Source organism: Balaenoptera acutorostrata, chromosome 19, assembly GCF_949987535.1.
Source record: "Balaenoptera acutorostrata chromosome 19, mBalAcu1.1, whole genome shotgun sequence".
Taxonomy (NCBI): Eukaryota; Metazoa; Chordata; class Mammalia; order Artiodactyla; family Balaenopteridae; genus Balaenoptera; species Balaenoptera acutorostrata.
The window spans coordinates 28,794,929-28,939,107 of NC_080082.1; the positions used below are offsets into that span (position 1 = coordinate 28,794,929).

The 144,179-nt window shown below is 41.8% G+C and overlaps 1 protein-coding gene and 1 long non-coding RNA gene across 3 annotated transcripts in view; both read right to left on the reverse strand.

The window, feature by feature from the left end:
* Window positions 1-4,915: 4,915 nt before the first annotated feature.
* On the reverse strand, window positions 4,916-110,006 carry NUP93 (nucleoporin 93). 2 transcript variants are annotated; one of them, XM_057534761.1, is made up of 22 exons: window positions 109,882-110,006; window positions 93,780-93,972; window positions 81,876-81,993; window positions 44,187-44,249; window positions 37,873-38,001; window positions 27,149-27,223; window positions 24,400-24,489; window positions 22,759-22,898; window positions 18,850-18,982; window positions 17,265-17,422; window positions 16,021-16,186; window positions 15,664-15,757; window positions 14,650-14,841; window positions 13,800-13,926; window positions 13,610-13,682; window positions 13,272-13,316; window positions 11,583-11,699; window positions 10,708-10,826; window positions 9,834-9,951; window positions 9,303-9,386; window positions 7,719-7,847; window positions 4,916-5,192 (listed from the first exon to the last, which is right to left on the reverse strand). In XM_057534761.1, exons 2-22 carry the CDS (start codon window positions 93,956-93,958, stop codon window positions 5,082-5,084), a joined length of 2,460 nt encoding a protein of 819 aa, XP_057390744.1. In that variant the 5' UTR covers window positions 93,959-93,972; window positions 109,882-110,006; the 3' UTR covers window positions 4,916-5,081. The 2 variants fall into 2 exon arrangements, with proteins under 2 accessions (XP_057390744.1, XP_057390743.1); XM_057534760.1 differs by lacking the exon at window positions 109,882-110,006 and adding an exon at window positions 103,796-103,886.
* Window positions 110,007-143,043: 33,037 nt separating this feature from the next.
* The window catches only part of LOC103011184 (uncharacterized), a 1,580-nt gene continuing 444 nt past the window's right edge, over window positions 143,044-144,179 (reverse strand). Inside the window, exons 2-3 of the long non-coding RNA XR_449783.1 lie at window positions 143,493-143,587; window positions 143,044-143,166 (exon numbers count right to left, since the gene is read on the reverse strand). This is a non-coding gene — a long non-coding RNA (uncharacterized LOC103011184). The remainder of the gene's footprint in view (window positions 143,167-143,492; window positions 143,588-144,179) is intronic.

A 144,179-nucleotide genomic window follows, 5' to 3' on the forward strand; every position in this document is an offset into this window, starting at 1 on the left:
CCACCCTCTCCCTTCTCCCCACAAATAGCACACAGAGCGACAACGTCAGCAAAGCAAAGATGAAAGGAAAATAATCAGTCAACCAAACAAAGCAAAGAATTCTCCCCTGCTACATCTCTAATCAAAGTTACTGATCAAGTGAGAAAAGCCTGCACTTTGCTTCGTTGCTCTCTTTATAAAATACACATTTGAAATTCCTGACGGAAAAATACCCAGTAGAAGCTAGCAGCTGAGGACAACGGGGGCCCACACTCATCCAACTCAGTCAGCCTGCCTGGCTCTTCAGAACTGAATTCCCCTTACTGCCCTCTCTCCAGTGACTTCATATCTCACTGTCATTTCCGCTGCCCACAGAGGCACAAACAGTGCAACAAATCAGGGTAATCCAATGTAGCTGGAGAGCTCCTGGCAGCCTGTGTCAAGCCTGGAACCCTCTACGCAGCAGATGCCAGCAGAGGCCAGCCTGAATAAGGCAGCCAGAAAAAACTGGGACAAACTTATACTAAGAACTTATTCACTGTTTATCTGAAATTCAAATTTAACCAGGTGTCCTGTATTTTTATTTGCTAAATCTGGGGCAGATGAAGGGGCCTTAGCTGCAGGCCGTGCAGCCCTGGATGCCACCTGAGAGCCTGCCTAGGCCCGCTCTGCTGCGGCCAGCCAAGAGGCTACAGTATGTCTGCTTCTCTGTTAGAAGTCCCCTCTGGGATCACGGGCTCCCCTCTTTCCTGTTCAAACAGAAGCCACTGTCTGAGGCAAACTCTTTTGCCCTCCCCATCCTAAGAAATAGATTCTCAAGGACCCCAAGGGCAAAGGCAACAGGGCATATAGAGTATGCCAATATGCAATGCTGGGTTTCTGCCAGCCCCTCAACCTTTTATTTTTTTTTAAAGATCTGGCCTTTATCATTGTTAACAGTAAATCAAATGTCCACCCCCTTCTTCTCAATGTTTCCCTGCAGACCGTGCAGCTCTGCAAGTTTCCTTCTTTGAAGGATCAGTCCTGTTTTATCTAACCCCAGGAGACACTCCCCTCTACCTTCTTTCAGACTGAATGCCTGTTAAAGGCCCCTAAGTCTGAATCCAGGCATGTGGAGCTGGTACAGAGGATGTGGGGAGGGGCCTGGCACAGGAGGCCGAAGCAAAGAATCTGCTCATTCAAACCTTTGCTGAGCAAGCCATCGTGGGCTAGATACCTAGGAGAGGGCACACTGAAGCTATTTCAAAAATCAAGATTAGGACAAAAAATTTTCCTCCCTTCCTGGGTTAGCCACTTAAAACCAACAGTATTTCCACTTAGATGATCCTGGCAAAAAAAGGAAAGAAAGAGCCCACTTAGACTTCTGAACAACTCTGGGATGGGGACTTGGTGACCCTGGCTATCTCCAGCTACCTAGCACAGCCCAGCACATGCAGGACTGTAGCTGCTGAACTGAACTTAGGCTGACACATCAACACACCAGGCCTGTTTAGGCAGGCCCTCCCTGAGCTACAGCCAGTCACAACAGTTACACGTATAACAAGGCAAGGAGAAGCACAGATCATTTGAAAATAATTTTGGAAACATTTTAGTTAGTGGTTCTAAGCTTTTTTCCACCAACCATTTTAGTTAGAAACAAGTGGCAAGACATTTATTTCCCTAGTGTCCCTGTCCTGTGAGGGATACTAGTATACTATGAAGATGGCAGAAGATGGGCCGGAGATAGGTGACTTCTGAATTCAACCTACAAAGAATGAAGAACGGGGGACCATCCAGGACCTCAAAACAGCCTCATTTTCCTGCAGGGAGCTACACAATTTCCGTTTAATGAGTTGCTGACTTCTTCCTGATATTCCTGAAATGCAGGCACAAAAGCCTTTTTTTACTGATATAAAATGAGCATCTTGAACAATACCATAAAGTGCACATCTCCATGAGGAATTTTATAACGTTTTCTCCCAATTTGCTGGACACAGGGCTCAGTCAATCTCTATGACTGACTGAGGCTAAGTGAGAGTCCAGGCAGGCTGGGGCCTGCCAGCACTCTGGTGGGCCTGGGACAATGCCCCAGCTTGGGGTTTTATTCAGCGTTCGGCATGCCCGAGTCACTTCCTGAGTGGCATGATGGAAATGTGGCAGTGATGTGAACTACCTAATGAGCTAGACAAAGGTTCAGATGCCTAATGGAGAAACAATGATTGTGGGGATCAGTGTAAAGCAGCAGTAGGACGTTGGCACATCTGCACGTTATGGTTAAATTGAGTATTAAAGCTTTGGCCAAAACAGTTCACTCAAACAGAGCGGGCAGGGGTGAGAATCCAAAGAGTAAATGCTCCTCCATTTTTTTTTCCTCTATATCAGCAAGTGCGGGATTCTGTGGGAAAGTCTATAGTACTGTTCTTCAAGTAACCTAAACCCTAGAATTTAAATGATTCATCAAAAGAATAACAATAGTGGCTGCTCTACTGCCATTACAAGTCCCTAATTAGACTGTAAGTTCTTGGAGGGCAGGAGCAGGGCCTACATTCTGGCTTCAGTGTGCATGGGCATCTCCTGCTCTTTGATGAACGCGTCCAGCTCAGGAGTGATAAAACCAAAGGATTCGCTCTTAGAGCTCACTAGTTCCACTTGTTTTCCCTTAGAAGTTAGGCGGCCACGGCTGTTTAAAAAAAAAAAAAAAAAAAAAAATCAAAGGAACAGAGTCCATGCAATCAAATCCCTAGGCCCCTGAAAGGGACTCAGATCAAGTCAGTACGTCCCTCTGAGTGTCTCAGTGAGTTTATTATGAGCCACTCAGAGGCAGGCACTGACCCTGTCAGCCTCCAAGTACCCTTGATTTTGTTAGAAAGATTGGAATCTCATCCTGGGAAGATGAAAGACTCCCAGGGCCACTTTCTCTCTGTTTCTCTGGGTAAATGGTGAAATCATGGACCAGTATCAAGGGAAAGGATTTAGCTCCCTGACTGAGTGAGCTAAGGATGACTTTTAACCTAATAAGCTATCACAGGACCATGATTTCTGGGCACAAGCTATAACCATGAGTACACGGGAACCTGTTGATGCTGTGGCCTTCTAAACTCGGCCTCATGTCTCCTGCATCTCTGCACCCAGCAGGCCTTGCTTTACCACAGAATCCGCCGACAGGACAAGCCCTGGGTTTGCTCTATGAGCCTGCCCCAGCCCTTCTGGTATGAACCGAGTTACCTTATTTCTCCTATAAATGTCTCTCGCTACGCAAGTTCTCAAGTGCCAACCAGGGACTGCGTTCCTCTCAACTCCACCCAGCTCCCCCTTCAGGGCAGCTTTCCTCTCCCTTCTGTCCAAGGGTAGAGGACCTCATCCCCCTATGCAGGGCTCACGTGCAGCTCTCCTATTTGGAGCTGGCAGAACTGCATGACGCAAGGAAAGGCAAATTCACAATTAATTCTCACAGTGAGAATGATGAACAAGAGGTGAGCCAGGGAGCAAATACATATTTAAACATCTTGAGCCTTCTCTCCTTTATGGCACTGTTATATTTCTATCTACAAGATCTAGTATCAAAAAAAAAAAAAAAAAAACAGAACCCTAAGTCACACTTTTTGAAAAGTCCTCAGAATAATCTTTTTAAGGCACTGTTAAAGCAAATTGTTTGCTTTGTTTACAATATAATCAACACATATAAATTGGGCACAACTTGCTAAATCAAGTCCCCTGCAGTGCTTGCCTTCTGAGACTTTCTTAGTAAAGCCCAATTGAAGGTGAATAGATGGGACTAGAGGAGGGAGACAGCCCCTTAGGCTACATCCTTGATAGATATTAGGGGATCCAACTGATGAACAGCAGCAGATGGCCCCATTATCTATCTATTAGCTCTTTACTACAAGGAAAGGCAACAGTTAGTATTTTTACAACCAGAGGATTGTGAGGGTAACCATGCCCTGTGACAAGAGAGAGTTTCCTCCCTAGAAGCAAAAAGTACCTTTGGAGACTCTGGGGATCTTAACATCCTCCTGGGAGAGTCCGCCTCAGGAGCAGTCCATAAAACCAGTAGAGCCGACCATACCCAATTTCTCGTAGCCCCAGTTGGTCCATTCAGGAACAAACACTCGTCCTCACGTCCTCTCTAGTTTAGTCCAAAGCTTCGGGAGAAACAGGGCCAATGAAGGGGGACAACCTCTGCTCAGGGACCACACCCCCACGGTGCTGATGCCCAATGTAATGAGACCCATGAGCTGGCCCGGCCAACTGGCTTCATGAGTGGGAAAGGGAAGGAGAGGGGAGGCTGTCCAAGCAGAAGAACCAAACACCAGAGAAGGGAAAAGGGGGCTTAGAAGTCCTCTTGAAGAGGAGAGTACACAAGGCCAAGCAGTCGCCTCGCAGTGCTGCAGCTACAGAGGGAGAAGGGGCCACGTTTGCCCTCCCTCGAGCTCCAGTTGAGACCCCAACAAGGTTCGTTTACTAGGCTATCGTTTCCTCGGCCTACGTTTTCATCTCCAGTGGGATTTCAACAGAACAGCAAACCAATTAATCCTGGGATCAGAGCAAATAATTTGGAGGATGGTCTTGGACCCCCGGACGCCAAGGCCCACCTTGGTGAGATAAGAGGGAAGAGGACATGGAGTGCTTGGTATTTTACACACAAATCTTAACTTACCAAGGCTGAGACTGGCTTTCACGTTCAAATAAAAATGTGAAAAACAAACTGTGACCCTGCTACAGGGAATGTTATATCTAATAAAAGCAACTCCCAAAGGCTTCATTTCCTTGCTCATTTTGGGTAAATTTTTAATCATTTAAGGTCAACTTTAACCAAATCACAGATGCCTATATAAGCCTATCATTTTCTGGCCCAAGCACTAGTGAAGACATTTCCTCCCACACAAATAAAAATTTGAACAAAATTTCAAAGGAAAAAAAAAACAAAACAATGAAAATAAAAGAATGTGAAAAGAAATACAAATCAAAGAAATTTATTGGTGTTGACAAAAATACATAATACAAAAAAACAAAACAAAACTAACACAACAGAAACAAAACCAGAAACTCCCCCCACCCTGGCGGGCCCACACGCCTGAGGTACTGACAGCGAGCAGCCCCAGGAGCCCCTTGGAGCATCGCACTTAATTCATGAGGACCTCCATCTGCACCAGCCTCGCGTTGGTGTCCCCAGATGTCCGGTAGGGTATCATCCCAGCAAAGGTAATCAGGGCTCGGGCTTGGCTGCGGAGTTGCTGAGAGAAAGGGGAAGAAGAGAAGAAATCCAGTTAACTTCCGGGTCAAGGCACTGTCCTGGGAACCACCACCCCGGCCTTCCATTTTCTACCCCTTGGGGTCAGGGCAGATTCCTGGTGGGTGGATGACAGCCTCACCCTCCACCATCATGTTCCTCCAGCATGGTGCAGAGTTAGCAAAGCTCGGTTGCCGGGGCCTCAGTTCCAAAGCCCTTCTGCCTAGCAAAAGATGGATGGGTGTGCCGGGCAAGCTGCCTCGCCTGACACGTCTGACCAGCTGCTGACACGGCCCTGTGCTTCAGACTGCCTGCTCTACTTCTCTGAGCCTCTCTCTCCTGGCTGGTTTCTGTCCAACTGTTACCATGGGGTCCTGAGTTTCTTTCTAGGACCCTCATGAAGCACCTGCACTACCAGAGGCAACAGTCGTGCCTAAGTGAGGCCCATTCCAGCTCTTTCCTCTCCTGTGTCTTCCCCTTTCCTTCCTTTCACTCCTTACATTCCTTCCTTCCTGACAAAAGTGCTTGGCCCTCTTTTCTCAGGCAACAATATTTATGAGATTCCTGGATTGCTCCAGGAAGGAAAAAGATTTAAACTCAGGTGTTTCCAACAACAAAAATAGGAACCTTCACTCCAATTTCCAACGGATAAATTATTGAATAAAGAATAAAGAAATGTAAGAGAACAGCTTCAGGTTGCCCCACATTGAGGTGTGTTGGATGCTTATACCAGCAGGAAAGGAAACCATATCTGGAATAGAAAGGGAGGGTCTACACACATCTTTTGGACCAGTAATGAGATTTTTAAGAAAAATTCAAGGGTCACTTACTAGGCTTCTTAAGGACCATTCAAGAAGAAAACTGAAAGGTAAGTGCCTTTTACCTGATATGTGAAGTAAATTGGCAAGTAAAGGTCCTAATTAACGTCCAAACCAAAAGAAATTTACTTTATGATGAGAGTATCCATCAGATTTTCTTTAAAAGTGCAAAAATGTGCATGGGCTCTCCTGCCTAACTTGCAGCTACTTTACATAAGCTCTAGGGGTATGCAGGCCAAGGGACCCATCCACTCCCTGGCAGCACTGCACCTTAAACCATGAGGCCACTTCTTGGGCAGGCAGCTTTTACACATAAGTCTTTCCTCGACTCCACCCATCCCTTCCTTTCATTACAAAGGACAGCAGTGGGTAAGAGGAAGACAGGAGAATGGCTTTATCCATCATATGTAAAAACTAAGTGCCTAAAAAAGAGAGACTAAAACACACAGTGTGTGAGTCCAGCTGGTCTTCAATCAGTTCCCTTCGGATGTGGAAAATGGACCTGCCAGGCCACCAGCTCTGCTCTCTGTGAGCAAGCCCTGCTCTGACTTGTAAGCAGTACAGAGAGTATCAGAAACGCCCACCACTTCAGTAGTTGTATTCACAACAGCACTGCTGCCAAGGCCCCAGCACAGCGAGCCCGCTGCTGGCACATCTCCTATGTAGGCTCTTGCCCGTCCAAGGGCAGATGGCAGACCTGCAGCTGCCTCTCGTGCACACATGGATGGGCCTACCACGTCGGAGGACCACTTCCGAGCACTGCTATGTATGCTGCTAAAGGTGAAAATTCCCACCATCACTCACGAGGCAGAGGTTCTGACAGTGACAATGCCTGTAGGGGTCATAGCGGAGAAAGCCCTCAGATATCCATGGAGGCGGGAGATAGATTTTCACGGCTCTAGTTTCTTGATTGCCAAAATCAGGTATGGCTGTTGTACACCATACTGAGAGACTCACCAAACATTAAGTGGAAATGTTAAGGGAAAGGTAATTCTAAAACACTGCCTGTTTTAATGGTTTAATTGGGTCAAACACCTTTCTTTCCCCTTTTGTCAAATCAACCGTACACCATATGCTGTTGGAATCCCAGGGTTCTATCTACCTGGACTCTACGTGACCCAAGCAATGCCGGAGGCCCCACAGGCAGTGGAAAGGGCACTGGCCCTGGTGTCAGACAGACCCGGCTTCCAGACGTGGCTCCTTCACCTACCACCTGAGGGGCCCACAAAAGCAAGACGCCTCCTGACCCAGGCCTCAGATCCCTCAACTGTAAAGTGGGGATAACGACTGTCCTAGGTATCTCTCTGGAGTCACTGTGAGATGACAGTAGAAACAAGGGTTTGCACCAAATTGTTGACCAAAAGTAAGTATGGTTTTCATGAAAGTGCTGAACTGAGACTCATAAAATGACCTTCTATTTAAAAATGGGCAGGAATTCTTGTGGAATCGGTATGAATTAGCATTTTGATTTTTTTAAAGGTGATATTCACTGACTTGGCACATCTTTGTTTTTTAGCTTGAGAAGAGTAGCAACCCCATTAATGTTCGACTTCTTCCGGGAGCCCCCGACACAAACTTTACCCAGCTGCCAGATAGTAAAGAAACGAGCAATTTAGGGTCATGAGCAGTGGTCTCATGAGGTGCAATGAACAGCAAACCAGAAAGGTGGTTCTCAGCGATGGTTCTGGCCAACCATCTGGCTGGGATCTTACAGAATCACGGTCCTCGATGACTCGCTGGGGCCTGGATGCCGACGATGGACTTGTCCCCTTGAGCCTCTTAAACTGTGTGAACAAGATGTTCATGGTGGCGAGAAGCACTTCTGAGAGGTTGTGCCTGACCTGCACAGAGGGACACACATGAAGTAAGGAGAAAGAACCAAGCCCTGGGGCCGAACACAGGTTGGGGGAGGGGGGAGCAGTGCTCCAGGAAGGCCTGGTCACATCACATCTCCACAGCTGCCAGGTGGAGCGCCACACAGCCACCAAAAAGGAGCTGATGGCATTGCAATGTCAAGCATGAAAGCAAAGCTCAGGCGATGCTACTCAGAAGGTCAGGCAGGTCACTCTTCTGCTCCCTTCTTTATGCCAGTCCTCCTAGGCAGGAGCAGTGAGCAAAAAGCATGCCGACTACGTGTGGCCAGCAAGAGTGATTAGCGAAAGCCTGCATTTGAATGTCAGTAGGCAGGGACGCACACGCTGGTTCTCCAGTCCCCACCACTCCCCACTGTCTCAGACCCACCAGGCTGTCTCCATGGGACCAGCACAGCCCGAGCAGAGTCCTTGGGAGTGTCTATGAGGACAGACCCTGGTACAACACTTCAGTCCATGAAACAATGAATGATGTAACCAGGGGAGGGCAAGAAACAACAGAAGAAGGAGCGGCTAGGGGTAGAACTGCAGCAGATGTGAAGGGAAGGCTGGCGAGAGGCAAGACCTCCTGAACTGTGTGTACCACAGCAGGCAGCCGCCTCACCACACGTGCAGAAGCCGGCCTTCCTTCTTCCTCTAGAACAGAAACATGCTTTCATAAAAGGAATGTGCTTACGAATGGTTTTAAATTGAAACACTGTTAGGAACATCCCGGAACCAGGCAGCTGGCCCTCAGTGCCTGTGGTTCTAGAGAAGAGTCTTACTCTAGCTGCACATGGGAATAACCAGGGAAGTTCTGGGCTACAGCTCAGATCAGGGAAACCAGAATTTCTGGGCCTGGGCACAAAGATTTTTTTAAAGGTCTCCTAGCAATTCCAGTGCGCAGCCCAGCTGAGCACCCTTGGGCCAAGCAGTGGCAACATGCTAGAAACCCTGCAGAGAGACAGTAGCTCTGGGGCTCTTGGGCTGATAACTGAGTCCATGGTCACTGCACCTGCTTCTTGAGACAAAATGGTTCAGAGAAGGGAAAGAAGGACGTGAATCATGATGCATATTTCATGCACCCAATGCAACTACTTAGACAAGGTCAGAGTTAAGCACTGACACAGCCTCTAGAACAAGTGCATAATAAAGAATCAAACCAGATCCCACAGGATCAACAAGAAACCTATTTCTCCCAAGAATATGTCTGGTCTCTAAAGCGAGCGTATTTTCTGAGTCAGGAACTCAGACAATAATCTGATGGGGATATGTGTACTCACAGAAAAACCAGCCCAGGATACCTGAAATTGGACTCGTCTTAGAAAACTCAGTCTGGATGGTGACTGTAGTAGGACTGTTAAAGTTATTGGCACGTTAAAACAAAAGCTTTCAGTAGAAGTGGGGGAACAAAGAATTTTATAATTCAGGAAGAAAAGGACTCACCTCATCACTGAAATTTCTGAAGGCAGCCACTCTCTCTTCCACACTTTCCTGATTCAGGGGCACCAGCTTCAAGCGATCAATTATCTATTTAAAACAAAACCCATCGGTCCCATATGATACAACCATCACAGTCATTTCATCTCCTCAAACACATAGTCAGCATCTAACACGTTCATAGTGGGCTTCCTAATAGGAAATGCTAATCCCCTCATTCAAAGGCTTTGATTCTAACTTGCTGACTGACTCAATTCCTGTCCTTGTTTTCTGAGGCAGTTTTACAATTCAGAGATTTCAAATTACTCTGAGAAACCTCTCTGTTTTTAGACTAAAGAAGAAAGGAAGAGAAAAAAGAAAAAGGAAAAAAAGAGCAACATAGAAATCCCTTTTAGATTCACAGGATCATACTTGTCCTTCTTCACTTAACAGGCATACTGGTGACATTTCCTTTCTTTTAAATGAATCTCACGAAGTGTTTTGATTTTTCAAGGGCATACATTAACCTGCACTTCAAACACCCCTCGTGAAACTTACATCAAAGGCTCTGTCAATATGCCCACTGTGATATTCGTCAAAAAAGGTGATCAAGTCCAACAGAAGATAGAACGTGGAGTCCACAAATTTATTTGCACTGATTCCCTGAGCCCTATACCTGCAGGACAAAAAAGAAGGAAGGGGGGTATATTAGGAATTTCTGTGCAATCTATGACTTGAGGATAGCATCTAAAAAATGTCAAAACCTCTTAAACTCTCTAGATGAAGTGAACTAAGGAGTGGAAAATAGTGTTTCTTTTGAAATGGCCAAGCATTTGATGGCAGGTTTGACAGAAATCCACCTATAAATGTTCTGTGTGAAGCACAGTTCTCTTGCCTCAGCCCCATCTCAGCAAGCATCTCCAACCCAGTTTTCACTGGGTCACTTTATTGGGCTTATCTGCAGAGGGCACAAAAAGTGACAACTATTGCCCCAGCCTGGGAGTTACACTGGTTAAAGTATGATAACTCCTCGAACTCATGGGGAGGAAGGTAGCTTCTGAAACATTGGCCACTACACCTCTAAGAATTTCCCCATCCATCCATCACTAGCTTTGTTCCAAAATGCCTTTGAGATGGCTGCTAATGACATATAGATGAGTATAATGCCTAGAATTAAACCTCATGTACAGGATTAAAATGTTGAGATACCCTTTCATACCCTTCCTTTTGGCAAGAATGTTTACCAAGTGACAGTGCCAAGTGACAGTTGGTTATGACGTGGGGGAACAGGAACTCTCAAACTGTCAGTGCTGGTGGGAGGGTGAGTCAGTAGAGCCATGCTGGGGAACTCTTTGATGCTACGGTAAAGCTGAAGATGCATCTGGGCGGGCGCTGGGAGCCCCGGCACCCCCCGGAGCCAGCCCCGCCTTACCGCTCCGCGACGGAGAGCGCCATGTTCTTCAGCCTCTCCTTGTTGGACTGCGGGGCGCTGATCTGGGGGACGACGGGGCTCAGCAGTTTGTTCATCAGCTCCAGCACCTTGTCAGCGTTCTGTTTGGTTTTTTAAATTAAGAAAGGAATCAATTAAAAATAATCAGTAAGAGGAAAAAAACTAAATAACCGAAACCAAAGAGGGAACTTTTGTTCTGTATCTTGATCTGGGTGGTGATGACACGGATACATACCTGTGGGAAACCCATCAAGCTGTTCACTGAATATGTGTACATTTTTCTACTTTTTAATTAGACCTCAATCAAAACACTTTTAAATGAAAAGAAAAATGAATTATAACCCTCTTTTTGCCCACGTTGGTCAGTTGATAAAAGGAGAGAATGTACTCTTCTTCAGGCCCTAACAGTCACCGGTATTCCCCGCATGTTCTCACAAAGAGCTACTTCCTCCAGTTCTCTCAGAACCCCTCAGCTGTGGTTTTGTTCCCTGACACACACCAGTCACAGCGTGTGTGCGGCTGCCCGGAGGGTGAGCACCAGGCATCTTCACCAGCAGCTTCACCACCCAAGCGTGATGGGCGCTTCCTCTGCTGCCAAGGGAGACTTTGCTCAGCGCCCGCGGGACAGCCTTTCAATATGTCACTCTTGTTTGGCCAGAAAGACCTTATGGGCAGAAATAATTCTGTAAAATGGTAATTTCACCCTGACTGGACTATTAACTGCCGAAGCACTAGGAGAAAATGCCTCAGCAGGGAGAGGGTACAACAATGGCACCATCGAAATGTTTGTGCATTTAATGCCAAAAGGCCGACGATAGATCTATTAAGTGCAGAACAAAGAAAAGAGCACATTTTACCTTGGCAAGGTCATAAAGCTTTGCTGCTTCTTCAAACAGTCCTTTATTTTCTGCCACGGAAGCAACTTTGTTGATAATAGGCTTTGTGTCACTAGTAAACTTATCTATGACTCCAGGCTGACAAGACAAATTATGGAGGGGAGGAAGAGAGAAATGGGGGGAAAGAGCTGTTATTTTAAGCACAGAGAAGCAACTGAGATCCGAAAACTACTTTAACTGAAAATACTTGCCCTGGGCAATGCACATATTTCATCAGCTAGACTCTTGCTTTCTTGAAGATATAAGGTCCTATTAAACATATGAAAAGGACCAAGGAAACTACCCATGAAGGGGCAGACTCAAAGGCAGCACAGAGGAGTCACCAGTAAGACTGTGCTTTCTAATTTTCCAAAATGACCTAGAGAATCGGTGAAATCATCAATGGTTTTAATTTTGCTGATGAGTAGGCACTAGGGGGAAAATACCAGGAGGCTCAGAGAAAGTATCTGAAAGATTCTGAATTTGTTTTCTAAGACAGATGGCAAAAGAAAGCCAGTCCTGAAAAAATATATGGCAAGTGGTGTCAGGATACTAAAAAAAAAAAAAAAAAATCTGCATCATCACTCAACAGCAACCAAATGGTCAAGAAAGTATGAGAGAGGCTTGAGGTACCGCGAAGAGAGAGGGCAGACTGTGTGACGTCTGACTGGCCATCTGATTCTCCATCAGCCCTGGACCAAGTCGGGTGACCTGCTCCGCCACCCTGGCAGCACAGGAGATCAGTGAAGAGCACGGGCTCTGGGCTCAAATCCCAGCTCACTTCCTTACTAGCTGTGTGATCTTGAGGAAGATAACCTCTCTTGTCTCCACTTCCAAGTCCCTTGAAAAACAGATGACGGTTCCCACTGTGTTGGGTTCTTGTGATGATTAGGTGAGAAAATACATGTCAAGCATTCAGCACAGGGGCCTGGCAGTTGTCACTGCTCCATAAGCATGGCCACTGTCACCAGCACTGCCACTGGTCTTCTTCTGAATGAAGAATGCCACCGGTCTTCTTCTGGATGGTGTGAGCAGTGGGATGTCATCTTGAGACTGCTGGCTCTAAACCACCCATTTTTACAAATGAGGAAAGTGAGTCCCTAAGAGAGGCATGTGGAGAGTGCCTGAGTGGGTCAGGAGGGGTCTGACACCAGGGCCTCTGCCCCTTCTACACTGCCCAAGAGCCATGATGGGTCTTAGGGAACTGCTAAGGCTCACGGGAGCAGCTGCATCTCTGGGGTCAGTGTAGAGTTCTGAGCCCTCAAAAACTATCTTTTGAGAGAGGTCAAGTACATTTGTAACTTTCCCCTCTGGGGAGAGTAGGTGCAGTAGGTAACCAATTTCTTTCTTGCATATTTTGTGAGCCAAGAATGGCAGAAATGTAGCCTTCTCAGCTGAAAATATGGCAGGTGTGAACAGAAGAGTATTCTGAACATAATAAAAAAACTATCTAACCACAAATTTACATATTTTAAGGAGAAATGTAAATGTATGTAAAATCAAGGTCATCATTTGGGGCCTGTAATTTTCATTCTTTGTTTTTAAAACTAAGCAACTTCATTCAGATTTTCATCTTCAGTACCTTGAATCCTAAAATCTAACTGTATTCTTTGGACAATTATAAATCCCCAACTGCAAACTAACATACCTCTAGGGGTGCACTTAACCCACCTTTCTACTTCCATCGTTCTCTAGTTTCCCAAGAATCATATCGAACTGCAGAGACAAAAAAAAGTTTACTCAGTTTATTGGACGAGGATATACACATAATCCACAATTCTTTGAAGACAAGAGAGGAATAGGGGAGGTGGGAGAAGTCTTGCACAAACTAGAGAACAGTGAGACTGAATCAACATTTTCATTGTCAGAAACCAAAGAAAACTCTAACACTCCCCTGCCCCCAGCCACATCCACCAAACTCATATTGAGGTGACCATCCAGTATCACATCAGCATGAGAACTTGTACACTGGAAATCATGGGGGCGTGGAGAAAAGTTAACAGACATACCTCTCGACTTTCTATCACCAGCTCGCTCACACAACGCAGAAACATGTTTTCTCCTTGACTGTCTTTCTCGTCTCTAGAAGGGGACAAAAATCAACCTGGTTTCTGGTGTGGCCCCAAGGTCTCTAATTGTCATTCTCACAGTGGCAGAAATCAAAACCAGCTGAAGTAAATGGTCAAAAGCCAGTCTAACCTGAGGAAGTAGAAGTACTGGAGGGCCTCTCTCGGGTCCGTGGATTCAAACTTCCGGGTGTAGAGAATGAGTAGCCGCACGAAGTTCAGCCTCCGCATGCAGGGAGGGTCGCCAGGCTCATGGCTGACTGCACCAACGGGGACAGAACTGGTCACAACCACACTGCCCTTCTGACCCACGCAACTGAGAGCTATGGGAACTGAGTCCAAAGACCCCGTGGCGGCACCTACTCCTGCAGCCCAGCCGATGTTCGCCAGTGTGGGCTTAGGCCAGTCCCCTTCACCACCCTGTCCTCAATTTCGTCCCAAGTACAGATTGGAGAAAGTGGCATTTTTTTTAGTAAATCACTAGTATGCTGGTCTCTGAATGAAAAGATGGTGACAACTGACCATTACGGCATGTGCTCTGGAGTGAGTCTGCTGTGCTACTAAGGAAGCTGCAGCCATTCATGCACAGGTATCTTCTCTCCCTCCCCGGACTCCCACCCCATGCAGGTAGGCACACAAGATGGCTGGCTGGGCCTTCCAATGTCTCCAGTTAGAGCCCTAATGGGAACCAGTCTCATGACTCTAGGGACTGTTTCTCCTGCACCACCCTCCAGGCGACCTGACTCACTGGCCACAAAACTAGCACTTAGCACAGCATTTTATCTATTAAACACCTCAGGGAATACTAATGGAGGGGGGAAAGGCAAGAACCCTCATACTAATCATCCCAGAAGCCCAACCGTCTACAACACTCTAAAGCGATTGGTACCACTTGCCCAAATCCCTGCTGGCTGCAGCTATGTGTCCACTGCCACCCGATGGGGGGATGTGTTATGGATGTGCCACTGCCAACAAATACTCACGGAGCTGAGCGCTCTGTCCCGAGGATTTTAAAAGCAGCTTTAGCTCAAAGAGCACCAGCGCCACGTGGACAGCATGGCAGCGCAGCCGCTCCATGCGGAAGAGAAAGGCAATGGCAGCTTCGAACTGCGCGGTCAGGAACAGCACTTGGAAGTAGAGGAAGGGCTGATGGTTCACCGTGAAGTGGGACTCGCCTGCGCGGGGAGAGGAGGTCAAGCTGACTCAGAAGGAGCCGGCCTCTGCTGGCAGCCCCGAGCCCAGAAGAAGCCCTGTGTGCTCAAAGGACTTGCTGGGCGGGACAAAAGCACCAGCCTGAGCCTGAATGGATGCGGGGGCTCTGGACACAGTGGACGCCACTCCAGCCGTGGCCTGTTGCCACGGCCTCTGGACCTCACAAAACAACTGGCGAGCGAGGGCTGTGTTGTAAAACCCAAACTGCTTGCATTAGTTGGGAGAGAAACAGAGCTCAGGACCTTAAAACGGAATACAAAAGGGGCTGTTTCTCTCCTTTATCCTGATAAAAGTCACTCAATAATGACAGGAATGATTTCAAAGCTTCGGTTTACTCAGATTCACAGATATCTGCGTTCAACACCGCAGACCACTAGTTGGAAGCTCCTTTTCTTCCCCAAATTTTTAAACAGTGAGAGAAAGAAAAAAAGAAAAGCTATTTCTCCCTTGTTTGTGCTCAGATATAGTCACTGCGAGGTCTCTGAGGAAGCAGTAGCCAAGTCCTCTTATGTCTCTCCCTGAGCCAGCGTCTGCCAGAACAGTTCAAAGAACTAGTGGAAAGAGTGTACTGTCAACGACCATGTAAGTCACATACTCTGTTTACGGCCATGTGCGTGGCCTCTACCCAAATTTGAACTCATTGTTTTGTTGTGTTGTGTTTTGAAGATCCAGAGGGTTCTGAAGGAGAGACAGAGTTCAGAGATGAAGGATTTTCCCAGAAAAAAGCTAAGCAGTGACCTTAGTTGGACAAGAGAGGGAAGGTAGTTATGTTCAGGGTATCTTACCGTAGTCTTCCAACAACTGTTTCTGGAACTGAGAGAGAGTAAGCCTGTCTTGTGGGGAGCTGGTGCCGTCGTCATCGAAACACACCTGGTTCAACTAAACCCCCAAGAGAAATACAGGCATTGGTACAAGCTACTTCCTGAGCCGGGTGGGGACTTGTTAGCAACCATGCTCGAGGCTATGCTAATGGCTGTGTTACTGGTTGCGAATATTACACAATAAAAAATGGGCCAGGAGACAGGAAATCCACTAGTCCAGTCACCTTATTGGCATTATACATTAAGCAGTAACATCTGTGTGCAGTGTGTGAGCAGGGGGAAGGGGAGAATGCCCTACTGGGCAAGGGAAGCAGCGCCTGCCTTCAGCCACAGGTAGTCCTCAGTTTTGTCGGCCACCTCGCTCTGGTTGTCGGTGACGTCACATCTGCCAATGATACAGTACACAGCCCGTTTGTAGGGGTCCGTGTTGTTCCTGAGGGCCCTGCGGTAATGCAGTCGGAGCTTGTTCTCCGTAGCTGGGGACAATCTAGAGACACAAGGGAACACACAGACACATATGCTAAAGATCCTCACGGGCATCTGAGAGCACCCAGGTCCCAACCACACAGCAGAGTCACGAAGCCTTCCTTCACGGAGGGTAACACTGTCCCACCCATACCCACGGGCACCATCACTTCAACCAGACTTGCAGCTACCAGCACCTGCGTCTCCGCCCACTGGCTTCCTCAAGCAGTGGCTGTCAGAGGCACGTGGGAAGGTCTGGGGAACTAATCCTCCACTCACCTCCCCAGCAGCCCTCAAGCAGTGATGGGCAAGAGTGAGTCAGTCCCTTAAGTGCCTTAGCCCCGCTCTGGCTTCTCCACTCCCTTATCCCTGTGAGATCACCTCCCAAATAAACTCCATGCACTCAAACCCTTGCCTCAGGGTCTGCATCTGGGGGAACCCTAAAACACTGTCCCTACTTTACACTAACATGAGCCAGACAGGGCTTATGGTTTAAGACAATCTCTGGACATGGCATTATTGACACTGCCAAAAAAGTAACCCTGGTTTTCCACATGTATAACTGGGGTAACCACCCTTATTTCTTCTACATACATGTATGTATATTTAAACTGGGTTCGAATATGAACTTAAGTCCTATTACATTAACAAAAACCAGAGAAAAACGAATGCTTAGCAGTTCCTTAATGCAAGAGAACTAAAAAAAAAAACAAAAAACTTACTGAATTAATTCAATGATTATATCTCAAGTTTGCTAACTTCTAACTCTGGCCTTTGAGTATGAAGTGTATATTGTCATTTGGGTCAACCAGAAAAGCACTAAGTGTGAACAAGTGAAGTGTAATACAACAAAGTTTCATTTAATAAAGCATCCTTGATGTGCCTGGGACTTTGTAAGTGTACACATGGTGTCAGAATGGGGCTCTTTTAATGTTTTCAACTGTTATTCTACACAGTTCTACTTGCTTTCTAAACTTCATTTTTCTCCCAAGCAGAAACTTATTTGGAGCCATGCACAAGGAAAAGAGAGCAACGCCAGTGGGGGCCACCCTGCTGATTCCACGTGGCTTCTTCTGGATGCACCATCTCATTCACCGTACCTTCTGTCCTTGCTGTTCATGTACTCCTGGAACCAAGTTTTAAACTCTCCCAGCTGGTGCTGGGCTCGGTTGACCACCTGTGAAGCGGCAAGCAGGTCTCCACAGCGCAGGCAGTAATAAATTAACGCCCACACAGGATGGCCTTCCACCTCTCCATCCTAAAAGAGGAAAGGTTTAACTGACGACTTTCGATGTGCTGGCCCTCAGCTAAGCCCTCTTCTTGTATTAAGTCACTTAATCTCACAACTCCACTAGGCAGGGACCATGAATGGCCTCTTCCTCTCTGTTTTACAAACCAGGAACCTGAGGCATGGGGATGTTAAATAATTTTTCCAAGGTACGCTGGTAAGCGGCAGTCTGGCTCGAGAGCCTTTCCTCTACAGCACTGTGTGCACAGGATTCACAGACAGCCAGTGGGTTCTCCGTGGAACCCCAGTACCCACAGCAATCAGGTGACATGTTCTTCTGTGATCATTTACAGACGTGCACTCAGGCTAAGGACGTTCACTGACCAATAAGAGACTATCATCATATTTGCATTTATAAAGTGTTAACCATTAATGATTAGCTAAATGGATTCTGGCACTTCCATTCACCTGTTAGTTGTTCATTCACTTAGTATCTTTGTTTTGGACACCGTGCTACGTTATGCACTGGGGAATCTAAGCAAGCAGCTCTGTTCCCACTCTCCCAGCACTAGAGCTTCTCTCTCCTAAAAGTGGCTTTGTCATCACCTGTGCAGCAGCCCTGTGGTTACTCCTCTCTCTGCTTCTCCCCAACTCCTCCAGAAAAGTGGACCTCAGACTTCCTTTCTTGGCCCCTCCACCCTTCCCTCGGCAGGACTCTTTCTTAAGCCCAGATCTGATCGTGTCACTTCCTCACTTAAACCCCTTTGAGCAATTTACATCCTAAGTGCTTAGCCTGGTGCTCAAGGCCGTCACCAGCTGGCCCCAAGCTGGTCCAGCCCTACCACACACCCGATACGCCAGATACTCTTTCCTGCTTCCACGCATTTGTTCACGCTCCTCCCTCCTCCTGGAATACCCTTTTCCCAGACCCCTGGCTGGCAAGCCCCTACTCTTCAAGCACAAGTGTGGGCCTCACCTCCTGTATGAAGCCAGGAGCCTGCATCCCACCACCCTTGGTACACAGTTTCGGTTCAGCACTTTGCACAGAGTCTGTATCTGGCTGTAACTAGACTGTGAGCTGAGAAGAAAGGCACGTTCTAGGACCCATATCTAACTCTGTTCTTCCAGCTGTTTGAGCCAACAATCTCAGAAGTCAGCCCTGACTCTGCCACATCCAAGTTCTTCCACAGTCCTATTGGGTCTACTTTCAAAACATGTCCAGAACCCAATGACATCATCCCCCTGCACCCTCCTCCACCCTAAGCTGAGCGACCACCATTATCACCTGGACTCCTGCACCACCAGTCTCCCAAGGTCTCCTAGCTTCTCTCCCCGCCCCCTCTGGTCTCTTCTCCATATAGTAGTTCCCACACATAACCTCATTTAAACTGAAAACGCCTATCTGAGAGAGAATGCTCTGGGAAAGTAACTGACCACATACAGAAAGATGCCAATACCTGAAGTCCAGGCAAGGGAGCCGGAAGTTTAATGTTCAGGAAACTTCGAACCAACTGGTAAGTCCCAGGCACCCCACCCAGCTGGGCCTGATGCAAGTTGCCAAAGACAGTCACAAGGGTGTAATTCTTATAACTGGAAAAAATTTAAAGGCAAAAAAAGGGAGGTTGAAAACACATATTACACGTATCTATGTCCATACCCCACAACATTAGACTGTGAACTCCACAGGGAAGGGCCTGGATTTCAACCTAACATAGAAGAGTAAACAGTGCATGCTTAATGAAGCAAACTACATTATTTATTCATTGGGCAGTGGACCACTGTGAAGATTTCTCATCACTGCGGATATTCAAAAGAATCCCTGGAGCAACATAATAGTGGACTTCAAATGCATTAAGGGCTAATGTGCAGAATAATAATCGCTCCAGCTCACAGCCTAATGCTCTAGTGGGATCTTTTCAAATTTTTCATTTTGAAAATTTTTAAACCTACAAAAAATGAATAGTCCAAAGAATGCTCATATACCCTTTACTTAGATTCACCAATTGTTAATATTTGTATGCATGTTTTTTTCTCTCTCTATATATGTAGATATACACACATACACAAACACACATACTTTTTTTCTGAACCATTTGAAAATGTTATAGAAATATAGAAATCAGGGGCTACCTCATCTGTAAATACTTCACCATGTATCTCCTAGTTAGGACATTCTCCTACCTAACCTCAATACTATCATGACACTACGAAATTTAACATTAATGTACTGTTATTATCTAAAATATAACACATATTCAAATTTCTTAATAACATCCTTTATAGTTTTTTTTTTTTTTTTTAAATCCAGGATCCAGTCAAGGGAATGCATGAAATTTAGCTGTCATATCACTTCCATTTCCCTTAATCTAGGGTAATTCTAACACCTTTTATATAAAGACACTGACCTTTTAAAAAGAATCCAGGCTACTAGCTACCTGGTAAAATGTCCCACAAGCTGAATAGTTTCTCATGACTTGATTCAGGTTCAACTTTTTTGCCAAGAACCCTACCTACACAGCTGATGCTGGTACTGCCACAATGAGGCAGGTAATAATACCATTTTGCCCTTCTTGGTAACATTTAATTTGATCACTTGGTTAAAGGTGTTGTCCACCAGATTTCACCGCTGTAAAAGCACCTCCTTTCCCCTTTGTAATTAATAAGTACTCTATGGGGTAATACTTGGACGTCATGTGAATAATCTGTTCACCAATAATCTTTCACCCAATAGTTTCCACTGGTGGTCCTTGTTGAACCCATTGTCACATTGGTGGTTGCAAATGATTTTCTATCATTTCCTGTTTATTTATTTGCTAGCAGTCTTCTTAAAATCCTTTACAGTGTTTTAAAATTGCTTTTATATTAAGATTAAATGGTTCAAGTTATAGATACCCAAACATGGGGTTAATACATTGTAGAACTTTCTAAATATGTTTCTTGTCCAAAACAAAACAGACTGCCTCAAAAAGTCAGGTGCTCCATACGTTCAACCACATAATATATTAATATATTATACCACATTAAGTATAATAACCAACTGAGAGAGACAGGGTGAGAGTGAGAGAGAGAGAGAAAGAGAGAGACACACACAGAGAAAAACACCTAACTGTCAATTACAGAAAACAGACTCAATGGAAATTGATGTAGTCATAAAAAATGATACTGACAAAAAATTTTAAAAGCAAACTATATAAAACCATATATTGTACACATTTGGATTATAAGTTGTGTAAAATATACATATCAAACAAAATATTCACATGTCCAAAAAGGTGGCGGGGGTGGTGTGGGTGTAAGGAAATACAGCAAGGTGCCAGGGGCCTCTGGGAGGGGAGAGGGGACCGCTCCCTTTTTCAGGTCCTCTTTTTGGCATCTTCCAAAATTTCTATAACAGTCATGTAGTATTTTCATAATGAAAAATGAACACAATTCAATTTAGCAAATGTAATGAGTTCGCCATCACTGGAAGTATTTAAAAGCAGAGGTTGGAAAAGAGATTACAGAAGAGTCCTGTAGCAACCAGGACAAACAGATGCCCACTATGGTCTCTTCAAACTTGAATGAAGACAACTCACATGCTGGAAAGGGCCTCAGAGCCTAAATTCCTTGAGAGCTAAGAAATGTGTACCTTGCTTCAAATTTGGAATGTGGCAGGAAACAGACCAACGCTATATTTTCTCAACATTTTCAGCCTTATACCCCAAAAATAATTTGGGACCAGGTCTACTTTGCCACCTGGTGTATTACATCACTTGAAATACTGTATGTACGTTACACTGTCAGTGGATTAGCAACAGAAAAAATATTTTTTTTAGTGAGTACAATTATCTGAAATATTCCCTTTATCAAAAAAGACAACAAATCTTAAAAAGGATGCCATCAGAGAGTGATGCTACTAGAGTGAAAAAGAAAATAAGCATACAATAGTTGTGCACAGGAAACTCCCAAATAGCTCCAAGTGCTGCTAAAGGAATTAATGGAACAACATAATTCCAAAAAAACTAAACGAAAAGAATAATAAAAGAAATGGGATAGCTTACATATATAAAACCAAAAATTGCAGCCTGGTACCACTGGTGAAGTCAAGCGCCAACGTTAAGGATGAGGTTTATTGAACAAAAGCAGTCATGAGCGGTCATATACGTACACACATTAAAAAATAAAATCCTAATGTTTTTTATATGCTGTAAGAACTTCTGACTCATATTTTGCTGATTTGTAGCAAATAAATACCACTATATACATTAGGTTCTTTATGGCTGAAGACTTAGAAACTTACATTACAAAAATGTAGTGAAAGCCTGATATAATACTTTATGAACTCTTTGTGCCCTGTGCCAGAAGCAATAAAAAACCAATAATAAATCTGGAGTTCCAGATTTTTCTTAACAAAAGAATGGAGGCTAGTGAGTTTAATATGTCTGATGGTGTTCATCTCATGTAGCTATTATATAATTAATTTAGTATTTGGTATAAAAACCTGTTCTCTCTCTGCTGTACCAGGTCTGAATTACCTTGACTTCCTAATGAAGTATTATTTTGTTGACAGAGGGTGACCACACTACAAGGCCATTGGCAGCTACATGGGCTCAGCAGCAAAGAACTGCAATTGAGCAAGTGTATTCAGCTTGGCTTTCTCTTCTCGAGCCAACAGAGAGAGGCCCAGCACCCTGTCTCTGAAATAAAGAGGGTCTGTTGCACGCTCATGACAACCCCTGCTGGCCAATTCAGAACAAGGAGTGTCCACAGGGAGTGGATGAATGGCACGGGCCCTACCAACGAGGGGGACAACAGTTAGAGCACAAGGGCACAGCCACAAACCCCCTGGTGACCAACTCCAATTAGTGAGGAGATGGCAAAAAAAACCCAGGCACAAATCAGAGGCATTAGCACCCGGGAAGGACCTGGACTCACAAGGATTAACCAAGTAGAGCCAGAAGGAAAACAAAGGATCAAGGGGTCTTCCTAAGGTTTGAAGGTGGTAACGCTGGGTGGGAAAATTAAAATGCCTAGAGAAAACCAAAAAACCTAAGCAGTAATGGCTGAACCACAGGAGGGACAAGGATCCTGACCCAAGGCATCGTGCCCTAATAACCATGACTCTGTGCTGAGGGACAGAGAGTGGACAAAGAGAAAAAGAAAAGCCTAACAGTGCTCAGTGCTCCCACTCAAAATGATTTTACATCGGTGCATAAATAGTGCTGGTAGAGAAGTGTTTCGGAAAACAGCGTAACACCTCTCAGACTTGCTCAACCTTGTTTAAATGATACCAGCTACAGAGCACTTAGCTTGAGGACTACTTGAAACCCAAGAATGGCTGCCTTCGGGGGATTTTAAAGCCAGTCTCTGTGCTGCCGTTGCCTTACCTCTGCTCGAGGTATCCCAAGGCCTGCCTGACGAACTCCATGCGCACTTCCACGCTGTTGCGGCTCTTCAGGGCATCAGTCGCCGGTGTCAACAACACGTCTGTCATTTGTTTTACCATGGTCCACATGTCAGAGATGTTCTGCACATAAATGAGACTGCATGTGACAATGCTGTGGGGCCAGGGAAATTGCCTGGTTCTTCCTGGCAATCTGACTCAAAGGCAGGCGGGACATGGAGGGGGAAGAGGTTAACGTCCTGTCTGAGGCCCTCAGGCTCAAGCCCAGTACAGAAGACGCACCTCTTCCCGGCCAGCTGCCAGGCTCCCGTCTTCCCTGCGAGCAGCCCCCGTCCCGAGCTGGTTTTCAGATCAATTACTATTCCAGGTCTGACATAACCACCTACATAATTAAGACCACATAAAACGAACAAGAACACTGAATCTCAGTGGGTTATCCCTTAAGAGAGAGTGAATACCTTTATAATCATCCAAAGCTCTAGGAGTTTAAACTCAAGTAGCTGCATTTCAGTCCTTACAAGGTCATTGGAGTTTAAGGCTTAAAATAAGACTTTAACCTAAATAATACAGGTTTTGTCCTCCCAGAGGCTCTCCAGGGGCCACTGCTCTTACCCCACCGTGTGAGTGGCACAGCCTCCTTTTCTCCTGCCTATTCACTCCCTTCAAAAGACGCCTTCCTGTGGCCTCCTAGGAAAGGCACCGGTGATCTCTCCTGTGTGTTACCACCACACAGCTGGACTCCCTCTTCCCAGAATCCTCCTGGCTGTAAACCTATCCTAAAAATGTGTTCCCTGAACCTTTGCAAAACATAAAGTTAAGAATCCTTGGAAGACAGTAGCGATTAGAGAAAAAGCAGGTTTACACCTTTTCCAAAGGAAAAGAGAAAATCCTGTTTTTACTGTTTCTCTCAAAAATTAAAAACTGTAGAAAATCCACCCTAAATGTGACCCTTTTTAGGTGGTCAGATGGTAGATAAATTCTTATGTTTAGATTGGTTTGTATAGCCTTATATTTACCATTAAAAAAAAAAAAAAAAGCATTTTTGAAGGAAAAAAAAGTGTGTACAAGTGCTTGCTTCCGTTATAGCCTTTCCTCCTTTCTCCCTTCCTCCTGGCCACCTACCAATCTATCCATCCCCTTTTTAATTTTTTTCCCCCAGCGGGAGAAAATTGGCCAAGGATGAGAACTGAGGGACAGGAATAAAGATGGGGAGTCAGAGAGGAACAGAACCAGTGGCTTTTAAAGACCCCACCTGAGTCAAGTTCAAGGGGCTCACTGGTGTGAAAACTGCATCACCTTTACAATTCACATCTCATGAAAGAGCCTGTTAGTCTGTCTAAGGAGGGAAACTGGCAGGGAGGAGCTGGAGCCTGACAGGACTTCAAAGCAAACACAGCTTTGCTGGGCCTTTTGGAGATGCATAAAGATACATATATTTATATATATAGGATCATCATCAAAAAACCATCCCAAAATTATTTAAAGTAAAACTCTGAAGAACAGTTAACATCTTCTTCCATGGCATAGAGTTTCTCTTCAGCACATTTCTGCCAAGTCAGCAAGCTGCTAATCCCATTGGAACACCAGACCCCACATGTCTCCTCAGGTCAGCTCTGGGCGCTACCTTATCATCCAGCTCTGTGACAGAAGCACAGAGGTCCACAAGGTTAGGCTGCAGGTGTCCGTTGACAATCTTCTCGTTATAGATATAAATCTGAAAGGAAAAGCCAAGTAAATAGCACAAATTCTATTTTCACTTTTTCTTTTTAGAACCCCTTGAAGCAGTTCTGAAACCAGCTTCTGCCCAATGGTCAGAAGCTTTCCTTCCTCAGAGTGGCTGAGCTATCCACACTGCCTGGAGGGCAAGGCCTCTGGCCAGCTTCCCAGTTCTGTGCCTGAGCTTCAGACAGCAGCATCAACATCCACCAAAGCTAGTCGCTAGCCCAGCCTTCCTAACATCTGAGGAGTGGGAGCAGGGTGGTCCCGGGGGTTGGGGGGGAGTCCCACGGGCAGTTCTGCGTTGCTCTGCCCAGCAGACCATCAGTCCCAGAGAGCAAGGACCAAAGTGGAAGATGGGACAGTGGAAGGTCTCCTGCTGCTGCTCCTAGGAACCCAGGGAAACATTTGGTAATCTTTCTGGCAAAAGGACTGAATGGCCCCAGGCCCAGGGCTTGTGGACTTAGTAAGGACTGTCAGGTCGCAGCCCTCCACGTGTTTTAGAAGAGCAGTTGCTGCCCATCTGCAGTACCCGTTTCTCCGGGAAAGAATCCCAGCTCCTTAGTAAAATTTTCTCAAGAAAAAGGAACTATGTGATGTTCAACGAATGGAAAAGCCAATATTACTTTGGATTTTATTAAAAAAACCCCAACATAACGATGGTAAAAACTAGTAAGTTCTACTCTTTGCATCTGAAGTCCTTGCTCTACCGAGGACTAAACAAGGTAGTGATGTTAGACAAGTCAGGACCCTGTCGAACCTTACCTCCCTCTACTCTAAATGGGGGAGAGTATCATGCAGCCTCCAGGAGTGTTATAAAGATTAAATGAAACGGGGAGCCATTTATGAGGAGCCTTCCCTGGGGTACTGTCTTCAACATGGGATATAGATTCGCTCTCCACTGGAGGGGATAGCCATGTAAACAGATACGTGACACTCCAGTGTCCTGAGTGCTAGTAAACCTTAGTTTTATGAAGTTTTAGTCTTCGCAGACACAGAAGATACATGGTTTCTCTCCTCAAAAGCTTGTAATTTCATTAGGCCTGAATTCTGACGGTGCCTGTGGCAATGGAAGTCAGTCACATAATGAACGTGAAATTTTAAAAAATGTAGATGTAGTGTGGGAGAAAGAGAGAGATCTAAAAACTGGAGAAAAAAATAAATGAAGGCCCAGTAGTAAAACATGAGGGAGTTGGAAGGAGGGGGACTTATGTGAGGGAAGCTGATGTGGCCGGTTTCAGATGCCTAGAGTTAGAACTGGCAGTGGTACGCTGAAGGAGCGAGGCTTACAAAGAGCATTTAGAACATTTTTCTCAACAAGGGGTACAAGAAGGATCTCCGATAATACCATCAGCTCACCAAATAATTCAGTTAAGGCACCCCTCTGTTAAAGGCACAGGGTCTAGCAGTTTCTCCCCTCCCCCTGTTCACCTCTATAGCCACCATGTGTTTTTGTCTCCACCTACCCCCACCCCACCCCACCCCACCCCAGCCCAGGTTGGACGGAAGAAAGGAATTGGGTGATGCTGAGGGCCACAGTGGCACCAGTCGTGGGAGGGCTTTCCTGGTGGTGCAGTGGTTAAGAATCCACCTGCCAATGCAGGGGACATGGGTTTGATCCCTGGCCCGGGAAGATCCCACATGCCGTGGAGCAACTAAGCCCATGCGCCACAACTACTGAGCCTGCGCTCTAGAGCCTGTGCTCTGCAACAACAGAAGCCACAACAATGAGAAGCCTGTGCACCGCAAGAAGAGTAGCCCCTGCTCGCCTCAACTAGAGAAAGCCACGTGCAGCAATGAAGACCCAACACAGCCAAAATAAAAAAATAAAAAACAAATGAATAAATAAATTTATAAAGAAAAAAAAGAATCGCGGGAGTTGGTCATGACAGAACAGATGTTCCTTGGTCACTGCTGGTGCAGGACAATTTAAAGGGGATGGAAGCCCACCACCCTCAATTCAAGAAACAAGACTGTTTTCCCTTCTTGATACTTTGTGCAGCAAAGCGGCAAATTAGAATAAAATACACAGGTGGCCAGCACTGCTTTATTCAAAAAGTCAATTCCAGGTATGTACTGTCCTAAGCGCAGTTTCAGTCAACAGAGTCCCTGAGCTTTACCACAAAGTGTCTCAATCCATACTCAAACTATTGCATGGTCATGATATACCACAAGAATCACAACCCCCCAAATATCGTAAGCTTCTCCAGGACAGTAATATCAGGTAATGGTGAGTACACTATGCTTACCAAGGCAGAAAAGCATTTAGAAAATTTCTCTCTACAACAGAGTGAAGAAGCATTTCTGATAATACCATTCGCCGACCAGGTGATCAGTTAATACAGAACTCCATTTGCTCAGCAGTGCAGTTACTCAAAGCTTTACCGTACATGGGCTGTTGCCAAATGCAAAATGAGATGCCTTGGTCAGTGTGTGAGGCAGATTTCAATTTCCCTAAATCAAACCTGAGTCATTCTATTACCCAATTTGATAGACTTCTCCAGGGACCCAGATGGTAAAATATTAACATGTCCTCTGAACGAAAACCCAACCTGTCTTCAGGGTTGGACTTTCACATGAAGTCTGTGTTCTCCTTTGCTTCCCAGCGGGCTCACAGGGATTTTCCTGGATTCGATCTTCCTTGGGAACACACTCACCTGCCGGGCATAGGCCATCTCGATGCTGTCCAGAGAGCTTCGACCAGGGGGTCCCGCATCACTGATGTAACTTGGCTGTAGATAAATACACATTCAGAATTGGTTCAGAACAGCATTCAGTCATGTAAAGAAAAAAAAACCCATAAACATATGTTTGTCTTTAACAAAGCTGTTTCTGTTTCCTACTCAGACTTCCTCAAAACGATGATTTTAGGGGCTTCAATAGAAGGCAACTCTCTTACCATGATCACATGAGAAGGGAGCAGGCATGGGACTCAACTCAAAAATAACAGGAGGTTGGAGAAGCTGTAAGGATATCTCAGTAACGGTTTCTGGAAAGGCACCTCTTTGTAACATTCGGTTTCAATTCCCCAGTCCACCTCATCTTCCCCCTCCATGTCTTCACACCAGTGAGGCTGTGGTGTACGTGGGTCTCCTGTTTCCATCACTCATATCAGACAGCTGAGGAAATGGAGTTTATAGGGTCGCAACACCAGGATTCGGACATTTCCTATCTAGAGTCCACACTAAGACAACAGCTACTGATGAACTTTATGCATCTGAAGATATGAAGCCAGTCTAAGTTGGGCATTCATTCATTCAGCAAACATCTGCTAAGTGCCCGCCTGCCACATGCACAGTGTGTACACTTCCATCCCCACAGGGATGACAAGACAGTCCACAGAGGCTGTTCCCAAAGAGCTTACCATCTGATGGGGAGAGTTAGACACCAACATACGGAAAAAATTATTAGTCTTTTTTAAGAAAGACTAAAGTTTAATTTTTAGCTAAGTTTATTCCCTACTGTAAAAAAATATGGATCAAAATCAGGTATGTTCCAATTAGGTATATTAGGCATATTCTTAAATTTCCAATATTAGTTTGTACTGTACTGTAGCAAAGATCGAATTCTTCAAGCTTCTCTCATTAAAAAAAAAAAAAAAAAATCAATGCTCTATTCTCTAAAATCTAAAACAAAGCAGTTTAAAGTAGGTTCCCTGGGAGACACATGGCAGATAGCATCAAAACTTCCTAGCACCACCAAAGCTGGTAAAAGGGATACCAGCATGAGCATGCACTGGGGCAGGACAGGGAACAGGAAGAAGCAGGAAGCAGAAAGGTGGGTTGTAAACCCTCAGGTTCTGGAATGAACACTGGACTGTCAGGACACCTGGGTTCCAGGAGGACTGCTCCACTCCCTTGCTTTGGGGTCTGGGCAAAGCACATATCCTTGGAGCCTCAGGTTCCCCTTGGTTGATGAAGGGGCTGTCCTAGACAATCTCGAGAGGTCCTCCCCAGCTCTGATTTTCTGCAATCATTGGTATTAAAAGAGCTTTAAACAGTTTACTGTTCAAAATATCGAATTTGATCTCACTACAGTACAGTAAAAACCAATGTATTGGAAATTTAAGAATATAACTAATATACCTAGTAGAATATACCTAATTTTGATTCATACTTGTTTATAGTAGGGAATAAGCTTAGCTAAAGGTTAACTTTAGTCTTTCTAAAAAACGGACTAATAAACTTTTCCATATGTTGGCATCTAACTCTCTCCATCAAACGGTAAGCTTGGAAGATGCTGCTGCTTGGCTGACCCAATGACCATTTCACATCCCTACCTCTCACTTCTACTCGCTGCCACTTCCCACTCTGGCATATGGAGTTAAATATATCCAATGGTGTGCTGGTAAATGTTTAACAACTGGCTTGGGAAAGGGGACTTGATTTGTAGCATTTGCGGGTTTCTGGTGTAAATATTCCCACCACGGCAGAAATCAAGCTATTCCAAGTAGTATCAACTAGACGGCAAATTTCCTGAAACTCTAACAATAGGTCCTCATGAGCTGACCCCTACACACCACCCTTTCCCAGCCTCTACTGCAGCTAGGAGTGGCCATGCACCCTGGTTCTAGCCAACCGGATGAAAGCACAAGCCTGGTAGTACATTCTGGCTTAGTGCAGCTTCTGCTTTTCCTGATAAAGGGAGAAAAAAGAGCCTGGCATGGCCTTTCAGCTTTCTCCCCTGAATGCAAACAGGCTGTCTAGAACTGCAGCAATCAGCTTGCGAGCCCGAAGTAAGTGGCCGTGCTAAAAATGGTGGCATACAGAGACAAGGAGGTGTCTCTGATGGCACTGCAGAGCTACTGAATTAAGGCCCACACTCTCCACACCTGCAGACTTGTTAGGTGAGAAAAATAAATCGCTATTCAACCTACAGAAACTCAAGTTTTCTGTTACTCACAGCTGAAAGCATTCCTATTTGAAATGATTGAAAACCATCAGGTTATAGTAACAATAGCCACACTTACTGAGCAACTACTGTATGCCAAGCACTGTCTTAATTTCTGTGTTTAACTCCACAACCCTATGAGATACATACTTTTATTATAACAATTTTACAGATGAAGACACAAAAGCGTACAGAAAGCACCTTGCCAGAGGTCACTCCAATAGGAAGTAGGGGAGCCGTGGCTTGTGCCCACAGCCTGGGGCCACACTGCCAGCCGGGGCAGCCCGGGGCAACTGTCCAAGGATGGCCATTGAAGAACAAGAGAGAGTAGCAGTTAGAAATCCTGGCTCCGCTACTCACTAGCTACGTGACCTTGATTGAGTATATTGCTTCTTTTGAGCCTGGGTTTCTTTAGCTGTAACACAGGGGCAGCAATGGTATCTACCTCATAGATTTGCAAAATAATCTTAAATGGGAAGAAAACAGTACTTACTTCACAAGGAGTAAGTAGGAATAAGTAGAAAGAGCTCACTGTCCAACATTTGACCAGTAAATGCTAGCTGTTACCACTTTTTAAATAAAAAATAAACCATAATGAACACGGGACTAAATCAGATGTTGAACAGTGTATAGATATGGACACTACAGAAACATAACCTAAGATATTTTCTTTGTGCTGGCTGGAAATTCTCATCTCACTCCTCTACAATGAAAACACATTCCTTGTAGGAAAAGAATCCCCCACCAGCTCATTTTCTATTTCTGGACTAATTCTGAGTGTTCCCAGTAACACTGCATTTGAGGACTGCTCTATAATGTGGCCATCTTTCTGGAACAGAACTCTCTGAAAGTTGATGATCCCCGAGTCTTTTGAAAGAACAGAGCACTAAGCCTGTTAATTCCAGTAACCTAACTGGGGGGGATAAACGGGGAGGAGAGGGGGAATGGCACTAAACACTTCTGCAAGGACACAGTTGTTTCAGCTAAATATACATAAACAGCCTTGAGAAATATTTTCCAGTACTACTAAAAACCTAATTTTAAAAAGTAGTTGGTTTTTTGGCCTTCAAATTTCCATTTAAATTAATTTTGCCTAATGCCCTTGTTTTCAAACGTACCTTTCCTTCATTTGCCCTTGGCTGAGCCTGTATTTCACCACACACAAAGTCAGTTATCCATCAACAGGATGTGTACATGCACATTCCTGAGCAGAGGAACCAGCAAACATTCAATGGAATTTCAAAGCCAGGAGCTGCTAGAGGGCTGGGAAAGGAGACGCCAGTATGCTGTGTGGGAATAACGTTCCAAACTCTTCAGGTTTTCTCTGTACTGGGGCCTGATCGGAGCACAGTGGGGATAACAGGAGCACAGAATCAGAGACCAGAAAGGCAGGGAAGATGGGTGGGCAGGGCCAGAGAGAACAACAAGGGGCTCACCCAGGAGTCTGGAGATAATGTGGAGAAACAGCAGTCTCTGGGAGCACAGAGAGGAGAAGGGTCTTCTCAGTGTACCTGGTGTCCCCCAAACAGCCATTTTTAAGAGAACATTCCTGAACAGGCAGGATGTGGGTGGAGAGTGGCAGGAGGGAACTGCAAGCTTTTATTAAGCAACTACTTTTGTACATAACATATCCAGGGATGAATAAATCTCTTTTCCCAAGGAGAGCACATTCTAGGTGGGGAAAAAGGAATGTAGCACTCACTTCTAGCAAAACAAGTACAGAGTAAAAAGAAAATGTGATGATACTACAGAAGGAAGAGAGTTTTTAATTTTCAAGTGGAATGTTTTGGCTTTATGTAAGCAAAACAGAACCAAAGTAATTAATGTACAATAGTTGGCTACAGTATCTGTACATAGAAGCCCAGTACTACCAGAAAAAACACCGAGGCACCAGAAGACCCAGGTTCTAAATGCAACCCAACTGTGTGACCTTGGGTAATGACATCTAACTTTTCTGGAGCATCATTCTCCATGGATAAAACGGGAAGAATACTTGGGTCATTTATACAATGAAATCTATTACAGACACTAAAAAATGACAGACACCTACATGTACTAACCTAGAAAAAGCTCCAAAATAAGTTAAAAAAAATCAAAACATAATGCTAAGTAGTAGCATTTATTATATAAAATGGTGCCATTTATGGAGTAAATTGATAATAAACTGATCAGATGGACATATATGTATAAATGTGCACATAAATACCTGAGACGGAATTGGAAGGACAGAATGTCAGAGGTTATGTTTGGGTTGGGGGTAGAGGAGAGCAGCTGAATTTTCACAATCTCTCTCTATCTCTACCATTAGAACACTGTGCAAGAAGAAGGTGTTCATGTGATATATCCTGATGTCAAAATGAAGGGCCCGTTGAGTTGGGTTCTTTAAACTTCTTTTTGAAAGAGCAGCTGAGCACTTTCTATATTTGAAATCCTACTCAAATTCCAACACGTGAAACAAATTAGGAAACTACCAGGGAGCCATAAAATACAGCTTGGAATCATCTAGTCTGGGGTTTTCAAACTCATACTGTCAGTCTATATTTTTACTGTATTCCATCAAATCTAATACACCATCAACTGTAAGGCATCATGTTATTTATGTACCATTAGGAAAGAAAAATGCTGACAAACTATGACACACCACTGAATTTAAGGCGTATCTTGATTTCAGAGATGTTAAAATATAGAAAAGATGTGTAACTGGGAATTGGTGAAATATGGTATTAAGTCAGTGATCAAAATTAGAGACTACATTCAACACACACTGTTCACACACCACATCATTATCTTTAATGATTAACCTACAACTTAACTTCTCTACTGAGCCTATTGCTTGCTAGGCTGAGCCATTTTCCAGACAATACATTAAAGCACCATCCACTGACTATGTCTAATATCAATACAGCCACGACACACTGAGGCTAGATAAAAATTTACTTTTAAATGTTGCCTAAGATATATCAAGGATTCTCAACGATGCTCAAAGCCCGTAGTGTCATGCAAGGAGCGCAGACTGGGGGTGTTCTTCCCCACAGGCCAGACGCGAGGACTAGGGCATGGGAGTTCTTAGCCAGGGGTCTCTTTCTTGCTTCAAAGCACATCATTTTTTTTTTAATTAATTAATTAATTTATAGCTGTGTTGGGTCTTCATTTCTGTGCAAGGGCTTTCTCTAGTTGTGGCAAGCAGGGGCCACTCTTCATCGCGGTGCGCGGGCCTCTCACTATCGCGGCCTCTCTTGTTGCAGAGCACAGGCTCCAGACGCGCAGGCTCAGTAATTGTGGCGCACGGGCCCAGTTGCTCCGCGGCATGTGGGAATCTTCCCAAACCAGGGCTCGAACCCGTGTCCCCTGCATTGGCAGGCAGATTCTCAACCACTGCGCCACCAGGGAAGCCCAAAGCACATCATTTTTATTCAGACTACAACCTGGAAAGTTAATAACAATCTTCCGATTCCTACCTTTCTTTAAAAATTATACCTTTTTCTTCAATGATATCCCAAGGAAATTAACTTCCCAAATTGAATTTATGCTACTGAAGCATCATTTCCCTTATTAAAACTTGCCAGTAATAGACATTACTAATGTGTTGTTGCTCTTCTGTTATTGGAAGGCTTGGGGGAAAAATGTTTCAGGAACCACCATCTCCTAGTTCATTTTTGCTTATAAATAAAAGCCTCAAGCCTCTCTTTATATTAAATTAGCTAAATTTGGACATTTTCCTTCAAATATAAGGTCAGCTCAAAATGACTGGAAGCCTCTTTCCTAGCTAATGACTCTCTGGATTCCAACAACCTTATTCTTGACAATAAAGTGCCCAGGAAAGAATGGTTTAGATGGCAAGTCATACTTTAATTATTTCTTCTACTTATGTCCTGAGATTTTTTTTCACTCCTAGTGACTTTATAAGTCAAGGGACACTTAAAAAGGGAAAGATCCATATTAAAATGATAAAAATGAACTTAATAGTGTGTAGCTTACCAAATACCAGCCACCACCATAAACAGTGCTGCGATGTGTTGAGCGTGCACTCTATACCAGCTCTGGGCCAGGCGCCTTACACACGTTCTACATTCCTTCCAATGGTTCTTCAAGAGAGGCCTTTTACAATGAGGATGAGAACAGGAGGCTCCCGGGAGAGGCCCGGGAACTTAGGCCTGCCGAATTCCAAAGCCTGTCTCAGGCCTTCACACTCTGTGGTTTCTTACAAAGAGGGTAGAGAAGGTGCCTGCCCAAATGGAGATAATACCACCTTTCCATCATTTTGAAGAACTTTACATGGAAAAAACCTGTAAAAACACATGGTTCTTCCACATATCCACCAGAATGGTTGAACTGAAAAAGATAAAAAATACCAAGTGTGGCAAAGATATGGAACAAAGAGAATTCTCATAGTGCTGGTGGGAGGGTACACTAAGACACCGTTTTGGAACAGTGCTGAACATATGTGTACCTTCTGCCCCAGCAATTGCCCGCTTAGATGTGCCCAATGGATGTGCAAACGTATGTTCACCAAAAGACAGGTACAAGAATGCTCTCAATAGCACTCTTTATAAAAGCTAAGAATTGGTAACTATCCAAATGTCCATCAACATCAGAATGGATAAACAGACTGCAGTCATACTATTTGGCCATGAGAATGAATAGCCTCCAACTACATGTAACAATATACAGAATGTTAAGCAAAAGAAGCCAGAAACAAGAGTACATACCATATGACTCCATTTACACAGAGTTTAAAAACAGGCAAAATTAGTCTATGACATCAGAAGTTAGGACAGTGTTTCTCTTGGTGGTGGTGGTGAGGGGTGGTGAATGAAAAGGCACAGAACGGGGGATGCTGGGGTGCCAACAATGTTGTTTCTTCATCTGGGTGTGTTCCCTTTTGGTAATTCATTGAGCTGTATACTTAAAAAGTGCACACTTTTCTGTATATATGCTATACTTCAGGAAAAAAGTTCAAAACAGCAACAAACAACAAAACCTACAAGGTTCCAGAAATGGCAATTCCCTGGATTATCTGAAGAAACATCTGCATCATTTGCCAGCTTTTTCAGCAAAGCTATCCACTCTGCTAGGTGTCACAACAGAGAACAGCAAAAGTATCAATAACTCCCTTCCAAGAGGGAGGACTCGAGGTCAAGGAAGCAGAGTCTACTAAATAGACTACTCTATTTTTAAGACAAGAGCAATCAAGAAAGAATATCTCATTAACAGCTTATAATTACTTCCAAATCCCAATACAGACTACAACCTATTAACACAATTTTAAAAACTGAAGTTTATAAAACCATGAGCTGTTCTACTTATCTGCCCAGACTCACAAGAAATTAAGAAACATTAGGCTGGCCAAGGATTTTATACATTAGCTCTTTTTTCCCAAAGACTCTACTCCTCTTTGAAATCTTTGAGTCTAAGAAATGTGTAACAGGGTCTTTAATGAGTAATTTCCTAAGATAAATGACTTCAGCATCTATTTATTTTGGGGGCTAATTTAATAGAAAAACTGGGTTTTAAATCAGGAGCCAATTTGTAGATACAGGATGTCTGAAGTTATCCTGCAGGCATGACACACTGCCAAGCTACCCACCTTTGACCCAGACTTCAACACAACGATGGTCTAGAAGCCAACAGTCCTGGATCTCACCAGCATATTACACATCTCTCTGAGCCTCAGTTGTCCTATCTCCCATGAGAAAAGAATGATAGCTAGTTAAGAAACAACTTCTGGGGAAAAGATTTATCAGGAAGCACTGGCAATATTACTTGAAATGTCTAATGCTATAATTTTTGTGACATTATAATTTTTAACCTGCACCTCCAAATTATCTGAAACTACTTACTTTAAAACAATAGTAAGGGATGCCCATTTTGGGTCAGGTGCTTTATGTTATCACTAATCTTCCCAATAATCCCATTTCACCAATGAAGACATTAAATGTCTGCAGGGTTAAATAACTTGGATGAGGTCTCAGAACTAGTCAGTGCTGAAGCTAGGATCTGAACCCCAGGGCTGTTCTCTCCCCAACACCAGCGTGGTAAATGTGTGGTTAAGTCACAGCTCCCACTGGCACAAGGGCAGACATCACTAATCAAGCAAGACACTCTTTCCTGCTGATCCCAAGATGCAGCCTCAAATCCCTCTCAGGAAAGATCTCCAGGATAAATAAGTGAAAAAAGCATGATATAGAACAGAGCATATAGTAAAATAACTTTTGTGTAAGAAGGAGGGAAGATAATATATTGCCTTGTATTCATATAAAGAGACTCTGGAAATATTACACAAGAAAGTAATAGTAGTGATTACTTCCAGGGAGAGGCAAAGCGGGGAGGGAATGAGCTTCTGTGGACAGGGTACTTTAGTTCTTGAGTCATATGAATATATTACCTTTAAAAAAATTAGATTTTAAAGAGGAGAAACCCCTCAACTTAGCACCACCACCAATCAATGAACACTGGCAATTAAAATAAACCCTATTAAACATACCCACTCTAAAATCACACTGTTTCAACATATCCCTAATACTCCGGTTAGCACAAAGTTAGCTAAGGCCAAATGATTTATTCAACAAATATTTCTAGAGCATCCAATATGTTCCAGGGACTCTTCTAGACACTGGAGATATGAGTAAACACAACAAACAAAAATCCTTACCTTCATGGAGCTTACATTCTACTGTGAGAAACAGATAGTAAGCAATATAAAGACATATACATATACAATGGTTTAAAGTGAAGAAGTGCTAAAAAGAAAAATATAGCAAGAAAAGGGGATATAGAAAGTGCTGAATGGGGAAAGGTTGGTTTGGATTTCAGATATCAAGGCCCTGGAAGGCCTCACTGCGATGGCACTGGGTAATATTTGAAGAAAGTGAGGGAGACAGCCATGCAGTTACTTGGGGGAAGAGCCTTCTAGGCACAAGCAACAGGAAGCCCAGAGGACCTGAGGCAGGAGCAAGCCTACCCGGTTCGTTCCAGGAACCTGCAATGAGCTTGTCTGGCTGGCGCAACAAGAGCAACAGGGAGAGCAGAATAACTTGAGCTGGGAGAGGCAACAAGACCAGGTCAGGTAGGGACTTAGAGGTCATGGTAAAGACTCTGGCTTTCACTCCAAACGAGATGGGTGTCACTGGAGGATCCCGAACAGAGGAGTGACACCATCTAGCCTGTGTCTTAATAGCGTCACTCTGGCTGTTGTGTTGAAAAGACTGTACAAGGGCAAAAGCAGGGAGACCAGTGGGGTTGACAACCTCTAAGATGGCTCCCAACAATCCCCACTTCCTGGGATCCGAGCCCTCGTTTAATCCTCTCTCCTTGAGCATAGGCTGAATTTAGTGACTTACCTTGATCAAAGTAAAGCGACAGGATATTACTTTCAAGATTAAGTCACGGAAAGACCGTGGTTCCTGTCTTGGGGGCCCTTTAGCTCTTCCTTGGATCCCTCACTCTTGCTCCAGGGGAAGCAAACTACCATGCTGTGAGCAACACAAGAGAGACCCACATGACAAGGAACTGACGTCCCTAGCCAAGAGCCAGAGAGGACCTGAGGCTTGCCAAGAGGCACGTGAGTGAGCCTGGGAGTGGATCCTCCCCGAGTTTAGCCCTGCAATGAGTGTTGCCTCAGCCAACATCTTGACCGCAGCCTCAAGAGACCCTGAACTATTTCTGGTAAACGCAGCTAAGCTAAATGATTGTTTCCAGCCACTACGGTTTGGAGTGATTGGTTACATAGCAATAGATAACGGAACTAACCAGTTAGGAGGTTAGTCCAATAATGTGAACAAGAGATGATGGTGACTTGGTCCAGAGTGCTAACAGCAGAGGTGGTAAAAAGTGGTTGGATTCTGGGTATATTTTGAGAGTAGGGTTAAGTGGATTTGCCAACATGTGAGAGAGTCTAGGTGAGAGAAGGGGAGGACAAAAATGAATTTAAGGTGTTTGATCTGAGCAAGTGAAAAACTGCAACTGCCCTTTATAAAGATGATAAACTCTGTGAGAAAAGAAGGTTGATGCCAGGAGGGAGTTGAGGGCAGTTGCTACCATGACTCAATTCTAAACATGTTTCGCTTGATGGCTCTGAGATATCTGAGTACAGCCAAGAAGGCCACTAGAAAAATGAGTCTGGGGGTGTTTGGAGCTGTGATGTAAATTTAAGTCTTCAAGTACATAGATGGTATTTAATACCACAAGCCCAGATGAGATCAACGGGGCAGTGACTGAGGAAGAAACAAGAACAGGTCAAGGACTGAGCCCTGGGACACACAAACACCTAGGGGTCAAGGAATTTGAGGAAAATTCAGCAAAAGAGGCTGAGCAGAAGCAGCCAGACACGTTGGAGGAAATCCAGGCAAATGTGGGCGTCTGGAAGGCAATGAAGAGAGGGCTTCAAGGGGGAGACAGTGATCAACCGTGCCAGGACTGTCAGTAGTCAAGCAGACAAGCATTCTCTGACCTCCGAGTTTTCATCATGGTTTACCTTCTGGACTCAACCTACCTCGCTTTCTTGAGTAAAGTCAAGGGCATCTTCTCCCGATGCCAGCAGGGTGTGGAGAATCCGCTGTTTCACTTGCTCCCACTCAACCAGCATTGACTCTCGATGGTACTCCTCAGCCATGCCAAAGGTCTGTTGGAGAGGAGCAGAGAGAGACGACCCAAATGAGAAGACAAAGAACACGGTTTCCCTTGAAGCGCATCAGAAATTCAAAGCCCTCCAGATCTGCCATCTTTCCATGAGTGGAGCAAAAGCAATCTATTTTAAATTATCCTTTAAGAATTTACTGACAACTGTTTGCAACATGCCCTATTTCATCAAGTCTAACACGTTAAATGTTTTTTTAATTGTGACAAAATTCACTTAACAATAAAACTTACCATGTTAACCCTTTTTAAGTGTACAGTTCAGTGGTATTAAGTTCATTCACACGGCTGTGCAAACGTCACCACCATACATCTCCAGAACTCTTTTCATCATGCAAAAATGAAATTCTGCACCCATTAAACAATAACTTCATTCCCACCTTCCCCCAGTCACAGGTAACCACCATTCTACTTCTGTCTCTATGATTTTGACCCCTTCTAGGTACCTCATGGAAGTGCAATCATACAGTATTTGTCTTCTTATGTCTGGCTTATTTCACTTAGCAAAATGTCCTCAAGATTCGTCCATGTTATAGCATATGCAGTCTCGTTCCTTTTTAAGGCTGAATAATACTCCACTGTATGTACACACCACATTTTGTTTATCCATTCATCTATCCATGGACACTTGAGTTGCTTCCAATTTTTGGTAATTGTGAATTGTGCTACTGTGAACATGGGTGTACAAATATCTCTCCAAATTCCTGCTTTCAGTTCTTTGGGATACATACCCAGAAATGGAATTGCTGGATCAGATGGTCATCCTATGTTTAATTTTTTGAGCGATTGCATAATGTTTCCAAAGAGGCTGTACCATTTTTCATTCTCATCAACAGTGCACAAAGGTTCCAATTTCTCTACATCCTCTCCAATACTCACTATTTTCTGGGTTTTTTTTGATTGTAGCCATGCTAATGGGTGTGAGGTAATAACTTATGGTTTTGATTTGCATTTCTCTAATGAGTAGTGACGTTGAACATCTTTTCATGTGCTTATTAAGATAAATATCATCTTAAAACCTCTGAAATTAGGCTACATATTATAATTCATAGCATGTCAAAAGCTTAAATTGAAGTACTTTTTCTTTGTAGGACATAAAATAATGATGGATTAGAAAGTCAATGGTATCTTAAGATTTAACAAGCCTCTAAGATAAGACAAAAAGTAAGATTCTCCCAGTGTCTATTTTTTTAAGAAACAGTAATATTTTCATAGGAGGAAGCAAATCAGTAAAAGAAAAAACAGTCTTTTGCAATTAGGTTTCCTATCAGTCTTCTCAAAGTCACTACTGAAATGTCTGGCAAACCTCACTTCTATCTGCTGGTGACACTGCAGGTTGCCAAAACAAAGGCACTCACAAGGAAAAGAAAAAAGAGAAAGAAGGAAAATAAAGAAAAGAGGAAGGGGGGCTTCCCTGGTGGCGCAGTGGTTAGGGATCTGCCTGCCAATGCAGGGGATATGGGTTCAAGTGCTGATCCGGGACGATCTCCCATGCCTAGGAGCAACTAAGCCTGTGCACCACAACTACTGAGCCTGCACTCTAGAGCCCGCGAGCCACAACTACTGAGCCTGCATGCCACAACTACTGAAGCCCATGTGCCTAGAGCCCGTGCTCCACAACAAGAGAAGCCACTGCAGTGAGAAGCCTGTGCACCGCAACTAAGAGTAACCCCACTCACCACAACTAGAGAAAGCCCACACGCAGCAACGAAGACCCAATGCAGCCAAAAATAAATAAATAAACTAAAACTAAAAAAGAAAAAAAAATCTAGGAGAGTGGTTAAAAAAAAAAAAGAAAAGAGGAAGGGAAGAAGGGAGGAAGGGAGAAAACACACACACACACACACAAAAAACAAAAAACAAGAAAAGAAAAAAAACCACCAAAAAACAAAAGCAAAACCAAAACCCCTCTGAGGAGGAGATTAAAGCAACTTATAGAGACATACTGAATCATAACCATTCTTAGCCTATTATTCTTCAACTGGCAGACCAGGTTTCCCATCAGCTTAAGCCCACTTCTCAAAAAGCCATTTCATTTACAATCAGATTGGCATCTAATTAGGCAGCACCAAGGGAATGAGTATTAGTAATGCCTGCTTTATTTTGGCAATGCAGATAATTTATACTGATAATATTCATATATATGAGCTCTGGGAAACTATCAGAAAAATCATATACTCTTTCTACAAATGGGATGTTTGAGTGTGGACCAATATTTATTAAAATGTGAAAAAGAGAGCAGACACCCACAAAAATGATTAGGAAGAGGGTTGGCACATCTTGCAAATTTGATTTGGTCCATCTATCAATGCATCTCTTTTCTAATATGTATTGTGAAGACAAAAAAAGAAATGACTATCAAAAACTTTAAAAACAGTCTTTCATCTGGTTTTCTTCTCACTGAAGGTCAGGCAGAACAAACCACTCCAAGTAGCCCGGATTGAAAAAAATACCCAGAGAAAAATCATTTTCTCTTGCTACATTAGTGACCTTAAACACGAAAGCTATGCATTTTGAATAGGGAAAAGTATGCTGGAACAGAGAGGTGGGGTAGAGGGGTGGGGAAGAGGTAGTTTCCCTAGAAGCTATCCAGAAATAGTGCACATGTTGAACCACATTTCTTCTAAAACTCTTCCATTTAGTGGGCATTCACCTCCTTAACCTTGAACCTGTCCCAGAAAGGGAAAATAAGAGGGCGATGGGGCAGGTGGACCAGGGCGGGTTGAATAAGGAGGTGGAGGGGGCTGGCATACCATACAGCTTTCCAAACTTGCAATAGGAAGTGAGGCACTGACTAAGCGCTGCCACTGGCCCAGGACACCACAGTGTCACAAGAATTTTTCTTAAGGGTAAGTCCTCTGGCTGACAAAGAATGGCAGAGCACTAAAGGCAATTGAAGAAAACACAATCTGTCTCAGAGACACTGTTGATGAGGATGGCAGGGGCAGACTTCCAGCATCACATAAGGGTCAGGGCGACAACAGTGGGAATTAACCATCCCCTGTTAATCAAGCTGCCCACCTGTGTGCCAAGAACTCCTGCTTCAAGAACACAGGAAATACTCTGAAAACTGGCAGCTTTCTGGGCTCAAATCCTCAGATGTATCTGAGAAATATGCCAGGTTACTCATTTAGAAACAGCTCCACAACCTGAACAAACAGCACTGTCATTCCATTCATCATTAGTGTGATAAGGAGCTTCAAATAAAAATAAATGGCCCAACATTAAAATTCTCTTCCCTTCACCATGCCACCCCCAGCTTATCTTAATTACATTAGAGATAATGGAACATCCAATTTGTGGGCTAATCAGGGATGATCAGCCACCCATCTGCCCTCTTCCAGCCTATTCCCTTTAGACCCACATCTGAACCACCAGATTAGGTGCAGAGAAGAATGTCAACTAGAGGAGCTAATGAGAGAGAATCAACAGAGCTACTCAAAAGAGCTAAGAACTAAGAGAAAAGGAGGACAGTGAGGGTCTGAGACAAGGTGAGAGACAGGAATAGCAGGGATAAGGAAAGACAAACCACAGAAAATGACAAAGCAGTGGAGAAGCTATTATAAATTAAATCCGGGGACTTCCCTGGTGGTGCAGTGGTTAAGACTCTGTGCTCCCAATTCAGGGGGCCCCGGTTCGATCCCTGGTCAGGGAACTAGATCCCACAGGCATGCTGCAACTAAGAGTTCGCATACCACAACTAAGACCCAGTGCAACCAAAAAAAAAAAAAAAAAAAAAAAAAAGATTGCCATTGCCAAGACAGGCAGACCTCAGATATATTAAAAAAAATTAAATCCGAATCTTTCAAGTTATGTGGGGAAATATATCTCTTTGAACATAGTTAGGAAAGGAAGGCAGGGAAAGAACTGGGCAACTGAATTAAGAACAGGTGGGGACCACATCGAGTTTCTGCAAGCATTAAAAATAACAATAATAACAGCAAAAAAAAAAAAAGAACAGGTGGGGAGCACTCGAACCCCATTTTCATAAAGGGAAGAGGGCAACCTGCTTTGACTTCACACCCACTTATTATTGAGCTGTTGCTGGCGTTTAGAAACTCTACATATGTTCTGATAATGTTGTTCTGTTTTTGCTGGGATGCACCAAATGGGAAAAGATAGGACACATTTGTGGTTTTGTAGCTTGTTTTCTTGGCATTTCAGCAGGATATTGGCAAGTTATTCAAACGTGAAATTACCACCAATAATGCCAAAAAGCTGCTCACCTTTTTGTTTGAAAATGATTCTTGTTCAGCAGCAGCCTCTGGTGTCCAGACAGGTGAAAGGTTCCCCCCCCCCCAGGGCCAGCTCCCAACACCGGAACATCCCCCTCACAAACACGTATGCACACGTTTTGCACTGCGGTATGTCACTTAAATGTTTTGGCTGGCTGCACATTTAGTCTCAGTATGGCACAACGTTCAGAGACTGCCAATTTCAGAAACACATTCCGCAGGGTAAATGGATTAATAAGGCTCGGTGGCATTCGACAATCCTAATTTAATTTCATCGGTCCTTTACAGCAGGAGAATCAATGTTGGTGAGTAACTCACTCCAAGTGTGAACCAAAAAAAACCTTAAAAAAAATATTTTCAAATCTGGATCAAGTGAATTTCTCTATTTCTAGGAATAAGTACTATTGCCAAAAATATAATTAATTAAATTTTAGGGAATTTTACTCTGATAATTAACCATATCAGTCATTTAAATAATGTCTCTGAAACATATTCTTATAAATTAGAGCTGGCAAGCCCCCCTGCTGCCCTATCTCACTCATATCAGCACTACTTAGACACTTCCACCTGTATGGAATATTTTAATAAAGCACACTGAGAAGCAGCATTTTTTTTTTTTTACTTTCTTATTTTTTGAACCACATAAATAATACACAAATACATTTCACTTGATCTAAGGCTTACATAAGTAAACAGCAAAACAGAGATTGCCTTCACCCCTACTCCCTTGCAGAGACAGCTACTGCTTCCAGACTAATGGGAACCCTCCAGCCTCCTTCCTGGGAAAAGCTGCATTTTTAGAACCAACTCCACATGATCGCTAACCTTCTTCCTCCCTTCCCAAAAGACCCCGGGGGCCTGAAAATCTTACTCCATAATGGAATGTTTTGGAAAGGTTTTGATCTTTTAATCCTTGTCAAACAGATGAAGATAACTCACATTAGTAAAGTAAATGATCTTTGACTATCTTGAGGGAATGCTTGTTGCGAAATATTGCTGCACATATAATGGCTGTTCTGGCTGACTTATTTACTATCCTCTCGAATATCAAGATGTTTTTTGTTTGTTTGTTTCAAAGAGCTTGGAGAAATTGTTAATTTAAAAGCTGGTGTAGAGGGGTTTCCCTGGTGGCGCAGTGGTTCAGAATCTGCCTGCCAATGCAGGGAACACGGGTTCGAGCCCTGGTCTGGGAGGATCCCACATGCCACGGAGCAACTGGGCCCGTGAGCCACAACTACTAAGCCCGTGCGTCTGGAGCCTGTGCTCCGCAACAAGAGAGGCCACGATAGTGAGAGGCCCGCGCACCGCGATGAAGAGTGGCCCCCGCTCGCTGCAACGAGAAAGCCCTCGCACAGAAACGAAGACCCAACACAGCCAAAAATAAATAAATAAATAAATAAATTTATTAAAAAAAAAAAAAGGTGGTGTAGAAAGTCACCAAACGAAGACCCAACACAGCCAAAAATAAATAAATAAATAAATAAATTTATTAAAAAAAAAAAAAGGTGGTGTAGAAAGTCACCAATTTTCCTCAATTTCTTTTCCTTTTATCACACAATACAAATTGTGTGATAAAAGGAAAAGAAATTGAGGAAAATTGTCAATATCATAATTGCTTTTCTGAACTGCTGATTCAGTAGAAACCAAAATACCATTTATACTGTAACAGTGAAACTGAAGAATTGTCTGGCCCTTCCATTTTAAGATTAACTTAATAATTAACTGACCAGCCCAGTGTTTCAGATGCAGTCACTAAATACACGTAGAGTTATGACCATGGTATTTTCCTCAAAAATAGTTCCTGTAGAACTCCCTCTGGTGAACTATCAAGAGAGCTGGGCCTGGAACACAGAATCCAGCTTCTAGAACCTCCACACCCCAGTATACACTGCTGCCCTCACAACAGTATACATACACATTTGGGTTCATTTCTTACCCTCTTCCGGGACTCTTCGATGGCAGACAGCAGGGCATTGTCCTTTTCATTCTTTAGGAAGCCCTAGGAAGGAGGAGAGAAATGACACAATTTAGGTTAAAATTAACAAAATTAACCTTCAAATAATCAAAAGCACACTGTAGGAAAAAGAAGAAAAACACCCGTAAGGATATCTGCTACCCTGCCTACCTTCACCCTCACAAAACTCTCTCAACTTGAATATGGCCCATATTATAGATACAGCTTTGGCTATGCAGCCAGTCACAGTGCCTGTAACTGTTCCTCGGTCTATATTTCTCTGTTGTTTTCAGTTAATTCTTCAATTTCTTCCTAACATTGAGGAAGGTATCAGCCATCCCTTTGTTTGGGTGTTTTTCACTTGTTTGTGAATGGCTGGGATACCTGAAAAATCATTTATTTATGCTTTTCTTCTGGGGTTGTGCTACATGCACTCCCTATTTCAGGCCTGATGACAACTGCTGCTTATTTAATACTGGTGGGGTGAAGAGGAACTGGCCCACAAGGCTGGCTTAATACACACAGGGTTAAAAATGTCTGCAAAATGCAACTTCATGATAACACAACAGACCTAGTTTTACATCATGGTTCCCCCATTTACTACTTGCATGGGTGACGATTTTAGACAAGTCACCCAGATTCTCTAAACCTTAGTTTATTCATATGTAAAATGAATATTAAATGAGACAATGTAATCAAGTGCTTGGCCCAAGGCTCAATACATGTAGCTCTAGCATTAGGACTGATTAGATCTAGATCTGTTGGCGACATTAAAGAAAGATGCCCAGGGTGACTTCCTAGTTGCTATTCATTGTCCTCATTGCTCAACCTGAGATCCTGGGGAGGAGGGCAAGGGACAGATGCAGACAGAGTGGGCTTCCATGCCGATGCCTTGCCCTTCACACAGGGGTGAAGCTTTTTCCCCACAGCCTGGGATGTGGGGGCCAAGCAGGAACAAGGAAGATGATCCATTAACTATTAAGTAGAGATCAAACTCTTGGTTGTAGTATGAAAGATTCTGAGTCACCCTATAGATTAGATCCACCTACACTATGGAATGCAAGGTACCTGCGTGTCAAGCACACTATGGGTGTATTTATACATGTCCCAAATCATCTGTTTTTTCAGAATCATGTTTTTGTTTTAGGAACTCTTTGGGGGAATATAATACAAAGTAGAATTAACCTCAAGTTTTTAAAGTGACATGCTAAATTTTAAAACATCTGACAGTTTTCTTGAAAACTTACTGTCATGGTTAATTGATTAATTTATTGATCACTTATTTATATTTCAACAATTGTAACATTTTAGTATATTTTGTTCAAACAGTTGCAGATATAAGGCTGTGATTCTTAAAACAAAACAAAACAAAACAAAACAGGGGTAGGGGGCTGGATAAGAGTGGGGACATATATTTAAATAAAATATTACTAATCTTCACAGGATTCTCCATATCTGTTGTCACATCCCAACCTGGGCAGTGCACTGGAATGGACAGAGACAATGGCCAGCAGCTCGGGGAACAGTTGCCTCATCGGCTCCTCCAGGGCAGTCCCTGAGGCAGCTCTCAGGCAGCTCTGAGGACACGACACAGAGGCTGCTCCCAACACCTCTACTGATATTCGGTGGTGGGGGGCGGGGGTGGAGGGAAGCATCGGCCACTTGCTTCTAATATAATGCCCTCAATAAACCAGAACACATAAAGCTAGGACCCCACATAATCCATTCAGAAGGGGGCAGCTTCTCATCACGTGTCTGTTTCTGGCCATTGCAAGGGAGCCAGACAGAAAATGATGGGAAGGATTTTAATGGACCTTGTTCATACCCTTCACAGCAAATGATTACATCAAGTCAACAAATCTTTATTATGATTTCCCTTTTTCTGAGCGGGTCTTCAATGGCTAAAGCTAAAGGCTTTAGTGTCACAGTTTATAAACAAAGCTATAGAACTGTTATCTTTGACTGCTGTTCCTGAACAAAGGGCATAGATTGTGCTTTGTTGCACCTTTTCATGGCTGCTGCTGATGGTCAGAGTGGTGGTGATAACCACTTCCTGACAAGGCCTGGTCTCATTTTTTTCTTTTTGGCTGGGGTGGCAGGGAGTGTGCCAAGTGCCCCACCCCTCTCTGGGCTTCTCTGCTCGTCCCAGTAACCAGCCCATCCCATTCTTTTAACTGCATCCGTGTCTGCGTATAACCCATATACACATACACACAATTCAAACACAAATGCAAAGCAATAATCAGACACATTTGTTTAAAAGCAACATAATATTCTGTAAGAAACACAATTTCAAAATTTCTAAGAAATGAAATTTCAAGTAGTGGTTAAGAAAGAAAAAGAAGAAAAAAAGGCATTGCTTTGGGGGCAGATTACTCTCTTCTTTATAAACCTACCTTCCAAAAATCTCACTTAATAAATTAAATGAAGCATTTGTGCATGAGAATAAAAGTACAGACATCACCTACATATGAACAAAGACCATGAGCCACTATGCACCTCTACAACTGGGCTTTCTCTATAGCACAAACCAAGCCCACAAAATATACAGATTTTGAATTTTAATTTTTCATCCTTTATTCTTTCTTTCATCATTTATTCCTTATGTAAGCTATGTAAAAGAGTCCCCTCCTATCATATTTTATTTTTAAAAACAACGTATTAGTGACCTATCTTTTGAAAAGAATCTTAAATAATATTGTCAGAATACTGCTGGGATCCGTGTGCCATCTAGTGGCAGTTAGTTTCTTGTAAAGAATATATACCTTAAGGAAGAATAACAAATTAAAGAACTAATAAGTTGGGCAAGAAAATACCTGCCTCAGCCCAAGTTTCCCATGGATCTCTTCTACTTCCCTTTTCATGTGTGTGTTTCCTTTCCTTCCAGCTCCTCCTGTGAGGCACCTCTCAGGCTCCTCATCTCAGAGATATATTTTTATAGTTTATCAGAAAATGGGTTTTCTATAGAGGTGAGCTGGGGTATGAACAGTGTACTAGGAGGTGCCCTGACTCATTGGGTGGGGCTCCCTGCCACACTGAAGACTCCTGGTCAAAGCGAAGGCCCAACAGCTCACTTCCTACTTGGAGATGCCAGCCATCTAACAGACCCTCAGAGACCCTCATCATTAATATCTCCTCTTTTTGCCAACAAGTGCTCCCACCCAGCCCTTCTACTAATACCCCCTAGGTTTTTTGCCAACACAGTCTCCCACCCAGCCCTTCTACTGCTGGCCCACTCAATAAAGAACATTCCATAAACATCTGCAGGCCTGCTAAGTAAGATAACTACTCCTGACTTACCATCTGTATACTGCTCCTCTCTGCCAGAGTCCTGGAAACAGACCCTCTTCTAACTGACTCCTTGAATGGGTTTTGGTTTCAAGCTTTCTGTAACATATAATAGCTCCCATTCAAGAAGCAATTAAGGGCCAGACATTGCTGCAAGCAATTCAAAGACATTATTGCTAATCTTTTAACAATATGAAAGAGTAGACATGATCACTCCATTCTCCTCCCTCCCCTGCCAATCCCATTTTACAGGTAAGAAACAGATTTCAGCATTCAACTAACATGACAAGGGTTTCCGACCAGGAAGAGGCAGGGGCAGAATTCAAACACAGCTCTAACTCTCAAAAGACCAACTGAAGAAAAAAAAAAGACCAACTGTTTCTGAAATACTTAGGGAATAGTAAACTTCTAAATTTAGAAAATAAAGATAAATTTCCTTTTATCTCTAAAGGGATGGGAGTCCAGGAGGGGAGCAAAATATCCTTAAATTTGTTTTCTTCATCAGTTATTAGTTCCCCTTTATAGATGATGAAGTTGAAGGCTCAGAGAATACTAATTCTTATATCAGTACTAGTAAGAGCTAACACTTATATGGATATGGTGATTACTTTGTGCTAAGTGTGTTACACATATTTGGTTCACTGGTTTACTTTTAACCCAATGCTAAACTGTCTCTCAATAGTACTTAACTGGATGATCCTTTAAAGTATGTTCTTAATATAGGTTTAAAAGTTGAAAGGGCTGTGTGAGATGGTTTCCAGAGCTTCTATCAACTCTAAAACACTGTGGTTTCATATTAAGATCACCTGGTTCGTAAGTAGCCAAGTTCAGACTTAGAATCCAAATTTTCTGACCCCTTTTCTACCTTTTTCCACTCTACCATGCAAGTCAAGATGAGCTAGACAACTATTTTACGCTTGCATATTTATTCCTTTCCTCCCCTACTTCACATAGTTAGGTGAGGAATGAAACAAGTTTGGGGCATTTCTTTAGAATGGTGTTTTTCAAAACATGCGCCAGAACCCATAATTGGGTTATGAAATCAACCAGCATTTTTTAAATGAAATAAAATGTAATAGAGATATGTGGTATGGGTAAGTACTGTTTTGTGAAACTTTCTTTCAATTATATATACTTATTTGTATGTATGAAGTGGGTCATGGTGTTAAATGTATTTCTTACTATGGATCACAGACAAAAAAGCTGGAGAAATCACTGTTCTAGCCTGCCAACTCTATAGTGTTCCAAAATATTATTATTATTTATTGCTGTGGAACAATAAACACTGTACACCTGCACAAGCAATATCTCCAGCCACATGTTCCATCTTTAACAGAGCAAGTGGGCTGCCTTGCAATGTATGCTGTCTGAGAACAACCCAGAATGTAACTGCAAGGTAAGCCAAGTCTCCTATCAAAACTGTAGTCACATTTCAGGGACCTGGCAGCCAAACTGGCTTTTAAATGGCTCGGGTTGAGAAAGACAAGTATGAAAAACTGCCTTATTTTAATCACCACGAAGACTCTGGGTTTCAGAATATAAATGACTGTAGAAAAAGTGAGTGGGCAAAGGATGTTTGTTTTTGTCAAATGGCCAAATTCTCTTCACTTATTTGCTTTCCAAAAGTGAAAGCTGTAAGAAAGAAGGGTCTCTGTGAGAAAAATTTTAGTATCCACTTTAGCTAGGAAAGTACGATGGCAAAAAAGAGCCTGCATTGATTCTTTCACAGTTCTTTGCTTTCCACCAACAACAAATAAGTGATTTATTGAACAGTTATGTAAACGGTTTGAATTGAAGCACACACAGATTTCCTAACCATTAAAAAATAAAACAAAAAAGATAAAATAGTCTAAGTTGGCCCCACAAAACAAAAGCCATATTTTACATGGCCCTCAAAACACAAAAGACCATTCTAGGTCTCTTCCCCTTCAACAGACCAACTGGCGATCAACCCTGTCAAAATGTAGTGAGGCAGCCATAGCAGGCCTGACTTTCTATCAGAAGGTATCTGACGAGACAAAAACACATGGTGAGTGCTATAAAAAATCCTGTCTCTTCTCTCATTTAAATACATAAAATATATACAAATTTATAGGAAGTCAATAACCAACATTCCAAATCCAAGTAACATTAACACAAGTAAGCAGTGACCGTAGTTACTGGTCACTGTGGTTGGAAAAAACATTGCCAAGACACAAGCAGGAGCTAGGAGGGCAATGAAAAAGGAAAGAAAAATAAGCAGGGCAAAAAGTAAACTTAAAAAACAGAATAATCAAGAGGGTCTGTTCCAAGATGAAACAAGAATTCCAATAAGCACTACCAAGTATTTCTTAGAACTTTAGATAGTGAAATGGAGAAGTGTCCACTTTCTGTCAAGACAGGAATATGAGCTGTACCCATTATTTTGCTCGAGCTCATTCTGAATAAAATACCACTCCCTTAACCTCTCCCAAACCTTCTTCCCAATTTCTGAACGAATGACCTCTTCTGAAGTCTTCTCTTGGGTAAAATTTTTACAAAGGTAAAACTGCTACTAAAGGAGAAAGTGAGGAAGGACAAAGCAAGATACTGTTTTCAGATGAGCACAACAGAAATCCTGCCAGCACTCGAGCTGCTGGGCTTATCAGATGGTGTGGACATGCTTTTCATTAGCTCCCTTTGTGGTGCCTACAGAGAACCCTCAAGGAATTTTTCAGGTGCAAAGAGATATTCTTTACTGAAAGCCCAAAAGATGAACAGAGAAATTTAAAATTTGGGGCATTTTCAAAATTTGGGGAACATTCATATGGTTTTATAGCATGCCTGGTTATTTTATTAGATCAATATTTAATGCATTAAAACAAGAGTATATAAAATGTCAGCTTAAAAGGCCCAAGAGAGACTGAATCTCCCTTTGTAAGAAATACAGACTAAATAGCAAATACAAGCTTTATTCTCCAACTCAGATATTCAGAATAAGTTCCACTGCTTGTTTTCTACCAAAATTTTAATATTTTAAATTGTTTGTTCATAGATTGCATTAAATAAAATATTTTTTCAGACTGCATTAAATTTAAAAGATATATATCTCTTTAAAATTTAATGATATCTATATCTATATCTATCTTCAAAAAATACCCCTGCAGAAAGCAGTGCTAAGCTGGCAGATTTGACATTGTCGATTGTAATACTTTTTTTTTTTTTTCGTAATACATTTTTAATGCTGTTGTATGATTTCTCACTGTGCATTTATGCAAAAGCCTAGCCACCCTCATTCAGCAGGTGGCAGCAGACCCTGCAAGAGTGGCTGAGGAGTTTGTCCCACCATTTGCCAGTTCAGCAGACCCATCGGCCTACAGGCAGCTCTGGAGTCACAGGTGGCAGACCTTGGTGCTGTGTGAACACCAGGCCATCTGTCACTGTTAGGCTGCAGGGTCCCATTTCATACATGGTTTCTGCTACTGGCCTAAACAAAGGGTCACACAATTACATGATGGATTTGGGCCCATTAAGGCAAAGCAAATCACTTGCTCCCATATAATCCAAATTGGTTTACAAGATGGTCTACAAATTCTCACAGGCTAAAGAGAACTCAACGTGTGCAGAGAGATTCTAAACCCAAGAATACAGAGCTCTGAGCAGTGCTTCCTCCTGGGCCCACCTAGGGCCTTACCGGCAGCATTCTGACTCAAGTGTACCGGCTTGCCTCATCTCTTGCAGCCATGCCAACACAACTGTGACAAAATTCCACCTCCCCTGTGCCTTCTGGAAAAGCCACAAGCCTTCGAGAGAGCCACTCATGTAAGTCCATCTAATAGCCTTTGTGGATCCCTCCCTATTATCCTCTCCATCCCACAAAAGAACAAAAAGAAGGGGGTGGGGGGAAGTGGAGAGGGAGAGAGAAGAGGAAGGGGAGTTGGGAGAGGAAAAGGAGCAAGGACCTCAGGCCTACAGCTTCAAGAATTAGGCTTCCCATCTTAGGAGAGGGAGAGGGGGAGATGGGGGAGGAGGGAAGATGGAGGAGGAGGAAGAGGAGGAAGAGGAGGAAGGGGAGGAAGAGAAGGGGAGGTGGGGGAGGAAAGAAAGGGGAAAGGAAGGAGTAGGAGGGGGAGGGAGGGGGAAGAGGAAATAACTATCATATAACAAACACCCAAACTTCCAAGATTTTCATCACTGGGTAAAGAAAGAATATAAGAAGTAGGACTCACTATGATCCAGAAGGAGAAGGTCACCTTTGAAAATGGGGACATGTCATTCCTGTAGGGCACTGGTGAGGGGTGCAAGGATGTGTAGCACACCACCCCTGCCAACACAATGTAGGCATATAACTACTAGATGCCTCTTCCTAGTTCTACACCAAGGCATCAAGCTGGGGCTGCTTAGCACATCTGGTTGCTGCACTTGGAGAATAAGGCCAAGGTTAAGGTCTGCAATCCTGTGAGGGCCATTTAAGTCTCTGTGCTGCAAAGCCAGTTCTGTCCCTTTTAGAGGGCCCAGGGCATCCCTGCTATCTATCTCTGGCCATCGAGGAAAGGAAAGCATCTGTCCAGCTGAGTTATTGGGAGATTCCATGGAGAAGGGGAGCAAGTAGTAAGGGCATAATACAAATGAGTAAAATAAAAAATGATGGTCATTTAGTCAACTAGGGAGGGAAAATGCTTTTCAGCAGAAATGCCCCCTCCTCCCAGATCCAGCAGAGCCCTGCAATAACCTTTTGGGGTTGTGTAAGCAGCTTTCCCCTGCTGGTCACAAGAGGTCTGGGGAGAGGATGTGACTTGCTCAGCACTGACACCTCACCACTTCCAGAAAACTAGCCAGAGCCTGCACCCTAGTGATGCAGCAGGGTGTGCCATGCTGCAGTCGCTGGACCTCTGCTGGCCATCCTCTCTCTCCACTCCTGGGGAGGGGGGCAGAGGAGCAAGAAAATTAGAAACCCAGAGAGGGAGGGAGAGCAGCCAGCCAACCGCTCTCAGAATGCTGAGGTGGCCCCACAGGAGAAAGCAAGGACAGCAACTCTGAGCATTTTATCTCCTCTCCCTGCCCCCAAAACCCGTACCCCTGCCCCACCCTGCCCCAAACTAGCATACTTGCTAGAGCCACCCTTTGGGGACACAAGAAGAGGGAGGATTCTAAAGAGAAAACTTTTCAATCTAGCTTTGCAAATGGAATAAACAGTGTGCCAAAGTATGTGTGGCTTCAAAAATCAGCTGAAGAACCCTCTCCTTACCCAAAGGTATGAACAGATCTAAAAAATATTAATCCCATAGCCACTCTTAGGTGATGGAAATATAAGATAAGGAGGATACACTAAGGGATGATAAAAATGTTTTAATGTCTTTGGGAAACTGATTTCCATCTTGGAGATGGATTAGTCCACGTTCAAAGAACTTTGAGTACTAAAACCGCACTGCAATATAAAATGGGAATGCATCAATCACGGCCTCTATCATGGCCAAAGTCCCCTCCCACTGCCCCCCAAAACCACTCTAAAAGAACTTATTAAAAGAACCCCGTATTATTTAAAAAAAATACAGGTTTCCTGCTTTGTCAGATCTAGTGTCTTTTCCCTTTGGCAACAGGAGACAAAAGCAAGATTTGGGGGCTATGAGAAAGACAGACAGCAGAGGGTGTGTCTCTGAGGCAGTCAGGTGGGAGCTGAGTGGTTTTTGCCAGGCAGGTTTCCACAGCACTCAGGATTAAGCCTGAGTTCTACTTAGCAAGCATAAGGAACGCCGTTAGTCAAGACAATGTTTGGGAACCACGTGTCATGTTAATTCCCTGCTGGTACACGGTGTCAGTCATTTACACTGCAGTCGAAAAATCACAGCTCCTCCCGCTCTGCAGCACTGTTTATGCTGATGGGATTGGAGCACTGATCATCATGGCTGTCACAGAAAACGGAGCTTTGGTTTTGTTGCAGTTTCTTCTTATTCAGAAATTCTTTTTCAAAAATTCATTTGTCCGGAGACCACTAAAACAACAGACTTTCTCTTTTATAACTTCCCGTTGCCTTAAATGGAATCTGTCATGGTACCCCTTTGCTAACAGTACTTGGGATTTCACACTCTCTTAATTAAGTTTGGAAGCATTTTGACTTTGCCTTGTCAGAGCTGAGGGAATACTGCAGGATGCACTACCACTGTCACCACGGGCACAGAAAACATAAAACACTGCTTAGCTAAAATGGCAAATACAAGCAACAGGGAAGGAGAGGGCAATACCACTTTTCAAACACAAATTGCCCCAAACTTACAGGGAGCTAAAACCTTTCACCCAGCTCATGCACACTAGGAGGAGAAGGGGCAACCCTGCACTGTGGGACCTAGAGATAAAGGAGTGATGTGCTGGGAGGACATGTCAGAATGCCTGTGCCCATCCCGGAAGACAAGCACTTCGCCCTTCATGTGGAGCAACACAGTGAATCTAAAAAGCTTGACTTGCAGGATATATCTTGTTTTAATTGTTTGGTTATAAATGTATATCATCTACAAAAAAGGACCAGGAGGACTCCAAGCACAGCTCAATAAGCCATTTCCGGTAAGACTGAGAAGGAACATCTCTGTGAGTAGGTTGCTAAAGCAAAGACAGACTTTGCTGTAAGCTCAATCCATTAGATCCATCACCAACTAGTAAGCCCACAAAGAGAAAGAGTCAAATGCAAGCAGAGGCACAGCACAGATTACGAGTCTGATGGCGTAGATTTAGGCAAAATTGACTGCTTTCCAGATGTACGACCTTGAGAAGCTGTTTAATGACAGTAAACCTTGCTTTACTTGACTGTAAGATGAGCTGACTGCACTACATCAACTCTAAGGCCAGCTCCAGAAATTCCAACTCCATGAGAGGTGGGAACAGGTAAGAAATTAGCATTGTCATGACTATAGTTCACTTCTAAAATAATCCATACCTTAAAACCACCCAAGAAATACAATAAACTTTGTTTTTGAAGGCAGCCAACATATATTTAATATTTAAAATAACCAAAGCCCACAGAGAGCTAGAACAAAGTATTTTCATAGGAATGCTAGTTTCATCTTGCCATAAAGGAGAAGCATACTGTCCTGTTTTTTCAAAATTCATCCTATATTGAAAGGAGTACATTTTCACAATTAAAAAAAGAAGAAAGCACAAAGCAAGGAAATTCAGAAGTATTAATAGAAAATAGCTATTTAAAATTTTATTTTATCCATATTTTTCACCAATTTCTTGAAAGCAACAATCAGAAGCTATCTAGATATAAGTGCTAATTAAGTCTTTAGTTCAGGAAAATCTCAAAATTTCTATCTTCTAACAGAATAAAAAGTAATTGTAAATTGGCAGGGCAGTGCTGCTAGAGGTATCTTCAAATTTGATTGAAGGAAAATGACCCATGCGGTCCACCTCTTCTCTCAGTGTTCCTGGTGACGCCATTTTACTCCTTCCTCACTGCCATCTTAGTGCCACGAACGTCTCATAGCGGGCTGGCCAACAGGCTTGCTTATCTACATTATGGCACTGCCAGAGCATTCAAAGGTTTGGTATGAATATATTTTTTGCAGCAAAAAGAACCAACCCCTGACTCTTTACTACCAGCCAGGCTAAAGTTTCCAGATTGAAGAGGTTTAGGAATCCCCTACAAGTACCAGAAAGGAGAGCCTCTTCCGAGTAGCCAAACTTGAGTAGACCATGATGGGGGCAAAGAATATGGGAAGCAACTGGGTCTCTGCTATGTCCTCAGAGTACCTGGTACACAGCTTACAGAAAGCCAGAGAAAGAAAATAAGATCAGAATCTTCAACCAAGTTTTACTTTAAAAATTTCAAAGGAAGGCTCTGTGATAACCCTTTATGTCATCCAACCATTTATGCAAGCAAAGATGCAGTTAAAATGGGAGTTCTAATTTGCTGCCCTGAAAGTCTTATTTCAAAGTGCAAGCCTTGTAAAAACCAAAGGAAAAGAATCCCTTTGCATTCCATTATATAGTAAACAATTAATATATTAAATGTCCTTCTCAGGATTAACAAAATTATATGGAGATCTAGGCTCTTATGCTACAAGCATAAGATTAATGCAAGATTTATGGAATCTTTGTGGGATTCTAACCAGGGCTTAGGAAAACTGAGCCTTCTTATTTCAATGAAAAGACTGATGTGAAAATCCTCCTCTCCCCTAGTTTCAAAGACATCTCCTAATTAGAGAAAACAGCATTCAGTGAGCAGGATGAACAACAGCTAGTGCAACAAGACTTGGAAGAACAGCTGGCTTTATCAATTTGATATCAAGTTAAAAGGTATCTAGTTCTGTGAAGATTCAACTCCTGAAACAGCTACTAAAGCATTTTGAGCAAATTCTTCATGGTACAGTTTACTGTAAAATACACTTACTATAAATTCCTCAGGGTTAAGTGCCTTTAAAAAGATAAACACACAAATCAAAGTTAAAATCCACTTGTTTCCTCTTAGTAACAGCATAAAGGAACAAAGGAATAAGCTGAGTCAAATCCAATTAATTTTAAGAATCAAGATTTCTAAGCTTACAATCACAAACAAGAGTTTTCCACAAGTAGCTTTGAAGTCATGACTATTAATTAAACAGAAGGCACTAAAAATTATACCCATTAATGAGAGTGAAAGCCCTCAATCTACTGATCTTTTAAGATAAAATCTTCTTTTGTTAAAACATTTTTCTTATATATTTTAATCAGCTATTATAGATCATTAACATGGAAGCATTTTCTTAAAAAAAAACCAAAAACAATAAAAACCCTAAAATCCAGCAATTTTCTTCATAAATGGAAAATAAACTATAAAAGACAGTGAAAAGAAGCCTGGACTCTCTTAAATACACCATATTTAGATTTCTTTTTTCTCTCAAGTGTCATTTTCATCTTTGACTACTGATAAATTCATACCTCTCATTAACTTAAATTACCAATGAATATTTAATTAAAAACATGTATTAAAACCACTCACAAAACCTATATTTCAAGTATATATACATATATATATATACACACCAATATATATCACACCTGGTTTCTAGCACATACATTAAAAAATACATCTAACAATCTGTATTATACCTTTAATATTTGCAGTGTTCATTTTAAAGTCTATTTTTCCCATTCAACCAAAGACAAATTTTCAACCTCCCACCACTTTATGAGTATGAGAAATACTTACTGTAGACAAAAGGATTCCATTTTCTTTCTGGGAATGCACTCCACCCTCCTACAGAACTCTTTTATGCAGTGTGCAATTTCATTTTCTGAGTTTTACAGTAACAAAGCTCTCGTGCCACAGAACCTAATGTAAATGAAATGGCCCTGCAGCTGCCTTCAAAACCCAGCTCACCTCAACCATGATACAGCTAATTGTTAAAAATGGTGGCTGAGACATTTTCCATACATTAAATTAAGGAGCTCTGATGAAGGCACTGGCATCCTCCCACTTCAGACAAAGGAAAATAATTTGCGACTGTACCAAGGCACGGATAACTGAGTCATCTCCCATACAGGGTCAGTGTTAGAGGTTTCCTCCATCTTTACAAAATGCAAACCACAGCTCATTGTCTCATCCCAGAAATCAATTCTCAGTAATGCTGCACTGGGTCAGAGTTTTAAAGGAATCTTAGTCATGGGTAAATCCAGACCTCCAATGCCGAGACAAGTGAATTCTCACAGTTCCTCTCCCTTCCCTGAGCAGCTCTCTTCTATTCCCCACTTGACAGCTCCTCAAGTCTTCCTATTGTTAAGAGTACAGAAAGTCCCACACCTCTGAAGGGAGCTAAATCTCTCAACTAGGTGAGCAGTTTCCAAGTCCATGCTTCGGAAAGAAGTCCAGACCCTACAGGTCCCATGATACAAATACATTCCTTGGGGTAAAAGCTATACATCATTGTCTTTTTTTTGGGGGGGGTGCTTGTTTTTAAGGGAAGACAACAATCAAGCTGCTTTTAAATGCAGAATTAAAAGTATTTTATCTCTGATATTAATCAAGGTATTAATAAAAGTGGTATAGGCAACATTTATAATTTTACCACCCTCCAGATAATGCTTACGTGACTTGGGAAGTTTTTCACTTCACTTACACAAATCACATTCTCTGCACCAAAAATTGGAAGTATACTTAAAGCATTCATATCACACTCTTTTGAGGATGAATTTAGGATAGGAAAAGTAACTATCTTAATTCAAATCACCTACATTTGATAATACTTAAGAATCCACATTTTAAAGCCTTATGCTAAAGCATTTCTTGTGAGGTAATTCCAGATATATCAAATAGTACTTTTTCCCTATAACAAAACATAAATGACTGAATTCCTTGGTAAAGCATTCTACGCACACACACACACACTCACCTACAATCCCAAAGAAGGATCTGATTTTAGAAAAGAAAAATTCTATTTTAATATTTTACCTCTTGTAAGAATTCTGTACTTCATATGCATCTTTTCAAAAAAATCCTAAAGAAAGACCACACTACTTACTACTTAAAGATGAAGCCTGCAAAAATCCTAAATAACCAACTATTTAAATCTTTAAGCAAATGTTTCTCTGCCCCACCCAACAGATTTTTTTTAAAGAAAAATGTAGAATGACAGGGCACAAATCTGAATAATTCTCAGAAGAATCAAGTACTTTTTCTATTGAATGAGTTAAATGCTTCTGAATTCATCTCAAAATTTTAAGCAAACCGAGACTTTGTCTTTCAGAGGTACTGCAACTACATGCTATCAATGTATTTACTAGGGCGCAATAATCTGAATTTCTTTACGAAACATAGGCAATCCTACCTGCAGCTCTCAAATTTAAGGAGTTAAGACCGGTCGACGCTGTTGGTCACGCAGCTCTTCCATACCTTCTGTGTGGGATGAGCTCTGCTGGAACCAGTGCTCAAGTTTTTCCCACTTCGAACAGCCAGAATTGAGAGGGGGAAGGAGGGGAGAGGAGAGAGAGGAAAGAGAGAGAGAAGAGAGAGAAAGAAGAAAAAGGAAAAGAGAACACCCTGCAAATGCTGATATGACTGAAGCACTAAAGAGTCTAATTAGACAATGAGATTGCAGGGACCCCTTAAAAAGGGTGCACACAGCCCCTGGGCGCAGCATCATCATTTGTGCTGCTCCACACAAATTCAGAGAAGTCAGCCATCAGTTTGAAAGCACAAACTGATGGGAGTAACAGTTTATAGGTTACAGAAGGGTATTTTATTGTTAACGGACTGTACCAAGTTAAGATTTAAGAGGGGGAGAGACAACATGTAGGCAAGGAATGCTATGATACTTTTTTTTTTTTTGACCCAAGCCACTGCAATTACTCTGATGTGAATTTTTGATGACTTCCGACATCTTGCATGGTTAATAATCGCTTCAGCTGTCATGTTTGGTTAATGTGGAAAATGCATTTGCTGCATTGTGATGCAGTGCTGTGGCCACAGATTGTAACACCAGTTGTGAAGCTGGTCCCTTAACTGAGCAGCAGGAATTTGCACATGCCATGATGCTAAAATAAATGGTGGTTAAAAGATTTTATACAGCAGCAGGCAGATTCTGCCATTTTAGCCTACGGAATTTGTAGATCCAACATCCACAAGCATCTCAGATCACTGTACCCTCATCAAGTGCACTGTCCTTCAAACAGAACAGTAAATTCACCATCTTATATGTTTGGCCTCTCAGTAGTTAAAATATTTCGATACTGTTTAAATAACTATTCAGATTAATTACAGCTTTGAACAGAACCGAGGTTATTTGCATTTCAGGAATATACAGCCAATGAAACTGTCAGTGACACAGGAAAATGCAGACCTTTTATTAACATATGCTCAGCTCAACTGTCACTTCTCTGTATAACATTTAGGGAAAAATATATGATGTGTAAATAATGAATATTCCCATACTACCGTAATGGTTTTTTAAAATGTTCCTCAGAAAGGGATTTTTTTTCCTCCGAGTTTTAATACATAACCTGAAAATTAAAGACTACATCAAAATACTAACATGTGTTTTTTATTGTCACTAAAAGAAATTCAATGCAGCAAACAACTGTGCAATTACAGGAAAGCTTGTGCAAAAGCAGAGATGAAACCGCACTGAGAACCAGGCACCAGATGATTAAAGTCAGGCCAGTAAGGTAGTGGACAGTCATTATGGTGCAGATTGCAAAAGAAAAATCGAGAAAAAGACCCTTCCATCTTCAAAAACAAAACCCACAAACCCTATGATGCAATGTGTTGGCTGCAAAACCAATACCTATACTGCGGAACCTGAAGGACACATGATTTGCCAATTTCAAAACACATTTTTATACAAATATTAACTTGGCTACTTAGTATCTAGAATTTGGCTACTTAAGGTTCTTATTCATCTATAATAATCATTCTGGTATTTAAAGAAGCAGAACCAGGTTACAGACTTTGCTGCTTTAAAAGATAAATAACTAATATAATCAACTTGTATTTCTTACATCAGAACTTTTGCCAATTAAATGTTCATAGTTGAGATGTTTCAGACATTTCTGCCCTGAAAAAAATAAAACTAAAGGGAAAAAGAATGAACATAAGAACACACTGGTGTCTGAACAGTGAATAACAATGAAAGAACTTATGTTACGAACATAAAAATCAACCCATGATTTCCTTTGTTTTATTCATTGTGATAGCACCAAATGCATAATTTGGAGGTGCATGTGTTAACAAGAGCTGTAAAGCTGAAGAGCTTTCTAGTTTTGTTTCTTCTCCTAACTTAAAATTAACTGCACCAACAGTGCTATTTGGTGCCACAGCAGATGTCACAGTAGTTGTAGCTAACACTCAACAATTCAAGCTTTTTTGTTCCAGACCCAATACAAGATAGAACTAGCAGCTCAAAACCGCACAAGGAGGGAGAGAGGGATCGTGTTGGGGGTAGCTTTGAAATTAACCAGGCTCAGCTTATGCTCCAATTACTGAACAAAAGACAATCCTGGGGGACCTCTCTCTGAACCAGTGCAAGAAGCAAACTCTTTTGTTTCTGATCAAATAAATACAGCATTGGAACACAGCAGATATGCAGCAATAGGAGTCTCTGCCTGGGGATGGAAGGGGCAAGAAAAAAAAGAACTCAAAGACCCCAGTGTGGTTACAGTCAAACCACTTCACTGACGGTTAAACCCTATTCCTGAGGGAGACATCTGAAGTTCACTACACCGGACGGAGAAAACCCCCTTCAATTACTTAAAACACCCACATCATGGAGCCACACTTCTCCATGCCACTATAGCCAAAGAAATACATTCAGAGGATATATCTTTATGCTAGAATAAACCATAAGCCAGCTCAGCCTCAGTCTTCCCCAGTCTATGAATATCCCAAGGAGACCAGATGAGCTGCAGAATATTCTGACTGCAAAGGACCTCGAGCAGAGACTACTGAGAAGTGTTAACTAACCTGCCTCAGACTCCAAGCCCGAATAAGTATGTGGAGGTCATCAAAACGCTGGACAGAAGCCACCTTACAAAGGAGGTACTTTTCCAATTGATTTATCACTAGATGAATTAATCCATTCCTAAATGCCTATTTGGTAGTCCACTGTTTAATTCTGTGTTGTGGCTTTATACAGCCCTAAGCAAAAACTAAAACAAAGAGAAAAGGACAGACAAGTAGTGGACTCAGCACTTATTAATATAAGGGACATAAATGCGCCTGCTTATACAAATGCAAAGATGATGTCTGATTCTTTCTACCAAAGGGGATCGATATGATCTTTTCAAAATCCTCTGTACACTGCACCATTCTGAACTACAACAGCAGCTAATTTGTACATCAGATACACACACACTCTATGTAAAAAATGTAGACACCCAAGTATAAAGACAGATGGATCTTACTACCACAATGACCAAAGTGTATTAGGTCTTTGTGTATTTGAAAGATCTCCAAATTTCAGGTGAGGGCTTGAATTTTTAAACAGTATTCCATATAAAATTCTAATAAAGTATGCCTTTAGATAGTTCCTTAGAATTCACTGTAATGAGAATCTTTAATAGAAGTTTCAAGTTTGTTGTTTTTATTTCCATCTCTCTACAGATTCTCCCAATTAGTCCATTAAAGAACTTCTTAGCAAAGTACAGGTGTAGGACCAAGAAAGAAAGAAAAAATTTTCCGAAAATAGTAGGAACACTTCCTCCAACTTAAGATATCCAGGTTCCAAAGACTCTCAGACTTTCTCCCTCATGTAGCTAACTGGTTTGAAAGATCTGAGAAGGGAAAAAAAAAAAGGAGGAGGGGAAACAGTTCCAATTTCCTTAGGCCCATGCTTGAAACACACCAAGGATGAGGAGACATTTTTTAAGGGGTGGCATTAGCACTCCTTTTAAAAAAAAACAAAAACCTGTTACCATTAACAAATAAGATTATAGAATAGAAAAAGGAAGCCACTGAAATTCTATGGTTCAAGTAGAATTATAATAATCACTAGGTGGGGACTTCCCTGGCGGTCCAATGGTTAAGAATCCATGCTTCCACTGCAGGGAGCATGGGGTCAATCCCTGGTCGGGAAACTTAAGATCCCGCATGCTGCGCGGTGCAGCCAAAACTAACTAACTAACTAAAATAAAATAAAATAAATAAAAAAATCACTAGGTGAAGTTCAAGTGCACAACTGTAAAGCTCTAAAGTACATTAACAATATGCAGGGCTCTAACCCAGAAATCAAACTTTTACAGAACGCTGGTTAGCTGTGTTCTGCCTTCTGCCAGGGTCACTGGGCTGCTGGGAAGATCAAGTAATATCACTGGTGGGTTAAGTGCTTTTAAGAGTTAAAAATGAGAGGCCACGTGAGGTCGGGCAGTCACTGTCCCCTACTTGCGAGTCTTCTGAGGCACAGCGGGCTCCCAGTTCCCTTCCCAGCCTCCATCACCAACCTCCTCCTGGCTCCTCTCTCCTTACTGAGACCTTGGTCCCTTGCCCCATGCTATACGCTTCCCGTCCTGTACAGTCATTTGCACTGCCACAACTCTTACCTCTAGACCAGTGGCTCTGGAAAATTCTGTCTGGAGCTATTTTCTGAGCAGTGATTCTTATCCTACCTTTAAGTGTTTCAGGGGCATTTCCATGGTGATGTCTTGCCAGAACATCAAAAACTGAAACAAAATCTCAACTCTCAATCTAGTTAACCTTGGTAATTCCTCAGCTTCACCAACAGCACCAATCCTTCTCTTGCCACAAACCTTGAGTTATTTCTGAACATCCTTCTTAAGCCCATCAGGCACCAAGTGCGGCAGATGTTTTATTCCAAATGTCTCTCACATATCTTTTCCTCTCCGCTTTCTCGGCCACCAACCTGGTCCTGGCCATCATCACTGTGCCTGGATTACTGCAATTGCCTCTGAACAACACCGCAGCAGGTATCCTTCCACTGGCCATGCTAACTTCCTTAAGTGTTTCCACACCTTCCCTCCTTCCGTGTTGACATTTACCTACTCCAAAACTTTTAACAGCATGTACTGCCTACACTCCACTGCTTGGCAGTCACTCCTTTCACATTTGATCCCCCCCTCACTGACAGACTTTATTTCTTAGCACATAACTTCTATTCTCATCTCCCTGACCTTGTTCAGGTTATTACTCTCATATCTTCTTTCACTTCCTGCAGGCTAAGCCCATTTAATCTTTCAAGGCCTATTGGGATCCTGACTATCCCAGGGGATCATCCCCAATCACCCTTGAAGTCATTCGTCATTACCCCCTTCCTCTCCTCTGAACTCCGTATGGCATGTAGAATCTCATGTCATTCCCATTCAGTTTTGCCAGTCACTTTACACTGTCTTGGACAGTTTGACCCTATTATAGGAATGTTAGTCTGGGCTCTCCAGGTAGAAAACAAGGAGCTTCTAGGGGGCAGTATCCAGAATTTATGTTTATTCTAATTGTCATCAGTGCCTACCATCGTGCTGTCCTTAATGGGCATGCAACAAACCACTTCATTGATTTTCATTAGTGTTCACCAGGCCCCACCCAGGGAGATGGAAGCATCTACTTAAAGGGGAGCTAAATATTACTTTGGCTTATTGTTTGTTCTTTCAAATCTCTTCAGCTCCTTGAGATAACTGCAGCCTTAGGTATTAAGACAGATGCTGAGGTGGTTCTTGGCCAATGTGCAGAGGCACCAAATTCTTCTTTGTGACTAAGCAATATTACCAACAGTATTCAATTCCCAAAGTCGGCTTCCTTCTCAGTTGCATCTAGAGCCAAGGAGATTCCGGGAAAATGAGATGGTCCTAGCCAAAGTCAGTGGTGTGGTATTCACAGCTGATCTGTCCTGACAAATCAGCTGAGAATGAAAAAGCAACCTGCTAATTTTATCAATGACATTTCGCCTTGAGTATTAAGTGAGGACCACTAGATTTACGCAGTCACTAAAGAGTCAGAGGATGTCTGCACATCTTTTTTAGCAGTAAAACAAATTAATGTCCACTCTCTGTTGCTCATATGCAAACTTGTCTGCTCAGGGGTCAAGAAACAACAGGGAGAAGAAAGCTCTCTGCCTGAGAAGCTGATGAGTTCCTGCTGCCCCAGAGCAGGGCTCCGCTTTGGTAAGCCTATAAGCCAAAAGGGGTGGGAACACGGTTTAGAAGTGGGCCAGAAACTTTAAGGCAGGTAGGTGAAGGTAATTTCAGAAGTAAGATTTCCACTTTAAACATGTTTTTGGGAAGTAGTTCCTCAGTTAAGTGCAGTTACTAATGGGAATGGGCTAAAATGGGAGGAGGAAGCAGCTCTCCTCAAATATTCCTCCAGGGCAATTCACTGCAGTCCAAAGTTTCAGAAATTCAGAATGAGAGCTCTCTGTCAGTCTGGTTCTGGGTCTGGGTCTGTCTCTCTCTCTCACACACACACACACAGACACACACACACTCACAGCATCTAATATTTAGATAAAGGGAACAAGAGATTTTGGCAAGAACTTGTCGACTATATGAAGAACTTCTACCTCAATAATAATAAATGAAATAATACAGTAAATACAGACTCATTTTTGTTGTAGCCATAAAATTTCAGGGGTGACTCATTTCCCTTGTGGCATAGATTAAGAAAATAAGGCACAGAGAAACTCAGATTCTCACAGGTCCAGGTCCTGGGTTCAGGGCCTGAGTTCTCTGCATAGCACTATGGGACACTGTACCAACAAAACCTGGCTGGGTGTGTGCTTGATGGACTCTATTTCATGGAATCTGAAGTTCTTACATGGAGGATGATGGTGGATAGAAAAGAACAGCTTCTGGCTTGCTAGTTTTGTTACCAATGTACTTTACACAACAGATGTATTTCTTACCAGGTTGATTGTAAATAGAACTCTTTTAAACAACTTCTATTTTAAATTCAGTAGGGAAGCTGTTATTTGAAGGAATACTAAAGCTAAATATCGCCCCACGATTTCTTCAATAAATGCAGATATTCAGAGTTTGGATTTGCTTCCTAAAGCAATGTCTATCATATTATTACTATTATTTTAGATAAAAGACACTGGGGCTTCCCTGGTGGCGCAGTGGTTGAGAATCTGCCTGCCAATGCAGGGGACACGGGTTCGAGCCCCGGTCTGGGAAGATCCCACATGCCACGGAGCAACTGGGCCCGTGAGCCACAATTACTGAGCCTGCGCGTCTGGAGCCTGTGCTCCGCAACAAGAGAGGCCGCGACAGTGAGAGGCCCGCGCACCGCGATGAAGAGTGGTCCCCACTCGCCGCAACTGGAGAAAGCCCTCGCACAGAAACGAAGACTCAACACAGTCATAAATAAATAAATAAAAGAACGTGAATTTCTTAAAAAAAAAAAAGCAAACTGGGCTATTCATTTCAGTAACAGTCAAGGGGTCTTAGTTTGCATTCAATTTCCAATCAGTTTCTCAATCTATTTCATCTGAAGTCTCCACATTACCCACTATAAAAAAAAAAATACCTATTAAAAAAAAAAGACACTAAAACCTCAATTTTCATGCAATTTTTTGCTGCATATTATTTACTATTTCTGTTATTAACTAGAAAACCCTGATGAGGCCAGAAATTGATTAAGAAAAAAAAAAAAAGACTCCACAGTAGAAAAGGATTACTAAAATTACTCAATCCTCAATGTAATTTAAACAAGGGAAAACCTGTATATATTTCATTATCTGGTCAGAATTTCAAATTCACTGAGGTACTGCACCCTCCACATCTCTACAACAGGAACATGAGGATCTGCAATTCTAAAACAGTTTTTTGAAAACTAGGCTGATTTTAAAATCTGCTCTTGGGGCTTCCCTGGTGGCGCAGTGGTTGAGAATCTGCCTGCCGATGCAGGGGACATGGGTTCGAGCCCTGGTCTGGGAAGATCCCACATGCCACGGAGTGACTAGGCCCGTGAGCCACAACTACTGAGCCTGCGTGTCTGGAGCCTGTGCTCCGCAACAAGAGAGGCCACGATAGTGAGAGGCCTGCACACCGCGATGAAGAGTGGCCCTCGCTTGCCACAACTAGAGAAAGCCCTTGCACAGAAACGAAGACCCAACACAGCCAAAAATAAATAAATAAATAAATAAATAAATTTTTAAAAATAAATAAATAAAATAAAATAAAATCTGCTCTTCCCACATCATTCTCTCCACCATCCTTCCAGCAGTGACACAGGTGAAAATCATTTAAAAAAACAATGGTCCAGTTTTATTAACATGCTTCTTACATACTAAGTCCTCCAGCAAACTACTGAGGTGATTAAAACATTTCCAGTTCTACTATTTTGCCATCTCACATCCTTAAGTCGATACTGGGACATTTCAAGTAGCTGAATCCCCTTCGGTAGACCTAAAACACTGAAGATCTAATAAAGATGGGGACTATATTATATCCACTTATGGTGCTTAACAAAGCATCACGCACAGGGTTAAGTGCTCAAATATATTTATTGATTAACCTATAAGTTGTTGAAGGTTATTATTCAGATGCTCGAGAAATGTCTACAGAACTGCAGCTTGTCGTCAGCCTTCTCCAACTGTGGTGCTTCTAGGCAACTCACATTCAGAATTTAACCTGAAGTGTTCCTGTGAAGCTACCTATATATTAGTCACACTTAATCTAATTAAGTTCTATTTAAGCCTTATCGGTGAAAAACCATGTAAAGCTACCTACATATGATTTCTAAAGGCAAGAGGTAATTAAACCTAGTGGAAAGCATGCTGAAGTTGGGAGTCAAAGAACTGGGTTCTAGGTAACCCTACACAAGTTATTCACACCATGCCTCAGTTTCCTCATCTGTAAAATGGGAAAATGCTACCACACCTATATGAAGAACACTATGTATATCTTCAACTGCCTATACAACAGAATTACTCTTCAAAGCAAAGAGAAGCCATTTCAAATGATTTCTAAGACCCACAGGCTGCACATTTTAATACATTTTTAAAATATTCAGACTGATTTAGACATTTCCAAGGAAATACTTATTCTGCCTCTCTGCTTTCTCTCATGGCATCTGTTGTTACTAGTAGGTAAGGAAAAGTAAAATCTAATGTCATTAACAGTAGACTTTGGCGCTCACTCAATGCAGGAGGGGGTTACAGAGAGAAGCAAATGAAAAGGTAAACAAAATGAGGATGAGAGGAGCTGAGGAGAAAGGCAGAGAAAATCAGGTTAATGAATAAAAACAACAAGTCCATCTTTCATCTCTCCTGGCTCCTAATGATGGCAGACGGTGTATTTAATCTGCTGAGAGACCAGATTTAAGGCCTTCTTTTGGCACAGTCCATCCATGAATTATTAACATTTGCAGAAGCAATAGCACATCCGCTCACAGTGATCAGAGAGGAAAGCGATGATTAACTAAGATGGGATTATTAATCCCTCCACTTCCCTTTCCTCCATCCCCCTCTCTTCTTCATTCCCCACTGGGCTCTGACTGCTTTTTAGGCAGTGTATTTTAAGCTACAGCCTCGGTATCAGAGTCAATACCTCCATGGTAAAAAAAATAATCAATGACCAATTATAAGTCATAGGTTTTTAATATATATAAGTTTTTAACATATTTTATTGACCACTGTGTCCTTCATGAGTGGTTACAAATTCTTTATGGACTCAAACACTTAGAAGATAAATATACTGCTTTGCAGGCTGAAAGTTCAGGGTTGGTCCACAGGTGGACTAAGTATAAAAGTTGGCAGAGATGGCTAGAAAAGAAGGGTTTACTTATACTAACTAGACTTCTGTAATAACTTAACCCAGTGGACCTCATGCTGGAGGGCTTGTTCAAATGAACATTCTGGGCCCCACCTCCAGAGATTTGGATTCTGTAGCTTTGAGGTGGGGCCTGAGAATTTGCATTTCTAACAAGCTCCCAGGTGATATTGATGCTGCTGATCTGTGCACCACACTTTAGAATCACTGATAAAGAGCTTCTTTCCTGTTGTCAAATGCATTCAGGGCATGAGAGGAATGGAGAAGGAAATTAAAACCAACCTGAAGTAGAAAGTTAATACAAAGACAAAGGTGAGATTTGCAGCTCCTTTCCCCTCTTAATCCCCAAAGAAAAACCTGGAGGCGTGAAGGGCTCTGCAATGTTTGCTGCTCCAAAACAAACCCTATTCCATAACACTCCCCCTTTCCCCAAAATATGAGCTAGTAGGATGAATAGTTAACAAACGGTGAAGAACATAGATGAAGTTGAGAGCTAGATTAATTTATAACTTCATTCCTAAAACATAAAAAACAAAATCAAATGTGCCCTTTTCCTTGGTCATTTTCTTCCCCATCATCTTCTCTACTTAGGATTTGACTTTAATGTATGATCAATCCTCAAAAAACAAATAAGTTGAAACAGCCTCACCCAAAACAGCTATGTACTATAACAGAAAAGTCTTATACACCCTCAATATCAAGCTGAGTCAGGCACCAAAAAAGTAGAATATTAGCAGAGGCTTTAGGCAAGGGCCAAAAATAAGGAAATGCACTTCAGGGTACCCATTAAAAGAGCAAAGCATGAGCAGGTTAGCCAGATGAATAAACTAAATTCCACCTCTTTGGGGTTTGCAAAAGCAGAAAACACAAGTAACAAGAGCATGTGAGGAAGAGGCCCACCTCTGGCAGCCAACAAGGCCAGGCTCCTGTAGATCCAGCCTCTCCACCAGGCCCAGCCCAACCCCACACCTAGACTCACTCTACAGAGCAAGACAGCGCTGGTGGCTGCACGCTGCCTGGCTGCAGAAGCCATTCTAACAGCCATGATTTCACAGCTGCCACTTGATTGCAAAAAAGGAGGTATACTCCCATTAGCAATGGCTGCTCCGGATGCCAGCCAGTCTAAAAGGCTGGGGGGGACCAGTGGGGGGGAAAGAAAGAGGGATGCAAAAGACAGAAGGAAAGCAAGAATGAATGGAAAAAAGGAGAAAAGACAAAAAGAACAGACGAAAAGAATGAAAGAAGGGAGGATATTCCAAAGGAAGGAAGAATCAGGGAGGGTGAAACAGAAAGCAAAAAACTGGCAAAAACAAAAACAAAAAAATCTCCCTCCTAACCTGCTCTGAACCCTGACAGTCTAGTCCACCTAAAGTTTCAAATATGGTATTTGTTCTGGTTTGCCGCTTTGCATTTGCTTGGCACCAGTGACCTACTCAGTACAAACAAGGCTGATAGGCTCTAGTGTGACAAATCTCAAGAAACCCTGGGCCCCTTCACATAAAGTACATCTGTAAAATATATCAGCAGCAGCAACACTTTTGTTCAGTATCACTTTTTGTTCCAAAGTATATCTCAGATGGAAAAAGTGAGGTTTGTCCCCACTCAGTCTGTAATATTACCCTTCTAAGTAGCATTTTCATACCTATGACTGATTTAGTTAACCAGCAAATCTTTCACATGGAGAGGAATAAATGGAAATGTCACTTCAAAGAAAACAAGTAAGAAAAGGTCTAAGGGGAAAGAACCAAAACATCAAGAAATTTGACCAGTGGCAAAAGAACTAGCTTAGCATCTTTGTGGTGGTAGTGACGATGGTGATGGTGATGATGATGATGATGATGAGGAGGAGGAGGAGGAGGAGGAGGAGGAGGAGGAGGAGGAGGAGGAGGAATTTATCCAACCAGTCCACACCTTGATGCCTTCCTCAGCAAGGCATGATAATAAGGATACAGGGCAAGGTATTAAGAAGCATCTGGGTTCAAGTTCCACCTTTGATAATAACTAATCTATCTTGATCTCGGTTTCTTCTGCTTCTTTTTTTTTTTTTTAAAGTTCAAATTTTTTTTTTTTTTTTAATTTTATAGCTACTTTATTTATTTATTTATTTATTTTTGGCTGTGTTGGGTCTTCGGTTCGTGCGAGGGCTTTCTCTGGTTACGGCAAGTGGGGGCCACTCTTCATCGCGGTGCGGGGACCGCTCTTCATCGCGGTGCGCGGGCCTTTCACTATCGCGGCCCCTCCCGTTGCGGGGCACAGGCTCCAGACGCGCAGGCTCAGTAGCTGTGGCTCACGGGCCCAGTTGCTCCGTGGCATGTGGGATCTTCCCAGACCAGGGCTCGAACCCGTGTCCCCTGCATTAGCAGGCAGATTCTCAACCACTGCGCCACCAGGGAAGCCCTCTTCTGCTTCTAAATAAAGATAAAGATGATGCTAACACCCATTCACCTCACCTCAAACACTGCAGTAAGGAACAAGACGGTGATGGACAAAGCCCACTGCAAAGTATTATACGAATGGAAAGATTATTATGGTGTGTCCCTCAAAGTTCACATAAAATTACTAACCTGTTACTTCCCCCCTAAAACTTCTAAATTAGGGCAAAGTCATAGAACTTCTCAATAACTATTTTTCCCAACAGGTTTTTTTTTTTTAAATAATTTTTAAAAATTTTATTTATTTAATTTATTTTTTTTTTGACTGCGTTGGGTCTTTGTTGCTGCGCGCATGCTTTCTCCAGTTGTGGTGAGCAGGGACTACTTTTCATTGCAGTGCGAGGGCTTCTCATTGCGGTGGCTTTTCTTGTTGCAGAGCACGGGCTCTAGGCGCGTCGGCTTCAGTAGCTGAGGCGCGCGGGCTCAGCAGTTGTGGCTCGTGGGCTCTAGAGCACAGACTCAGTAGTTGTGGCACACGGCCTTAGTTGCTCTGTGGCATGTGGCATCTTCCCGGACCAGGGATCAAACCGGTGCTCCCTGCATTGGCAGGCGAATTCTTAACCACTGCGCCACCAGGGAAGTCCTTTCCCAACGGTTTGAGGGGGAGAGTGAAATGACATAATGGTTGCTCATGAAATCTGCACATCTCAGATCCCTTTTCACACATTAGGAAGTTTTTTCCATTACAGAATAAAGGAAAAGACTGTATATTACTTCATAGGAATTGACCAATCCTGAACTATGAGGGCCATTCTTATAGTCTATCTCTAACACATGCTTCATGGACTAATTCCTCACTCCCCTGTTAAAATAAATCAATTTTCCTTGTCATTTCAAAGATGTTCTACAGCTTCAAGTACCTGGTCCAAACAATTCAACACTCCCAAAATGGTGGCAGTCAAGAAAGTACACTATGGAGCCATTTTCCAAGTTCTGTGAACTAAGGACATCTTGTTTTTGTAATTAGAGGGAAAAGTGAATTTTCCCTTCTAACGCCATTCAGTTCTCATTCACACCCTTAAAATCCCAAATTTAATGTTCTCTTGTCATCTAACTCCCTCAGCCTTCACTCACCCTCAATTCCAGTCAAGAGGTGTCCAGGTTGTGAAAAGGAGGGTAAAAGACTTTCATAGGCAATGACTGCTTCTCTTCCAATCACTGTGAGCCCAGCTCCCTCCATAAGCAGGACACTGTACCTGCCCCTCAGCTAGACTCTAATTTCAACTTCACACTGTGAGAGTGGCACCAGGCACACGCTGAGGACCACTTACATGGGAGTGCTTGCTTAGCTGGGACCTACTCTTTGCACACCACCACCCCTGCCCAGTTAGTTCCCTGCTGGTCTTCTCTTCAAGATTCTGTTATGTTAGTTTGCATTTATTTCTAAGAGCCAGTTAGTCCAAAGAGTAACAATTTGCATGACTTCAGGTATTAATGTTCTGCTGAATGTCAACTCCTCACTTTTGTGCTGTCTCCTAGAAGTGAGTAATTTTGCTGTGCAGAAATTCTTTCCTGTATTCTGGAGCACACACCAAGTTGAGGGCTTTGCCTGTGTCTTTAAAAGCCAAACACACATAATACCCATAGGGAGCCAAATCATATTATAAGATGCAAGATTTCAACATTCCGGCATACTGCCAGAGCTTAATGGCCAGTCAGACGCTAAGTAAGGAAATGGGTCTGCATTAAACCTACAAATAGGTCAGGATTACAGTAAAAATTTGATGTGCCCTTTAAATTGCGTCTAGCATCACCCTTCTAACTCCAGCTCAGCTTCAGAAGCAAAACAAAACAAAGATGATCAAGCAAGAAGCTGAACCCAACCTATTTTTACAAGCACAAAGCCTTGGCATTTCAAAACTAAAAGCTGCTCCAGGATTTCACAGAAATCCTTTACAGTGTACCTGTAGGGCAGCAAAACTGAGAAATAATAGGCTGGGCTTTAGACAGTAAATTAAACTGACAGCTCAGCAAGCAGAAAACTATGGCAAAAAACCCAGCACCTGGAGATAAACGGAGGAAGCAGGTTTGGCCTTCCTGCAAAACTCATCTTCCCCCCAAACCAGCAGTGTTTGTATTAAGGTTTAGAAAGCACATTCCAGCTTCTCCCTCAATCAACATTATTTTACTACTAAGCTTATATAAATAAGAGTGATGCCCACCACATCCATTCTCTGTGGGCTTTATACTCTTTATTTTGCTCTAAATGAGTGATCAACTATACTTCTATTTCCTATTTCTACCATCTTTCTCCTTCAAATATAACCTGAAAATTAGTCTACAGTGAAATTTAAAACCTAGGGGAATAAGGGCACAGTACTGAACTCAAACCCACAGAAGGGACTTCAAGTCTGGCATAATAGCCTTTTAGGCCTTAGGCTCCTCCTTGGTGAAATGGAGTTAACAATAGTAACTGCCTCAGAGGGTTACTGGAAGGACTGAATGAGGAAACCCAGAAAGTGCTCAGTACAGTGTCTGGACACAATAAATGTTCAGTAAACCTTAGCTTTGCCTTCCCTATTTTAGCTGGGGTAAAACAGAAAACCGGAATTCAAAATTGTCTTTGGTGCCATGTTTCACTGTACCAACAAGTAAACTAAACAAAAGAAAGGAAGGGAGACAGGAAAGGAAGGGGAGAGAGATGAGGAGGGAAAGGGGCGGGGAGGAGGGGAGGGAGGAAGTGGGGGGGAAAGGAGAAAGGAAGAAAACACAGCTACTGAAACTAGCACTACCCAAAGTACGGCTGAAGAAGCACCCATCCACAAGTAGTTTGTTCCCAGTCTGCAGCAGGTAAGTACAAAATCTGAGAATCAGCATTTAGAAACTTTTATAGCAATCTGACAGAGTAATTTTACGTCCACCGAATTTAATTTAAAAAACTAAGGCTTACAGGAATTCCCTGGCCCTGGCAGTCGTTAGGATCCATGCTTTCACCGCTGGGGCCCAGGATCAATCCCTGGTTGGTGAACTAAGATCCCACAAGCCTCATGGCATGGCCAAAAACAAACAAACAAACAAAAAACAAACAAAACCTAAGGCTTATATTCTGCATGTCTTTTATTTCATTTTTTCTAGTAATTCATTTTTGCTGTATTTTATAAAAGTATCTCTCAGTCTGGATAAATTGGGAAAAAAGAAACTTGAGAAGCACGGATTATGTAAGCACCTTCTGAATACAACACCCATCACCATATTCCTTCAACATGAAGACATGTGGGGCAGTGTGGGGCCTCATCACAGAGCCAAGTGCTACTGTGAATGCCTTAAACCTTCAAGGATTCACCAGGCCCTGCTCATTTAGAGACTGCTTCTGCTGAGACAGACTCATATGCACTTTGGATAACAGAGAACCGAGTAAGAAATGAGAAAGCACTCCCAGATAATATCATACAAGTATATTTTGGTACCTTGAGCAAATCAAGCATATTATAACCTTCCATGGCTGTGTCTACCTGTCCCTAAGATAGTAACAGCTTTTTTTAATTAGACAATTTTTTAAAAATAGATAAAGGAGGAATGGAGAAAACTCTGCCCCATATCCTTGTGCTCGTGTCATTCAAAGAAATAAATCAAATCAGGTAGTAATAAAAATCAGCCAGTGAATCCACACTCCCACTTACGTTCTGCTGACCTAATCCTCCCGTTTGTGTTATGAACTAAACGAATAGCCTGGCTCTAGTTGTAAATGTGTTTTATAAGACAAAGGTTCTTTTTGTACAGTTTCTTGGAAGCTGTGTCACGCCCAGCCCTGCTCAGCAGATTCTGCTGCAGTGCTTCAAGTGCTGTGGTTTACTGAAAAGCACAGGCGGGATTTTGCTGATGGCATCTCGGCCTCACAGCCACTCCATGGTGAGAAGTGGGGACTAGCCCTTCCGCCCTCCAGGATAACTGAAGCAGCGCGTGCACCGCTGCTCATTGTTAGTGTTGCAGACCAGGAGCTGCCTTCACTCTGAGCGTGGGACTCACTCAACCTCTCCATATCTGAAGTGCAACATGGAAGCCAACCATTTGCGAGACAGGAAAATGCTCAAAAAGGAAGCACTACACACTGGTTCTGGGAGCTCTGCAGCAAAAGAAATTATAGTACTGGTCTTGTCAGTGGAGAATGTTGCCCATCCTACCTCCCAGCTTCTTTTCCTGGTCCCTGCCAAACAACAAACAGAAAAAAGCAAAACCAAGAGTCTCCTGTCTGAGCCCCTCTCTCAGTTCCTTCACAGAATGTGGATTTTTAATGGAGACAAGGAGAACCTGGGCCCCAAAGTTTTATAACTAGGGAGCCACACTTTGTAACCACCACCAATGGAAGGAGCCCCATCAGGCTGCTGGCCCGGAAAGCCTTGGACTGAACACTCCGAAACAGAAATAAGAGATCACAGGGCGCTGTGGCAAGCAGATCAAAGTGGCGCACAGGGTCAAGGGCTGCCATCTGAGAATGACAACAGACTGGTCTACAGTAGTGCATTCAATATTTGACAAGGTTTTAACCCCCATTTAAATCAAACAGTTTAGCCCATTTCTGATTCCTGAAACCAAGCAATTTAAAGATACCAGACTGAAGATAACAATATACGTTCCACATCTCCGGAGTACCGAGGCATCAATAGATATCGGCAGGTTAAGAGAAGCTGGTAAAGAGGGAGGGGATGACTCAACTCCAGTTCAAAGGCACCAGGGCCTGGCCAATACTTGAAGTGCTCTATTAAATTGTTAGATAAATATTTTAGCCGTGGGCTTCTTCCAAAATACTCTTACAGAACCATTCCAACTTCTTTCTTAAGTTGGTAATTGATATTCCCCTGCTCACTACAGGATATAAGAAACCTCTGAGAAGACAAAAAAGCCTGTCATTTCCTGCCTGCACAGAATGCATTCAGCATCCATTTACTTGCTTGTTCTGAAAGCCCTGCATTCAGGAGTAAGTGTGAATAGTTAAGTAAAAAAGCTGAAATCTTATATACTTGGCTCACATAAAAGCAGTTTTTCACATTTTCCACAGACGATGCCTTTAACCACCATTTTTATTCCAAAGTTACCATTTTTAATTCCATTCAGAGGACACTTTAATACAACTGCGTACTTTGCCACCAGACCGTAATGTCTACCTTTCCCCTTATCACAAACAGGCAGAAAAATTAAATCATTTCAGTACTTACCACAGCAATCAGCATTAGACTACCTAATTATAAACACAAAATAGGATGGCACATTAACCTGCCTCTGTGAAGACACTATTTTTTCCTTTTTACACGTTTACTGGTTTTTACCAGCTCTGAGATTTACTCTGGGTCAGGGTTTAATGACAAGGAACAGCAAATGTACTCATTAAGTGGGGGTGATGTGGGCACCGCAGTGTTTACACAAGAGACGAAGCCTAGCACAGCTACTGCCCTGAACAAGAACACAGGACACAGTGTGATGTGTGTCTTTTCCACACGCACCTCAGCCACTACAACTGAATTCTGGCCTAAAACGTACCTGGTATTTGTTCTAGGAAAGGGTTTCTCTCTAACTAACGGGCTTTGGATCCAGTGGGAACCGGATTCATTTGCTAGTGAACCCAAGAGCATTTACCTATAGGTTGTTTCAAGTCTAGGATAGGCAGCTGTTATAAGCTGGGAAAGGGCAAGATTCAAATATCCATTAAAGTCCTCTAAAAATTCATAAGAAAGGTTACCATGAACTTCCCACTGACTCTCTTAGGAGCAAGAGGAATATAACAAAGGAGGTCGATAAATCAAATGCTTAACTAAAAATCTTCACACTGTTAGATTCCATGCAACAGTCTCTTACATTTTTATATTATGTGAAAACATTTGAAGAGCAAAGTTTTATTCCTTCAGAGTCCATCAATTCAAAATTTCTAATCATCCAATTTGGGCTAGATCACTATTATTTGCAAAAAAGACTGCTCAAGCATATTAAGAGCAGAAACAATAAGGAAGATAAGTATGTTTTGCCTACTTAAACCATTTCTCAGAATTGCTATACAAATTATCAGTATGCAAATAGATGCAACTCTTATGAATGAACCTCATCTCTTCCTTAATTTACTAAAGCAGCTTTGGTAAGACCTCTCCTTGGTACACACACTTAGCAGTTTCAGTTTCTAGGAATAGATGAAAATGACAACTACATTTCTTTAAAAATAATTCCAGAATTAAGATATCGTTCACCCATTCAGAATGCACCTTCCCTCAACTAATTTGAGCTAGGGAAAGCTTAGTGCACCTTTCCCTCAATATTAATACTTTGCTAGTACTAATCCTGAAGAACTGCTATTAGCATACTAATCATTCTAAGAAAGTCTGAACTTTTCAACAAACTGCCACAGGATTTCTGGAACCAATTCCTTACCAACAACTTGCCAGTACTACAAACACACAATTAGCACTCAAGACAACTACTTTTTCCTCTTAGCTGTAATACACAGCTGCATTTAATCAGCAGTACCTTAATTCTGAAGGTATAAAATTAAAAGATAAACCATGAAAATAACAATTTAGGTGATATGGGATTATACCACCAGTGATTCATTTTTATGCTTACCAAAGCCATTTAGCTTCTTCTGATTATTTAAAAGATAAGCTAAGAGTGGTTTGAGTATACTCTACATTTCCAAGGACAGAAAAAGGAAGGAAATAATGAATATTTTATTATAGATATAGTGTGGTAAGTAGAACGAGTTTTTAACAAGTCAATTATTATTGCACCATTTTCTTATAGTTATTTTATCCTCTTTTTAAGACTTCTTTTTCTCTTTATTCATACAGGACAGATTTCCATCTGGAAATTTAGCATATTATGAAGACGTTTAGTTCCATATAGGGTTTTTTTGTGTGTAGAAGGGGCTACATTTTCATTTATCAAGATTTAAATTGGTTGCTAAGTCAATTCCAACAACATAATCTAAAGTTGTTTACTTTGTGCGGGAACATTCAGAAAGTTTTGTTTTTTCCTAAGCAGTAAAGCCGACATGCTATATTTGGAGGCCATGAGAAGAGAGATCTGAGACTATGAAAGAGGTGGCATCTAGGAAAGCCTTAAGAGGGTCAGACTGACATTATGGCTCAGACATTTTCAGAGGTGCTACTCCACGCTAAAGGAAGGGGGTGAGCAAAGGCCTAAAGTATAAAAGGAAAATGAAAGAGTTTGGTAACCTGGTTAGCTGAAGTAGAAATCTCTTTCTCACACGCCCCCCCCCCCCGCCCCAATTTAATCCTACCTATACTTACCCTGTAAACTAGAGTACTAAAAACTACTTTAAAAAAAAATCAGACTGTTTCTAGTTGGAAAATGTCTCTTGAGAAATCTCTTAAACACATTCTAGAACATTAACCTGTTTGGAGAGAATGACTATGACTAAACTCTGGAATCAGACAAGGGTTGTCAGCCTCACTTTCCAAAGGCCTGAAAGAGAGTGCTGAGGATGAGATCAGATACTTGGTTGAGGTTTGCAGTCCCTGGAACTAGAAATAGATGTCTTATCCTGAAACTCCTCCATGAAACAGAGTTAGATTTGAAGATGTTTCATTCATTACAGTTAATTTACAGTTTTAAATGTTCTGGCACTGTAAGTATAGTGGGTTGAAGTGGGTACTGCCAAAAAGATATGTCTAAGTCCTAACTCCTGGTACCAGTGAATGTGATCTTATTTGGAAATGGGGTCTCTGCAAATGTAATTAAGGTAAGCATCTCAAGATGAGACCACCTTGGAGTTAGCGTGGGCCCTAAATTCAATGGCTGGTGTCCTTATAAGAGAAGGGAGAAGTGGATTTGACACACCTGACAAAAAACCTATGAAGATGGAGGCAAACTGGACTTATGCTGCCACAGATCAAGGAATGTCAGGAGCCACTAGAAGCTAAAAGAGGATGGAGTCTCCTCTCGTGCCTTTGGAGGGCGCTGCCAACACCGATTTCAAAGTTCTGAGCTCCAGACTGTGAGAGAATGCATTTCTAATGTTTTAGGCCACTAAGTTTGTGGTAATTTGCTGTGGCAGCCATAGGAATCTAATACAGTAAGTTCAGCAATAATATTATTATATTTTGGTTTAATGCCATTTGGAAATATTACAGCCTAACGCCGAGAAACTGCAGCTCCCATTTTTTAATGGCCAACCCAGGCTATTTCTGTAGAGCCTTTTTGAAAAATACATGTAATCTAGTGAAAAAGCCCAGAATATAACTGAACTGTGTAGCTGTGCACTTTATTACTATATAATACACATCATCCATGGTACATTAGGTCTGTTCAGACCACAGTAAAAATGTGTAGTCTGCCCTCTATATTTTTTTCCAAAGACGGAAGTGAGCAAGTGGATCTCTGTGAGAGGAACCATACTTGCAAGCACCACAAAGTCACTCAGAATAGAGCAGTACAGTTGTTTTAGTACCATGTCCTCTTAACAGTTATGGCTCTTCAGCTCTATTACAAAAATGTGTAGGCCTTCTTTATGACCATTTCCAAAAATTAAATCAATAAACATTAAAAAAAAATTCCACTAGCATCAGCCATACATATATTTAAAGTGGGTTTATTTAAATATGTTACCTTTGCTGGCCACAGCAGTCTTTTAAAAATGCATTATCAATGCATGCCAACATCACTGTTTATGACAAACAACAAAAAACCTGTATTAATTTCAAGCTCCATTAGAAAAAGAAGGAAATACAATCAATGTTTACCAAACAGAAAAGGACAACCTATTCATGGGAAAATGCCTTTCCAAGCTTATAAGTAATGGAAACAATGGATGGTACAAAGTCTTGGACAGCACCTGTCAAAGGATCCTTCAGCATTTCCTTTTATGAATTTATAAGCTGACATAATAAATTCACTCTGACTGATACTCAGTACGTGGGATTAGGGTGCGTTCTCATCTCAAAAACTGCACTGGTTGGAAAACAAAAGCTCATACACAAAAATCGATCAGATTTATGGTATGTGAATTACATTTCAGTAAAGCTGGTAAAAATAAATGAGAAAAAAATGTCCATCAAAAAGTATATCTGGCCTTTTTAAAAACAAAAAATTGAAAATGTCCAAATTAACTCTTCTTGGACAAACAACACATTAAGAGAAGAATTAAAAGGAGGACCACTCCATGCTAAGGGTGAAAGCTGGCTTGGCTCCTATATTTGACTACTACGCAGGAAGTCAGGGAAGGACATGATACTACTATGTGTACAGGAAGTTTAGGCATAGATAAGCTGAGCCACACAATACAACTTAAAACTCCAATCTCTATCAATCACTAGAGCTATCTCAGATTAGGCCAAAGACTCAGCCCTTTAGAAGTTAAATTTTCTCCTTTAAGCCTTTGCTGGCAAGAAGATGAAATCAATAGAGGATTTTATTTTGAAACTAGTTAGTCTTAAATCTTTACTTCAGGTCTAGATTATCAATTCCCAATTAATCAAAACTTACCTTGGAGTGACCATTTCACTATTTCACTATGAATAAGCTATTCCAGAAAAGCTCAACTGAGAGGTAAAATTTTGAAATGGAGGCATCCTTCCTCTCAAAGTTCAAAGACTTCCCAGTGGTGCAGGACCAAAACTCTTAGCCGTGCTCATTCCAAATTACGAAACTCTCTTTGATGTGACCAAGCATGCATTGCTAGGAAGCCACCTAATGGGGCTATTGAAGGACAGTGTTCATGCATAAAGTAGAAGGTTAGAATAAATGATCATTATGACTCAATACATTTATAAACCTGTCATTAATATCTCAAAGCAAAAAATGCTGTACCACATCAGTTGGAATTCATGAAGTGCATCGCTAAATGTTGCTGGGTATTCCAAATATGTATTACAAATATGCCAAAGAAAATCTAAAAAGCAGTTTTTAAAATAAACAACTTATTTGGCATTTTAAACATTAAAAACAACTCAAACAAACAAACAAATAACCTTTCAGCAAGTGCCATTTCTTTCCACACTATTAGGAATACTTCCCCAAATATATGGTGATTATTCAAATTATTTGAGCTATATCTCATTCACTCACCTGTTATGGGAGTAAGTATTTGTTTCTAGAGCATCAAGCAGTTGAAATAGAAGGTGGGGAGAGCAACAGCTAAAACTTAAAAAAAAAAAAAAAAAAAAAAAAAAAAAGAGGCAAGTATACATGCCATTTTAAGATTACACGGAAAGGGCTTCCCTGGTGGCACAGTGGTTAAAAATCATCCGCTTGCCAATGCAGGGGACACGGGTTCGAGCCCTGGTCTGGGAAGATCCCATGTGCCGCGGAGCAACTAAGCCCATGCACCACAACTACTGAGCCTGCACTCCAGAGCCCGTGAACCACAACTACTGAGCCTGTGTGCTGCAACTACTGAAGCCAGTGTGCCTAGATTCCGTGCTCCGCAACAAGAGAACCCACCACAGTGAGAAGCCCGCGCACCACAACGACAAGTAGCTCCCGCTCGCAGCAACTAGAGAAAGCCCATGCACAGAAATGAAGACCCAATGCAGCTAAAAATAAATATATTAATTAAAAAAAAAAAGATTACACGGAAATAAGAAGGCATCTATAAGGTGATAGGCAAATATAATTTAGTACATAAAACTGGAAAAAAACTGGATTTTCATACTCTGGGAACATATCAATAACAGGGAAAATAATGAATATCTATAGTTACTGAACTCTCAACTCAAAGTTGAGGGTTTTAGGTTTCTCAAGTGGAATAAACGCAGTAGAATTATGGCCATTACTGTAGATGGATTAAAACAGTTCTCGGAAGGGTAGTGGGGTAAAGAGTATTAATTCAAATAGAGCCCAAATAATAAATAACAGATCCATTTGTACTAGGATTTGCCTTTGTAGGACCTGCATCCTTTCATCTCAAAGGTAAATCAATGATAAAAATGGTATCCCACTATCCCTTCACTCTAACACAAGTCAGTGTTCCAATTCCTCAAAACTAAATGGATCACGGGACTTCCCTGGTGGTCCAGCGGGTAAGACTCTGTGCTCCCAATGCAGGGGGACTGGGTTCAATCCCTGGTTGGGGAACTAGATCCCACATGCATGCCGCAACTAAGAGTCCGTGTGCCACAACTAAAGAATCCGCATGCCATAACTAAGACCTGGCGCAGCCTGAAGGAATGAATGAATGAATAAACAAATATTAAAAAAAACCAAACAACTAAATGGATCACAAGATTTTTCCTTAACAATTTTGAACACACACACACACACACACACACACACACACACACACACACACATACAAAAAAAAAAACAGTTTCTGACTAGATTAAAATAGCAATCAATTGTGCCAGTGGCATGCTAGGTTAAATGAGACAGGAGTGCTCTATTAGACCATTTCCTGGTGCCACTAATGGAGCCAAATACTTCCTAGAAATCGATGAGTAGGTTTCAGTAAATAGTACTCTGTTTTCCCCAGCTCTTTGCCAAGCCACACAAGCAAGATGTAGAAAAGAAATGTGGAAGACGAATAGTAAAATTATTTGAGATCTAGCAAAGAAAGCAAGAGAAACTTACAACTAATGTCTCCGTGCCTTTGATTAAGCCCAAAGAAGGAAGAGAAATCTGTGCTCATAATTATAATAATTTAAAAAGTGCAGGTCGGAAATGCTTTCCTAAATTCAGTCTTACAGAGCACTCTGAAAATAATCCAATGTTCCTCCAAAGCTGAGCCTCCCATTCTCTTAATATCTGAGGAAGAAGAGAATTAACAAAGAAATGTGGTATTCCTAAACCAGCTGGTGAACAAAAGGCCAGGGCCTTCAGCCTGGGTTGCATGCTCAGGGTTGCACCTGCACCAGTCCTGGTACCTGGCAGCTCTTACCTGAATGTCTGTGTCCTTCACAGGCTCAAGAGGCTCAAAGGTGGTGGCTGCACTCAGACTCTCCAATCGCTGGGAGATGTGGGATATGTCAAGTCCCCGAGACCCGAGGAGAACTGACCTATATGTGGATATAGGGCAGGGAGAAAAAAGTAGAATTAGAACATCTAATATGCTTCCTAAAATACTAGAGAATATTTTTAGTATGAAACTAAAACTTCTTATATACTGCCGGAACACTTTTGTATGGTTGTTTTATACCTTTCCAAAAACATCTACCACCTGGGATAACAGACACAACGTTGCATTTGGTAGTAAGAGAGAGTTCTGATCACGCCTAAATTAGAGTGAGGGACCTGTCTAGGATAAATTGCTAGCATATCAATAAAATTATAGGCTAGACTGCTCCAAACATTTTATAGTAAAGAAAATCGTGAGGTACATATTATTCTCAATCCCCGTTTTACAGATGGGGGAAACAATGTGCAAAGAGGTTAACCAACTTATCAAAAGTCACAGAGCCAGGAAACAGCAGAGCCAGGTCACCAAGCTCCACAGCACAAACTCTTAACCACCATCCTATATTTACAGCCTCTATAAAGATAGATGTAGTAAACCACAAAATTTTAGAAGCTTCAGGAGAACCTAGTCTAAACTTCATTCATTAATTAAGGAAACTGAAAGTCCAGGGCAATCAATAACTTGCAAAGGGCAGGGAAACCAGAATCCAAGGCCAGTTCTCCAAAGCTTCTCTTCAAAAGCCAAACACCATGTGCAGTACATCTTCAAATTCCCTCTCTGCTGCCCAGTCCAACAGTAGAGGAAGCTGTCACCTGACTAACAAATGCTTTTGAAGAGAGATGGGAACACTACAGCTGGCTTTATGTCTACTCATCTGGAGCAATGTAACAATGGGACAGCAAAAAAAATTATAGATTCTCACTAATATCTAGAACACTCTCTGGAAGGAAGAAACTCAGGGAAATTAATTGTTTAGACTGTTGCTTTTGGATTATGATTTAGTACCCCCAAATCCCATCGACAAAGTCTGTGCTCATTCTGAGTAACTTCGAAGAAGCTAGACCACCTGGCGGCACAAATAACCCTAACACCTATGGGTGTTACACTGAAGATGACCAATTCTGAACTAACAGACTTATTGGAAAAAAAGAAAAGACTTCTCATACTTATTTCCATTCTACTTAGTACCACAGGAATAGATAACGTGCACCCAGAGGGCTCCGCGCTGTAGATTTTTGCCTCTTCCGTGCAGACTGGTCAGCTATGATGCCATCCCTGAGGCTTCCCCTCCAGGCTATCACTTCAAATAGATAATCTTGCCCCTCTCTTCTAACAATCCTTGATGGCTAACTTTCTAATACAGTGGTTCCCAGTCCTGGTTGCACATTAGAATCATCTAGACAACTTTCCTCCCAATGATTCTGATTAGTGTTGGGTGAAGCCTGGAGCACGGGTATCAGTATTAGTTTCTCCTTCCCTTTTTTATAACAGCTTTACTGAGATATTACTCACATATCATACAATTCACCCATTTAAAGTGTAGAATTCCATGGGTTTTAGTATATTCACAGAGTTGTACAACCATCGCCACAATCTATTTTAGAACATTTTCATCACCCCTCCCTGCCAAAATTTCCCCCACTCCATCAGCAGTCATGGGAATGTATCAATAAAATGCTCATATCTCCACAAATCTCCCCCTAACCACTAATTTATTTTCTGTCTCTATAAATTTGCCTATTCTGGACATTTTCTATAAATGGAATCATAACAATATGTAGTCTTTCATGACTGGTTTCTTTCACTGAGCATAACGTTTTCAAGGTTCATCCATGTTGTAGCATGTATCAGTACTTCATTTCTTCTTCTTATTGAATAGTACTCCATCATATGGATATGCTATATTTTATATTAATGAACATATCATCATTTGAAGGACATTTGGGTTGTTTCCACTTTTTGGTTATTATAAAAAATGCTGCCATGAACATTCATGTGCAAGTTTTTGTGTGAACGTATGTTTTCATTTCTCTTGGGTGTATACCTAGGAGTGGAACTGCTAGGTTATATATTGACTCCCTGTTTAACCTTCTGAAGAACTGCCAGACTATTTTCCAAAGCAGCTACACTATTTTACATTCCCATGAGCAATGTACAAGGGTTCTAATTTCTTCCACACTCTTGACAATACCTGTTACTACCTTTTTGATTATAGCCATTTTAGCCAACTCCTTTTTAAACTATTATAGAAAAAAATCTTAATATGAAATTAAAATAATAAACCCTGTACCTATCACCCAGCTTCAAAATCTAGCATGTTGTAGCAAACTCTATTTTCATCTACATCCCTACCTACTTTCCTCTCTCTACCACCCAGATTATTTCGAAGTAAATCCAAAATATTCTCTTAATTATTTCATAACTTTAAAATGTGTTTGTTTGAATGGAATACAAGTAGGTTCTCTACCTGCAAATAACTGATATGCCTCCAAATGTCTTTTAATCTTTGAGTTGCCCCTCCATCTCATTTTTTTTTTCCTTACAATTTCTTTGTTGGAGACTCTAGATTATTTGTTCCATAGAACAGTGCTACTCCAACTTGAAATGTGCATGTGAATCACCTGGGAAGCTTGTTAATATGCATATTCTGTTTCAGTAGGTCTGGGATAGGGCCTGAGGGTCTCCATTTCTAAAAAGCTCACAGCTGATGCTTACGTTGTTGATCTATGGACCAGACTCAAAGTAGCAAGGATGCAGTTTCCCACATAACAGGTTTTACTGATTGCATCCCCACGATGTAATTTAACATGTTCCTCCCACCTCTCCTATCCAATTTCCTGTAAATTGAAAGTAAGTGCTAATGGTTTGATCAGATTCAGGTGGCATTATTATTTTTTTTTTGGTTCAATTACTTCAGACTTTTATCAAGAGGTATGTAATGTCTGATTACCTCTTTTTGGAATGTTACCAGACACTGATGATCATTGCTTAGATGCATTAATTCCTTAGAGGTTGCAAAATGGTGGTATTCTGTCTCTATTAGCTGGAATATTTCCCCTCAGAGCCACTCTTCATCAACTATGTGGTTACTCTGAATAATGAGTTGATTCTCTAGCATTCTCCAGAGGTGACTGATGAGTTTTGCTTTAGTATCATTATGAACTCATGAATTTAAACATATTTGATGTATTTCAATCCACTGCAGTTATTATCCTTATCATGCTCAAAATCATCTCATCTTTGGCCAGTGGAAGCCTTTTCAAGTTGGTTTCTGAGTTCTTTTGACATGACTCAAGTTGACCTACATAACTTCCTTGCCATCTGGTATGACAAGACAAGTTCATCTTACACTGACTTGCTCCAGACCTGGAATCAGTCAACTCTCCAAAGAGCCCCAGTTACTTTTTATTAAGAAATGGATTTTTAGAGACCACTATCTGGGCACTAGGATTGCTCATTGCTACACTGTTTCTAAGCCTTTCAGTAGGCAGAGCTAGAAATAGAGTTTTTACTTTTGTTTCAGTTTCCTTAAGATAAATTACATCAGGAGTTCATACTGACACTTCCAATTCAAAATTAAAAACATCAAGTTTGGGGTTAACCTCATAGATTTTCTATCTGTATCTCCTTTCTCTCATACCCAAAGTCCTAGTTCTCAGCATCACCACCTTAACTACTTATTTGCTTTATCCTACACTATACACACAATAGTCTCAAAACAGCAGTATCAATCCCTCTACCAACAATATCATTATTGAAGACCGATTAAGATATTACTTGGAAATGTTCCTCTCTGAATGATTATGTCACCAACTAAATGAGAATTTATTTTCCTTCTTTAGGAATTCCTTTCTTGAAATTTAATTTTGTTTTATAATTACGCAAAATATTTATACAATTCCAAAGTCAAATCTATAAAAAAGTCCGTCTTCACCTTATTTTTTCCCTTTTTCTATAGGTAACCCTTTGTTTGTTTGTTTACACCATTTATATTAATCACACCTTTTTATTTCCTGTATTTGTTGCTTTGACATCTGGGGCCTTGCTGGCACTAGAGCGATTGCCTCTCCCAGAGTTAGCTAATTCCTAGAGGCCTGTAAGTGCATATAATAACATATGCACACTAATCAGTCCAGAGCCCATAACTCAACCACCTCCTTCATTGGTTCACTATCCCCTGCCCTAATCATCTCAGGGTGAGGTACCAGACAACTAGAGACAGCGCCTTTACCCTAGAGCCCACTGAGGCTATTCAAACTAGCCAATCCTAAGCCTGCTCACCCTGCCTTCCCAGAGAAACCACAGTAAAGGCTCTTGCCCACGTTTTCCCCTTGCTTCCTCTGCCCCCTGACTGACCTCGGTGCTCCCTCAGTGGTCCTGCATGGCATGCCCTGCCTCCTGTTTCCAGAGAAATGTGAGTAGAGGGCTTCCCTGGTGGCGCAGTGGTTAAGAATCTGCCTGCCAATGCAGGAGACATGGGTTCAATCCCTGGTCTGGGAAGATCCCACATGCCGCGGAGCAACTAAGCCCATGCGCCACAACTACTGAGCCTGCACTCTAGAGCCAGCACGCCTAGAGCCCGAGCTCCGCAACAAGAGTAGCCACCGCAATGAGAAGCATGTGCACCACGACGAAGAGTAGCCCCCGCTTGCATCAGCTAGAGGAAGCCCGCACACAGCCATGAAGACCCAACGCAGCCAAAAAAAAAAAAGAAATGTGAGTAGAAACTTCTTCCTTCATGACAGTCATGTCATATCCATGTTTGCACGTCTTACCATACCTGATTATAGTAAATCTCAGGTACTTTTAAACACCTTCCTTCTTTTTTTATTAGCAGTTAGGCATATAAGTTTGTTACCTACTTTTTAAAAACAGCTTCATTGAGCTATAATTCACATACTATACAATCACCCATTTAAAACGTATAATTCATAGATACATGTATAAATGAATCACTTTGTTGTACACCTGAAACTAACACAACATTGTTAATCAACTATACTCCAATATAAAATAAAAATTAAAAAGAATTTTAAAAAATGGCAGAATGTTGATATGATAGGTGATGGGTACCTGGGAGTTTATTATACTGTTTTCTCTACTACTGTGCATGTTTTAATATTTCCATAATAAAAGTGTTAAAAATAAGTGTAATAAGAGGGGGAAAAAAGAATCTCAAAAAAAAAAAGTATAATTCAGTGGGTTTTAGTATACTCACAGATTTGTGCAAGCACCACTACAATCGATTTTAGAATATTTTCATCACCCAGAAAAGAAATCCCCCTACCCACCAGCAGTCATTCCCTATGTCCCCTAATCTACCCACTCCCTTGGCAACCTCTAATCTACTTTCTGTTTCTACAGATTTGCCTATTCTGGACATTTTCTACAAATGGAACTATACAATATGTAGTCTTTTGTGACTGGCTTCTTTCACTTAGCATAATGTTTTCAAGGTTCATCCATGTTGGAGCATGTATTAGTAGTTCATTCTTTTTTATTGCCAAATAGTATTCCATTATATGGATATGCCACTTTTATTTATCAATTCATCAGCTGTTAGACATTTCGATTGTTTCTACTTTTTGGCAATTATGAGTAATGCTGCTATGAACGCTCATGTACAGGTTTTTGTATGGACAACCGTTTTCATTCCTCCTGGGTATAAACCTGGGAGTGGAACTGCTCAGTCATATGGTAACACTATATTTAACCTTTTGAGAAACTGCTGGATGGTTTTCCAAAGTGGCTGCACCACTTTACATTCCTACCGACAGTTTACGAGGGTTTCAATATTTTCCACATTCTCACCAACATTTGTTATTATCCGTCTTTTTGATTACAGCCATCATAGTGGGGGTGAAGTGGTATCTTACTGTGGTTTTGATTTGCATTTCCCTGATGGTTAGTGATGTTGAGCATCTTTTCATTTGCTTATTGGACATTAATATATCTCCTTTGGAGAAATGCCTATTCAGATCTTTTGCTCATTTTAAAATTGGGTTGTCTTTTGGTCCAGCCACTAAGTAAAACAATATGGAGGTTTCTCAAAAAACTAAAAATAGAACTACCGTATGATCCAGCAATTCCACTCCGGGGTATGTATTTGGCAAAAATGAAAACACTAATCCAAAAAGATACATGCATCCAATGTTCACAGCAGCACTATTTACAATAGCCAAGATATGAAAACAACCCAAGTGCCCATCCATAGATGATAAAGAAGATGTGATACACACATACAGTGGACTATTACTCAGCCATAAAAAAGAATGAGGGACTTCCCTGGTGGCACAGTGGTTAAGAATCCACCTGCCAATGCAGGGGACACAGGTTTGATCCCTGGTCCAGGAAGATCCCACATGCCACGGAGCAACTAAGCCCATGCGCCGCAACTACTGAGCCTGCGCTCTAGAGCCCGTGAGCCACAACTACTGAGCCCACACGCCACAACTACTGAAGCCCGCATGCCCTAGAGCCCGCACGCCACAACTACTGAAGCCCGTGTGCCTAGAGCCCGTGCTCAGCAATAAGGGAAGCCACCGAAATTAGAAGCCCACGCACCACAACGAAGAGTAGCCCCCACTCACAACAGGTAGAGAAAGCCCGTGCAGCAACAAAGACCCAATGCAGCCAAAAACAAAAAACAAACAAAAAAGAATGAAAATCTACCATTTGCAGCAACGTGGATGGGCTGAGAGAACATTACGCTTAATGAAATAAGTCAGACAGAGAAAAACAAATACTGTATGATATCACTTACATGTGGAATCTAAAAAATAATGCAAACCAACGTATACGCAAAACAGAAACAGACTCACAGATATAGAAAACAAACTAATGGTTACCAAAGGGGAGAGGGAAAGGGGGAGGGGCAAATTAGGGGTATGGGATTAAGAGATACAAACTACTATATATAAAATAGATAAGCAACAAGGATATATTGTATAGCACAGGGAATTATTATAGCCATTATCTTGTGACAACTTTTAACGGACTATAATCTGTAAAAATACTGAATCACAATGCTGTACACCTGAAACTAATATAATATTGCAAATCAACTATACTTCAAAATAAATTGGGTTGTCTTTTTATTATTGAGTTGTAAGAGTTTTTAATATGTTCTGGATATAAGCCTCTTATTCGACATACATTGTAATATGCAAATATTTTCTCCCCATTCTGTGGGTTGTTTTCTCTCCTGATAGTGTCCTTTAAAGCACAAAAGTTTTTTAATTTTCATGAAGTTCAGTTTATCTATTTTTGAATCTGTCACTTATGCTTTTGGTTTCACATCCAAGAAGGTCAGGAAGATTTAAACCTATAGTTTCTTTTAAGAGTTTTAAAGTTTTAAAGCTTTAAAGACAAATACCATATGATTTCACTTATATGTAGAATCTAAAAACCAAATCAAATGAACAAACATAACAAAACAGACTCATAGATTCAAAGAACAAACAGGTGGTTGCCAGAGGGGAGGGAGGTGGGGGGAATGAGTGAAATAGGTGAGGGAGGTTAAGAGGTACAAACTTCTAACTACGAAATAAATGTGCCACTGGAATGAAGTGCACAGCATGGGGAATACAGTCAATAATATTGTAATAACTTTGTACGGTGACAGATGGTAACTAGACTTATTGTGGTGATCATTTTGTAATGTACAGAAATATCGAATCACTATGCTGTACACCTGGAACTAACATAGTGTTGAAGGTCAATTATACTCAATTAAAAAAAAAAAAAAAAGAATTGTTTCGGTCATTCTAGGTTCCTTGAATTTCCATATGAATTTTAGGATCAATTTACAAATTGCTGCAAAAAAGCCAGCTGGGATTTTGATACGAATTGCATGTAATCTATAGATCAATTTGGGGAGTGTTACCATCTTAATAATATAAAGTCTTCCAATCCATGAATATGGACTTTCTTTCACCTGCTTTCTTAAATAAATGATGAAGTACTATACCCTTTCCTTCACCTTGCATGTTTATTTTACTTAACGATATGGCCTGGAGTCGCTCCATCCACAGCGGTGTATATTCTCATTCCTTTGTGCTACTGAAAAGCTATGCTCATGTACCAATATTCAACCAGTCCCATACTGATGGATGTCAGAGTTGTTTCCAACTTTTGCTATTACAAATAATGCTGCAAAGAATAACCTTGTGCACACATCTTTTCGTACTTTTGCCAGTGTATCTTTGGGAGAGATTCCCTGGAAGTGGGATTGCTGGGTCAAGAGTAAACGCACTAGCTATTGCCAAATTCTGTGCCTCAGGCACTCTATCTCCACCAGAGATACATGAGAACGTATCCAGTGCCCAGGGATTTTAAGGCATACCAGGGCTGGGAACCTTGGCATTTAAAAATTAGCTATTAGAATTATGAGAAGAGAAAGGTCATCCAAGTGGCTGGTGCCTGGAGGAACTGTGCAGTACGTGGGCCTGTGCAGCGCATATGCAGAAGTCCTGATGGGGGAGGCAGAAGGAGGAATGATGAAGGAGGCAGGGAATCTAGGGTAGGGATGGTTTTACAAATAAAGGCTGTACCAGAAACTTTCAGCTTCTAAGGGTGGAAAAATCCAAAGGTTCCCTGCCCCCAACCTGCCCCAATTTTTGTAAGCCAGGCAGCTTCTCTTGAGCACAGAGACAGAGAGGCTGGAGTCAAACAGTCCAGTCCCAGGAGAACAGGAGGACAAAAGCTGTTCTCAGTCAGTACACATGGGGAGCAGAAAAAAAGTCAAGAGGTTTGAGTTAGTCCCACCAGTCACTTACTGACTGAAAATCCTGGGTGCATCACTTTTCCAAGCTTCCTTTTTCTCCTGCTAACATATGAAGGAAAACCCTGCCTCTCTCACCTCTCAGGCTTGTGAAGACCAGTCAAGACAGCACGTATGATAAGCCTATGGGAACTGAAAGTGCCTTACAAACGTGAGGGATTCTCACTGCCCAAGCTGGATTTGAGTTCTGGTGTGACCACCTGCTATCTGACTCTCCTCAATTATAAAACAGAGACAGTAACACTTATTTCACAGGGTTATTTTAAGAGGAAAGTATATAATGCATGTAAAGTACTTGGCACAATGTCTGACAAACAGTAAGTGCTTTAAAAGGTAGGTTAGTACGAGCATAGTAAAGTTATAATCTGCTGTTTAACTTTGGGCAAATAAATGTTTATACATGCTTTGCTTGAACATGAAGAAAAGTGTGAAAAAATAAGCAAATTAATAACACTGATTACCTTGGAGGGTAAAGTTAGGGAGAGAGAATGATTGCTGCCTTTTTCTTTGTACACCTCTAGGTTGTTTGGCTTCTGAGCTGAATGGAAAAATCCAATGAGGCATCTCCAATGAGAAAAAGGGAGGATGCAACTGACGATGTGTACCCAGGGAGGGCTTCACAGCTAGTGATAATATTCCATGTCTTAACTGTGCCATGTGCACAGGAGTATTCATTCATTTTCCTATTATTTACACCAGGAGTCAGCAAACTTATTCTGTAAAAGGCAGACAGTAAGTGCTTCAGGCTTTGCCGGCCATACAGTCTCTGTCATCACTACTCAACTCTGCTACTGTAGCACAAAAGCAGCACAGACAATACATAAACAAGTAAGTGTGCCTGTGTTCCAATAAAACTTTAACAGGCAGCAGGTTGGATTTGGCTCCTGGGTCTTAGTCAGCCAACCCCTGATTTATACCTTTATATATGTTATGCATATTCTTCTTTATGTGTGAAGATATTTTACAATTTAAAAATATCACACACATGCAAAAAAGCCAGCAAATCTGTTCCCTAAAATGAAAAATCCAACAAAGTCTATTTAAACAAATGAATTCAACACAGAACAATTCACTCTTAGGTCTACAAGCTAATCTTAACTAAAATCTTGAAGACAAATTTTTTTCAAAATTTATTTCGTGTAAGAAAATTTTCTCTATTCACTTCTCTCCTCTGCCCTCATCCTGTACTGAAATATTCACATCACACTTCATGTCTCTGCCTATCAAGGAGATGGAAAAATACAGTCATCAGCCCTTTGGTTTCTTTTTGAGCACCTGCCCCACCCTATACCCATTCTTTCAATGTTCCAACTTCCTCCTCCCTAAAATGATGAATTTAAGGTAGAAAGAGATGAAGAAGAATGGAAATTTACAAGAAAGAGAGCATGACTGATAATTGTTCCCAAGAAAACATTTTCCCTTTTTGCTCTTAATAGGCTGTAAAGCTAATGCAATTAAATTATAACTATAGCAACTCAGCTGGCATCACAGTCCTTTCGCTCCAGCAGCATCCTTTCCACACAAGCAAAAGCCTGCACGCTAAAGACCCGGGGTAACTGCAGGCAACCAGCAGCAGCAGCAGTAGGAGCCTGCAGGGAGGGCAAGTTAGCAGAAATGTCTAAAGGCTGGATGGGGTGCTGGGGAAAAGCGTAGTGGAGCAGTTGGCTGCATTTAGCTACAAGGCTGGATAGTGAAAAATCCCTGCCAGGGTTCCCCTGATTTGCCTTTACCAATACCAACAGAACAAAAACTAACTAGTATTTTAATAAATAAAATTCTGGGGAGGCCTACATAAGAATTTCTACAACATCCTTACTGACTCAGCAGAGCAGCCAAAACATTCAGCTTTCAAGATTAGTTGGAAAAAAAAAAAATGTAGCCCTTATACTCACTCCCTGTGACATTTACTATGTATCCAAAACAATGTCCCCACCTTAACACCAGCACTTAGGTCTTATCAAGTTTAAGGAATGAAGACTGAGCAGATGACTGACGATTTCCCATACAGTATTTCCCACAGAGAATCTCAGCCACTTTCCAGACCCAGAAAGGTCACCAGTAACATCACCTCTGCATCCTCCCATGACCCTTCCATCAGGGCTAAAGGAGCATACACTCTGGAGTAAACCTCACTGGGTTTGAATCCTGACTCACTACTCACCAGCTGTGTGATCTGAGAGAGTTACTTGCCCTTTCTGAGCCTTAGCTGCTCATCTGTAATACAGGGACCACAGTCCTACCATTTGTTGTGAGGATTAAGCAAAATCTTACTGATGCATAGTAAGTAATCAGTAAATCACATTTCTTATGGAAAGAGGCGAGATTTTTTCCTGCCTCACCAAATAATAAGCTTCTTGAGGGCAAGGACCATGTCTAATTCATGGTCGTAGTCCCAGAGACAGCCCAGGCCTGGCACAGTGGGGATCCCAAACACATGTCTGTGGAATCAACAACCCAAAGCGTGTTGTGTGGCAGCAGCAGCCACTGACCAGACAGTCAACCTGCACCTCTTCTCCCGCTGCACTCTCTTGGGGCTCACCCACTTTCCTCTTCTACAATCAACTGGCAGGCACTGCATTTCCAAGGCCTTTTAGAAGCGGCCTCTGGGGTCACTGACAGTAAGCAGACAGGATCACTCCTCACTTGGATGGCTTCTCATCACTAACTGCTCATCAGTTTCTTCCAAGTACTCTTAAAAACTCTGCTCATCACTGGGCCCTCTCTGGCTTGGAGGGTAACACTTATCTGTGTGACCCACATTTACCAATATACTACGTGAGCCATTTATGACCAACAGTCAGTGAACCCAAGCAGGAATGACTGGGACGGTTTCTGTATGACAAAGCTCTTCGCCCTTTCTCACCCTGATCATCTCTGCCTGTGATAGGGGCTCGCAGCTTGGTCAGGCAGACAGGCTGGAAAACCCAGGAGGCAGGGAGACAAAGCAAGGCTGCTGACCTGTTTATAAAACCTCTCTTGAATCCCTGAGACTCTGGCTTGTCTCTGTCTTTTACAGACTACATCCAAATTCAAGGCAGGAAAGAAGAAGCAGATCCTGCCCCCGAGCCACCCAGCACCAGTGCTGCCTCCCCACCAGTACTCACGCCTTGACATCTGCTGTCTCCTGGGATGTGCGTGTGAGGGTACGGGAACGCAGGCGCTCGCCTGCCTGCTGGATCTCCTGTAGGTTCCGTTCCACATGGGGAAGCTCTGAGATGCCCTCGGTCTCAGCGGCAAGCTGTTCAGCTTGCTGAAGTAGCTCACCAAACCCCTCAGTATCCATTGGAGATGCAGATCCTAGGTGGGGGAGAAAAAGGAAGAGACCCAAATCAAGAGGAAAGATAGGCTTCAAATACTGCCTGAACCTGTCATAAGCTTAACGAAACACTAGGACTTTTTGTAAACAGACAAGGAGAGAGCTCATCAACAAGCAGGATTTGTTCCTGAACATAGCCCAAGAACAACAGGCCTGACAGAGAAAATGAGTCAGACTGGGAAGAAATAGATCATTTCTGTCCATACTGACAGCCCCAAGATTGATTTCTGCCACCAGAACAAATGCAAAGATATTAAGGCACAGATCAGAATTCCTGCCTCACTTCAGACTCAAAGCCGACAAGGCAACAGAACCCATGATGGCAACCTCTGGGAGGCGTAAAGAACCCTCACTCAAACTTCCTCTCCCTCCACCTGTCTTAGACAGAAAAACACCTCCACCCCCAGACGGCTGGCAATTTATAAGGCCATCTCATCTCATATGATTCCCAAACAACTCCATGAGGATCCTGAGAAGACAGAGAAGCAACTCCAGTCCACAGAGCTCAGTTCTGTGCCTAGAATACTCTCTGCTGTAATGAGGCTGAACTGAAACCAGAAGAACACAGGTCTTCGGACTAATCCCGTTAGTCTCCTTCGCTAACATAAAAGACAGTCTTTTTAAATTCATGTCCAAGTCTCCATTCACTCATTCTTCAGCTTTATCTCTGAGAGCAGAGATCCATGTCTGCTTGTTATATATGACATTCAGAATATGACTTGTTAATATACCTACTACTTTTAGAGATACTGTTGCAACTAATAATTATACTAATTTAAGTAGCAGCTGGCTTCTAGACCATGAATATTATTAGCAAGATCACCTGTTTCTCCAACAACTGAGAAAAGTTCTGTGAACAATGTTGATATTTAATGCATATTACACATTTATGAATCTTCTATATACTGTACCATCCTTGTATAAGGTTCATAACTAAGAGGAGTTTTTACCTCCTACCACTATTTAAATCAACAGAAGATAAATAGCATCAACATCATTTAAAAAAATTACATTGCTAAAAGGTTAACAAAATTATTATTTATTAAAAAAAGAACAATATTCTTTAAATAGTAGCTCTTGTTGATTATATATTTCCTCTTTGTTTTAAACCCATGGCTTCTATTGTACTTTAGAAATCCCTGTGGTCTAGAATTGTAGTTACAATGTTAATGTAATATATAATTATATCTCAGCTATGAAGCTCAGGTTAATGTTAAAAGGGCATGGTTTCCACCATAAATCCACAGCAGCAGAATAAGGACTTTTAAAAATGAACATTAAAGGACATTAACTTTAAAGGCAAGGGCACAAGGTTAAAACAAAAATAGCTCAGCTGGAGTAAACATGAAGACATTTTGGTATTCTTTATGAAGTGCCAAGCTGACTTTAATCTTTAGACAAAAAGTCATATACACTATAACTCTTTACCTAAAGTTTCTAGATAATCATTGTCATTTTTTTTTTTTACCTAATAGAATCAAGCTGTAACTGGCCACCTCTACCTGTGAGAAAATGTGGATCACAGAATGAGAAGGGTATTCTCGGGGACAGAAGAAGAAAGAAGCAGAGAGTATAATTAAACGACGGCTCCTGCTTGATGGAGAAATGTTTTTCCTCAGAAACCTATAGGGCCAATGATGTTCTATGAACTACCAGAAACATGGTCACTCACCAGAAAGAGGAAAAAAAAGAAATATGCTGCCTCTTACCCCCACACTTTTTTTTAACTCTAAGATAAAAATAATTTGTCTAACAGAGCCAAGGAGAAGGAAATACTTTTTTTCCTTCATAAGGAAAATTCTGGAACTCCCTGAATAAAACAAAACTTTTTAATGTTTATAAAAAGAAAAAAAAAGGAAAAAAAAAATCTAACATTTCATGTAACATTTCCACGCCAGACAAATTCAGACAAAGGAAATGCTCAACTTCTCAAATGACTTGCCCATACAAAGATTTAAAGTGATGGATTTGAGGGTAAGTAATGAATGGAAAATAAAAGTCATGATTTACTTTAATCCAATAAATGATTTTTTAAAGTTAACTAAATAGAATTATTTTGACCATAGTAAAATAAAGGCTGAATCTCTAAACATCCATACTTAATATGCCCCAAACTGAGCTTTAATCTTTCATCTACAAAACCTGCTCCTTGGCCTGCTCCAGTCAGTCGCTTGGGCCAAAATCCTTAAGGGCCTCCCTGACTCACATCCCACATCCAAATAAGCCAACAAAGCTTTTCAAATCTACCGTCAAAATGCACCCAGAATCTACCTCTTCCCACCACGTTCCCCCATCCAAGTCACTCTCACCTCTTCCTGGCTTCCTGGCTTCAGCCCTTGTCTCCTACAGTGTCTTCTCAATCCAGCAACCAGTGATCCTTTGAAAGTCTGATCACATCCATCCTCTGTTTAAACTTCTTGTACAGAGTGAAGCCCTACAGAAGCAAGCCATCTCTTCTTACCTCCTAGACTCATCTCCAGTCCTGTCCCCCTTCCTTTCCTGGGTTCCAGCCACCCTGGGGCCTCCTTGCTGGTCCCCCAGTGGGTCAAGCACATTCCTGCCCTAGAGGCTTTCTTTGTACTCCTTATTTCCTCTACCTGGAACGCACCTCTCCCAGATATGCTCATGGCTGATTCCCTATCTCTCTCAGCTAAACTGTCAGCTTGCCTCTGATGCCAACCTAGAACAAAATATTTAAGAGCGCAACCTGCAACCACCCTCAGCGCTCTCCCCCACCCCCAGCTAGAATGTAAACTGCACAAGGATAGGGATTTTTGCCTGTTTTGTTCACTGAGGTACCCCAGGTTCTTAGAACAGTGCCTAGTACATAGTAGGTTCTCATCTGTTGAATGAATGGGAGTTTTATTCTTCCGTTTGTGGAGACTCTGTTCTTCTTGAAGGCTTCCTACACACTCTTGCCAAAGCTGCACCCACTGGCAAGCAAAGACCAAAGCAAAAACATTCCCTTCCGACTACCAACTGATACTTAACATTTCTGAGGCTGCACAGCATAAGGCAGAGACAGTATAAATGGCATGAATTCAGATCACACTTGGTCCAGACTAGTGCTTTCCCTCTAAATACCCAGACAAAAACCCAGTGATATTTTAGAAGAAACAGCCCAGTTTTCAGGTGAACAAATTCCAAACTAAAAGAACAAATATACATACAGGAAGAACTGTGCTATATAAGTTTAGAGTAGAAAATAAGCTTGTTCCATGTCTGTCTGAGAGAAGAGAGAAATGTATATGATACCATATTTGGGAAAAACTGGATCTGTCCTGCATTATAACTCAACCAGTGGAAACTGATTTACAAAAAAGTTATTAAAGTTGCCAAATGTATACTTTGATGTAGTCATCATCTCATTAAAATTTTTAAACGTATGGTTAATTTTACAAATTTAAAGACAATTTTTAACCCTTCTGCAAAATAAATATCAACTTAGCCACAAAACATAGGGGTTAAACCAACGGAATATCAATTTTGACTCGATACTGAAAACTGATCATGAAAATAACCTCACTATCTTTGTCCAATAGTGAGAACCAGAATGATTAGCGGGAGGGGAGGTGTGAGAGTGAAGTCCAACCTCTGTGTTGGGAAAAAAATCTGGCCAAGACACACACAGAGACTGGATGCCAGCTGCACCCCTGGGGAGCTGTGGAGGAGGGAGCCAGGAAGAAGCCACACTGAGAACCCACAGAAGTGGGATGTGGAACAGTCAATGCAGCAAAACTGGGGCTGGATGCGAAAAGGCCAGCAAGGACAGACAGCACTAAGGCTCCTCTCTGTCAGCATGACTCTGAGCCTGATTGTTGAGGCCTCTGGAAACACCGAAAGGTGCTTCAGAGAGCATGGCAGGGTACCAGGGCCCTGAGCAACAAACTGCTCTCCGTGCCTCTTGGCAGAAGTCCTACTGAGCCTCCACAGACCTCCTCAAACACCCGGGTAAGCCTTAAAATGAAGGGCAAACTTATCACTGCTGTTAGAAGGCAAGACTGGTTATCCTTTGGTGGCGGGGTGGGGGGGACAGGAGGAGGCAGAAAGGAGGCTTCTGGGGGGCTGGTAACTTTTTTTATTCTGGGTGCTGCTTAATAGTGTGTTCATTTTGAGAACATTCATTGAGCTAGACTTGTGATATATGTACTTTTCTGATTGTGTATTGCACTTCAATAAAAAGTTCCCCATCAAAATGAAGGACAATGACCCACTGCTTTTTCAGAGGTTGCAGACACCCTGCTATATTAGAAATGGTGGGACCTCCCTGGCGGTCCAGTGGTTAAGACTCTGTGCTTCCAATGCAGGGGGTGCGGATTTGATCCCTGGTCTGGGAACTAAGATCCCACATGCCCTGCGGTATAGCCAAAAAAATTTTTTAAATTAAATATAAATAATAAATAAATATAAATGGTGAATGCTCTTAGTGGGAAGTTCCCAAGATCCAGACCTCTTCACCACACCTAGAGGATGCTGAGAAAATTAACCAGGGGAAAAAATTAAAGCCCACGGCTTTAGAGAGACAGCTCCCACCTAGAGCTAAAACCAAGGACTGGGCAGACTTCCATTTCCTTAAATTAGTCAGCACTCACCTGTCATTCAGTGTCCAAAAAAATGTCCCTTCCAGGCACATAAACATTCTTAACAAAGAGAAAAAAAAAAATCTCCAAATGGCATATAGGATGAAATGGACTTAAAAAAAAGGGCAGAGCAAAAATGCATCAAATAATTTCGGTTCACTTGCTATTAACATGTGTCTTAATTATGAAAAATATGGTCATTTCCACATTCCCAATATAACCATGTTAAATATTTAATCAAGCCAAAAAAGAGTAGTGTAGTATAATAAGAAATATATTTGGTCTTTGTCCCCAAGTTCCTGGCACACAGCTTCTAAAACCCTCGGAATGTCCTGAAGTTCTGAGTCTTTTGTAACTCACAAGGAACCCCTTTTAAGCACACCTGAATTTATGCAAATGAGGTAACTTGGAAAGGCTAAGCTAGGTGGCCTCAGGATGGGACTGGTCACCAGAAAGACCAAGTGATTAGACAGTTGGAACTTTCAGCCTCACCCACCAACCTCTGGGAAGGGGAAGCAAGGGCTGCAGATTAAGCTCTATAAAAACTCTTCAACAATGAGATTTGTTGAGTTTCTGAGCTGGTGAATGCATCCACATGCTGGGAGAATGGTGCACCCCGGTTCCACAAAGACAGAAGCTCCTGTGCTAAGGACTCTTCCGGACCCCGCCCTATGTACCTCTTTACCTGGCCATTCATCCTTCATAATAAATCAGCTGATTTACCCCTGGGATAAAACCCAAATCTCCCCTCATAATTTCCTCATCTCTAAAGAGGAGATGATAATGCTTATCTCCTTCAAGGGGTTGATGATACACAGAAAGTATTTTATTAACTCTCCTGATTTATGTCACTGTAAAATGCTATTTTAGCTTTTTCCCAAAGTTGCCAATTTGGCAACATATTGTCAATTATAAACGTCTCTGCTTCAAAAAAATCTTCTAGCAAATATATGATACTAAATTGACTTATTTAATCACAGCTTCGTATCATTCAGTAAGAACTTCTGGGAGACACCTGCAATTTTTAAATGTACAATTTTTACATTTCCCACATCAAATATGGTTTTAATTATAAATCCAAATTTCCACAATGAAGGTGTGATTCAAAAGAAATTTAGCATTGAATTTCAAGTGGAAATCTTGCCCTCAAACTTATTATTAATTAGACTGTAACAGGATTAAAACACAAGAACAGTGTTCAATGTCCAACACCAAGATTAATGAGGAAAGCCTCACAGGAGGTGTCAAAAGCTGAAGACTGGTTCTGTTCTCCTCTCTTCTTCTGAATACATAAACTATGGTTAAATGACAGCATCATTCTACTTTGTACTATATCTGTCAGCTGTCAATTACAACAACCAAAAGAAAATTACATCCTAACAGATACTACTGTTTCAGATGCCTCTAGAAGAGGAAAACGATGATTAACCAAAAAAAAAAAAAAAGTGCTGTGGGATAACTCTTTATAGTCCTGTGAAACTAAGTAAAAGAGTTAGACCTAATCATTATTCAGAAGGTAGACTTCTGGAGAAAACAAAGAACTACTTTTGCAAATATGTTCCTATAAAAGGGTTTCATCTTCAAGGAATTCATGGAAGACTCTGACAAGTACAGGTTTCTGGCAACTGACTATACTGCTGAACTGAATGAATAAGCATTTTCAGAATTCTAATGGAAAACTGATGAATTCATAAAAGTGCTAACAAAAGATCAAGATGAAAAAAAAAATTAATTACATGGGACTGAGTGAACTGATGAGGATGATTATAATTTTTGTGACTTTCTGTTTGAATAAAAAAAAAAATCCCACAAGGACTCAGAGGCAAAAAATATACAAATCAATTTTCACTGCAAAGTAAAGGAGCTGTTACAGTGGAGGATTACTGGACTGAATGTCAATATTATGACATAGTATGAGTGTGTTTCGTGTTTGGTAAATGCAATCATTGCTGCTTTTGTTGTGGTCACCCATTTACAATGCTTGGTGTCAGTTTATTTATCTCTTGTAAAAATAAAATACAGTGTGTGTGTGAAAAAAAAATTTTCTTAATAGCTGTTCTCTATATTTGTTTGTAAACATGTTGTAAATAAATGTTATTGGTTGGAAAAAAATTAAAAAAAATAAAATAACATAAAATAAATCTAAAAAAACAAAAAAACAGAAAAACAAAGAACTAAAATAAATTACCCTAGACAGAAGAGAAATTAGAAGACCTGGGTGATTCAGTACAAGTATGGGCCTGGATGACTCAGTGTTTGCAGTAAGGAGTGTGTAGTATCAGCTTTCTTGATACATAAAATAACACTTGTATTATTTCATCTTCAATGAGCAAAGAGAAGCAATCTGGCATCACACAGAAACATAAAGTACCCACACAGCCTACCTTCTGACAAATTCTTGGAGTAGAAGGCCTGGGATAGAACTGTGGACCCCATCCTGGCTTTGCCCCACATTAGCTCTCTGACCCTGGGACTGGCCCTTCCTCATCTCTAGATCCCAGTTTCACCACCGGTGAGAGGAAAGGGTTGGCTCAGGTGATTTCTAAGGTCCTGCCCGCCATGAAGAATCTACAGATGTGGGATATTTTAATTCAGTCTTTAAACTCACTTAATGAATGTGTCCTTGGAAGGAGCAGCCCCATTTTAGTGGTGATGAAAAATATCTGTACAAAGAACCTGAGGAATGATACAGGCCCCATATTACAGCTGGCATAAACAGTGGCAAATCACCAAGTCTACCTCCAAAAGGCTTTGGCTCTGGCTCGTCTCTCGAAACCAACGGTTCTCAGTTGGGGGCAGCTTTGCTCCCCAGGGAGCACTGGCAATATATAGAGGCATTTTTGGTTGTCGCAACTGAGAGAGAGAGGCGACGTGCTACTGACATCTAGATGGCAGAGGCCAGGGATGCTGTTAAACATCCTATGATGCACAGCACAACCTCCACAGCAAAGAATTATTCAGCCTAAAACATCAATTGTGTCAAGGTTGAGAAATCCTTCTGTAAACTAAGGAAGGCTTCTTGTCCTGAGAGCCATGACACCAGCATCACAGGCACCAGGAACCCTGGGAAATATATGCATACATTTTTTTAAAAATATAAGAGAAACACTATAGCTGTTATCAGATTCTAAAATCTGAGTCCCCTGCCCGCCCCCCCCCGACCCCAAATAATCTTACAACACTGTATATACAGAATTATACCATTTGAGTTTTTAATGGTGGTAGTCATTCCCCGGTATACCACACAGCAATGGAAAAGATCAAACTAAAGCTACATGGAACAATAGGGATAAATTTCACAGACATAAAAATGAACTAAAGCAGCCAGACACCAAAAAAAGACACTGCATGATTCCATTTATATGGATTTTAAGAAGAGAAAAAACTAATCTGTGGTGCTAGAAACCAGAACACTGGTTATCTGGGGGGTTGGTGAGGGTGGGGATGGGGAATGACTGGGAGGAAGCACAACAGAACTTTTCTGGTACTACAGGCTGAAACGTGTCCCTCCAAAATTCGTATGTTGAAGTCCTAACCCCCACTGTGAAGGCATTTGGAGAAGGGACCTTTGGGAGGTAATGAGGTTTAGATGAGGTCCTGAAGAGGGGGCCCTCATGATGGGATCAGTACCCTCCTAAGAAGAGACACCAGAAAGCTGCTTCCTCTATATCCCACCCCAACTCCACACACACATTCACCCAGGAATGTACGTGAGCACACTCGAGATGGTGGCCACCTTCGAGCCAGAAAGACAGAGGGTCTTCACCAGAACCCAACCATGTGGCACCCTGGTCTCGGACTTCCTCCAGAACTGTGGAAAAACAAACTTCTGTTGTTTAAGCCACTCAGGCCATGGTGGTTTATATGGCAGCCTAAGGTAAGACATCAGGGTATTGGAAATATTCTATATCTCAATATGGGTGATGGTCATATGATTGAATAAATATATAAAAATTCATCAAGCTATACACTCAACATATATTAAGTGTATATGTTCATACATATAATACATATATTAAGGTTTGTTCACAGATAGAATTTAGAAGAAATAGCAAGAAACATAACATTAGCATAGCAAGAAACTTAGCATTATCTCCAGAGAGAGAGCAAAGCTAAGATTTGGGAGATTTCTACTTTTCGTTGTATAACCCTCTGTCAACCTGAATCCTTTCCGTAAGTGTATGTGACCTTTTCTAATTTTTAATAACTTGTTCATTTTAAAACTGCTCTAAACTCCCTGCCTCAGAGTGTTTGCCTCACCACTGCCCCTGACTCCTCGATGGCAATGAATGTCAAATCCACACTCCCAGCCTGCTTCTTGAACTCACGCTCCAAACCAGGAGGTTCCAGGCACTGCCTGTGCGTTTCCACTCAAACCCACAACTGCCACACCCAGTGCACCTCAAAATGCAGTTATCCACCCACCACCACCGTCGCCACCAGACGCCCTCCCAAACCCCTTCACCTGTACCTGGGCTGCACTCTCTCAGGTTCTAACTCACCCTTCTCCTTGCATCTGTGCATGACCTCGGACTGTTTATTTATAGCTATTCTCCACTCTCCAGACTCAGAAACCAAAACAGATGCAGACACATTTTTGAGAGAAAGCAGGTAGGTATTCCTCATTATCCAAACTATTGCTCTCCCTGACAAAATCTCAGGAAATCAAATACTACAGATTCAGATAACATGACATCCCTCACTCTCCAAATCTCTCATTACCTAAACAGATTTAGAGAGCAAGGGATACTTTATTTTTGCAGCATCTTCTGTTGCTTTTTTTCCTTTTCCAGCTTTATTGAGATATAACTGACACACAATATTGTGTAATTTTAAGGCACACAACGTGGTTTGATAGACATCAATACTGTGAAATGATTACCACAATAAGGTTAGTCTAACTGTTGCTTCCATCTTCATCACTGTCACTCAAGGCCAGACATCCCCCCCTTTAAGCCCAAGTTCTTGCTAGATGCAAGTTCCAGCGCCTCCCACTGCACATCACTCTGCTCACCGCGACCACGTTCCTCTTTCCACCATCACTTTCCCTATGTTGCTCCTGAACAAAAGCCTTCAATACCTTCCACTCACGGGATCCAGAGGAGGCACTGTTTTTGGAGAAACCCTGTGTACCAGTAATGTGATTCACTCTGTCCCTGACCGTCCTTGTGCATACCCTGCTCTGTGCTCATGCCATTTTTCACAGCCAGGAACATCTACTCACCTTCCACCACACCCCTGAGATCCAGCCAGGAACTGTACCCTCTAGCTGGGTGACCTTGGGCAAGTTAATTACTCCCTCTGGGCCTCACCTGTGAAGTGGAAAAATAGATGTACCTTCCTCGCCTGCCACACAGTAACCACTCAAACATCAGCTATCGTTTTACCACGAATTCAAGTCCTACTTACCAAAATGGTTTTCCTCAATACCCATCCCACAGGAATCTCCCCGCATCTAGATTCCTCTCTACTCCATTTATTTATTTGCCTTACACGTTTCTATGTGGCCAGCCATCTGTTTTTGTGCTCCACAGGGTTTTTCTTTTTTATATTTTTATTTATTTATTTATTTATTTTTGGCTGCGTTGGGTCTTCATTGCTGTGCACAGGCTTTCTCTGGTTGTGGCGAGCGGGGGCTACTCTTCGTTGCAGTGCGCGGGCTTCTCATTGCAGTGGCTTCTCTTGCTGCGGAGCATGGGCTCCAGGTGCGCGGGCTTCAGTAGTTGTGGCTCGCGGGCTCTAGAGCGCAGGCTCAGTAGTTGTGGTGCATGGGTTTAGTCGCTTTGCGGCATGTGGGATCTTCCCGGACCAGGGCTCGAACCCGTGTCCCCTAGCATTGGCCGGCGGATTCTTAACCACTGCGCCACCGGGGAAGTTCCTCCACAGGGTTTCTGCAGCCTCCTTATTTCACTCTGGAGCTCTCACAGAGCTATTTTCGTCAATATACAGTTGTTTATTTGCTGTTTTTGTTGTTTTTATGGGGGGACAAAGCGTTAGGACCTGTTAGTCCACCACCCTGCTGACATTCTTCTCATTTGCCTTATGTTATCGTCTATTAATACCTAGATTCCTTCTTCCCCCAAACAGCTTAAAATTTAAAGTATTCTGTAACGTTACCTTTTTTTTTTAAATGTATAACTCCAACAGTGCCCTTAAACAGTAGCTAGATCCTCAATACAGTCACTAACTGCCAGAATAACCTTCAGCAAACCTTTCCCAAAATGCCTAATGACTCATTTTCTAAATTCCTGTGTTTGCCTTGTAAAGTTCACCAAAGTTAGAGCCCCACGTCCATGTGAGCACACTCGAGATGGTGGCTACCAACAAGCCCGAAAGAGAGAGGGTCCTCACCAGAACCCAGCCATGCGGCACCATGGTCTCGGACTTCCAGCCTCCAGAACTGTAGAAAAACAAATTTCTGTTGTTTAAGCCACTCAGGCCATGGTGATTTATATGGCAGCTTTCCTTCATTCATTTAACAAATACTTATTGAGCATCTACCACATGCTAGGTACTGTTTGTTCAAAGCAATGGGGATGGAGCTATGGAAAAACCAGACAAAGGTCCCAGCCTCAGGAAGCTTATGTCTGTTAGGAGACAGACAATAAAAATGCATAAACATATAGACACATGATGCCAAGTATTGATAAGTGCTATGAGGGAGGTAAAACAGGGAAATGCGGCAGAGTGGATGGTGGGACTGCTTTAGCTGGGGTGTTCTGAGAAGCTTCTTTTAAAAGGAAACCTTTGAGCAGAGACCTAATTGAAGTAAGGGGGTGAGCTTATGTAGATATTTGGGGGAAGAATGTTCTTGCCAAGGAAGCAAGGCAGAAGTGTAGTTTGCATAGCTGAAGAGCAGAAGGCCACGTGGCTGAAGCACATAATCATGGGGAAGGGTGGTGGGAGAAGGGGTTGGGACAGGGTCAGATCATGTCGGCTTCCCACCACCAAGGACTTTGGATTTCAGCCTACTTATGACGGGAGCCAGTGAAGGGTTCAGCCTTCTCTAAGGCTCATTCCCACTGCTGTGTGGAGAACAGACAGGGGGTGTGAGGGGACAAAGTAAGAACAGGAAGACCAGTCAGGAGGCTACTCTATCACCCAGATGTGATACCTGAGACCCGCGTGGACCAGGGTGATAGTGGTGGAAGAGACAAAAAGTGGGTCTGATTCATGGATACTATATTTTAAGGATAGATTTAGTGTAGACATGAATTGCTGATGTAGAGTGTGAGAGGAGAAAAGAAGTCAAGGACAATGCCAAGGCTTTAAGCCTGAGTAACTCAGACCATGAAGGTGCCATTTACTGAAATGAGGGAGACAGGGAAGGGAGTAGCCTGACATCACAGGGCTGCCGTGAGGATGGCATTAGATTATAGAAGTAAAGCCCATGGCAGAGACCTGCGCACAGCCAGAGCTCAGGAAGTGATGGTTGTCCTTTTTTTCCACTGTCATTGGTTCCTTCTCCTAGGATTTAGGTCTCTCCTTCCCTAAAATAATTCCTCATCAGTAGGGGAAACTGGGTGAGGGGTACAGAGAACTCCGTACTACCCTGCATGTGTTCTATAAATCTAAAACAAATCTAAAATAAGTTTATTTAAAAAAAATTCCTCGACCCCATGTCCTCCTCTGGCTCCCACTCCCTTCATAAAGAGACGGCCATCCCCTGTCACGCGTCATTCTTTCATCACCACTGCCATCTAACTTTTGCTTGCCTACCTCCCATTTCCTGAATTCCCCGGCAGTCACCACTGACCCAACTGCCAAATCCAATGGACTCTTCAATCCTTCCTTTCTCACAGCCTTTGACACCCTGACCATTCCTTCCTTCCTGAAACTCTCTCTTCCCAAGATGTGGAGACTCCACCTTCTCCTGGTTCTCCTCCTCCTCCTCCCTCTCTCAGCCTCCTCTGCTGTGCCTTCTTCACCTACCCACCCTTCAAATGCCGAGCTTCTATCCTTGGACCTCCTCTTCTCACACTATATATTTCTCTGGATAACATCCACTTGAACTTCAACTACAATTCCTACCACGGCCATTAATCTCCCAGATGGCTTACAGACCTCTCTGAATCCGTTCACATACACATGTGCATCCAAGAGAACCACACACACACTCTTGAGCAGGCAGTGCCAGGAGGCTCAATGCTGCCCTTCCCCAGAAAGTCCATCCATGGACCTCGGAGGTCCATCTGGGCCCAGGCAAGGACACTGACCTATCAAAACAAAGGTGACTTCCGTATCTTTATGTCCAGCCCAGCTCTCTCCCAGGGCCAATATTTCCAACTGTTCATCTGACATCTACAGCTGGCTGACCAGTGGATGCCTCAAACTACACATTATCCCAAACGCTTCACTTCTCTCCCCTCTTAGCTGCCACCGCCACCACCACCAGCACCACTTCCTCCTCCTGCATTTCCAGTCTCTCTTGATAAAACGATTAGCACCCAGTCAATTCAGCCAGAAACCACCTCAGGCTCCCTTTCCTCTCCGAACATCCAATCTCCAGGTCTATCTCCCAAACCTTTTGGAAAGTCGAACCCTCATCTCTTTTGCCCCCACTCTAACCTCAGGCTTTTCTCCTGATTACCTCAACAGTCTAAGCCTTCTTGTTCCTCTAACCTACACTCCCCTTGGCTAGAGAGGTCTTTCTGAAACGTTCCCCTGCCTTTATACCCTCAGGAACACCTTCCATCTCCTATAGAAGGAAGTGCTCATGCTTTGACACGGCCAATAGGGGCACCCTCCAAAGAATGGGCACTGCCACCCTTACCATCGTCATCTCTTACTGCCTCCCCGCAAAGATACCCTAGCAATTCTCTACTCCTTGGGATGCCTCATGCTGTTTCCTCCCTTCACACCCTGGCACATACAGGTGCACCCTCTGCTAGAACACAAACATACCCTGGCACATGGGAACTCCTGTGTACCTTGCAAAGTCAACTGGGACAGTCCTACCTACCTCAAACCCCTCCCACACTATTCCCAACCATCTATTACTGTTCTTCCCCGGCCAGGTGGAAGAGTTGTGATGATTTTATTCCCAAGTCTGTTTCTCTCTCTACATGGAGAAATCCTGTAGGGTGAGGTCCACAGACTGCTCAGCTTTGAATCCTCAGCTGCTAAGTTTGGTACAAAAAAGTTACTGAATAAATGTCTGCTGAATTAAAGTGACCTGTTCCCTGAACGTACCTCAGGTCCTCACCTCCAGGTCTTTGCTCTGACCCCTCCTTCTCCTTGGCACATCTACCTTTCTCTCTACCTTATTTTCTACTTCAGCCCATCAGGAAGCAGGTTTAGACACTCAAGTTCACCACATCTCCAATGTTCCCACCTCAGGGTATTTACACTTGCTGTTCCCCTTCCAGGAATGCTCTTGCCCGAGATACTCCCCTCTCTGATTTCAAACAGGTCTTTGTTCAGATATCCTTGTCCTCTTTTTAAAAAGGCCCTGCCACTACATGCTATCCCTCCGGGCTTATTGCTGGTGATGTGCTCCACAGAAACAGCAGCTCAGTGAGCGCAGGCCTATCTCAGTCACCGCTGGATCCCCAAGCCTCTAACAGTGTCAGGAACATGGATTTATTTTCTATTTGTTGAGCACCTACTGTGTGCCAGGTCTAGGTGCTGGGGATACATCAGGGAACAAAACAGATAACGTTCTAGAGGGGGAAAACAAACAATACACAGATAAATGAGTAAAATATAAGAACAACTAAAGCAATAAATGAAGATAGGAAGTGGGGAATGTCGCACTAGGTGACCCTTGAATAAAAACCTGAAAGAAGTGAGGGAGCGAACCATATGAATATTGAATCGCAAGCACAAAGGTCCTGAGGTCGAAGCATGTCTGCCATGTGGAAGGAGAGGGTAGCAGAAAACGAAAGTGGGAAAGTAACAGTGGGTCAGATTATGTAAAGCCATATAACTCACTGTAAGGAGTTCATCTTTAAATGAGATGGGGACCCACTGGAGGGTCCTTCTATCTGCTGTACTGAAAATAGGTGCCAGGGCAGAAGCCAGGAGACCAGATGGGAGACTATTTCAATAATCCAGGAGAAAGGTGATGGTGACCTGGCCCAGGATGCCAAGCATTGGACGTGAAGAAAGAAAGAAAGAGAGCAGTTAAGGATGACTTAAAGGTTATCGGTCAGAGCCTTTTACATTACTGAGAAAAAAAAAACAGCAAGAAAAGCAGTCTGGGAAGAGAGGTGGAGGGAACCTTGCTAGCCCTATCTTGAAATGTTCAGGTTGAGCTCCCTACAAATCATCACAGTGGAAATATTAAAGTAGGCAGCTGGATATAGGTCAAGGGAGAGGCCCAGGCTGGAGATATTCACGTGGGATCTGTTAACCTAATAAACAGGTATTAAGAACGATGAGCCTTGAGTGAGATCACCACGAGTAAAAAATGAAAATGTCCCAAACACAAATTCACAAAGAATAATCGAAAGAAAGAAAAAAAGATACGATGCCCAAGGGCACCCTCTCACAGCCCCCAAACAGAACAGAAAGGTGACCCTTGCTGAAAGACATTTTGGTCCAAACAAATCATAACCTCTTCTCACACCCGACAGAGGGGCAAACCTGGACCAGCAGCTCTGTCAATGGGTCGTCCAAACTTGGAACAAAGACCCCTGCGGTCGGCCCCGTAATTTTTAAAAAAGAGACCCAGTAAATGCAGGCATTGCCTTTGCAGAGGATGGGGTGCTGTGGGCCCAGAGAAAGTGCGGGCCACCTCCAGGTTCTAATCACTAACATCTCCCTGCACGGGAAGGAGCATTCCGCTGGATGCAGACAGAGGAGATAGGCCAAGGCTCACAGGGTAGTCCCTTTCCCGGGAGGGAAACGCCTCCCGATAGACTATCCCCGAGGAGCGAGCGAGGGAGCTGACAGGGCGCGGTCAGGAAGATATCAAGCGGAGTGTGGTGGCGGGGAGGGGCACCGATCCAGCCAAGGGTGGGCTCGCAGGGCAGGGGTGGGCTCGCAGGGCAGGGGTGGGCGTGGGGGCGTGGCGTGGTGCGCCGGCAGAGCGCTGTAGTGGGACAGGAGGGTCGCCAGGGGGCCGAGGCTCCGCATTCAGAAAGAGGGCAGATAGAAAGCACTACCGGAGCGCAGCCCGACGCTATAATGGGGGGCGGTTCGACAGGGCGGTGTGTAGCTGGCGTCAGGCGTGCCGGCTGCCATGAGACGAACGGGAAGTGTGAGCAGCACGGCTCCGAGCACGTGGACCGGGCTCCGCCCAGCCTCTGGGCCTTGGGTTCAAGGACCTGCCCCGTGTCGGAAGGACGGGGCCACAAACACCCTTACCTGGCGCTGCAGCCGCGTCAGCCGCTCAGGTCCGGGAGTGAGAACGCGGCAGCCGCGTCTCGCGCCGCTCGCCCGCGCTTCCTGATTGGCCGAGACCGGCCCTCCCAGAAGCCCCCGCGCGACGCGCCGCCAAATGAACTTTATGGAGATCCGAGGAGGAGGACACGGACATGGGCGGGGTTTGGGCGGGGCCTTCGACTGAGCTGTCACTCCCCACACGCACCCAGCCACCGCCCTCACCCCTCCCACGTGGTTAGAGTCGGCTCCTGCCGGAGAAAGCGATCCCACAATTGCCTGCGCGGATTTCTTACCGTTCATTGAACACCTTCCGAGTGCCAGGCGCTATTCTAGGTACTGTGGGGCACAGTGGCAGCCACGGCAGACAAGATCCCTGCCTAATGGAGTTCTCAAGCTGGTGGGGGAAACAAAATATAATAAATCACCTCCAGTTTGTAAGGAGGGCAATGACGAAAAAAGCAGTGTGATGGGAGAGAGAATGTGGTCAGGGAGGGCCTCTCTGAGGCGGTGCTGGCTGAGCTGAAACATGAATGATGAGAAAGGGTCAGCCTTGCAGAGTCTTGGCTGCAGAACATTCTAAGTAGAGGGAACAAATCTGAAGGCTCCACAGGGAAACAAGCCTGGTGTTTGAAGAACAGAAAGAAGGGGAGTATGACTGCTAGAGGATGATCCAGCTCAGGTGGGATAAGACTCACAGTTGGCTGGGGCCAGACTTTGCAGGTCCTTCAGGCCACAGCAAGAAAGTTGAAGTTATTCCTCATGCAAATGGAAGCCACCGGAGGATTTGAAGCCGAACTGTGACATGAGCTGACTTACCTTTATAGACGATCTCTCTAGCCCTCTGGGTAGAGAAGAGGAAAGCAGAGAGGAGCTGGGAGGCTATTTCTGTGTCCAAGACATAAGGAGAGTGGACCTTGGATTGTCACAGTGCCCACTCATGCAACATACATTAGTGCTCACAGTATGCCCAAAATGAATGAGACCCAGTCCTTATGATCTGGTGAGGAAGCAGAGTGTATTTCAATGTAATGTGCTAAGTGCACGACAGAGCTATATAAGGATGCTAAGGGTGTTTAACCCGGTCTCGTGGGTTCAAAGTCAAGGAGGCCTTCCCAGGGGAAGTGACACCTTAACTGAGCCGTAAGGATGAATAGGGCTTAGAATGGCAGAGAGAGAGGAGGTTTTTCCTGGCCTAGGGAATGGTGTAAGCAAAGGTAGAGGGGAGAGAAATAGTGCTATTCCCACCCTCACCACACCTTTCCTCTCACTTCTGACAGATTCTCTCCTTGGCAGAACTCTAGCCAGGCTCCTCTGAGCCCTGTTCTCTTCTAGGGCCTCAACCTCAGCCTGTAACAACTGGAGCAAAACACCAACATAGTTTCTAACAGCTCAGGGCCACATCCTTAGGTGACCCTAGCCCCTCTTAAAGTACCTGCCAGAGAAAACTCAAGGCTGCCAAAAGAATTTACCATTTTTTCCAGCCAACACCTGAAGATAGGGTCCCTGTCTCCCAGCCTCTGTGGGAGGGCAGGAGCCTAACTTCAGTGAGCACCAGTTAGCAAATCCAGATGAGTTTCACATGGACTGACACCTCCTTCCCACTTTTGGTAATTTTTCCCTAACTCAGCAGAGCTCAACCCCCTCCCTATTCTGATTCTCCCTTTGAAATGCCCAGTCACCTCTGTACAAATCAAAGTTGAGTTCCATTCATGCTGGACTCTGTTCCCTACTGCAATAGTATATTGCTGATTAAAATATGTCCTTACCACTTTAACTAGTGTCCAGCTTTGTTTGCCTTTAACAGTTCACACCAGCATATTGTGGGTTCTGTATAAATGATTGATGCTGATTGACAATATATATGGGTGTGGCCTTTGTCTTAAAGCTATTAAATATAACCAGATCCTGCTGTGGTCAGACAATATCCACAAATATAACAGTACCTTGCATCTGAATAATGTTTTATCCTTTTACCTTGCTTTTTTCTATTATGTAAAGAAGAATTTTTAATACCATAGACAAATACTCATGAAACATTGCCAAACGGAAAATCAGGACATTTACCTTTTGGAGCTGAATACTTCCATATTGTAAAACCCAGCAATTCCACTCCTTGATACATGCCCAAGAAAAACTCTTACACATGTGCACCAGGAGATATTTGCAAGAATCTTCACAGCAGCACAGTTCATAACAGGAAAAAAAAAAAAAAGCCAAATGTCCATTAACAAAATAAATAAATAAATAAATAAATAAATTGTAGGTATTATAACAATGGAATATTATTCAGCAGTGAAAATGAGTGTGTTATAGCCTCAAACACAACACGGACGGATCTTGGAAACATAATGTTAAGTGTGAAAAACAAGTAGCAGAAGACTATTAGTATAGCATGAGCTCTACCCTGGCTAGAGTGGTTGGTTCAGGGATGGGCCTATGACTCAACAGAGTCAAGAAAATTCATTCTCAAGATGTTCTGCTCACACAGTTGCTCTCTTTACCACTGGAATTGGAACTGTGAAGGAGTTTTCATAGGAGTCCTCACTCCCTGAAATTAAGCTTTTATAACTTTAGTTATTTAGTTATGACGGAAGAACCTACCTGGGAATGAAGCCATTACAAAAGAGAACAATGTAGTGATGGAGAGAGAGGCAGAATCCAGTGACATTATGTGAGCTTCTAGATCAAACTAAAGCTAACCCTATCCCTGGAATGTTCTGTTGCATGAGAAAAAAAAAAATTCACTTTTTGCTCACTTTCAGTTGGGTTTTCTGTCACAATTAAAATAATCCTGAAGGATGCAAGATTACTTGAACCCTTGCAGCAGCTCATCTAACATGCTTGTTACAAGGTCAGCAGGCCAGAATTCAGTAAGCTTTTCCCAAATGAATGTGGTTGTCCCTCAGGACATGCTATATAAGGAGGTGCTTTCAACAATGTTAAGAAGAATGTTTTCACCATCATGTTACATTTTGTTCTATACATTTAAAAAATAACATTAAACAAAAAAAAACATTAAACAGCTCCATTTTCAAAGAAAGAAACTGAAGAAGTCTTTTTATGTTCATTACATTTTGTTTCAAAATGACATCATAAGTTGGCAGAGACTACAGAATTATATAGCAGATTTTTGTTTCTGTATTAAATCTGATGGAGACCCTAGGCGATATTTATTGTTAAAAAGGTAAGACTTGATGATGAACATCTTCATCCTTGCTCTTGTCTTCTGATGATTTTGTGGGGAAAGGATCTCTATCTGGCTTCCTTTTATTCATTTAGTCACTTGAAAAATATTTGTTGGGCAACTGCTATGTTCTGAGTGCTAAAGATTCAGAGGGGAACGAGATTGACAAGGTTCCTGCCCCACAGAGCTCAAAATCTAACAGGAGAGAAAAACAGTAAATAAACAATTTTTTGGAAACGTTAATTTTAGGGAACACAAGTCTACAAAAAAATGGAAATGGTAGCTGAAAGGAGTGGGTGCTACTTTAGCTGGGGCAGTCATGGAGAACATCTCTGAGGAGGTGGCATTTAAATTTTTTTTTTTTTTTTTTTTTTAGTTAATTTATCTATTTAATTTTGGCTGTGTTGGGTCTTCGTCTCTGTGCGAGAGCTTTCTCTAGTTGCGGCAAGCGGGGGCCACTCTTCATCGCGGTGCGCGGGCCTCTCATTGTCGCAGCCTCTCTTGTTGCGGAGCACAAGCTCCAGACGCGCAGGCTCAGTAGTTGTGGCTTACGGGCCTAGTTGCTCCGCGGCATGTGGGATCTTCCCAGACCAGGGCTTGAACCCGTGTCCCCTGCATTAGCAGGCAGATTCTTAACCACTGCGCCACCAGGGAAGCTCAGGAGGTGGCATTTGAGCAAAGAACTGAATCACTGAAGGAGCAGCCATGTGGAGACATGAAGGACCAGCAAGTGTCATGGTCTCTGGGACAGATAGGATTTCAAGACACACCCTCTACTTCCACTGAAATAAAACAAACACACCCAAAACAAAAATTCCAAGTCCAGATGACTTCACTGGTGAATTGTTTCAAATATTTAAGGATGAACTAACACTAATCTTACACAAACTCTTCCAGAGAATAGAAAAAAATAAGAACACTTTCTAATCTGTTAAATGAGACCTTTATAACCTTGAATTCAAAACCTGGCAGAAACCTTACAAGAAAAAAAAATAGGACAACAGCCTGAGTAAACATAAGGCAAAAAATTCAAAATAAAATATTAGAAAACCAAATACAGCAATACAACAAAAGATAATACACCATAATTAAAAGGGATTTTTTTTGCCAAAAATGCAAGGTTAATTTAGCATTAGAAAATAATGTAATTCTCCACACTAACAGCATAAATAAGAAAAAAATAAATGTGTATCTTAATAAACACATAAAAAAGCATTTTATACAACACTCATTTATGATACAAAAATTTTTAGCAAACTAGGAATAGATGGGAACTTAATTTGGATTTAAAAAGCTTTCCTCAAATATCACACTTAATGATGAAATATAAATATTTCCCCTGAGAAAAAGATGTCAGTTGTTACCATTTATATTCGACATTGTACAGGAAGGCTTAACCAGTGCAGTATGACAGTAAAGAGAAATACTAGTTATAAAAATTGGAAAGGAAAAAATAAAACTGTCATCACAGACAGATGATATGATTACGTAAGCAAAAAATCCAAAATAAAATGCAGATAAAATATTAAAATTAATCACAATATTAAAATTAGTCAATGATTTAGCAAGGTTTTAAAATACCACGCTGATATATAAAAAACTAATTGTATTTCTATATATTAGCAAAAATAAATAGAAAATTAAAAATTTTAATGATATAAATTACATTAGCATAAAAATAATACAATGAGGAGTAAACTTTGCAAAAAAAAATGTGCAAGATCTTGATACTAAAAACTACGCGGCATTGCTGAGAGCAACAAAAGAAGACCTAAATAAACACAGGGATATACCATGTTTTCGGATTGCAGACAATATTGTAAAGATGTCAGTTCTCCCCAAAGTGATTTAGGTTCAAATACCTCGTCATAATCCCAGAAAAAATTTTAAAGGAAATTAACAAGCTGATTGTAAATTTTATCTGAAAATGCAAAAGGCCAAGAATGTTCCTTCTAGACATTCTTTTTTTTTTTATTAATTAATTAATTTATTTTTGGCTGTGTTGGGTCCTCGAGCCTGCGCACGGGCTTTCCCTAGTTGTGGCGAGTGGGGGCTTCTCTTGTTGCAGAGCACAGGCTCTAGGTGCGTGGGCTTCAGTAGTTGTGGCACGTGGGCTCAGTAGTTGTGGCTCACAGGCTCTAGGGCGCAGGCTCAGTAGTTGTGATGCACAGGCTTAGTTGCTCCTCGGCATGTGGGATCTTCCTGGACCAGGGATCAAACCCGTGTCCCCTGCATTGGCAGGCGGATTCTTAACCACTGTGCCACCAGAGAAGTCCCTAAACGTTCTTAAAGAAGATAAACAAAGTGGGAGGGGAACTTATACTTTCAATTATCAAGACTTATTTAAAGCTATAATAATTTTAAAAGAATTGGCACAAGAATAGATAAATAAACCAATGAAACAGAGAGTCCAGAAGTGGACCTGATATGGTTACCTGATTTATGGCAAAAGTGACTCAGAGGGGGAAAGATGGTGCTTTCAGTTAGTAGTATGAGCCTATTAGCTATGGGGGAAAAAAAATGTATCCCTACATTACACCGTATACCCAAAATAAATTTCACATGGATTATAGACCTGAATGTGAAAAGAAAGCACAATAAATCTTCTAAAAGATAAGATAGTAGAATTCATGACCTGGGGTTGGCAAGCATTTCTTAAATAACACACAACAATCATTAACTACAAGGAAAAGACTGATAAATTTGACACCACTGAGAGAGTGAAGAAACTGGAAGAAATTTGCAATACATTTCTCTAACTACGACTTATATCCAGAATATATAAAGAACTCCTATAAATCAATAAGGAAAAGACAGGTAACCCAATTAGAAATGGGCAAAAGACTTGAATAAGTATTTTACAAAAGAGGATATTTATAATGGTTAATTTTACGTATCAACTTGACTGGGCCACAGGATGCCCAGATATTTGGTCAACTATTATTCTGGGTGTGTCTGCGAGGGTGTTTTTGGAGAGACTAACATTTGAATCAGTAGACTGAGTAAAGAAGATTGCCCTCCCCAATGTGGGTGGGCCCCATCCAATCAGTTGAAGGCTTAAATAGTACAAAAATGCTGAGTAAGAGAGAATTCCTTCTGCGTGACTGCTTTCAAGCTGGGATACCGGTTTTTTTCTTGCCTTCAGACATGAACTGAAACATTGACTTTTCCTGGGCCTTGAGCCTGTTGGACTGGACTGGAACTACTGCAGACTCTCCTGGGTCTCTAGTTTGCCTTCTGTGGAGAAACCTGACTAGTAAAATATCAAAATAGCAGTAAGTATATGGAAGGTACTCAACATAATTAGTCATAGGGTAATGCAAATTAAATCTGCAATGAATAACCGTTAAACAACCACCAGGCCAGAATGATTACATTTTTCATGAAGTACAGTCTCCTTCCAAAAAATGAACCTGTTTTAAAAGTATACTTAGGTGTATTTAATAAATGTATGACCACCACTACAATCAAGGTATAGAAGATTTCCATCATTCTAAAAAATTTCTTTCTGTCCCTTTACGGTCAACCTCCTCTCTACCCCCCAACACACATCCCAGGAAACCACTGATCTGCTTTCTGTCACTATAACTTATTTTTGCCTGTTCTAGAACTGTGTGTAAATAGAATCATGCCATATCTTTTGTGTCTGGCTTCTTTAGCTCAGCATAATGTTTTTTATATTCATCCATGTTGATACCTGTATCAGTAGTTCATTCATTTTAATTGATAAGTATTCACTGCGTAGATATACTCCATTTTATTTATCCATTCATTCTGATAAATGTTTGGATATTTTTCCAGTTTTTGGCTAGGAACATTCCTGTACATGTTTTTGTGTGAACATATGCTTTCATTTCTCTTCTGTAAATACCTAAAAATGGAATTTCTGGGTTGTATGGTATTTATATGTTTAACTTTATAAGAAACTGCCAAAATGATTTCCAAGATGATTGTACCACATTACATTCCCACTAGCAATGTATAAGAGTTCCTGTTGCTCCAAACTTGACTAACACTTGGTATTATCAAATATTTTTCTTTATTTGAGCCCCTTTAATAGATGTATAGAATATATGATTATAGTTTCAATTTTTATTTCTCTGACTACAGATAATGTTGAGAAAATGGCTAAATTAAAAAATTGACAAAACCAAGTGTTCAAAAGGTTGAAAAGTGAGGATTCTAGGAAGCATCAGGAATCTGTCCACACCTGGACAACAATTGCACTGGCAGAATCTGTTTGATGTAACTATTTTGGAACTATGGATCTATTGAAGCTTGCAACTTCCAGGGGAAGGCTTGGGTGGTAAATTGAAGTTAATTTCAGTTTATTTAAGCTCAGATACCCATCCCCCACCCCCAGCCATGTGACAGAGAGCTGTGCACATATTCCTGGAGCAGCTTGCACACAGTTGCAGGAGCCGGCGTGGGTAAAAAGGGCCCTGTCCTCCAAGATCCTCCAAATCTTGGGGATCTGTGCTCTGATCACTGATTGTTGCTTCTGATCTCAGAGGTGCAGACAAAGAGAAGGGCAGTCATTGTTGTTACACCTTCTCCCATTGTTGCAAGTCCCTCCCCCTGCACTCCAGCAGAGGTCATTCCCAGCCTATTTGAAGGGCCAGTGCCCTATTTCCCCCCTACATTTTTCTCTTTTTCCTCAGACGTTAAAGACTATTCAAAAACAACTACATACATGGGTAAAATTAGAAAGTGACCACCTGCACCCAAGGAAAAGCATAGGCTCAGAAAAGACCTGAGAAGACCTTAAGTTCACACCTCAGGCTGACCCTTGGCACAGAGATAGTCTACAACAATCGTAAAAACAAAAAAAATAACAAAAACCCAGCAAACCTTTGGGAAGGGAGAGAATCTGATTTCCGGAGTTACTACCTTACTAGATTCAAGTGTCCAGTTTTCATAAGAAAAATCATAAAGCATACAAACAAAAGAAACAGAAAAGTAGGGCCCATTCAAAGGAACAAATAGGCCAACAGAAAATGCCCCTGAAAAAAACTTAATGGCAGATCTACTAGACAAAGACTTTAAAACAAAAGTCTTAAAGATACTCAAAGGACTAAAGGAAGATGTGGGAAAAGTCAAAAAAATGATGTATGAACAAAATGGAAATATCGGTAAAGACACAGAAAACCTATAAGAAACCAAAAAGAAATCCTGGTGCTTTCTCTGAAGCTCTGAATCCAGAAATTCTGAAAAGTACAATAACTGAAATGAAAAATTCACTAGAGGGATTCAAAGGCAGATTTGAGGAGGCAGAAGAAAGAATCAGTGAGGTTGAACCTAGGACAATGGAAATTATGGAGTCTGAAGAATAGAAAAAAAAAAGATTGAAGAAAAGTGAGCGGAGCCTAAGGTACCTGTGGGACATGAGTAAGCGAAACAACATACGCATTGTAGGAATTCAAGAAGGAGAAGAGAAAGAAAGAAAGGGGTAAAAGAATATTTGAAGAAATAAGGACTGAAAACTTTTCAAATTTGAGGAAGGTATGAAAAACATCCAAGAAGTTAAATGAACTCCAAGTGAGATGAAGTTAGAGACACACAACAAGGTGCATTATAATCAAACTTTCAAAAGACAAAGAGAGAATCTTGAGAGCAGCAAGAGACAAGCAACTTGTCACATACAAAGGATCCTCAATAAAATTATCAGCAGATTTCTCATTAGAAGCTTTGGAGGCCAGAAAGCAGTAGGCCAATATATTCAAAATGCTAAAAGGAAAAAAAAAAACCATCGACCAAGAATACTATGTCTGGCAAACTGTCCTTCAAGAATGAGGGAGAAATTAAGACATTTCCAGGTTAAAAGCCGAGGAAATTTGTTACCACTAGACATGCCCTGCAAGAAAAGCTCAAGGGAGCCCTGCAGGGTGAAACAAAAGGACAATAGACAGTAACTTGAAGTTGTATAAAGAAATAAAGATCACAAGAGGTAAATACATGTGCACTTATAAAAACAAATATTATTGTAACACTGTAACTCCACTTTTTGTCTTCTACATGATTTAAGAGACTAATATATATTTTTAAATTATTAGTCTAAAATTTACCATTATGGTAGCTTTGATTTATAACTCCACATGTTGTTTTCTACACAATTTAAGAGACTAATGCATTTAAAAGAATTATTAGTTTTTGGGGCCCACAGTACATAAAGATGTAATTCTGTGACATCAACAACAGAAATGGGTGGGGATGGAGCTCTAAAGGAGCAGAGTTTTTCTATGCTATTGAAATTAAGCTGGTGTAAATTTAAATTAGAGTATTATAACTGTAGGATGTTAAATGCAATCCTCATGGTAACCACAAAGAAGATTGCCATAGAATATACACAAAAGGAAATGAGAAAGGAATTTTAATATTTGACTACAGAAATTCAACTAAACACAAAAGAAGACAGTAATGTAAGAAATGAGGGACAAAAAAAAAGTGTGAGGCATACAGAAAACAGATAGTAAAATGACAGAAGTCTCTCCTTACCAGCAATTACTTTAAACAGAAATGGATTAAATTCTCCAATCAAAAGACAGAGATTTGCAGAATGGATCCAAGTATATACCGTCTAAAAGAGATTCACTTTAGATCCAAAAGCAGAAATAGATTGAAAGTGAAAAGATGGAAAAAAAATTCCAGGTAAATAGTAACCAAAAAAGAGTGGGAATGGCTATACTATTATCAGACAAAATTGACTTCAAATCAAGAAAGATGACAAGAGACAAAGAAGGACACTAATATATTAATAAAAGTTTCAATATAGCAAGAATATATAACAATTACAAACATTTGCATACATAATAACAAACCAGCAAAATATATGAAACAAAAACTGACAGAATGAAGGGAAAAATAAATAGCTCTACAATAATAGTTGAAGACTTCGATGTCCCACTCTCAATAAAGGATAGTACAACAAGACAGAAGATAAGTAAGGAAACAGAGGACTTAACACAACAGATCAACTAGATATAACAGACATGTACAGAACAACAACAGAATTCTTCTCAAGTGTCCATGGGACATTTCCTAGGATAGACTACATGTTAGGCCACAGATTAAGATTTTAAGGGATAGATATTATACAAAGTGTCTTCTCTAAACACAGTAGGATGAAATTAGAAATCAACAACAGAAAAATTTTAAAAATTTTTTTAGTTTGTGGAAATTAAACAACACACTATTGAACAACTAATGGATCAAAGAAGAAATTACAAGGAAAATTTAGAAATACTTGAATTTTATAGAGATGAATGAAAATGAAAACACAACACACCAAAACTTATGGGATGTAGTGAAAGCAGTAAAGGGGAAATTTATACCTATAAATACTATATTAAAAAAACCAAGTGATATCTCAAATCAACAACTTAACTGTACATGTTAAGGAACTAGAAAAAGAAGAATCAAAAATTAGCAGAAGGAAAGAAATGGTAAATATTAGAGCAGAGAGTAAATAAAATAGAGAATAGAAAAAAATAGAGAAAAATCTATGAAACCAGAAACTGATTCATTGAAAAGATCAACAAAATTGACAAAACTTTAGCTATATATGCTAAGAAAAAAGAGAGAAATATCAAATTACTAAAGTCAGATATGAAAGTGGAGACACTACTACTGATCTACAGAAATAAGGATAAGAGTACTATGAACAATTATACCCCCCAAAATGATGGATGAAATGGACAAATTCTTAGAAATATAAAACCTACAAAGACTAAATCAAGAAAAAGTAGAAAATCTGAGTAGACCTGTAATTACTAATGAGATCGAATCAGTAATAGAAAATCTCTCAACAAATAAAAGCTTTGGATCCAATGGCTTCACTGGTAAATTCCACCGAACATTTAAAGAACTACTACCAATCCTTCTCAAACTTGTCCAAAAATTGAAGGAGAGGGAGTACTTTCCAAGTCATTCTACGAGGCCAGTATTACCCTGATACCAAAGCCAGCCAAAGATACCACAAGTAAAAGTTCTCAACAAAATACTAGCAAACCAGCTGCAGCAGCATATTTAAAAGATTATACACCATGACCAAATGGATTTATTTCTGGAATGCAAGGATGGTTCAACATATGAAAATTGATCAAGGTAATACACCACATTAACAGAATGAAGGAGAAAAATCACATGGTCATCTCAATTGATGCATAAATACATTTGACAAAATTCAACACCCTGTCATTATAAAAACACTTTACAAACTAGGAACAGAAGGAAAGTACTTCAACATAATACAAGCCATATATGAAAACCCCACAGCAAACATCATACTCAATGGCAAAGAGCTGAAAGCTTTTCCTCTAAGATTAGGAACAAGGCAGGGATGCCTGCTTTTGCTACCTCTTTTCAACATAGTACTAGAAGAGCAATTAGTCAGGAAAGAGAAATAAAAGGCATTCAAATAAAAAAGAAAAAAGTAAATTATCTCTGTTCACAGATGATAGGATCTTATATGTAGAAAATCCTAAAGATTCCACTCAAAAAAACCTGTTAGAATGAACAAATGCATTCAACAAAGTAGCAGGATACAAAGTCAACACACAAAAATCAGTCATGTTTCTATACACTAAAAATGAAAAATCTGAAAAGAAAATACAAAAACAACTCCATTTACAATAGCATGAAAAAATAATTTAGAAATTAACTTAACCAAGGAGGTGAAAAACTTGCACAATGAAGACTACAAAACATAGCTGAAACAATATAAGAAGACATAAATAAAAGGAAACACATCCCATGTTAATGGATTAGAAGACAATATTGTCAAGATGTCAACATTACTCAAAGAGATCTACAGATTCAATGCAATCCCTATAAAAATCCTTATGACATTTTTTCAGAAGTAGAAAAACCCATCCTTTATGGAGCCTCAAAAACTAAAAATAGAATTTCCGTATGATCCAGCAATTCCACTTCTGGGTACACACTCCAAAGAATTGAAAGCAGAGTCACAAAGTGACATTTGTACACCCATGTACATAGCATTATTTACAATGTCCAAACCATGGAAGCAATCCAAGTGTCCACTGATAGATGAATGGATAAGCAAATCTGGTATATACAGACAATGGAATACTATTCAGCCTTAAAAAGGAAGGAAATTATGATGTCAAGAAAGCCATGCCTGGTTCTCTTTCTCTGAGGACTACCCCTACCCTATCTGCTTACAAAATCAATCAGCACTACAGATACAAGAAGATACATCAAGCTTCTATCAAGGAGAAATAAGAGTGGTTAGAGGGTAAAAGTTAAGAATAAGAGGACAATCCTGCAGCCCGTGGAACAAAAACCACATTCACAGAAAGATAGACAAGATGAAAAGGCAGAGGGCTATGTACCAGATGAAGGAACAAGATAAAACCCCAGAAAAACAGCTAAATGAAATGGAGATAGGCAATCTTCCAGAAAAAGAATTCAGAATAATGATAGTGAAGATGATCCAGGACCTCAGAAAAAGAATGGAGGCAAAGATCGAGAAGATGCAAGGAATGTTTAACAAAGATCTAGAAGAATTAAAGAACAAACAAACAGAGATGAACAATACAATAACTGAAATGAAAAATACACTAGAAGGAATCAGTAGCAGAATAACTGAGGCAGAAGAATGGATAAGTGACCTGGAAGACAGAATGGTGGAACTCACTGCTGCGGAACAGAATAAAGAAAAAAGAATGAAAAGAAATGAAGACAGCTTAAGAGACCTCTGGGACAACATTAAACACAAAAACGTTTGCATTATAGGGGTCCCAGAAGGAGAAGAGAGAGAGAAAGGACCAGAGAAAATATTTGAAGAGATTATAGTTGAAAACTTCCCTAACATGGGAAAGGAAATAGCCACCCAAGTCCAGGAAGCGCAGAGAGTCCCATACAGGATAAACCCAAGGAGAAACATGCCGAGACACATAGTAATCAAACTGGCAAAAATTAAAGACAAAGAAAAATTATTGAAAGCAGCAAGGGAAAAATGACAAATAACATACAAGGGAACTCCCATAAGGTTAACAGCTGATTTCTCAGCAGAAACTCTACAAGCCAGAAGGGAGTGGCATGATACACTTAAAGTGATGAAAGGGAAGAACCGACAACCAAGATTACTCTACCCAGCAAGGATCTCATTCAGATTCGATGGAGAAATCAAAAGCTTTACAGACAAGCAAAAGCTAAGAGAATTCAGCACCACCAAACCAGCTCTACAACAAATGCTAAAGGAACTTCTCTAAGTGGGAAACACAAGAGAAGCAAAGGACCTACAAAAACAAACCCAAAACAATTAAGCAAATGGTCATAGGAACATACATATCGATAATTACCTTAAACGTGAATGGATTAAATGCTCCAACCAAAAGACACACGCTTGCAGAATGGATACAAAAACAAGACCCATATATATGCTGTCTACAAGAGACCCACTTCAGACCTAGGGACACATACAGACTGAAAGTGAGGGGATGGAAAAAGATATTCCATGCAAATGGAAATCAAAAGAAAGCTGGAGTAGCTATACTCATATCAGATAAAATAGACTTTTAAATAAAGAATGTTACAAGAGACAAGGAAGGACACTATGTAATGATCAAAGGATCAATCCAAGAAGAAGATATAACAATTATAAATATATATGCACCCAACATAGGAGCACCTCAACACATAAGGCAACTGCTAACAGTTCTAAAAGAGGAAATTAACAGTAACACATTAAAAATGGGGGACTTTAACACCTCACTTACACCAATGGACAGATCATCCAAACAGAAAATTAATAAGGAAACACAAGCTTTAAATGACACAACAGATCAGATAGATTTAATTGATATTTATAGGACATTCCATCCAGAAACAGCAGATTACACTTTCTTCTCAAGTGCGCATGGAACATTCTCCAGGATAGATCACATCTTTGGTCATAAATCAAGCCTCAGTAAATTTAAGAAAATTGAAATCATATCAAGCATCTTTTCTGACCACAACGCTATGAGATTAGAAATCAATTACAGGGAAAAAAACATAAAAAACACAAACACATGGAGGCTAAACAATACGTTACTAAATAACCAAGAGATCACTGAAGAAATCAAACAGGAAATCAAAAAATACCTAGAGACAAATGACAATGAAAACACGATGATTCAAAACCTATGGGATGCAGCAAAAGCAGTTCTAAGAGGGAAGTTTATAGCTATACAAGCCTACCTCAAGAAACAAGAAAAATCTCAAATAAACAATTTAACATTACACCTAAAGGAACTAGAGAAAGAAGAACTAACAAAACCCAAAGTTAGCAGAAGGAAAGAAATCATAAAGATCAGAGCAGAAATAAATGAAATAGAAACAAAGAAAACAATAGCAAAGATCAACAAAACTAAAAGCTGGTTCTTTAAGAAGATAAACAAAATTGATAAACCATTAGCCAGACTCATCAAGAAAAAGAGGGAGTCAAATCAATAAAATTAGAAATGAAAAAGGAGAAGTTACAACAGACACCGCAGAAATACAAAGTATCCTAAGAGACTACTACAAGCAACTCTATGCCAATAAAATGGACAACCTGGAAGAAATGGACAAATTCTTAGAAAGGTATAACCTTCCAAGACTGAACCAGGAAGAAACAGAAAATATCAACAGACCAATCACAAGTCATGAAATTGAAACTGTGATTAAAAATCTTCCAACAAACAAAAGTCCAGGACCAGATGGCTTCACAGGTGAATTCTATCAAACATTTAGAGATGAGCTAACACCCATCCTTCTCAAACTCTTCCAAAAAATTGTAGAGGAAGGAACACTCCCAAACTCATTCTATGAGGCCACCATCACCCTGATACCAAAACCAGACAAAGATACTACAAAAAAAGAAAATTACGGACCAATATCACTGATGAATATAGATGCAAAAATCCTCAAAATACTAGCAAACAGAATCCAACAACACATTAAAAGGATCATACACCATGATCAAGTGGGATTTATCCCAGAGATGTAAGGATTCTTCAGTATACGTAAATCAATCAATGTGATACACCATATTAACAAATTGAAGAATAAAAACCATATGATCATCTCAATAGATGCAGAAAAAGCTTTTGACAAAATTCAACACCCATTTATGATAAAAACTCTCCAGAAAGTGGGCGTAGAGGGAACCTACTTCAACATAATAAAGGCCATATACAACACACCCACAGCAAACATCATTCTCAATGGTGAAAAACTGAAAGCATTTCCTCTAAGATCAGGAACAAGACAAGGATGTCCACTCTCACCACTATTATTCAACATAGTTCTGGAAGTCCTAGCCACGGTAAGCAGAGAAGAAAAAGAAATAAAAGGAATACAGATGGTAAAAGAAGAAGTAAAACTGTCACTGTTTGCAGATGACATGATACTATACACAGAGAATCCTAAAGATGCCACCAGAAAACTACTAGAGCTAATTAATGAATTTGGTAAACTTGCAGGATACAAAATTAATGCACAGAAATCTCTTGCATTCCTATACACTAATGATGAAAAACCTGAAAGAGAAATTAAGGAAACACTCCCATTTCCCACTGCAACCAAAAGAATAAAATACCTAGGAATAAACCTACCTAGGGAACCAAAAGACCTGTATGCAGAAAACTATAAGACACTGATGAAAGAAATTAAAGATGATACCAACAGATGGAGAGATATACCATGTTCTTGGATTGGAAGAATCAATATTGTGAAAATGACTATACTACCCAAAGCAATCTACAGATTCAATGCAATCCCTATCAAATTACCAATGGCATTTTTTACGGAGCTAGAACAAATCATCTTAAAATTTGTATGGAGACACAAAAGACCCCGAATAGCCAAAGCAGTCTTGAGGGAAAAAAACGGAGCTCGAGGAATCAGACTCCCTGACTTCAGACTATACTACAAAGCTCCAGTAATCAAGACAATATGGTACTGGCACAAAAACAGAAATATAGATCAATGGAACAGGATAGAAAGCCCAGAGATAAACCCACGCACCTATGGTCAACTAATCTATGACAAAGGAGGCAAGGATATACAATGGAGAAAAGACAGTCTCTTCCATAAGTGGTGCTGGGAAAACTGGACAGCTACATGTAAAAGAATGAAATTAGAACACTCCCTAACACCATACACAAAAATAAACTCAAAATGGATTAGAGACCTAAATATAAGACTGGACACTATAAAACTCTTAGAGGAAAACATAGGAAGAACACTCTTTGACATAAATCACAGCAAAATCTTTTTTGATCCACCTCCTAGAGTAATGGAAATAAAAACAAAAATAAACAAATGGGACCTAATGAAACGTAAAACTTTTGCACAGCAAAGGAAACCATAAACAAGACGAAAAGACAACCCTCAGAATGGGAGAAGATATTTGCAAATGAATCATCAGACAAAGGATTAATCTTCAAAATATATAAACAGCTCAGGCAGCTCAATATTATAAAAACAAACAACCCAATCCAAAAATGAGCAGAAGACGTAAATAGACATTTCTCCAAAGAAGACATAACAGATGGCCAAGAAGCACATGAAAAGCTGCTCAACATCACTAATTATCAGAGAAATGCAAATCAAAACTAGAATGAGGTATCACCTCACACCAGTTAGAATGGGCATCATCAGAAAATCTACAAACAACAAATGCTGGAGAGGGTGTGGAGAAAAGGGAACCCTCTTGCACTGTTGGTGGGAATGTAAAGTGATACAGCTACTATGGAGAACAGTATGGAAGTTCCTTAAAGCACTAAAAATAGAATTACCCTATGACCCAGCAATCCCACTACTGGGCATATAGCCAGAGGAAACCATAATTCAAAAAGACACATGCACCCCAATGTTCATTGCAGCACTATTTACAATAGTCAGGTCATGGAAGCAACCTAGATGCCCATCGACAGACGAATGGATAAAGAAGATGTGGTACATATATACAATGGAATATTACTCAGCCATAAAAAGGAATGAAACTGGGTCATTTGTAGAGACGTGGGTGCATCTAGAGACTGTCATACAGAGTGAAGTAAGTCAGAAAGAGAAAAACAAATATCGGATATTAACGCATATATGTGGAACCTAGAAAATGGTAGAGATGAACCGGTTTGCAGCGCAGAAATTGAGACACAGATGTAGAGAACAAACGTATGGACAACAAGGGGGGAAAGCAGTGGGGTGGGGGGGTGGTGGTGGTGGGATGAATTGGGAGATTGGGATTGACATGTATACACTGATGTGTATAAAGTGGATGACTAATAAGAAAAATAAATAAAAAATAAAAAATTTTTTAAAATTTTAAAAAGGAAGGAAATTATGACATATACTACAACATGGATGAACCTTGAGGACATTTACTAAATGAAATAAGCCAGTAACAAAAAGACAAATACTGTATGATTTCACTTAGAGTAGCCAAAATCATAGAGACATAAAGTAGAATGGTAGTTGCCAGGAGCTGGGGAGTGGGGGTGGGAATGGAGTTATTTTTTAATGGGTACAGAATTTCAGTTTCACAAGGTGAAAAGAGTTATGGAGATGGATGGTAATGATGATTGCACATTATGATAGTATTTAGCACCACTGAACTATACACTTGAAAATTAAGATGGTTAATTTTACGTTATGTCTATATTACCCAAATTAAAAAAAAAAGTTTTTAAGGTTGTGGAGCAACTGAGACCATCATATACTGCAGAGGAATTGTAAATAGGAACACACACTTTGGAAAACTGGCAAAATATATTAAAGCTAAATATACACATACTCTGTGATTCAACAGTTCTATGTATGTATATATGTATGTATGTACGTTTTATCTATCTCTTGCATAAATGTATACATATTTTCACCAAAGCCATGCACACCGATGTTCATTGTACCATTATTTGTACTAGCCCAGAAGTGGAAACTACCCAAATGTCCATTAAAAGAATAATGGATAAATAAATTATGGTGTGGTCACATAAGAAAATACTGCAGTAAATAAAAGAATGAACTACATCCACATAAAGCAACATGAATGAATTTCACAGACATAATGGTAAGCAAAAGAAGCCAGACCCAAATGTATGACTCCATTTATACAAAGTTCAAATGATACAAAACTAATCTATGGTGACACGTTGTCAGATCAGTAGTTATTTTGAAGGGAGGAAGGATTGTTGACTAGGAAGGGAAATGAGACAGTCTTCTGAGGTCTGTTAATATTCTGTTTCTCAATCTGGATGCTGAGTGGATGGATATATTCACTTTTAAAAATTCACTGAGCTGAACATTTAAGATGTGTGTACTTTACCGCACATATATTATTCATTATACTATAATTAAAGTAAAAAAAAAAGTAAAATATTCTCTTCACTGTAGAATATTCGATATTTTTGCTACCCAGAATTCATATCACTTCCCTTCCCTCAACTATTTGCAGTTTAGAACCTTGTTTTACTTCTTTGGTATTCCCCCACAATCCCTAGCATGCGGTTCATGGAAAGAAAGCTAGAAATATTTCTTAAATGACAGAATTCAGCTCCACAATTGCCCCCTATCTTGAGCTGCTGCTGCCAGAGATGGGTTCTTAGTGGGTGGCAGCAAATTGCATAATGCTTTGTGATCTGTGGCTGAGTGATTAGCAGTATTCTTTAAAAGTCATTAAAAGCTTAAAAGGGAAGCTTCTTACTTTGCTCTTCAGATGAATTTAATTTCAGCTGCACAAAAGGTGACTTGACATTATCAGCCATGGCAAACAGGCTTTGACTAGAACACTAGCTCCTGTGTGTTCACAATTGGTTGGGTCTATCCAGAAATCCTGTGCTAAGGATGCTGAGAGCAGGTCCAGGCTCCGTGGAGGAACGCTGAGATCATTTGGTGTATCAGTCAAGATGTTTGAGCTCCAAATAACCACTTGAATTTGGCCTGAACAATAAGGAAATGTGTTATTAATCTAATTGGAAGTTTGGCAGTAGACTGACTGGTTGATTCAGCAGCTCACAGTCTCCAGGGACTTTCCATCTCTCTGCTGTGTCATCCTCGGTGTGAACTCCATCTTGGGGGCAGTAAAGATGTTGCTGATCAAACAGGATAGACAGTTCTTACCCTATAAGATGGATCATAATCCTTGGGCTCTGTCAGAGCTCCTGACAGACACGGGACATTGAAAGATATTCTCTACAACTGGGATCTGTTAAAGAGTAAACAAAGAAAATTAAGACCACAGCAATCATTAACTGAGCGCTGTATGCAATAACTGTGCTAAGGGTCTCTGCAATATTTTTCTCAGTTAATCCTCGCAGCAACCCTTTGAGAGAGATGCTATTGACAGCCTCATTTAAGATGCAGAAAATGAGGCTAGAGTTAAGTGGCTTACTCAAGGCCATATGGTGAGCCCAGCACAGAACAATGATTCAAACATGACTCCAGATTCTATATTCCATATTAATTCCTACACTTATCTCTTCTCTCATAGTAATAACACCCCCATCCCTGTAAAAGGCACCATAGTTTAAAGGTGACAAGCATGGGGAAGATGTAAAGCAACCAGAGTTCTCATACATTGTTAGAGGGAATATAAACTATACAACCACTTTATAAAACTAACAATTTCTAAAAAAAGTTAAACACACACCTACCCTATGACCCAGCCATGCTACTCCTAGGTATTTACCCAAGAAAAATGGAAACATTTATACAAAAACACTTTTACAAAAATGCTCATAGTGGCTTTATTCATAATAACCCAAAACTGGAAACCACCCATGTGTCCATCAATGAATGACACACCTGCAGTATGGCTGTAGAATGGGATACTATTCAGCAAAAAAAGGGAAGAAACTACGATTCCTGAATTGATATAAATGGATCTCAGAAACCATTGCCAGCTAAGAGCCAGATATAAAAGATTACATACTATGCCATTCTACTTGTATTAAGTTCAAGAACAGGTAAAGCTAATCTATGGTGATAGAGGTGACAGTAATTGTTCCTTGGAAGTACTGACTGGCAAAGGCACAGAGAACTTTTCGGGGTGCCAGAAATATCCTATCTTGATCTGAGTGGCAATACAGGTGTACACATATGTAAAAATTTATTGAGCTGTACATTTAAGATTTGTGCACTTTACCAGATGAAATGATCTCTCAACGAAAAGATTAGTAATTTTCAAATTACAGAAAATGTGATTCACATCTAATATCAGCCTTGAACCTTGCAACAACCCAGGGCAGGGCAGGGCTGATTATCATCGTGCATCCTGTGGGAACCTAAACTCCAGGAGGGTTAAATGATTTATCCAAGGTTACAGAGGGAGGTAGTGGCAGACCAGAGCCTACACTCAAGTCTTCTGATATCAAGGCCAGTGTTTTCTAGTCCACAAAAGACTCAGAGGTGAACTTAGAAGACTTCGTGAACTATAAGAGCTATCCACTGGACTATTAAATGGACTTTCCTGCCAAGTTTCTGAATTGGGAAGGGAATAAATCCCACATTCTCATTAATCAGCAGCTAACATTCCGATGACATTGTGAAGGTGGTAGCATTTTTTAAACACCTGGTTGTTTTATTTGTTATTAAACAAACTGACTGTTGAGTGAAAAAAAAAAAAAACCCTACACATCTCTTCATCGCTGCTGTTTCAAAACAGCTTTGCCGACATCTATCAACTTTGTTTATGTCAAACTGCGCAATTTGTCACTGATGCTGAATTTGCCAAAAGAAAAGTGAATTTGATTGACAAGGCCCCAGGGCTTCTCTCTCTTCCTTTTCAACGTTCCAGATGTCAAAAAAAAAAAAAAAAAGTTGGATCCACCCCCAGGAAAGCTCATCTGCGGGTGAAAAATGCACCAAAGGAACTTGGGGGATATGGTTACAGTTTCTGTAGAAACTTTGCCTCCTAGAGACCCCATCTTCTTGATTGGTTCAAATTACCCTCCATTTTCAATTGCTGCCTTTCAACGGAGCCATCTGCTTTGAGGCCCATCTGTCAGGGGCTCTGTTGTGGTTGATTATTAAATGCATTTGCAGATGGAGGTTCAGGAGAAAAAAAGCCTTAAATGACAAAAGAAAATTGTCCCCAAGAATGAACTAGAAAACAGAAACAGACCTCTAGCTATTACCACTCCTAGAAATCAGAAGACTTAATCCTTCTTTGAAAACCCAGGAGTAAATTAACATCAGCAAACGAGCATGGTGGACAATAATGGATATTGGGTGGCATTGGGGCTTTCCACCACACCTTCTCCTTTCTTTGGTAACTATACCCAAGAACATGCAGGTTAACTTTGGGGGGAATTACCTTTTTCACATTGTGACTATTCTCATAGGGATAATAACAATCTACCGTGAAGGGTTGTTCTAAGGATTAAATTCGTTAATACATGTTAAGGGCTTAGAGCAGAGTCTTACATAGAGTAAGAGCTCAATAAAGGTTAACTGTTTTTATTTCTGGCAGGGCCTGTTGCCACAATGCTCTAGAATTGAGTAGAGGTTTCTCCGACTCACCAGAACAAAGCTACCCTCTGCCCTCACCCCATCCCACCCCATGTTACGCATCACAGGACATAGCAACTGTCCGTAACTCTCACCGAGGGCAGCGGCATGGCATGTTCCTCTTTATGCCCACCAGGGGGCGCTCAGTGAATGTTAGTTGAAAAAGGACCAGCCTGACCCCCAGAGCCCGGACTCTCAGAACGGAGGCTCCAGCACCCACAACAGATCAACTCTGCTGGAACTCACAGAGTCTGAATTTCTCAAATAGAATTGGCACCCTCAGCATTTGGTCCAAACTAGGGCTAACTAACAGTGGCGTATGTGGCATCGTGAGGCAGAGCCAGCTCCTACCTGTGGCCCTATCTTGGTGGTCTGTGGTTCTGTAACATTCCTGGGCACTGGAAGCATTTCCTGAACCAATGACGTGGCCAGACCTTATCTTGCCTTGAGACACAAGAGTGCTGAACACTTAGACTTCAGTGAAGCAATGCTAGAGTTTACCCTTATGAAAACCATTTCACACACTCACCAGGCTACAGCCCCTGACTGAAGTCTGTCTTAGATGTCTCATTCTTTTTTAGAGCAGAAAATAAAAAATAGTCCTCAAAAAGTCAGGGAAGAGGGCATTTAGGGAAGAACAAAACTTTCTTTATCCATCTGGCTGATAATGTAATTTTAATGGAAAATATGTTTGTTTACCTTTTTAATCTGTAAGTGTCTTCACAGCATTTACTTTTTTTTTTTTTTTTTTTTTTTAGAATAGTCTCTCTTTTTTTTTTTTTTTAATTATTTATTTATTTATTTATGGCTGTGTTGGGTCTTCGTTTCTGTGTGAGGGCTTTCTCCAGTTGCGGCAAGTGGGGGCCACTCCTCATCGCGGTGCGCGGGCCTCTCACTATCGCGGCCTCTCCTGTTGCGGAGCACAGGCTCCAGACGCGCAGGCTCAGCAGTTGTGGTGCACGGGCCTCGTCGCTCCGCGGCATGTGGGATCCTCCCAGACCAGGGCTCGAACCCGTGTCCCCTGCATTGGCAGGCAGACTCTCAACCACTGCGCCACCAGGGAAGCCCACAGCATTTACTTTTTGTAATACATTTGATTTTAAATGATGAGAAGGCTGCTCTTCAGTTTCACGGTTCAGTTTAAACTGGAAGATTTGAAGGGAGAGTTTTTATCCAATATGGTCTCAGTTTTTAAAATCATCCATCAATTTCTATGATGTTTTTGTAAAAATCTATCCTGGCAAGAATCAATGTTTCTGTTTGTTTTTTTCTGAAATTAATTCCTGCAAGTAAAATTAAAATATGTTCATTTCAATGCAAGGCCTTGTATAGAATAAGTACGTAGTAAATGTGTCAAGTGAATGAAAGAAATACAATGACCTGAGAAGAAGCGGGATAACTTCTGTGTTGTGGATTTGACTGGGCAGGACTCAGCACATTGTTTCATTTTACCCGCAAAGATCTATCAGGATCTGTTGGCAAAGAGGGCTCTTTGTTCTCTGTCTTCCATTCAGCAAGCCAGGAATGGGCGTTTGACAACCAGAAAACTCCTTACTTGACAGCTGGATCAGGGTTGCTTTATCTCTACCTGGTGAATAATCTTAGCACCATACTTTATACCCAGAAGGTGTGTAATTGATAATGATATCTATTATCTTTATAAGGAATTAACAGTTTCTCGATTCTCTGGGACTATGAAGCCGGGGAACCCTATTATCATAAAGGGAAGGTTAGGGGAAAGGAACTCATATGAGACACTTGAGTTATGCTGTTTAATTTAATCCTTCCAACAACTCTTTCAAAGTATCCTCGTGTTTTAGAGCAGACAGGAAGCTGAGCAGAGGAAATTGTCCAAGGTCATGTAGCTAAGGAACCAGAAAAGGATTTGAACCCAGGTTGGTCTAATGCCACAGCCCAGGGTCTTGCCACTGTACCATTCTCTTTGTAGAGGAACAAGGGGCTGCTGTTTAGAGAGAAAGAATTGAGCCGCACATCCCACAGCAGGGACTCAGAGGAGGCAAGAGAGGGATGGAGCGTCGTGCCTGTGGCACCTGAAGTGGGCACCCCCTTGCCTGACCCGAGCCCTAGCCCTGGCATACCCCACTGTCATTGGGGGAACAGGATTTCACCCTTGCCCTCTGAGATGCTTCATGTCCTGGCCTCCCTGTACCATCATGGTTCTCAGACATTCCCACAGTGCCCCGGGCAAAAAGTCGGGGATCCCAATGCTGCCTGTGGCCTGTTTGGGTCATGGAGGGGGGTGGGCAAATCACTTGCCTTCTGAATCTGAGCCCCATCACGTGTCGGGGAAATCAATAATGCTTGTCTAAGTCCAACCCACCTGGCAGGATGCGATGAGACTCCATGGAAAGATGTGCATGGAAGTGCTTCGAAAACGTTAGAGGCTGTAGGAATGTTCCAGATTCCTCAATTTCTTTCCAAACAAGATGTGATAGGGTGAGTTCCTGAGAAATTAATTCGTGTCCATTTTTTTTGTTTTTGTTTTGCTTTGTTTTTTTTTTTTAATTTGGCAGCATCCACTAACAAAGAATGAAAAGATGATTTGTTCTTTCTCCCTCAAAGGAAAACAGCGAAGTGTAGAAGTTTGTATTCAATTCAGCTGCATAAAACAAACAAAAGCCAATAATGATAACAACACCAACACCTAGTGGCCTGAACAAGCTAAGACATTATTTCTCTGTCACGTAAGAGAAGTCTGAAGGGAGCCCATCCAGACAAGGTAGTGGCTCCTGAGTCATCAAGGACCCAGGCTCCTTCTACACTGTTGCTCCACCATCCTTAGCATCCTGCCTCACTGTTCAAGGTGGTTGCTTAAGATCCAGCTGTTATGCCCAGGTTCCAGCTAGCAGAAAGGAAGTCAGGGACCTGAAGCAGCTCCTCATTCCCTTTAAAGATATATTCCTACAGTTTTATATTCACTTCCAGTTACAGTCATTGGACAAAATTTGGTTACCTGGCCATCACTGGCTGCAAAGTAGGCTGGGAAATGTCTTAGCTGGATGTCCATGTCCCAGATAATTGCTGGGTTCTTATTACTAAGAGGAAGAAGGTGGATACTGGGGGCAAACCCATTGTCTCTGACCCATCATATCTTGGGTTCTTAAGTTTCAGATTCCTTGTCCATGTGTCGTGTGTGTGTGTGTGTGTGTGTGTGTGTGTGTGTGTGTGTGTACGTGCATGCATGTATTAGGAGGAAGGGTGCCAGCAGGGGAAAACACCCAACAGTGTACCATTATCTGAGACCAGTGGACCTCAAATTTTAGTGCAAATCAGAATCACCTGAGAAACTTGCTAGAACTATAGTCAGAAGGCAAAGATTCTCAGGCAGAAAACTAGCACTGATCAAAAAGGACAAAACAAACTGGTTTTCATCAAAAATTAAAATTTCTGATCATCAAAAGATACCATAAGAAAATGAAAAGGCAAGCCATAGACTGATAGGAAATTTTCTTAATAGTTATCTAGGACAAAGGACATATGTCCAGAATTGTGCACTGGTCTCAGACTATCAATAATCAGTGTTGTGGATGGACCAGCCCTTATGGTTCTTATTATGACTGAAGACACCCTTCAGCTATAAGCGTCAGGAAACTTTGAAAAAAAGAGGGTTTTTTTACTTACAAGATCTAGAAATTACGCAGCACATCTGGGGCCACACAGAAATTACATAGCACATCTAAGATCAAGGTTAGAGAGAGAGAGAGCATGCATGGGCCTGGGGTTCTGCTTTTATTGGGCTTGGGGGTTGGGAGAATCTAGGTTTTCTTGAACTCACTCTTTATTGGTGAATTTAAAATATGCAGGCGGGAATTTTAAAGCACAAGAAGAGAAAAAAAAACACGTAACCCAAAGGTCAGTTGTTGAAATCAACCAAGATCTCTAAAAATAAAGGCACCTTGGTGGGGGAGGCAGCCTGGCCATTTATCTTGCTGTGGGGCTGGCAGTGTGTTTACTCTAAATAGTTGCCTTTGAAGAGGATGCCTCTTTTTTTTTTTTTTTTTTAATTTTATTTTAGGCTGTGTTGGGTCTTCGTTGCTGTGCACGGGCTTTTCTCTGGTTGCGGTGACCGGAGGCTACTCTTCGTTGCGGTGCGCGGGCTTCTCATTGCGGTGGCTTCTCTTGTTTGCGGAGCACGGGCTCTAGGCATACGGGCTTCAGTAGTTGTGGCACATGGGTCAGTAGTTGTGGCTCGCGGGCTCTAGAGCGCAGGCTCAGTAGTTGTGGTGCACGGGCTTAGTTGCTCCGCGGCATGTGGGATCTTCCTGGACCAGGGCTTGAACCCATGTCCCCTGCATTGGCAGGCAGCTTCTTAACCACTGCGCCACCAGGGAAGCCGAGGATGCCTCTTTGAAATAGATGCCTCAGCGATCAAAGTTTGTCAGGCACTGTGTTACAAAAAAGAAAAAATTGTCAGGGCTTACACTACAAGAATATATAAAAGAACTTCTGAAAATTAATAATTATGAATAATATTAAAAAGATAATCTAATGTTTCTAAATGGTCAAAAGACTTCAATAGGCACTTCATGAAAGCGCATATAAAAATACCAATAAACATGAAAAAATAGTCAATATCCTTAGTCATCAGGGAAATCTAAATTCAAACCACAATGATCCACTTCTTCATACCCACTAGAACGACTACAGTTTAAAAGCCTGATAATATCAAGTGTTGACAGAAATGTGAAGCAACTGAACTCTCATATTCTGCTGGATGGAATCTTAAAGGCTACAACCATTTTAGAAAAGTTTGGCAGATTCTAATAAAGACCCAGCAATTCCACTGCTAGGTATCTACCCAAGAGAAATGAAAGCATATTGTCCACAAAAAGACTTAGGTAAGAATGCTCATAGCAGCTTTCTTCATAGCAGCCCCAAACTGGGAACAACCTGAATGTCCATCAAAGAAGAATGGATAACCCAACTGTGAAGCATGCATACAATGGAATACTAGTCAGAGATGTGAAGGAATAAACTATTGATATACACAACAATACGAATGAATTTCAAAAACAGTGGGCTGAGTAAAAGAAGCCAGAACAAAGTACTGATATACACTATAGGACTCCATTTAAACGAAGTTCATGAATAGATGAAACCAACATGGGATAGAAATCAAACAGTGGTTGTGGGTGAGTGAGAGGTATTGACTTGGGGGGGGGCCGGGGAACTGCTAGGGTGATGTACATGTTCTGTGTCTTGACTGGGGTGTGGGTTACATGGGGTTGTACATCTGTCAAAACTCATCAAACTCTGCAGTTGAGGTTTTGCTCATTTTACTGAATGTAAATGTAATTTAATCTCAAAAACTGAGTGTGTTTATGAATTGCCAGCCCTAGTCTCAGAGATTTTGATTCGTGGGATCTAGGAAATTGACACTTTTCAGCTTAGGAATTGGCATTTTTATCACCCCCCTTCCTCAGGGTGTCCTGATGCTGGTGGACAGGACAGATGTGAGTTCTGGAACTGGAGAGGGAGGCATGAAGGCCGTGTGGCTTGGAAGGGATTGGCTCCCTGAGTTCCAGAGGACCATAACGTGTGGGGTGGAGGTGGGAAGAGGGGCCTGGGTCCACTGCACACAGTGCCCTGGTGGGGGGGTGCTCGGGTGGGGAGGTGCAAGAATGCTCGGGACATTGGTGCCTACTGCAGGGGCTCTGGGGGAGCAGGCAGAGCCCCATCACAGAGGCCTGTGGTCAGGGGTGAGGGTAGCTGGGAGAATATCTTTGTAGCTGATGGCCAGTGGAAGCACAACCCAGGGCTAGTGTTACCAAACCAAACTTGGGTCTGCTCACCTGCACGCAGTAAAGCCCATCTACTGACACCACGCTGTGGTGAAGGAAAGTGCAGCGTTTGTTGTAGGACCAATCAAGAAGTCCAGGCAGCTAATGCTCAAAAGGCCCAAACTCCCCATGGCTTTCAGGGGAAGGTGTTTAAAGACAGGGTGAGGGAGAGGGAGTTGTGGAGTGTGCGATCAGCTCATGGACATTCTTCTGATTGGTTGGTGGTGAGGTAATCAGGAGTCAACATCATCAATCTTCTGGTTCCAGCTGGTCTGGGGTCTACCTGCTTGTGGGCAGCATACAGTTAACTTCTCCCACCTGATGGGGGTTTCAGTATCTGCAAAACAGCTCAAAGGATTTGGCTCAGAAGATTATCTATAGCCCTTGAAGAGGAATTGAAGGTCCTTGACTTTAATGGCTAAGCTATTATTTTGTCTTGCTTTCTTTGTTTCTGCATTTCCTCACTTCTCTGATTAAATTTATTCTTTGGAGCTCGGGGGAGGCCAAGGAGGCTAAAGTTTTTCTACAAACAGGAGGCAGGTAGAGGACATGGGGGTTCTGTCCCAGGAAGGCCCCATAGAGTCCTGCTTGGTTACAGTTTCCTCAATTGAGGAGGAAAAATTACTCCTCAATCCTGAGGAGGAACAGGTGTGGAACAAGAAGGGGAATAAAGTTTTAAATAAATAAATAAATAATAGAGAGGTTAATTATAAACTCAGCAGAGGAACTCAGTTTTAGGGAGACACCGTTTCACTAGGAATCACAGTAATAGTTAAGATATACTGAGCGCTTTACAAGTGCTAAGAGCTTTATATGCATCTATTCATTTTGTTTCCCCCATATTATAGATGAGAAAACTGAGATATCAGGGGAGTCAGGATTTGAACCCAGATAGCCTGGTTTGAGGGCTCACATCCTGACCCTCCGTGCTGGTCTCCCCCTTCCACTGACCCCCCCACCCCACCTCTGTATCATTGCTTTCCTGGGCATCAGATAAATTGCTGTAGTCAGAGGTAGAAATATGGAGCCTCAAAAAATGACTGAGGAAAAGAAAAAGATAACTGAGGTTGGACTCCTCAAAGCCTTGGTGAGTGGGAAGCCACAAGCCGCTGCAGGGCCAGGCAGGTCTTGCAAATGAGTGAAATGGGTAGGTTGACACATTAGGGAGTGGTGGGGATGGTGGCACGACCACTTAAAGGGGGCAGCCATTACTGAGATGGTCCCATCGGGGCCATGCAGGAACACTGGTCCCTGGAGACCCAGAGTTTTAAAGATTTTGATCCTTCTCATTCACATTCCAGTCAAGTGAAATGTGTGCGGGTGTGATGCAGCCCCGGGGTGAGGACTGCAGCATCTGCTCTCCCCTGCCTCCTGGGTCTCCTGGAGCAGGATGGACGGCGGGCCAGTGACCTTCAGAACGTCAGGCCTCGGTCTTCTAAGGATGAGGATATTTAACTCCCTAAAAGCCCACCCTCCCCTGCATACTGAACCTGAACTTTCTGAGGCAGCCAGGAGAGTCCCACACTGCCCTCCTGTCTGCGTGCACCCTTCCTTCCTGACAGTCAGTAGCTCCATCCCAGAATCTAACCACCCCCTCCTCAGCAGCTCCTTTGCCCCCTGCCAGCTTTTCCAAAGGCCCACACGTCTGCCAAATCTTAGGATTATCTGCCTCCCACTTTGTCCCCCCATGTCCCCCGCTGCCTCCTGCTCCATTTATTGGCTGATACTTTTTTTTGTTCCTTTCTTAAATTCCATTTGCGCCATCGCGTGGCCCATTCTTTCATCTCGTTCCATATCTAGCTGCAGCCTGAGCTTGGGCATCTGTGGGCTTTGCAGCCAGATATGAAAAGAGGAGAGTTTAGCAGCAGTTTAGATTATATAGTAACTTAAAGAAAACCAGGTCTCTGTATCTCCACATACATTTCCTGCCCCCTGACTCTCCAACCCCAAGTCTTCCAGTTTAATCCAAGAGTTCTGGAGATTTTTTTCTTTTTGGCGTAAACAACAGACATTTATTTTCTCATGGTTCTGGAGGCCACAAGTCCAAAATCAAGGTGTCAGCAGAGTTGATTTTTTTCTGACTCCTTTCTCCTTCATTTGTAGATGGCTGTCTTCTCCTCTGTGCGTGTCTGTGTCCTAATCTTGTTTTATAAGGACACCGGTCATATTGGATGAGGGCCCACCTTCATGACTTCATGTTAACTGAATTACCTCTCTGAAGACTATCTCCAAATACAATCACCTTCTGAGGTATTGGGGGTTAGATTTACTTTAACCTAACACATGCTTCTTATGAAACCTTGTTCATCAGTAGGTGTGAGCCGGGGTCTCACGATGCAGGATGTGGGCGTGTGGGTGTTCCAGACCCCCCTACAGGCTGTCACCATCCTCCACCTGACCCTGGGGCCTCTGCCTCCCCTTAAGATGCCTGGCACGTTGCACCCCACCCCTGGGCAGATGTGAGGGAAAAAAGCCCATCTCCTTGCTCATAGCAGGACAATTCAGTGGTATGAGCTTTGCCCCAGAGCACCCCAGGGGGAGAGGTCAAGGACAGAGAGCCCCTGACAACACATCAGTGCTGGGCCCCCTCCTTCCCTGTTCTGCTTCCCTCTCGCCTTCAAAAAGTCACGTGCACAGAATTCTTGTCTCCAGCTCTTAATCACAGAAGCCTGTGGGCAGAAGAGGGTCAGTGCTGGACTGAGCAAGGAGCAGGGCAATGCCTAAAACAGATGGCAAGAAACCCCTCTACTCCCATCACTAAATTCAAAATACTAAAATCCCATTATCATGGTGAAAAAATGAAGTCTTAATTGTCCAACAATAGAGACTAGGCTTGATAAATTACAGCACACACTTACAATGCATATTACGCCATCGTTAGCAGTGTCATACAGAGTCTGGCAAAATGTTGACATTTGTTGAAGCTGGGGATGGGTACATTTCATTTTACTATACTCTCTACTTTTATATATGTTTGAAATTTTTCATAATAAAACGCTTATTAAAAGGTGGATAAAGAAAATGCTGTTGTACTTGGAAATTATTCACTATGTAGTTAAGTGAAAAAAAAAACTGGCTACAACTGCTAATCCAACTATTTAAAACAATAATTCTATATATACATTTTTAAATATTAAGAAATTGATAATTAAGAGAATAATATTTAAAAAAGAAATTGAAATGTACATACCCAATGACCCAGCAATTCCACTTCTGGGTAGAGAAACACACATGAGAAAGTAAATGGGTAAACAGCCTAAGTGTCTATTAATAGAAAAATGGCTTTTAAAATGGTACTGTATTTGCAAACGAAGCAACTGACAAAGGATTAATGTCCAAAATATACAAGCAGCTCATGCAGTTCAATACCATAAAAGCAAACAACCCAATCAAAAAATGTGCAGAAGACCTAAATAGACATTTCTCCAAAGAAGACATACAGATGGCCAACCAACATGAAAAGATGCTCAACATCACTAATTATTAGAGAAATGCAAATCAGAACTACAATGAGGTATCACCTCACACCAGTTAGAATGGGCATCATCGGAAAATCTGCAAACAACAAATGCTGGAGAGGGTGCAGAGAAAAGGGAACCCTCCTACACTGTTGGTGGGAATGTAAATTGGTACAGCCACTATGGAAAACAGTATGAAGGTTCCTTAAAAAACTAAAAATAGAACTACCATATGACACGTCAATCCCACTACTGGGCATATACCCAGAGAAAAACCATAATTCAAAAAGAAACATGCACCCCAATGTTCACAGCAGCACTATTTACAATAGCCAGCTCATGGAAGCAACCTAAATATCCATCAACACAGGAATGGATAAAAAAGAAGATGTGGTACATATATACAACGGAATATTACTCAACCATAAAAAGGAATGAAATTAGGTCATTTGTAGAGACGTGGATGGACCTAGAGACTGTCATACAGAGTGAAGTAAGTCAGAAAGAGAAAAACAAATATTGTATATTATCACATATATGTGGGATCTAGAAAAATGGTATAGATGACCTTAACTGCCAAGCAGAAATAGAGACACAGATGTAGAGAACAAATGTATGGACACCAAGGGGGAAAGGGGTGGGGTGGGAGGAATTGGGAGATTGGGACTGACATATATACACTATTGATACTACGTATAAAGTAGACAACTGATGGGAACATACCGTATAGCACAGGGAGCTCTACTTAATGCACTGTAGTGACCTAAATGGAGGGAATATATGTATATGTATGGCTGATTCATTTTGCTGTGCAGTAGAAGCTAACACAACATTGTAAAGGAACTATACTCCAATAAAAATTAATTAATTAAAAATTGGTACTTTAATCATTCTTTCAAATATTTGGCAGCAGACAAAAAGAAAATTATCAGAACACTTAAGTGCAGGTACCCTTCTAAACACTTAGGCACATTAACGTAATTCTCACCCTATAAAGAAGGTATTATCGTCAAGCCATTTTATAGATAAAGAATAGAAAAATTAAGAAACTTGCCCAAAGTTCATTGGGCCAATGGTGATCCTGGGGTTTGAACCCAGGGAGAAGTCAGCCTGGCTGCAGAGCCCATGCTCTAAGTCATTATGCTATTTCACCACTTGATGATGAGATGGTCCTATAAATATCAACACATTTATCAGACCTAACATTAGTTGCAGCCCTTCACATGGCAGGCACTGTTTTTAATAGGTGACATGTATTATCTCATTTTGTCCTCATGACAACTCTTTTAGGAAGGGAGATACTAACTTCTAAAATCTCCCTTTTACAAAGGAGACAATCAAAGCACTGAGAGGTTAAGTAACCTGCCCAAGGTCACACAGCTAAGAAGCAGTAGAGACAAGATTCAGACCTATGTAATCAGGTTCCAGAGCCCGTGCTCTCAACCCCTCTGCCCTAAGTCAATAAATCACAACAGTATGAGAAATACAGTTCAAACAAATTAAAAAACCCACAAAATAATGTGTTTTCTAGAAGTATATGTGTAAACATATATTAGAATAAGTATTCAAATGTGAAGTAGAAAAATGCAACCACAAAGCTGAATTAGTGATATAAAATATATACTAACTTAAAGAAAACCAGGTCTCTGCATCTCCACATACACAGAGAACTGTCTGGAATGATATTTATTACCCTGATGAGTCGTCTTCTGGGAGGCAAGGGCTGGAGCCAGCTCCAGGAGTGGGGCTGGCTGTCTAAGGAGACTTGAGACCTATCTGTAATGTTCTAATTCTTTTTACAAGAAGAGTATATTCGTGTATTATGCATAATTAAAAATTAATAATGTCCCAAATAGTCTACATGGATATATACTAAAATGGTACCAAGGACCATCTCTGGGTGGTGAGATTTTCTTAGTTCTTTTCTATAATTTATAAATTTTCTACCAAGAGAAAATATATGACTTCAGCAATCAAGGTGGGGGAGGAAGGAAGGGAGCAAAAAGAAACAAATGTATCATTATTGCCCCAAGATGATGCCCCCAACTTCTCCTCCTGGTTGTCTCCAGTTCGTTCTCCCAGACCCACCAGGATGTCCTGGTCCCCAGCCCTTTCCCCCAGAACAGCTTACTCCCCACTCACTGCTCTCTGAGCCCCACAATGGTGCAGACTACATTGCCCCGTTTTGGATGGATATGTGGGCTTGGCCATGAACTTCTCCAGGGTGGGCCCTCCGTGCTGGCCTCTGACCTCCCTGCAGGCTTCACTCCAAGCCCTGGTCCATGGGCATCAATTAGTGTTGATGGAATTTACATTGTTCAGAGTCCTTCAAAATAGAAGAAGAGAGGATCCTTCATGTCCACCTTTCCCTCCCTACCTGGGACCCCCTGTGAGTTCCAAGGGTCTTCTGACTACCCCTCCCACCCCCACGTGCCTCCAAGGGTGCATTGCCAAGTCCACTGAGCACCTACTATGTGCTAGACACTGTTCTGGGCACTGGAATTGGCCCACAGTGACAAGCCCAGTAAATGGCAAAGACAAGGATTGACCCCAGCCTTCAGATGCCATATCTGATACTGACCCCAGATCCTCAGACCCCAGACCCATCAGTGATTAAATTCATGGTTTTGTTAGAGTCCCCGCAGCACTCACAGTTAATTTCTCCAATGTGATTGTTCTAAAGTCTACGGCAATTTACTTCACAGCTGCCCTTCACTGTTCTTGGTTCTTCCTTGACCGAATAAACCCTTAAGGTAACAAGCAGAAGAAATGAGGGAATATAGGTCAGATCTCATCTGAACCTATAAAGCCAAGATGGGGATTATTACATTACTTCATGGGCTAAGTAAAAAAATTATGCATTTTAAACTATAATTATAAGACATCTTTCATGATAAATATATAATGGCTTATGAATGGTTTCCTTCAAATAATGTCCCTGTTTCCAAAGAGATAGAACTTTAATTCACAAGTTTGCTTGTCTGACTTTCTAATGTACACACCCTGCCAATTAACATCTGCAGAAAGCAAGGATTTTTCCATTAGTAAAGTCCCTGGCCCCATGGAATGCGCATTCTGTTAGGGGAAGTTAGAAAATGACAGGTGCTCAGGAAAAAAATAAAGCTGGGAAGGGGGATGGGGTAGGTTTCTGAGGGGGAGAGGATGAGACTTGAAGGAGATGAGGGAGGGAGTCACTGACAAAGCATCCCAGGCACAGGGGACCAGAGGTGCAAAGGCCCTGAGGCAGAACAGAATTTTTGACAGTCCTGAGGTACAGGACTAGGCAAATGGAACTGGTGGGAGGGAGTCATGTAGGGCCTTGTAAGCCAACATAAGTAC

Bases quoted from the DNA above. Each gene is read 5' to 3' on its own strand.
- NUP93 (XM_057534761.1), bottom strand. From the start codon at position 93,958: ATGGATACTGAGGGGTTTGGTGAGCTACTTCAGCAAGCTGAACAGCTT. The intron at 24,490-27,148 runs GTGAGTGTGTTC...TTTTCCTTTCAG, and splicing joins AGATGGCCTATGCCCGGCAG to ATTTATATCTATAACGAGAA. The intron at 9,387-9,833 runs GTAAGTTTCACG...TGTTTTAAATAG, and splicing joins ATATTGACAGAGCCTTTGAT to ATAATTGATCGCTTGAAGCT.